The 144,179-nt window shown below is 44.2% G+C and overlaps 1 protein-coding gene across 4 annotated transcripts; it reads left to right on the top strand.

Moving 5' to 3' along the window:
• The first annotated feature begins 29,070 nt into the window (after nucleotides 1–29,070).
• DPYSL2 (dihydropyrimidinase like 2) lies at nucleotides 29,071–135,897 on the top strand. 4 transcript variants are annotated; one of them, XM_060251618.1, is made up of 14 exons: nucleotides 29,071–29,462; nucleotides 69,167–69,255; nucleotides 72,816–73,000; nucleotides 107,547–107,711; nucleotides 108,491–108,552; nucleotides 109,599–109,679; nucleotides 111,516–111,584; nucleotides 114,833–114,953; nucleotides 119,648–119,804; nucleotides 120,396–120,537; nucleotides 123,130–123,300; nucleotides 126,035–126,214; nucleotides 129,008–129,185; nucleotides 132,008–135,897. In XM_060251618.1, the coding sequence occupies exons 1-14, from the start codon at nucleotides 29,109–29,111 to the stop codon at nucleotides 132,097–132,099; spliced, it is 2,046 nt and encodes a 681-aa protein (XP_060107601.1). In that variant the 5' UTR covers nucleotides 29,071–29,108; the 3' UTR covers nucleotides 132,100–135,897. The 4 variants fall into 4 exon arrangements, with proteins under 4 accessions (XP_060107601.1, XP_060107602.1, XP_060107603.1 ...); XM_060251619.1 differs by having other exon boundaries at nucleotides 29,072–29,462; nucleotides 129,008–129,173; XM_060251620.1 differs by lacking the exon at nucleotides 29,071–29,462 and adding an exon at nucleotides 60,077–60,502.
• Nucleotides 135,898–144,179: the final 8,282 nt, after the last annotated feature.

The raw sequence follows: 144,179 nt of genomic DNA, 5'->3' as shown, positions 1-144,179 counted from the left end.
CTGTGGGAAGACTTCCTTCCAAATCCTGTTCCTCTTTGGTCTCTCCTTTTTAAAAAAACATTGCGCCTCTTCCAGTTTTCTGTCCTTCAGCCAGTGTTACCAACCTCCAGGCAGTGACTGGAATTCTTCCAGAATCACAACTGTTCTCCAGACTACCGAGATTAGTTTCTCTACAGAAAAATGGAAGAGTCAGAGGGCAAACTCGATGGTATACCATACACTATGGGTGAAAAGCCTTTCCAGATTGTCCCTTCCAGATACAGTACCCTCAGATCTCCAGGAATTTCCCAGGATAGTGTTGGCAACCCTACCTTCAGATCCTCTCCATTTCTGCTTTCCTTTTCCTCATATCTCACTATACTCCTGTATATATAAATGTTGTGTTTATTTCTTCCCTCCTGTTTGGTAGGGTTTCCTTCATCTTCTCATGTTCCTCTCATTAGTAAAATTGTTCACCCACACCCATAGCATGTGCATCTCCAGCTTCTTTTTACTAGAGACCTCTGTTAATTAAATAAGGATCTTTTTTAAAGATCTCAGACTGTGATTAAAAGTTCTCACCCAAACACTTGGCTCTTTATCCATGCATGGACCAAATCACCTGACTGGGCAAGAGGCAGGAGAGAGGGAGAGGGGAACTTATAAACCCCTTACACGGACATAGGCAGCCCAACTCCCAGCAGTGATGCAACCCACTAACAAGAAGTGAAAGGCAGATAAGTGTGAGTGGTGTTAGGATTCTCCCCCAAACTGTCCAGAGGAGAAAGCTAGTGGGCTCAAGCCTTCCCACAGACATATCCACACTGATTCCCACTGCCTCTCCTGGACTTGCTGATGGGGGGGTGGGTCAGTACAGGGACACGTGGGTGTTCTTTTTGTTGGCATCAGACAATAGATGTGTGCAAAACATGAGATAATTTATTTGGAACATTCACATACATAAGATTGTTTTAAAAGATTAAATTTGACAATCAGCAACGCATGACTCCATTTGAACACACCACTGGTTGTGACTATTGATGCCCCCTTGTGGCCACAGGGTGATGCCAAAAAGAACTCCAAGGAATTCTTTTTGTTTTGAACTCCAAGGAATCATGGGATAGCATATAGGTGACGAGAGCCCCATGCTGGGAGGCACACTAATGAAGATGTATGTTTCAGCAACAGCAAAAGAATGTGTTGCAAATGGAGCTGGAACAGCCTGACTGTTATCTGCACAAAAAAGGTACATGGCTCAAGGCTACATTAATTTGAATGAGGATAACTGCACATCTAGCAAGATCCCTCTGTCTCTTCTCCAATGCTGGCTCTGTTTCTTCTTCTTCCTCTACTTTCTTGAAGCTTTCCCTTACATCCAGGCTCAATTCTTTGAGTCTTGTTCACACACACACCTTTCTGCCAAGAGGCTTAAAGAAAAAGGTCCTGTCCCTTTAACAGAGGTTCAGGGGTGTTATTTGCTGGGTGATGGCATTTACTTCTGTTAAAAGGATAGGACATTTTCTTAGCAACCCCAGCTAGAATGGGTATTTCCCTCCCCCCCCCAAAAAAAAACATACATGCAAACTCTGTTTGGAATGAAGGAGACTACCCCTTTCCAAGCCACAGCATCAAATACCTCACCAAGGAGAGGGACTGATACTCAGCTCCAGTCTTCCTGTAACTGCAAATGAGAGTCTGAGGAAGAAAGAGGTTTTTCTAAGGCTTAGGGTTGCCAAGTCCAATTCAAAAAAATATCTGGGAACTTTGGGGGTGGAGCCAGGACCAAGGTTGTGACAAGTATAACTGAACTCCAAAGAGAGTTCTGGTCATCACATTTAAAGGGACTGCACATCTTTTAAATGCCTTTCCTCCACTGGAGATAATAAAAGATACGGGCACCTTCTTTAGGGGCTCCTAGAATTGGACCTCCTGGTCCAATTCTTTTGAAACTTGGAGGGTATTTGAGGAGAGGCACCGAATGCTATGCTGAAAATTTAGTGCCTGTACCCCAAAAAACAGCCCCCCCGAGCCCCAGATAACTATGGGTCAATTCTCCATTATACCCTGTGGGAATCAGTCTCCATAGGGAATAAAGGAGGGTCGAGCAGACATTTCTCCCCCCCCCCTCTTTCTGATGACCCTGAAGTGGAGGGAGGGCCTCCAAACTGGGAGATCTCCTGTCTCCACTTGGGGATTGGCAACCCTATTAAGGCTCCATAGAGAATTCACAGTAGAGGTAAGATCTGAACCTGGGGCAGCCTTCAATCAGTTCTTTTGCTTAGGCACAGTTGCTCAGGAAGGGCGGGGGGAAGGTTTCATTCAGTATCGCATAGCAACAAGCGTGCCCCCCTATACTGCTTAAATAAAACTTGAAGTTGGGAAGAGCGTTAATAATTGACATTAATTACACATAGTTAATTTCAGTAGCTGGGAGCATAATCCATCAATAATTATTCATGGGACAGAGCCCACTTTTTCTACTTGGGAATTCATCCTGAAAAAAACCATATATACTCCTTTTTCTACATTTTGGGAAGCTTGTGAGTTATGTGAAGGGGCATACAGGCTGCAGGGTCTGATTTGTCATCTAATCAGAATGTAAAGTGGGTCTTTCCTGAGAAGTGCAGGCCTGCCATTTGCAAGATATCAAGGCATACTTTTCACACATTGCTATAGGTAGTGTGTAATGTAGTGGTTAGAACACTGGACTGGGTGGTGAGACCTGGGTTCAAGCATGCTGAGTGGTCTTGGGCTGATCACTCTCTTTCATGTCAAGTGGATATTTGGAGGATAAAATGGTAGAAGAAGACGACTGCAGATTTTATAGCCCGCCCTTCTCTCTGAATCAGAGACTCTGAGCAGCTTACAATTGCCTATATCTTCTCCACCCACAACAGACACCCTGTGAGGTGGGTGCAGTTGAGAGGGCTCTCACAGCAACTGCCCTTTCAAGGACAACTCCTGCGATAGCTATGGCTGACCCAAAAGTCATTCCAGAAGCTTCACGTGGAGGAGTGGGGAATCAAACCCATTTCTCCCAGATAAGAGTTCACACACTTAACCATTACACCAAACTGGCTCTCTGGTAGGAGGGATAACCTTAGACAGTGCTGGATTACCAATCTCCAAGTAAGGCCTGGAGTTCTCTTGGAATTATTACTGATCTCCAGACTATAGAGATCATTTCCTCTGGAGGAAAAGGCATCTTTGGAGGGTAGATTCCAGGGCTTTTTTTTTTTTTTTTTTTGCAGCAGGAACTCCTTTGCACATTAGGCCACACACCCCTGATGTAGCCAATTCTCCTGGAGCTTACGATAGGCCCTGTACTAAGAGCCCTGTAAGTTCTTGGAGGATTGGCTACATCAGTGGTGTGTGGCCTAATATGCAAATACTCCATGGCATCACATTCCTGCTGACCTCCCTTCCCTTCCCAGGCTCCACCCCTAAATCTGCAAGAACTTCCCAAGCCAGAGTTGGCAATCCTACCATGGGCTTCTTGTAGGAAGGGGGGTGGGGGGAGATGAAAATGTGGTATAAAAGTATGTTCCATCTTGCAAAGAAAATTCCAGATATCTGTCCTCCACAAATGCTCTAGCACAAACCAATACTTGGGGGAAGGGTGAATATTATCAGTTTTATTAGATAGGGGAGGGGCTGATAAAGAGATAGTTTGATGTCATGATTAGATTAAATATTTAATTTATACCAGGGGGACTCAGGGCTTTTCCATGTTCCCATTTTCTTCTCTTGCAAGTTCCTGTTTTTTTTGGTGGGGAGATGGGGAAGGAGGGACTTTTCCACATGCATTTTGCTCCCTTTAGTGGTAAATTCAATATTACAATAGTTTATGTCCAGCATAGCTCTCTGCAGATTTTATTGACGGATGTAAACCAATGTAATATTGAATTGATCACTAGAGGGAGTAAAACACCTGCAGAACAGGAAACATATACCCAAAGAAGCAGGAACCTAAAAGAGAGGAAAATGAGAACCTGAGGTCCTTTTTGCATGCTCATCTACACTCATCCATAAAGTTCTGTGGGCTAGTTCTTTCTCTCTCACACACGTTCACTTTCTTTCAGTCTAATTTGCCTCACAAAGCTGTGTGAAGATTACTTAGAGGAGAGAGAACCATGTATGCCCTTCAATCAGTAGACCAGCAAAGTTGCTAGTTACGAGCTCATTTGGTGACCTCAGACACAAAGAAAGATGTGCAGTTTACAGAAAAGGGAACTTTCTGGACACCCTCCCCCGCAAAGATGCCAGATGGCTGTTGGTATGGGTATATTTATTCTTTTTTGGCTTTATTTATTCTGTGCCTTTCTCCCCAATGGAGACCCAAATCAGCCCTTTCTCCTCTTCTCCATTTTGTCATCACAACAACTCTGATAGATAAATTAGGCTGAGAGTTAGTGCCTGACAAGCTTCTATGGCAGAGTGAACCTGGTTTTCTGAGATCCTTGCCTGATGCTCTAACCGCTATTACTGTACAGTGCCTATGGTTTAACTGTTCAAACCTCTACTGCAAACATATCTTCATTATATATCAGTTCCATACCAATCTGTCTGTCACAGCTGCCTATTAAAGAATCCTAGGAATTGTCGTTTAGAGGGGAGGCTGATGATTCTCTGTTATAGGATCCTAATCAAGCTCCAGAGAACTATAATTCCCAGGGTTCTCTGAGAAATGAGGATCACTATTCGAGTGGATTAAACTGTATACTGCAGCTATGCCCTAAATTGCAAACTTTGTCCTATACCATATATAGTTCCCTTCCACTCTGGCCCAACCATGGGGAAAAAAATGAGTATGCAACCCATGATGGAAGGAATCTAAACTGAGCTGCAAGCACATTACTATAACAAGTGCTGTATAATCCGGAAATAAAATAGAGTTTTTTCTTTCATGAGTCATGGTAGGGTTATACATGTGGCTGCTACAAGCTTTTACTGGATCCAAAAATCCACCAACATTTCATGGCATTAGGGACACTCTTGTTAATGCCAAAGTGTTTTGTTCTTTTAGGTAATAAACAATATACATTATCCTACATTTCATTATGAAAAGATATCTCAGCATCTGACATTTGTGAATACCAGGGTTTCCCTTGCTTTGTACTTTAGCCTTCATGGACACACATTTACAGAGATGCTTCCACCCTTCATTCCAATATTTAACTTCTACAGTCTGGGGAGGAAACTCACTCTTGAAGAATGACCACTTAAGCAACTCAGACTAGCAAAATTGCAACAAGCCATTCCTCCAAATGCAGAAGTAAGAAAGAGAGAGAGAAAGAAAGAAAGAAAGAAAGAAAGAAAGAAAGAAAGAGAGAATTATCAGGGACAGTTAGTGGAATACAGGATCTTTTTGGTAAATAGGGAGAGCTGAAACACTTGGCCATGGAGCTTATGCCCTGATTTCTCCATCCTCAATCCCTTAGGAAATCAGCTACTTCTGATATTTTGTTTTAATTTGCCAAGATACCAATCACCAGGGCTTTTTTGGTAGGAAAAAAACAGCAGGAATTCATTTGCATGTTAGGCCACACCCCCTGATGCCAAGCCAGACAGAGCTGCGTTCCTGTGAGTTCCTGCTCAAAAAAAGCCCTGCCAATTCCACATTATGTTTCAGACATACAACATTCAACTGTGCAGGTTTTGCGCAGAATTATAATGACTTTTTGTCAGTATTTTCAGATTCTTCATGGAGGATTAGCCCCTTCTGGAGCTATTTTAAGAGAGGTTTTCCTCTTTGTCTCAGATTTTACACTTTCTCTCAGACCCTCCTTAATGTGACCCACATCTTAAAGCGTTTACTCATTTCTACATCATCTGGCTGCTTGCCTGAGAGCAAGAACCTTTCTCTAATGTGGAGAACTGGACAAAACCAAGAGGATGGCTGATCTTGACAGAAAAATAAAGGCCCTGGGTTGATGCTTGGTAACCAAGGCAACTGGGCTTCCCTTGAAATAATTGCTTGTTTCAGAGAACCTTTTTTTCCCTCCACCCCCCCTCAGTTTAGTGTAGCAAACAGGCCAGTATTTCAGAGTAAGGGGGTGGGGGGCAAACCAGAACTGCCAGCTCAACAGTTGGCAAAATTAAGTTAGCTCCAGAGATAAGCAAGGATATAAACCTGAGCAGATTATGAATCCAAATATTGGAAATATGTTAATTCCTGGAGATAAACAGTTTTCTGAACTGTCTATTGGCAAAATTTATTTATTTTATTTATTTGGTTAATTTATATTCTGCCCTTTCCCAGGCGGGCTCAGGGCAGTTTACATTCAAATAAAACCAAGCAAATACAATACAATAAAACAAATAAAATACAATTAAATAGCAACACAACAGTTCAGTATGCAAAGGAGGGTGGGCTCATAGTGCAGGTTGGAGCATAATCAGTGGCCCAGATACAATCATTCAGTAACAGATCACTGGGGGGGAGGATAGTCGATGGTATAGGCAAGAAAGCAAAAGGTGTCCGCCCGCCTCAACCAAATGCCTGGTGGAACAGCTCCGTCTTACAGGCCCTACGGAAAGGTAACAAATCTGGTAGCATCTTGAAACATAGTAATTCAATTAAAACCAGTTTGGTGTAGTGGTTAAGTGCATGGACTAATCTGGGAGAACCAGGTTTGGTTCCCCACTTCTCCACATGTAGCTGCTGGGTGACCTTGGGTCAGCCACAGTTTTCGCAGAGGTTCTCTCAAGAGCAGTTTCTGTCAGAACTCTCTCAGCCCCACCTACTTCACAGGGTGTCTGTTGTGAGAAGAGGAGGGGAAGAAGATTGTAAGCTGCTCTGAGACTCCAAGTGAAGGGTGGGGTATGTGAGGTTCAGTTTGTGAGGTTCATTTTTCCTCCCACCATCTCCACTACTGTTACCAAGGCTGCCACAGCTCCTGGCCAACCCACCTCCCCCGCCAGCAACGTGTGTCTCCCAGCCTGGCTGCCAAGTCCACTGAAGCTTCTCTCTCTCACTATCTCTGCTACTGTCATCAGGAATGCCTGAGCACCAAGTCACCCCCATTGCCACCAGTGCAGCTGGACCACGCACACCTCCTGACCTTGCTGCTGTGGCTGCCACAGCTACTTCCTACCCCCCCCCCCCATCACTTCTGCTGTCCCCCAGCCTGCCGTGGCTCCCAGGCATCCCCATCACTGACAATGCAAGGAGGAAGTGGTATGTGTATGTGGTATGTGGAAGTGGTATGCATGTGCAGACAATGCTCTTATTTGGGGGGGAGGGGATAAACCTTCCAATTAATTTTTTTTAAGATTTCAGATTTTTTGCAAACGTAGAGTTCTCCCAAAATTGTAGGAATATTTGTTTAGTGTGACCCCAGTCTACGAATTTAGATATCACTATTACATTTATAGATAGGAAGCTAAATCGATTGGATTTCTTCTTAGAAGGGGCTCCTTTCTTGTGACCTACTTATTTTGGTATAAGATATTCTATGAACTTAAGTAATTGCTCTCCTTTAATTATCTATGTCGCTGTAACAGATGGTATAATTTTCTACTGAGTTAGTCATTGTTAAAGATTTAATATAGCAATGCTCCAAAGAAGTTTAAAATGGAAGCAAAGATTCTCTAACAGCATCACTTGTGTACTAGACCCACAATTAACCCAAAACATTGTTAAGAGTATCTCTTGTCAGGAATTACATGATCTGATGTAGGAAAGCTTACTAGACACTTAGGGCTTCTTAAATTTGTGCTGATATCTAAAGAGTCTAACTCTGTTTAGGATTACACTTGCTAACCTGCTATGGCAAAACATCTTTTCACCCTTACTAAGAATCTGTGTTTTCACATGAATTTTGTAAGAAAGATTGTTGAACTCAACAGATCAAGAATCTAATCTGCTTCTTGGTCTTTTCTTCCAGTCATATCAGTGTTGCATTCTGGCATGATTTCCTGTATGTTGCTCCACTGGCATTGCTGTGTTAAGGACAAAATCTTACTTTGGGCCCGTCTCGTCATGTTTAATTAATCTGCTAATATTTTGTTTCCACGGATAACCTCTGGCACGAATGTATTTTCACATGCCTTGCTTTTGAAGGAATCCAGCTTCTGAGGATCTGAATCTTGAAAGTATGCTGTTTTCACCAATTATTAAAGCAAATAGGAAAATTGCAGAGCATATGTTCAATATTACGGTAATTCATCACAACTGCTTCTGCTTAGCATAGAAACTGGTAAATGATTTAGCAAGCCCTCCCCCCGCTTCTTATGCACTATAGGCTGCAGCAGTTTGTTAATTGTCACAGAAAAAGGAATTTGAGGCAACATAACAAGTTCTTTCATTTCTGTTTGAAGAAGAACTCCACCTTTGATACCCTGAAATACGCTGTAACTGTTCTATACAAAGCATGATGTTTCTCTCTCTCATCCCCCCCCCCCAAAAAAAGAATAGACATTCTTGGGGTAGGTTACAATTAGTTCGAAACACAGAATCAGTAAAGAAACCATCAGCTAATAAACAACCTCTGTTTTCCTCTGATCAATATATTACAAATCAGAATAATCTGAATAATCCTAAATCCCTGATTACTTTAGGGAAATCTACCTGGTTTCTTATTCACAAGCATGATTTTGCTCTCATTACCATTGTGGCTCCAAAGGCAGGTTGTTTGTGGTTTTTTTAAAAAATGGTCAAGTAGGAATCCGAAACCTGTGCTTTCCTATCCACATGGATCCCAGACCTGCTTTGGAGGGAGTCTTCCTGCAAAGATCATACCAAAGTAGGCTTGGAAATCAGTAGACTACTGAACAACAAAGTTGTGTGGAAGCCTTAAAACTATTGTAGTTTGGCAGAAACTGTGGAAATCAATCATTTCAGTGGAAGTTGTCCACTCAGCCCACCTGCAGGATCAGCCTTATGGCCTTCTGAAAGATGAGTAGTTGCTTCTGGATTAACATGTGCTAGCTGGTGGTAGAACCAGTCACAATCTCCAGCTGACTATATCCCCTTTGTTCCTAAGAAGTATCTCTCATTCTCTGCTGTCATTCCATCCATCCTTCTGAAGTCATTCATTGGCCTGTTCTGCTTCACTGAGCAGATCTCGGACTTCCTTTTACAATGTAAATGAAGAGTCTGGGGATTACACAGGCTGGAAAGGGTAGTCTGTAATTCAGTGTGTGATTCCAAAGAGTGCTGCATCATCTTTTTTAAAAAATATCATGATAATTATGCAAAAGAAGGGGATATAATGGCAAGCTGACCACTGCAAAAGGCAATGCTATTTAGAGGCTGTAGGATGGCCTTTTATTGGGCATTTTCTGTCTACTGCAGTATTGTCACTGCCTGTTTCTTTCCAGAAGGGCATCTCAGACTGACTGACAATAATGGTACCCAGGTGAAAAATAGCAGGATGATCATTTACCATAGGAACAATGCAAATAAGCATGATAAAAATCATTTTTTAAAAGCAACAACAATTCAGAAGAAATACCCATAAAAGTAATCCCAGAGTTCAGGGAATATTAGACAATGGGTTGAGTCCAACCAATGTTTCTACAGCTGAAAAGTGAAATGGATCCTTTCAGACCACCAAAAGACTATCCTGGGAATAATGGGACCAGCATAGACCAGGGGTGGCCAACGGTAGCTCTCCAGATGTTTTTTTGCCTACAACTCCCATCAGCCCCAGCCAGCATGGCCAATGGCTGGGGCTGATGGGAGTTGTAGGCAAAAACATCTGGAGAGCTACCGTTGGCCACCCCTGGCATAGACAAAAGCTATGGTAAGCAGGCTACAAGACTGAGCAAAAAACCTGATTGCATCGAACCCAATATTTAAGTCAAATGTATGCAAAACAGTAGTCTTGGCCTCTTATCTAAAACTCTGCAGAGAGAGCTCCTTTCTATGACAAAGAATTACATAGCTTAGGTGACACCACTGAAAAGTCTCCTCTCTATCTTGTGTACTCACTGGCTACATTTTGGACAGAGATGGAAAAGAAACTGGGTCTTTCTAAGAATCCGACTGTGCAGGCTTATGAAAGATGACCCTTGAAGACTTATCCATTAGGCCCATGAAAATGTTTTAATCTCTTTTAAAATCAGAAGAAAACCAATTAACTTTCAGGGTTGTGTATCCGTCCTATGTTATACATTTGTACCAGAGAAATGGGGTTTGGTGCCTATTCTAACTACTTTTTAAAGGCAGACCAACAAAAAAAACCTTACACTAGAGTAACCTGGATGTAGCCCAGACATGACCATTGCCATGGTAGTCTAAAAAGCCATATCAATAAGACACAGGACACCCTAGTAGCAAGCCTTTTTTAGGATCTAGAGCAGAAAAGTTTGATGATCTACATTTTGCACACTGATTAAATTAATCCAATCCAATCTTTCACATCATTGTGTGAACATAAGATGAGCCTCGCTGGATCAGACCAGTGATCCATCTAATCCAGCAACTGGTTTCACACATTGATCAACCAGTTCCTGTGGACAGACAACAACAGGGCATAGAGGCCGAGGCCTTCGCCTGATGTTGCCTTCTGGCTCGGAATTCAGAGGTTAAGTGAATGTGGAGGTTTCCTTCAGTCACCATGGCTAGTGGCCCCGATAGATGTATCCTCCATGAATCTATTCAATCCCCTTTTAAAGCTCTTTATTCCTGTAGCCATCACTACAATGTGAAACTGCCCCAGCCTGAGTTTTTCATAACGCTCTGGGATGGATCCCTGTTAATATGGAGAATCAAGTGTATCAAGAGTATTGGTTACAACTGGGAATTTCTTGAAGCTATCTCTGCATGTAATTTTAGGTGCCAAACTGTAATTTTTCCAGTTTGGATTTATATGGCCTTCTGAGGAATATTTTTCCTTTACAGTATAATATCTATACAGAAGTCATATGAATCTCATTCAGAGCTGTTAACATTTCACCTGGTAGTCCCTGGGCCTTCCTTAAGCATGCATTTGAAGCAAGCAATACAAAAATGCTCTGTAGTGTAGTATGTCTTTTGTTTGTGATCCATCAGCAGGAGATGCAACTGGCTTATATATAACAAAGCATGCTCTGGTTAGTGTAAACACTACACCCTCAGCTGTTGAGACACACCCTACTGTTTAATATGCATTTTTGTATTTGAGTGCCTTATTGCAACTGAATCAAGGGCTAGATGTTAGTGTGTGATTTTAGATTGGTGACAATTCCTTTAATAACCATACTTGGAATCTGTGCAAGGAGAAATGACCAGCGATGAATTATTTACCAGTACAAACCATTCAGTTTTCCCTGTAAAATTTATCTGAAATACACATAACTGACACTACTGAAAGTAGACAAATTGCAGAATTGCAGATTTATACCCCGCCCTTTTCCCTGAATCAGAGACTCAGAGTGGCTTACAATCTCCTATGTCTTCTCCCCCACAACAGACACCCTGTGAGGTGGGTGGGGCTGGAGAGGGCTCTCACAGCAGCTGCCCTTTCAAGGACAACCTCTGCCAGAGCTATGGCTGACTCAAGGCCATTCCAGCATTCAAGGCTCTCTCTGTTAAAGCCCTAAAATGGAGAACTGTCCACCTCCCATAGGGGAGATTTTCCTCACCTCTTTAAAGGTGGTATGTGTAGTATATTCCAAGTGAATTTTTGTTTAGATTAAAGCTAGTGGAATACTACAGGGGGTGATACCATCTTCTACCCTCCCCTCTCTACGGCTCCTGGCTAACAAGATATACTGCTGTTCTTCCAAATGCACAGTGCGATTCTGCTTTTAAATAGGAATGGATGGCATGCATCTAAGTGCTTTATAGATCCCAGAGTTAATCAGATTTGGGAGCTAATAAGGATTTAGAAACTTCTGACAGCTTCTTGTTAGGAGAAAGGGCAAAATGCAGAGCACAGACTACATTGTGAGTGTGCTGGACAACATTTTATTTATCATTTAGGCAATTTAATACCCTGTTTTTTCCCCTAACCCAAAGCGGCTCACAAAAATGCCCTATGTAAATAAACAGCAACTTAAACTAGCAAAATGGAATTAATCAACAATAAACACACATACACAAAAATCCTGTGTGGGTGTTTTATCCATTGTCTGGCTCTATCAATGGTGATAGGTGGCAAACCACTGTCCAAGGACTAGGACTGGATATGAACCTGAAAAGGGAGGCTTGGTTCTGGGTTCAGGGTGACCCACAAACTAAACACTGAACTGCCCCAAACAGGCCTGACCCAAACCAAAGCAGTCCAGCAAGTTTGGTTCCCTAGGGACAGCCCTGGAGCGGATTTCCCTTCCATCTTTCTCCCAGCTGTGGCTCACTGGAGCCAGAAGAAAGAGGGGATCACCCAGGAAAGGACTTCCTTCCCCTATTTCTCCTGGCCACAGTTCATCATGGCTGTGAGAAAGAGAGCAGGGATCACTCAGGAAGGGTCTTCCCTTCCACCTTTCTCCCAGTTGTGGCTTGCTGGGGCCAGGAGAAAGGAGGGGGGACTGCCTGAGAAAGGACTTTCTTTTCCTCTTTCTCCTGGCCATGGTTTGCTGTGGCAGGAAGAAAGGGTGTGGGGATCACCCAGGAAGGGGCTTCATTTAACCCTTTAGTTTTGTCCCCCCCCCTTGAAGCAGGAGGGAGCAAAACCAATGGGTTAAATGGTTCATAGCCGTTTAAACCCAACAGCTGAGCAATGAACCCTGCGCTGCTCAGTTGTTGGGTTCAAGAGGCTGGTCCCAACAGCTGAACTAAACCAGCCAAAAGTCCAGCAAATTTTTGAAGAAAGCACCTTTTCCAAACATTAGTTCCTGAGCTCCAAACCAGCCAGTTCAGCCTAAATTTGGGCTTGTGAGCTGGTTCTTATCCATCCCTACCAAGGACCCTTTAGCTTGCAACAAAGTGCTCACATATTTCACCATATCCTGCAGACAGGAAGGAGGCAGAAACACAGCTGAAATGTGCAGCCAGAACAGTGTTCCTCAGCAACTCTCCTATTGCACTCTATATATTTTCAAACACATCTGGAGTTGGTCAGTTTTATCTCCATGCAGTGTGAACTGGCCTGATATATCCATTCTTCTCCTTAAGCAATTGTCTGTTGCTTGAAGTGTGATGAAAGTACAGGGAAACTGCTTATAGTTTTCAGTATGAAAAAGTGATACACAAAATGTTATGTTGCACCAAAACAGGCATATGTCTTAAGTCTCCCATTTCTCTTACGTTGCTCTCCTGTCACTTTTGCATCTCTAATGCAGGTTCCAAATTAATTTTGTTTCACAAATAGACTATTAGCAGAGAAGAATAATACATGATCTTATTAATTATATTCATGATGTCATTAATATTAATACATGATATTAACCTGACCCCCCCCCCCTCTCTCTCTCTCTCTCTCTCTCTCTCTCTCTCTCTCTCTCTCTCTCTCTCTCTCTCTATATATATATATATATATATATATATATATATATATATATATATATATATATATATATATATATATATTTGAAAACTTAATAATGCTTTGTAATAGTGAAGGTGACAACATTGGATAGAAATGGCTCACATCAGTTCTGACTGATGCATCTTAATAGATTAATGCTCTTAGGCAGTGTTTATTTTCCAGCTCAAAATCTTTTCCCTACAGTTAAGTTTCCTAAAAGGGTTTTGGTGGATTAAGTCAATTAAAGCATCCATTTTTAATACTCGGTCATCACAGACTGTTGTTGAAATCTGAGCCCTAGAATTTTTTTTTAAATGTGTGCTAATGGCTTTTTTTTTTAGTGGTAGGGGTCAGCAATGAAAACGATTAATTGTTCTCTGCCATGGACCAGTGATGGGTGAACCCCCATGTGTTCAAACCTCCTCATGTTTCTGTGAACATCTGTCTTGAACACTTAATTGGGCTTGATGGCTGTTTTCTGAATGTGCCCTCAATTCTGCATATCAAATAAATGCTTAACATTGAGGCTTTAAACAACTAAGCCTCCTTTTTTGTTTTTAGATGAAAGATCCTTGTGTTTCAGCAGATACCACCTCATGGCCTCACTATGGTTTCTCTGTAAGTTACATTATCCTGATGGCCTTCCTGGGTCCACCATAAAAACTGTTCATCAGATGTGGAGGATGTGGGGGGTAACAATAAAAGTACAACAACCGTGACTGTCCAGCACTTCACAATAAAGAATTATTTAAACAATGTGCCATCTATCTATCTATCTATCTATCTATCTATCTATCTATCTATCTATCTATCTATCTATCTATCTATCTATCTATCTATCTATCTATCTATCTATCTATCTATCTGTCTGTCTGTCTGTCTGTCTGTCTGTCTGTCTGTCTGTCTGTCTGTCTGTCTGTCTGTCTGTCTGTCTGTCTGTCTGTCTGTCTGTCTGTCTGTCTGTCTGTCTAATTTATATCCCATTCTCCCCCGACAGGCTCAGGGTGGCTGTACAATGCTCTGTACATATTACTGTACAATGCTCAATATAATAAATCCTCAGATTTTATGTAACATCAAGAGATCAGTACATATATACAATCCAAAGTTCTAGATGTGTGAAACAAGCTAGGGCCTATCCCAAGGACTTCATTATACATTAATTCAGTTGTTCACTAACGTAATGTCACTGTAAAAAAAAAGAAGACTGCATATTTATACCCCACCCTTCTCTCTGAATCAGAGGCTCAGAGTGGCTTCCAATCTCCTATGTCTTCTCCCCCCACAACAGACATCCTGTGAGGTGGGTGGGGCTGAGAGAGCTCTCACAGCAGCTGCCCTTTCAAAGACAACTCCTGCAATAGCTATAGCTAACTTAAGGCCATTCCAGCAGCTGCAAGTGGAGGAGTGGGGAATCAAACCCAGTTCTCCCAGATAAGAGTCCACACACTTAACCACTGCACCAGTACGACCAAACTAAAGTCCAACAGTACAGTCTAACAATAGATCAAAGATGAAGGCTCTGGATGTGGGGAGGACATGAGGACAATATAATGCACAGTTAGGCTTTAAAATAGAAATATGTCTTCTAAAATGCAGATGGCATCTGCAGATTTTACCTGTATATGTTTAAAAAATAATGTGTTGTCCAACTGAGTGAGTGATTAGGGGCACCTTTTTAGTCAATCAGAAGGGTTTTTGATAAATTGTAATTGGTTGACCAAACATTGCAACCTCAGTGCCAACTCTGTAGACAGCAGCTTAAAATCCTGTGTGATCTTGCAGATGAGCCCTACATGGGACCTGCACATGGTTTGTGTCTGAGGTAGACAGCAAGCAGCCAAACACAAGCACTTGTAGCCTCTACTGACATGTTGACTGGACCAAACTGCTTTGCCCTTTGATGTTGTGGTGAAGATCATTATGAAAGTTAGAAGGAAAATATTTAGTCCTCATGTGATGCTAATGCTGTATTGGCTATCTTTTTCCCCCTCCTCTCTCTGCCCTAAAACATAATGCCAAAGACAATCTTCTGAAATTTGCATTTGGAATCAATTGTCAAATCAGTGTTTGTACTGTTGATTTAATCTACCTTTGTGATCAGTTTTATTACTTAATGTTTGAACATAGATAATTCCATATGGCATGTTAATTTTGTTTGAACTAGCAGTCAAAAAGAGTTTTCCCACTGAAACCATTATTTCTTTACAGCATTTTCCTACAGCACCCCTTCTCCCCAAAGACAGAAAGAAGAGGCTTCTCTACTTTAAGACAGTCTGAGAATTTAGAAAATGCTCCCTATATAGAATTCAAGAGAAATATTTATTCAGATACGCTGACTTAAGAACATGAAATTCTTAAGTCTGAAATTCTGAAAGTACATGAAAGGACATGAAATTCTTATCAACACTTCACATATATTATCTCTGTATTCCTTACAACACCCCTGTAATGTACATGCATACATGAGTGCCGTCAAATCATAACCCACTTATGGTCACCCCAGCAAGTGTCCTTCAAGGCAAGTGCAAAACAGAGGTGGTTTGCACTGCTTTCCTCTGCAGAGTATTCCTTGGTGGCCTCTCTCCCAAGCCCTGACCCTGCTTAGCTTGCTAGAACTGACAAGGATGGGCTATACTATTCTGCCTTCTGCCCACCCCCATCCCCAATAAGCATTTGATCAAGACCTTCTGCATGCAGAGCCTGTGCCTTACCATTGAACCATGCTTTTTTTCTCAGAATTCTCCCGTCACAAAACACTTATTTGCTTTGTTTATTTTCACCCTGCTACAATCCATATCTAAACTAGACCATTACTGTCAACTGATACCATTTCCAGCAGGAATACTCATGACCTGGCATGACAGAACACCTAGACTGATCATTTTGCAATGGCCCATTATTGGGTTCTGAGGCTCAACTGATGTTTCATTAAGTAACTATAGTAATTAACTAGGAATACAAACTGATCTATTGGGCCAAGCTGCTGGATCAATACAATAGACAGCATTGCCTGCTGGGAAACGGTCATGGAATTCCTTGGGGCAAAAGCTGTCATTGTAAAAATAGCCAATGTTTAGTGCACAGTATGGAGAAATGATCAAGGGAAACCCCACTTCAATTCATTTTAGATTAGATTGGATAAAGTATAATTCATATTTTGTTTATTGAAACAGAATGGATCATCATAGAGGACAGTTTGGTGTGGTGGATAATGTGGTGGTTTTGGATGGGGGGAAGTCATGGCTCAAATTCCTACTTTTCCTTGAGAAATTATTGGGTTTTATCCCATTATTCCTTTTACCTAGGCTTGGGTAATTTCCACAGAAGAACAATTCACCAGCTTTCTTGTTGCTGCAACCAGTGATTAAATGCTGTGGCAATAAGGCTTTCACACATTTTTTTTAAAATCCAGTAAATGAAAAAATGCTATAATATTATAATGACTATTACTAATTGGTTTTTAAAAAAGAAATTACAAATATCCTGGGGGGTGGGGGCCCACCATGGGGGACTGGAGCAGGGAAGTTATATGATGGGGTCAGGAAAGACCTGGTCTTTCCTATTCACATGGCAGCCACTCTGGCTTTGTTGAGATTTTTTTTTTTAACAAAAAAAGAGTATTGTAAAGCAGGTTCAAGAGACTACAGGAAAGCTAGAGAAAAGCTACAAGATACATGAAAACACAACAATGCTGTGTGGAAGCAGGTGATGGTGGGGAACATCAAAGCCAGACCAAACACCCTGACATCACATGGATAGCCCAGGCAAAACCAATCTCATCAGATCTCAGAAGTTAAGCAGGGTCAGCCCTGGCAAGTATTTGGATGGAAAGACCTCCTTGGAATACCAGGAGTGGGAGTCAGAGGCAGGATGTATCAAGTCACTTCTCTGAACATCCCCCATGCCCCAGTAGGAGTTGCCAGAAGTTGCCATGACTTCCAAGCACACATGCACACCCACAGACACAAATACAAAAATACCAAGAAAGAAAAAAACAGACCAAACACCCGGAATGAAAAAGACCTTGGGCTAGACATACAGCAGAATGCAGTGCTAAAATTTTGAGGTAGTAGAATGGGCTGCACCACTTCATATTGGGGTTGTGGCAGCAGGTTGATATAGTTAATGCAACGCCATGTGAAAACATTCTACAATTAAGAAACCCGGCATATTTTAGAGTATTAGAGGATATTTATCATGCAGTTGTGCATTATTATTAACATCCTGTAGTATAGAAAATCAGTTTAAAAACAGCAAGCAAAATAAGGCCCACAGCTTCCTTTAAAAAAAAACCAAAATCTTTGCTAAAATGGTCACCTGCAAAAAAATTAAACAGTAAGACAGCCAAAGGGATGGGATTTCTAGCATTTTAGATATCTATTAATACAAAGAGTCAGGTGGACTTACTGACAGGCAGATTTAATCGGAAAGCTCAAACTGAGCTAATGGGAAGGAAAGATAGGAATCATTTCCATATCAACAGCCTAGGCTGATAGGTAGAGCCCTTTGATCCTACACAAGTTCAACAGTTAATTAATGTGCAACACATAGATGTTCACAGCTATCACAGTTGTAAATCTGGTTCACCATGGGTGACCCTGTAGAAAGCTGTGTGGCAAATACCTGCTGAGTTTGGATTTCTGGGATTTTCCAATAAATGATGTCAGCAATTTCTGATACCACACAGATCCTTCCCAGGTATGTCGTTACTAACAAGATCATCAGAAGGATCAGATTCTCAATAGGAAGGATCTGATATGACTAAAAAAAAAAAAACAATTGTGCCAGTCTGGTCATGGGGCTAATGTACAGCTGCTATCATATAGAGGTTTTTCTCACTTTCAGCATCCATGCTGGAGCAATATTTTTGGGGATGGGGAGAGACAAATACCAGTCACCACCTACCATCAGAAGGAAAGTAGGAATCATCTGCCTGGTCTCCTGTGGAAAGGAGTTTCAGAGTGAAAAGTCAAACCCATGTTAATTTTGTACTTTTTTTTTAATGTAGGGAAGCATTCAAAAACTTTACCACTTCAAAATTTGAAACCCATTCTTTTACCATAGGGCTGTTGGATGCATAACTGACACCACTTTTACTGTGCTTAAGGTGGGTCTCCTAAAACTGAAATATCTAAAACTGCATACATTATATTTTAAAAACCTCACCATTGAGTTTCAGCAAAACCTCACAAAAGGGGGTGGGCTCCCACAGGATGACCTTTGTGGCAAAAGGCTGTTTCCTCAGGGGGCATCGCCCTGAGTCTTCCTAGGTGCTGGAAGAATTCCAGGAATCATCTTTAGTCTTTACAGGTAGACTTGGGCAGAACTTGTGTTTATCTATTTGTATCCTGTTTTTTTTTTTTACCATCCTTTCCTATTGGGGATTTACATCAATAAAAAGAGACAAGTCCTGCCCTCGGGCTTACATCTAAAAACAGTGAGACATGGAAGGGAAGAGGTGTGGAAAAGAAAGCTAAATATCAGCTGGACAGAACTGGCACACAACCGGGTGAGGAGGATCTTCCCAGTCTGATCTTGGTTAGATGAAAATGGTGGAATTACCTGAAGGTCCTCCTCCTGGTCAGTCATGAAGGGCAGAGTGCCTCTTTCCTCTAAGGGGCAACCTATTGAGATATTTATTATAACCCACTTTTCTCCCCACTGGGGACTCAAAGTACCGTATTTTTCGCACCATAAGGCGCTCCGGAGGATAGGACGCACCTTCCTCCTGGGGGGCGATCCGCTGCCTCTTCCTCCGATCCGGCGCTTTCCCCGCGCCTGCTTGCCTGGCTCCATCTTCTTCAGGCAAGCACTGGGATCGCTCCACGTGGCCCCAGCGCTTTGCAAGCGCCGGCTGCAGAGGGGGCAGCGTGCTTCCTACTTGCCTATGTCCCTGCCTTCAGCTGTGATGTTTAAAGCAAGCGCGGGGAAGCGCCGGATCAGAGGAAGAGGCAGCAGATCGCCCCCCCCCGAAGGTACGTACCTTCGGACTATAAGACGCACACACTTCCCCCCCACTTTTTTTTGGGGGGGGAAGTGCGTCTTATAGTCCGAAAAATACGGTAATTTACAATATCACATTCTCCCCATCTCAGTTTTATCCTCACATTAACAATCCTCTGATATAAATGAGCTGGGGAAGTGTGGTAGACCCAAGATCACTCAGCAAGCTTCCATGGTGCAGTGGGAATTTGTATCTGGATCTCCCAGATCTGAGTTTGACACTCTAATGTCCATTCTAGTCTGGCAACTGGAGATTTTTTTGTGCATGTGAGAAGGCTGAAGGAAAGTCCTTGTATTGCTTCTTTTCTGGCTGGTGGGTGGGCAGGGCTGGATTAAACCCTGTAGATGCCCCTAGGCAGTCAAAATCTCGGGGGCCCCTCGCAAATTATCTCATAGTTGGAGCATCCGCACCTGCAGGCACCTTCTCAAAAGTCCCTTTGACAAAGCTGTGGGGGAGAGCAGAGAAAGGCAAACTTGGCGCTGCCGCCAGAAGCAGTCATACCAAGTGAGTCAGACAAAGAATGGCTCAGTTGCTAGCTGTGTGTACAGGCTGGCAGGGCTACAAGCAGGGGGGAAACTGGGCAGGTGGAGCCATCCTGGGGCCCCTGAAGGTGTGGAGGCCCATAGGCCAGTGCCTACTTGGCCTAATTGTTAATCTGGCCCTGTGGGTGGGGCCAGGCTGGTATTTCCCTTGACATAATATTTTTCCTGTCAGGGAGAAGGTGCAGCTTCTCAATAGGTCTTAAACCTGTGGCTGGTCTCAGAGTGGTTTTATCACTTCATTCGGCTGCATGGAATAATCTGGAATTCTTCTATGAATCTCTTCAATGTGTTCCTTGCAGATGCAAAATGGCTGCCATCAGAGATACAGCCATTCACAAAATGTTGGGTGACTGTAGGCCAAACATCTTCCTATGATAGAGGCAGCTGTTTCTGAACAGGTGTTCCTTACAGATGCAAAGGTGCTGCTTCCTGGGTTCTTCTAGAGCATCTCCTGCTCTAATGGGCTGGAGGAAAAGAAGAAGGGTTGGATTATACCCCACCCTTTACTTGGAGTCTTGGAGTGACTTACAATCTCCTTCTCTTTCTCTCCCTACAACAGACACCCTGTGAGGTAGTTGAGGCTGAGAAAGCTCTTCGAGAACTGCTATTGAGTGAACAGCTCTTCGAGAACTGTGACTAATTCCAGGTCACCCACCAGGTGGCATGTGGAGGAGTGGGGAATCAAACCTGGTGTCACCAAACTGTCACCAAGACAGGTTCTTTGCTTTAGGGAAGTGATGCCTTTGAGAAGAAGCAAATGGGTACAAAAAAGCATAAGCTTTACATTACTTATGGATACCACACTGGGGACCATTGTTTCAATGAGATTTGAGGACATCTGCTTTTCTAAGGGTTTGGGAGTGACTGGCAATATTAGTGGGAACGTTTTAGTTATGTATGCATTACAAATAATAAGAGTAGTATGCAGAATGTATTGAAATCACTTCAATCTCTTTTTGTAATCTGTCAGGTCTTTAACACTGCACAATATCCATGCATCATTTCTTCTGTATTTTAATTTGATGGCTATTAAAATTAATCTTCAGATTGATTTTAATCTCATACTTAGACATGCTGTAATGTAAAACTACTGTGCATTAGCCCACCTTCTAGAGAAAAAAATTGTTTCCAAGGAGAAATTAATTGAGGAGCAATAAATATGACCAACCTATACTGGTTTATTAAGAAATTAAGTTCTTAGAAAGAACAAGGTAAAAGAGATTGAAAACTATACTTGTCTAAGAGCTGGCACATGATTGTTTTTGTCAGTTGGGAAATAACCCTGGATTAATGACATATGGCTTTAAAGCAACCATCCAATATTCACAGGTAAACAAACAATATTCTGTGTTTTCGGATGAACCACATCTAAGAATAAAAGATATATATATTTGGTCTGATCTCTGGATTAAGGTGCCAGATAATAAAACCCTTTGTGTTTGTTAGTTATTTCCAAAGGACAGAAGATAAATTTCAGACCGTTATCTTTCATTAGTCATACTAGGACGTTTCATCGTGATGTTGGAATCGTGACAAGAGTGGATTATTAGGATTTTTCATCCTTTCCTTTCAACAGAAATGTAACCACTCATAAAACAAGCAGAGGCTGTTAAAATGGGCAGGATGGAAGCACAGGGAGTATGCTGTGTAGATACTTGGAATCATTCTGAGCCAGTGTGACACAGGGTGCAATCACATGAGCAGTTTGACCTGATACAGCCACTCCTCCCTTCTGGATTAAATGAGCACAATCACAGGTGTACATCTGACTCCTGTGTCTCACTCATTCTTACCTCATGCTAAAATGATCCCCACATGGATTAAATAACCACTGGCAAATTCCGGGGGCTTCCCCAATGAAGCATTTCCATGGTGGGTTTCTGGCCATCTGATTGCCCCAGCACACCGTGGAAACACATGAGCAGCATGATAGTTCCTTTCTCTTTCTGGTGTACCCTTTTCCTCCAACTCCATTCTGATGCGAATTTCAGTGGCCCCATGGAACTGGCTAGAAAATGTGTATTTGTCTGCTTCCATGTTCTGTGCAGCAGGACTTAGGGAATAAAAACACCCAGCCCAGCTGTGGATCATGGTTGCAGTGCATTAGTGATGTAGACAACCATCCATGGGTCTGCTGCACAATGATGCCAGTTTAGGAGGTGCTGTCTGATTGATATAAAACACCCCAGACTCACACAGCTTATTTAATATTGCGATCCAAAACTAAGAGCCAGTTTGGTGTAGTGGTTAAGTACATGGACTCTTATCTGGGAAAATCAGGTTTGATTCTCCACTCCTCCACTTGCACCTGCTGGAATAGCCTTGGGTCAGCCATAGCTCTGGCAGAGGTTGTCCTTGAAAGGGCTGCTGCTGTGAGAGCCCTCTCAACCCCACCCACCTCACAGGGTGTCTGTTGTGGGGGAGGAAGATAAAGGAGATTGTGAGCCACTCTGAGACTTTGAGATTCGGAGTGGAGGGTAGGATATAAAGCCAATATCTTCTTCTTCTACTTCTACTACTAGTGCAGGAATCCTCAGCATGGTGCACATAAATGGGTACTCTCACATGCACTTGTTTCTTCAGCAAAACATATCTCCTCTAAAGCAAAGAGCCAATCCAGTGTAGAAGTTTCTTCAGAACTCGTTTAGATATGACTGCCTCCAATGTAGGAGGATGTTCAACTTGTAAGCTCCCAAAGTTTTGTGAATGTGGTGGTGCTTATTCTTCATTCTCAAAAACTCTCAAGAGTGTGCACAGGCTCAACCAGACTGGTTTAATGGATTTATGAGGTGGGAGCCAACTCTTGCTGCTGCTGCTGCCTTATTTACTGAATCCTAAAGGAACCTACCCCAGACCTCTGAGTCATTGCCTGGAGTTCATCTTGCAGAGTGCTCAGTTGAGTCTGAGGCCACCAGGTACATGAAAGTGGCCCATTCTCTGAGCTCTAAGTTGGAGGTTCAGAGCTTGCCTGGTGGTTTCAATCTTCTCCTAGCGATTGTGTGTCTGTGTCACGTTCTCAGGGTGCAGGCAGGCAGGAGTCCAAAGCCAGTCCAAGGTCAAAGTCCAGGAAGTCAAGCAGGAGCCAAGTCACCAATGCAGAATCACATACTCCGGTTTTCAGGAGAGGGCATCCGCTTTCGGGTTCTGGTTCTGTGGGATGTAGGTAATCCGGAAGTCAAACTGGGAAAAGAAATGAAAAGAAAAGGGATCACTGGATCTGATGCTGGGTGAGGCATCAAGCAGTCTGTAGATGCTCCAGGTTCCGTGGTCAGTCAGGACCTGGACAGGGTGGTGGGCCCCTTCAAGGTGATGCCTCCAAACCTCGAAGGCATTGACGGCCAGGAGTTCCTGCTCCCAGATGGTGTAGTTGCGCTCTGCAGGCGTCAGCTTCCGCGAGTAGTATGCGCAGGGTTGTAGCAGCTGGGAGGGGTCTCCCATTGGGATAACACTGCGCCGTGGGCCACACTAGAGGTGTCGGTCTCTACTGTGAACGGCAGCTGCAGGTCTGGGTAACGCAGAAGTGACTCGGTGGTGAAGCAGGTTTTCAGGGTGGGGAAGGCATGGTCTGCCTCTGGAGTCCAGTGAAATGTCTCTATAGGCTGGAGGAGCTGGATCAGAGGCATGGTTACATCGACATAGACAGGAATGAACTGGCAGTAATAATTGGAAAAGCCAAGGAACCACTGTATGTCCTTGCAGTTCTGTGGTGTCTGCCAGGTCAGAACCACCTTGACTTTGTTCCGGTTCATCCAAGTCCCGTGGGGTGAGATGATGTGGCCAAGGAACTCAACTGCTGTTAAGTCGAAGGCACACTTCTCTAGCTTGGCGTAGAGATCATGCTCGCGCAGGCATTGCAGAACCTGGTGGACGTGTCCTGCGTGCTGGGTGGGGCTTTGGGAATAAATTAAAATGTCATCTAAATAAATGATCACAAAGCAGTTGAGCAGGTTGCGGAAGATGTCGTTCATCAGTCTTTGGAAGACAGTGGGGGCGTTGGTCAGGCCGAAGGGCATCATGAGATACTTGTACTGTCCTGTACCGGTATCTGGTGTTGCTTCACAAAGGCCACGTCGACGAAGCAGCGGGAGGTCCCGGAATCAACCATGGCGTAGACAAACAACCAGCGCCCATCCGGCAAGCCGAGGGTGACCAGTACAAGGAACGGGCCCTGGCCGGTAACGTAGGGTTCAGGGGACCCAGCTAAATGCCCCAAGTCGGGGGGTCCACTCAGACTTGGGGCTGGTCTTTTACTGGTGGCGGTGGCACAGTACTGGTTGGGTGTGCTTGGTGGGGCAGCCGGAGGAGAAGTGCTCCACCCCTCTACAGTACAGGCAGAGATTCTGTGAGCGGCGCTGTGCTTTTTCCTCGGGGGTGAGCCGTGGCCGTGCAGCCCTGAGTTGCATGGGCTCAGGGTCATCAGTCTCGGGACTGGTGTGCATTGGGGTTGTCACCATCGCTAGGCGGTGGGGCAGCTCAGAGGGACGGGTGCTGCTTCGCACTTGGTGTTGGCTTTCCAGGCAGCCATCAATATGGAGACACAGCGTGATTAGGCCTTGCAGCATGGCCTGTCAGTCTACTCTTGCCAGCTCATCAAGGACTTCATCAGCCAGCCCCTCCATATACTGGTCCATGAGGGCAGCCTCATTTCAGGCCAGGTCTTGGGCCAGAAGCTTGAACTTGGTGGAGTACTGGGAAACAGAGTCCCTACCCTGCTTCAGGGTCCGGATCTTCCGATTGGTGGTGGCTGCTTACTGGGGGTTAGCAAAGGCTACTGCCATATGATCCAGAAAGCCCTGATAGTCAGTCAGCAGGGGCGATAGGGCTAGAAGCAAGGGTGTAGCCCATTTAGCTGCCTGCCCCTTTAAGAGGCTGACAATGAAGCATACCTTGGTCTTGTAGTTGGGGAAGTCTCTGGCACGTAAGTCAATATACAGTTTGCACTGTGCCAGGAATGCAGGAAACTCCTCCACCTTCCCAGTGAACTTCTCTGGGGGAAGCACCAGGCACTTGGGTGGGGCAGCAACAGTGGCTTGCTGCTGCTGTTGCAGATGAGCCACCATTTGAGTGAGGTGCTGTTCCTGAGTGAGCAAGGCTGCTAGCTGCCCACAACCTCTCCATCTTGTGGAGTGAGTGTGTTCGTGGAAGCAATCTGTCCCGTTCTCAGGGTGCAGGCAGGCAGGAGTCCAAAGCCAGTCCAAGGTCAAAGTCCAGGAAGTCAGGCAGGAGCCAAGTCACCAATGCAGAATCACAAGCCGGAATCAGAAGTCAATGTCCAAAACCCAAAAGATCAGGATGCCAAGGAAATCAAGTAGGTCAGGATCAGAAATCAGAAAGGAGCGTGGATGCAAGCCAGAGAATAGACTTGCTATTTCCACATGGTTACCAGGTCCTGGGTGGGAGCTATATGAGAGTCTCAATCAGCTTGCTCCCTGGGTGGCAGTGCCTCTGCTAGAACTCAGGGCTGAGAGATCTGAAGCATCGGCGTGTCTCATGTCTTCGCTCTGAAAGTTCTTTCCGGAGCCTTCTTCAAACTCTTGAGATGGGAGGAGGATCATCAACAGCTAACACTGGTGCCTGGAGAGTGATTGATGGGCCAGCTGCTGTTTGTTCAGCTGAGGAACTGGCTGGCAACTCTTCCAGGTCTGTTAACCCTTCCAGCTCCTCCTCGTCAGGGCTTATGACAGTCTGCTTCTCACTTTCACACTATGGCCTCTTGCTGCTGCCAGTTAGGTTTTAAATCTTCCCTGCTACCACCTGCCCTGCCTGCTCATAGCTGCTCCAGCTTTCCTGTTGTGTTCAGCTGGGCAGCCTTGAGATACCCATGCTTCAAGGACCACTCCCCTGGGTACCAGTCATTTTGCTACAACTGGGTACTCTTGGACGTGGGCAGCATGTTGGTCTAGGCTTGGTCATAACCAAATTCATATTCCCATTGCCAGTGAACTTAGTGGGTGGCTTGGGCTTGTCATAATCTCTAAATTTATATTACTCAGTCTTGGAGGGATGCATTTGTTTATTTGTTTCTTGTTCCTAATATTCCAAGGGTACAACTAGATACCTTCTGCCTGTTGAAGCCATCAAAGCAGGATGAGGACAAAGAGATCATGACTGGAAAGATCATCCATCACCACCTTTTTGTTCTTTTAACATCCAACCCAATGAAGAGTTCTGGAAGGCTCAAAAGTTTTCATACTTTTTTTTGTTCTTTTAGGTGGTATTAATAAAAGTATTGCTCTGAGCTGGATAACCAAAGCAAGCCTGTTCTCATCAAATATTGGAAGCTAAGCAGGGTCAGCCCTGGTCAATATTTGGAAGAGAGGTCTCCAAGGAATACCAGAGTTGTGGTATGGAGGCAAGCAATGGTAAATCACCTCTGAATGTCTCTTGCCCAGAAAACCCTATGAACCTGCCATAGGTCAGCAATGACTTGACAGCATGTTCCACCACCAATGAAAGGTACTGCATGGCTTTTGTCATTGAATTTTACTGCCTTAAACAATGGTTGTGAAGGTAACAAGAAATAAGGGGAGAACTATGTGTATCTTGAAGAACAGGTGAGATAAAAATACACTAAATACATTTTTAGCATAAGTTCAGCTATAGTGTCAAAAGTGCCCATTCAGAGCCAGTTCAGGAGAACAACTACGCATTGGTTCAGTATAGAGTTGTTCCATGAATCTATTTTATTTAGAATCTATTTTCTCCACAATGGGGACCCAAAGTGGTTTACTATGTAATTCTCCTCTCTTCCATATTATCTTAAAAAAAAAAAAACCCTTGTGAGGCTGAGAAAAAATGACTACCTATTCACCCAGTCGGCTTCTAAGGTAGACTGTGGTTTAGAACCTGGGTCTCCCAGATGCTAGTCTGATGCCCAAACCACTATGCCATGCTAGCTCTCAGTAGGATGGATGGTGGAGAAATTGAGTGCTTTCCAATTACATGTTCTATTACACCCAAGTTGTTTCTAGCTGTTGGTGAAAATCACGTCATAAACTGCAGCGGTTACTATCAAAGCCTCTTGAATGCTCAATTTCTCCAGGTCATGATCTGTATTGATGGACTGTTCATCACAACTCTGTCATTAATACTGACAAACTTTAAATAATGCATGAATTGGCATACCTGATAGACCATATGTTGCCCTGAACCTGAATTGAGCAGGTCTGTAATTCTAGGCCACACCTAGGCATGGTCTTGAGGGGGGGGGGGAAGGGAAGGGGGTGAAGCAGAGATTCTTTTTCCTCTTGTAGAAGACCCATATTTCTTTCCCCTCATTAGTCACCAGAGCACATCTTCTTCAGCACAAAGCACTGGGATTATTCCTTTCCTTTTAAAAGTTAAGAGCTTTAAAAATTAGACTGTGTTCCTTTATTTTATTTAACCATGACTCATCTGGCTTTTGACCTTGACTGATTTAGGGTTTTTTCTTTTTTTGGTGGGGAGGGACCTATTGGTAACCAGAACAAGAAATAGGGAGAATTCCAATTCTTTTGTGCTTCTTGCAAAGAGGGTTGGTATTGCTGGGGGGCACAGATGACTGTAAATTAACATTTAATAGTATGCATCTGAATGGATGAATAATGCATAGCAATAAATTGCTTGGGGAAACAAATTGGGTTGGTAAGATACTGAAGATGGGTTTTAAGAATAATAATACTTCTGAGGAACATTTTGAATTACATTATTCAGATGGGTGTGGGCAAACCTTTGTGTTGCTCCTCAAACCTTTGGGCTAGAAACAAGTCAGTATCTGCTCACTAGAATAAACATTCTGTATTTTATGGCAATTGCCCTGTGGGTCTTATTGTTAGTATTATTAAAAATGAGCAGAAAATAGAAGATCACAGGAATATTACATTAAAAATCTGTTAAGAACGAGCAAAAGGCTGGAACAAAGATGAATTAGGTGGGTGGTCTGGGGGCTATTAATAATAAAGGGTTTGGGGTCAGTGGTCCCAGATAGTCTCCGAGGTGATCGTCGGTCACCCCTCCGCCCACCCCCGTTCCTCCTAGCACCTGCCAGCACAAAAGAAGGTAGTGGCTGTTTCTGCCCAGCGTGGTGCTGAAGGGACAGCGCTACGGTGTCACGTTATCTGAAGCTCCATCTCTCTCCACAATGGAAAGGCCCCCATTAGCCACCGAAGCTGGACATTGCGGGTTCAGTTTGGAGAACTCCCCACACAAATGTTGGGGGGATCTCGGGCGTTAGGGGGAGGAGATCCGAAACAATGACTGTTCCAGAATGCTTATTGCAAATACGAGCTGCAACAAACCTCCCACTTTGCTCTGTTATTTTGCCCTCCCCAGTCCCCACCTCACTAGGGTGACCATTTTGTCAAGGTCAACCCGTTGCGACCCCCCCACTCCCGATCACATCCTGGCCAGTGGACTGAATATATCCCCTCACTCCCATGGAAGGACCTCTCCGCTCCATTAGGGGTTACGCCCCTAAATCTGTGACTCAGCATTCTGCCCCCCTCCCCAAAGCAGACTCCTCGAACCTTCTCCCGTGCAACCGCTTGCCCTTGGCGGAGGGGGGAGGTGAGGAAGCCTCCCGTCGCCTGTATCGCCATTCGACCGGCAGGTGGGTGTGGCCGAGGGGGAAAGCCTCCAGCTTCCTTCTCCAGCCTCGCCTGGGAGGAGGGCGTTGCACATGCACGACACCCCCCTTCCCTCCTCCAGCCTCCCTCCCTACCACTTGTGGCAGCTGCAGTGCCCCAGGGGTGGGGGGCTCTTTTCCCCAAGCCGATCCCGTCGATTTGCCCATTTCACTTGTCACATCACTTCCGGATCAATCCCCAATTTCTGCTGCAGAGTGAGTGGTTTTTTTTAACTCCCCCCTTCCTTTCCTTTTTCCCCTCCCCTTCATCAGCTGGATGCTGGGAAACTTGAACCCACCCCTCCAGGCTGCGCTGGAACTGCCCCCCCCCCCCATCCCTTCCTCAATCGCCTCCTAACTTTGCCGTGGCGTCCAGAGCTCCGGCGTTCCCCTCCAGCCCTGCCTCCTCTATGAAGGCGAGGAGCAGTACAAAGACTCTCGAGTCTGTCGTGCACGGTCCCTGCCCACCTCTCCTCGCCGCCGCCGCCGGGCTCGTTCCAGGACCGGCGTGGATGCTCTGATCTGTTTTCGCTTTGCCTTTGCAGAAGAGAGACCCTCCCGGGAGACGCGACCCGCCCCAAGCCATGGCTGAGAAAAGGCAGGCAAGCAAGCCCAGCGAGGAAGAGGAGGAAGTTCCAGCCTTCTTCAAAAACCTGGGCTCGGGAAGCCCGAAGCCCCGGCAGAAATTCTGTGGCATGTTCTGCCCGGTGGAAGGCTCCCTGGAGAACAAGACCATCGACTTTGACTCCCTCTCCGTGGGACGCGGCTCCAGCAAGATCGTGGCCAAGCAGAAAGACGTGGCCCACCTCGGCCCGGATGCTCAGTCCCTCTACTCCTGGCAGAGCAGGAAGGGAGGGGAGCCATCTGTTGATTTCGGGAGGAAGGTGGAGATCCGGAGAGCCACTGGCAAAGAAGCGCTGCAGAACCTGAATGACAAGGTGAGTCTCGGATCTCGGCTGGCCAGCTGACCTAAGAGTTGGAGCCCGGAGTAGTCCACCGGATCTGAGGTCTTCCTCCCTGGGTTGGAGGGAGCAGGCAGAAACTGCTCAGCGATTACCTCATTTGGCTGATGGTCAGGAGAGTGCTGAACAAGTCCTTCGCGCACGCCCCCCCCCCCAATATACTATCAGCCCCCCCCCACACACACACGGCATTTTCCCAGCAGTAATATAATAAGAAAACCCCACCCATATGAGGTAGGTTCCCAGACTGTACGCAATTGCCAGACAAAGATGATGCCTGGCAAAGCCCAAACAAATAAAACAACTACTCTTCTTAGTTTAGCTGCTGGGTCCTAATCCTCCATCTGCTTGCTCTGGAGTAGTTTCTGGGAATGCCGTGGAAGGAACTCCTCCAGAACAGGCAGCTTTGCACTCTAAGGACCTGACAGGAGCAAGGAGAAATATTGAATTGGAGACAATAACTCCCTCTCCCCTCCCTCCCCTTCAGTTCAGCAGACAGCAGCACTCCTTAGAGATTGGTCTGAGCACTGTGCAAAAAGTAGATTCCCAGGAGTCAATGCTGGCCACATCTCCAATGCCAGGAAAGATAAAGAGGGTTTGGTTGCTAGGCAGCCAGATGCAGTCCTTGACCACTTATGGCCCTGAAAATGGAGGACTGATGTGAACCTGGAAAGATGGAGAATACGTCAGTTTCCCATCTAGCACACTCATAACATAGCTGGCCTTGTGAAGGTATTGGAGGAGGGGGAAACTGGCCTCCTAGATTCAATGGAGCCTTATCAATGAAGAACCAGTGTGGGATAGTGGTTAAGAGACCCGGAGACCAGTATCCAGGAGTCCCGGATTCAAATCCCTACTTGTGCCATGGGAGCTCACTGGGGTGATCTTGGGCCAGTCACACTCTCTCAGACTAACCTACCTCACAGGATTGTTGTGAGGATAAAATGGAGGAGAGGAGAACAATGTAAGCCACTTTGGGTCCCCATTAGGGAGAAAGGTGGGATACAAATGAATTAAATAAATAAAACTTTAAAAACATGTGTGGACAGGATAGACTATGGTGCTAATAAATGGCAGGCTTGAATAAGGCACTAAAGTGTAGTGGTTAGATTGTTGGACCCAGGTTCAAATCCCCAGTCCACCATGGATGCTTGCCAGGTGTCCTTGGGCCAGTCTCACACTCTCAGGCTCTCCAACCTCACAGTGCTATTGGAAGGCTAAAGGGCAGAAGAAGAAAATGGATGCAAGTCACTTTGGGTTCCCAGTGGGAGGAAGGTGTACCATCAATGAAGTCAATAAATAAATGGTGGCTTCAAAAAATGGGGGAAACAGCAATGTGTCAGTTCTTCTGGTACCCCTAGCTGAACAGGATGGACCCATACCCTCCCTCTTTCCCATTTTGAATAGCTGCTATTTGCAAAATCAGGGCTTTTTTGTAGCAGAAGACCTTTGCATATTAGGCTCCACCCCCTTGATGTAGCCAATCCTCCTGGAGCTTATAGTAGGCCCTGTAATAACAGCCCTGTGAGCTCTTATAGAATTGGCTACATAATAGGGGTGCAGCCTAATATGCAAAGGAATTTGTGCTACAAAAAAAAGTCCTGTGCAAAATAGCAAACCCAACTGTGTTCTGTATCTCCTTGTCTCCGGCTTTATTTTCTGTGAAGTTCTACATGTACTGCCCTCCCTACAGTGCCACTCTTGGTGGTCACCTCTAATCGTTAGCTGCTGAGAACATGGTGCAACACAGTAGGGTCAGGAGAAGAGGGCGGAGAGAAGAAAACCCATTATTAACCCTTTTGATTTGTGGTCATGTGTGGGGACATGATTCAGTTACAACTCTCTGTGTGTCCAAAACAATTAGCCACCACCAATCTATCAGCCCTACTGGCTGGAACCCACATGGCTTATTTGGAACACAAGCCAACCTTGTTTTCTTAGTCATGGCAATTACTGTGTCATGAAGCCTCTCCGTTGCTTCAGCAAACATCCTTTAAAAATTTCCCAGAGCTCTGGCTGACTGTGCTTTCTAAGAGCAATCAAAGTGGCTTCAAACAAGCCTGTCTGGGATATAAGCCAAGGAATATTGCCAGGCTCTGCACTTTCCTTTGCCATAAAATAGCTTGCATTCATAGCCTTGAAGATCAGAGGAAAGCTAAGTTCAACTGACACCTGACAGACCTCTAGCGGCACAGGAGAATGTATTTTTGAGAAAGTAGTTCTGCCTGCTCAGCAACTCTGATTCTTTTTAATCATAGTCACATCTGGAGGTGAAAGTAAATGTCTTACTAATTCAGAATCTCTTGGAAGGTCTGAAGGAGATACCTTTTAGGCCACTTTCTTACTGGAACACCCTACCAGAACATGACCAGTCTTAGAAAGGTCAGCTGATGTTCCTTTACCACAGTTAGATGTTCACTGAGATCTTCTCCAGTGCCAAGAGCCACAATTTCAGCCTCAGCCAGTTGCACTAATCTCTCCTGCCGTGTTTTCTGCAGATCTCAATGAATCAATTCACACAGTACTTAAGTACAACAAGAATGTAAAATGTGAATGGGGCTGACTGGAAATAAGTGTGTTGTATCAGCACAGTAAATCAGAGAGTGAAGGTTGACAGCATCTCCCTGTTAGTCATATATCAAGGAGCACTGCTATACAATGGGGGGGGGGGGGGAGGAGAAAGGGATGTGTTCCCAGAAGCACAAAGTTGTATGATTAACTCTACTCATGATTTTAATGACAGTGGCAACATCTAGGAGGCAACATCAGGCCTTTGGCCTCCATGCCCTGTTTATTGGACCTCCAAAGCAACTGACCAACCACTTTGTGAAAGTGCACACTGGAACAGATAACCCCCACTGGTTCAGCAGAGCTTTTTTAGTGTTAGAATGAATGGAGGCTAGTAAGGTACTTTTGTGGCACTATTACATTGGGCAGTTCAGTTGTAGAACACATGATTTGCACACAGAAGGCCCATGGTCTAGTGAGTCCCTTCAGTTAAAGAATGTCAGGAAGCAGGTGTTAAAGCCAGAGTTTTCTTGGCCTGACATCCACTGCCCATTGCAATAGATGGCCCAAGTTGTCTTAGAAGAAGGCAGCTTCATACCAGCATTCCATCAGCATTCTGCTACTTCACATGTCTAGTATGACCTAATGACTTTTTTTGACTGGCTTGCTTTAAGTACTGCAAGGTAGTTTTAATTGTAAGCTGCCTGAAGCAGGGCTCTGAAGAGGGGCATAGGAATCTTTAACTAAATACATAGTTGAGAAATCACAAAGCCATTTGTGCCAGGGGCATAGCACCCATACTGATCTTGGCATGAGAGATGTGAACTGGTCAGCCTGGCCCTCTAACCAGCTGCAAAGGACTCTGTTCAACTCCACAGGCCTGATCACACTCAGTTGTATTATGACCAGCCTCAGATACACATTTCCAGGTTAAACAGAAGATCTTTATCTCAGGTCTGTTTATTTTTATAAATTTAATTTTATTATATTTATATCCCATCCTCCCCTGATGAGCTCAGGGTGGCTAACAGCAGTTAAAACAACATGGAATTAAATCGTTACAATAAAATCACATAAAACTATTAAAACATCTCAAACATGTTCATAGCTGATGTCTTTAGCCTTCTTTATTTCTTCAGATACTTATACCTTGCTTTTCTCCCCAATGCGGTCCCAAAGTGGTGGCTAACAATAATGTTTTCCTCTTCCCCTCCTCCTGAGAGAGGCTGAGAGAGAGAGTGATTGGCCCAGCATTATCCAGCAAACTGCCACAGCAGAATGTGGATCTGGACTTCGATTCCCCATCTCCTAGTCCAGAACAGTAACCACTAGAACATCTGACCTTGGCTTATTGTCATAAGATCAGAAAAGCCCTGCTGGAATAGACCAGTAGTCCATCTAGTCCAGCATCTTGTCTCACAAAGTGGCCAAACAGTTCATCAGGAGGGCCAACAAGAGGGCATAGAGGTTGAGGCCTTCCCCTGATGTTGCCTCCTTGCTCTGGGATTCAGAGGTTTAGTCCCTCTGAATGTGGAGGTTCCCCTCAGTCATCGTAGCTAGTAGCCATTGATAGACTCATCCTCCATGAATCCATCTGTCACACACCTTGGTTTCCATTCTTAGTTAATACCTTATTTATGAACGGCACTGCCCACTTGACTTATTTATTTATTTATATTAGGATTTATATCCCGCCCTTCTCACCTAAGTGTCTCAGGGCGGCTTACAGCATAATAGTTCAAACACTTCAGTTTAAAACATTTAAAAATACAATTAAAATACAATTAAACCATAAATTAATAAAAAAAACAAGATAGAATAAAACTGGCGGTCTATAGATGCATTTTGTTCCATCCATCCAAGATATTTTCATTGTCAGTTAATGTTATAGGCCTGCCGGAAGAGGGCTGTCTTACAGGCCCTGCGGAATTGCCCTAGATCCTGCAGGGCCCGCACCTCTTCCGGCAGCTGGTTCCACCAATAAGGTGCCGTTATTGAGAAGGCCCGATCCCTGGTGGATTTTAGACGGGCCTCCTTTGGCCCGGGGACTAAAGATATATTAATATCATGATGGTTAGATCTGCATGCTCTTGCATTGTAGTAAGACCACAGTTCTGAAGAGGGAAAATAATCTTTCTTTTTAGAGGAAGAAAAAGTTACAGCAGGCCCCATCTCAAAAGAGGCAGGACTGCCAAGAGCCACAAGAGAGCTCCAGACAAAATTTCCCCTTAGTCTCTCCTCCCACCCACCAGATCATACACAAAAACATCCTGTGAAAACAAATGACATGATTTGCTATTAGCACAAATGGGCTAATCATGTGAGCATATTTTCCCCAATTCCTCATGCTTATAAATACCACTCTTCCTCCAAGTAGTTCAGGGTGTGATCAACCTTTGTTTTATATTCACTACAGCACTGGGAGGCAGGTCAGACCAAAAGTGGCTGATCCAAAGACACATTTCCCCTTTCCCTTTGCAAATGGGATGTGGAACATAGAGCTGTACACCAGGGAGAGCTTGCCAGGTTTCAGAGTGATCAAGACCCCTGGGATTTTGTCCCTTTTGACTGCCCTTGGAAAAGTAATTTCCTCCAGCACAGAAACTTATTTTTAAGTACATTGTCAGCCCACCCTTTCCCAAAAGAAGTTGCTGCCCACAAGCCTCAATCTTCCCTCTTCCATTTTATTCCTGCCATTGCCTGATCAGGTAAAGTCAATTGAGAAAAACTGGCCTAAAGTCACTGGCCAGTTTCAATGCCAGAGTGAGGATTCAAACCTGGGTCTGCCAGATCTGTCTAACATTCTAACTACTACACTGTGCTGGCTCTCAAGGAGTCATGCACATATCAGTTTTGCTGTCCATTTGGCTGAGGGGGGGCAGCTTTTAACCCACTCAAAAGATTTTTAATTAAGTAATCTCATGGATTAATTGGTTAAACATTAGATCATTCCCATGATGATGAGAAAAGAGTTAAATTAGTTTAACAATACTAAGGGAGAATGTGTTCTTTCCTATTACAGCTATTTGGACTGGTAATTGTGCCTTGCATCCTTTTAAGTTTTGCATAGAAATGAGGCAAGCATTTACATTTACTTACCTTTGAACCCTACTGGTCTCTACTTTCTCCCCTCTACATCCAGGTGTGTATATTTACTGTATGTGTTCATGCATATGATACACTTCATGCATCTGACAGAATGGGTTTTGCTCTATAAAAGCTTATACTATGATATATCAGAAGGTGTTGAAAAATTCCTTTTTGTTTTTGCTATAAGAACATGTAAAACTGACTGCCCATCCAGAGGGCTGAATGACCTGTGAGAGGAAAACATTAAGCAAGATCAATAAGTGGGACTTTAAGTGAGAGGTAATATGATCACCATCTTCAAGTACTTGAAGGGCTATCATGTAGAAGATGGTGTGGAGCTGTTTTCTATGGCCTCAGAAGGTCGGACCAGAACCAATAGGTTGAAATTAAATCAGAAGAGTTTTTACTAAAAACATCAGGAAGAACTTCCTGACTGTTAGAGCAGTTCCTCAGTGGAACAGGCTTCCTCAGGAGGTGGTGGGCTCTCCTTCTTTGGAGGTTTTTAAACAGAGGCTAGATGGCCATTTGACAGCAATGCTGATTCTGTGAACTTCAGATCATGAGAAGGAGGGCAAGAAGGGTTGTACCAGTGCTTAGTTCTCATGGGCTTTTCTTATGCACCCAGGGAACTGTTGTTCACCACTTTGGGGTCAGGCAGCAATTTTCTCCAGGACAGTTTGGCCAGGGATCCTGGGTTGTTGTTGTTGTTTTTTTGCCATCTTCTGGGCATGGAGCAGGTGTCACTGGGGGTGTATAGGGAGATGTATTTGTGAGTCTCCTGCACTGTGCAGGATTGGACTAGATGACTCTGGAAGTCCCTTCCAACTCTTAAGATTCTGTGATTCTCTGAAATGCTTGCTCATTTCTTAACCAGGTGGGAAATGCTTGCCTGCTTCTTAACCAGGTGAGTGGGATTTGCCAGTGTGGATAATGCAGGATTCCAGGTTGAGTCCTTTAGCTAGCTGACCTTGGCTGCTGACAGTAAGTTCTTATTTCAGCTATAATCCACTGCTGGAAATGGGCCAGTCTGCTTCCTCCTGTCTTGGTCTGCCTTCTGACTCTGCTCTGTCTTGTCCTTGCTGGCACAGCATCCCACCTTCCCAAAATTGGCACTTGAGACTCAGTTTGTTCTGACCCTGGTTGATTTTGCTTGGGACCAATTCCTTGTTTTGTTCTCATTGCTGCTGTGAATGCCTTTGCATTCACATTGGCAAGAGAGTCTCTGAATGCAGCAGCTCCCTTCTCTTTTTCCTCAGTTCTGCAGTCTCACTCTGTTACTGCTGGTAGGCTTTTGCCATTTTTTTTAAATTATATCACTATAATGTTTTGATATACCTACTGCCATTTAAAAAAAAAACTGGCAGAAGCCTTCTAGAAAACAGGGTTGGGGGATGGTAGATGTGAAGTGAAATGGGGACTCAATGATGTTGGATGTGAGTGGGAACTGCAGAAATCTGCTTCTTCTTTTGCACACGACAACCAAAATGAACAAAAGATTGCACCACAGCAGATTTGGAAAACTCTTCAGTGAAGATGGGGAAAACCCAGAAGACAAACAACTGCATGACATTCCCTAATCTGTAGCAGTTTGGACGTGTAGATGCAGAGCAAAAGCTCCATATGAAAACAACCCATGTCTTCCAGTCTTCTGCTTCAGATTGATCCAGAACACATGGCTAAAGTTTATGCAGCCCATCTCAGATATTCTCCAGCTGAACTCATCCACAGCACAGACACACTGGCATGCCTTAGCTGCCATTCTGGCATGCCTTAGCTACCCCAGCTTTGCTCAGTGTAGCTGAGATTGCCATTTGGGATGACTGTAGTCCCTACAGAGAACCTACAGAGATGACAAGGTGCACTTTTCATTATGCTGGGGTGGGGTTCTAGGTCCTGAGAGAAAACCAGGTTAGATGTGGAAGGAGGGAGGTGCCACTCTGTGAAATGGCAAGGAACCACCAGCACCACCAAAGAAGATCCCTTGCATTCCAACACATGGCAAGCATCACCTGAAATTCACTACCAAAAATGTGCATGGCTATTTTAGACCCATGATGCAGCAACCTGGATGAAGCTAAGCAGGTCTGGGTCCCGTCAATGCCTGAACAGGGGATCTCATGAGAACCCTAGGTATGTTGGACTGAATGATGGTATAAAAGTCAAGAAGTAATAGTGATTCATAAATTAAAGGAGATGTGTTGTGTCCCCTAGCTTAGCGGGCTTTACAAAAGAATTAGACAAGTTCACAGAAGTTTTTTCTCTCAATGGCTATTAGCCATATTAGCTAAATTGAAACTCTATGTTCAGAGGCTGTATCCCTTTGAATAGCAGATGTTGGGGGAGAAAAGCAGAGGAAGGATGTCACCTTTGTACTTTGCTTGTGGGCTTCCCTGTTGTACCTTCCTGGTGGACGTTGGGAAAAGGACACTGGATTCAATGGACCTTTGATCAAGCCAAGTACTTCTTATGTTTGTATGCAAGTTGGTATCATCCTGACCTTCACGGCTCATGCTGTTCAGATCTTAGAAGCTAAGCAGGACTGTTCCTGTTTGTACTGGTTCCCATGCTCTTTAACTTGTTCATAAATGATTTAGAGTTGGGAGTGAGCAGTGAAGTGGCCAAGTTTGTGGATGACACTAAATTGTTCAGGGTGGTGAGAACCAGAGAGGATTGTGAGGAACTCCAAAGGGACCTGTTGAGGATGGATGAGTGGGCGTCAACGTGGCATATGCAGTTCAGTGTGGCCAAGTGCAAAGTAATGCATTGGGGCCAAGAATCCCAGCTACAAATACAAGTTGATGGGGTGTGAACTGGCAGAGACTGACCAAGAGAAAGATCTTGGGGTCATGGTAGATAACTCACTGAAAATGTCAAGACAGTGTGCGTTTGCAATAAAAAAGGCCAACGCCATGCTGGGAATTATTAGGAAGGAAATTGAAAACAAATCAGCCAGTATCACCAGGCAGAAAGCAAGGCCTAGGTATCACACAGAATCATAAGCTTAGGAGCAGAGAATTATCCTTAGTGCAGGCCAGGGTCCAATCTAAGATAGCAAGAAGGACTGAGAGTACCAGAAAATGTCAAGACAGTGTGCGTTTGCAATAAAAAACGCCATGCTGGGAATTATTAGGTAGGAAATTGAAAACAAATCAGCCAGTATCATAATGCCCCTGTATAAATTGATGGTGCAGTCTCATTTGGAGTACTGTGTGTAGTTCTGGTCGCTGCACCTCAAAAAGGATATTCTAGCATTGGAGAAAGTCCAGAAAAGGGCAACTAGAATGATTAAAGGGCTGGAACACTTTCCTTATGAAGAAAGGTTGAAACGCTTGGGACTCTTTAGCTTGGAGAAACGTCGACTGCGGGGTGACATGATAGAGGTTTACAAGATAATGCATGGGATGGAGAAAGTAGAGAAAGAGGTACTTTTCTCCGTTTTTCACAATACAAGAACTCGTGGGCATTCGATGAAATTGCTGAGCAGACAGGTTAAAACGGATAAAAGGAAGTATTTCTTCACCCAAAGGGTGATTAACATGTGGAATTCACTGCCACAGGAGGTGGTAGCGGCCACAAGCATGGCCACCTTCAAGAGGGGTTTAGATAAAAATATGGAGCAGAGGTCCATCAGAGGCTATTAGCCACAGTGTGTGTATATATATATATAAAAAATTTTGGCCACTGTGTGACACAGAGTGTTGGGCTGGATGGGCCATTGGCCTGATCCAACATGGCTTCTCTTATGTTCTTATGAGTTACAACTGATACTGCAAGATAAGATGGCCAATTTTAATTCTCAAACTCTATTAAAAAGGAATTAATCTAACTTTTCTATAACTGCTGCAATTAACTATCCAAGGCAGAGGAACTTTAAGCAAACCGATTTCACTGACAGTTGAAAAGTGCTTGAATTCTTGGTTAGCTTGCCAACTCAGCAAGAAAAGGTTAGTGATGTGATATCAACTACTGCTATAAAAATCACGAGCTTCCTTGCCCTTTAAAAGTTCATAGGAAAGTACAGATAGTTTACCAGAAAGGTACAACTATCAATTCATCTCTAATAATAGCTTAGTGTCAAATGGAACTCTTACTTCAGTCATAGACTCAAATAAACCATATTCTCACCCAACAGATGTTAGCCTAATAGAAAATACTCATTTTGCTGATCTTATGCAATTTCATTTGCATTGTCTGGACTCCTAAACAGAGGATTTTAAAAAAGAAACATATTATCTTGCATGCTATCCATACAACATCACTGGAAAATGATGTCTCATTGATTGAAGAAAATATTTGCATTGATTTGTCATTTCTTATAACATGGAGTAGGAGTGGAAAGTTATCAGCTTCCAGCACAGAACATGCTCTGGTGTCCAAATTCAGGGAATGGACTATCAACTCATTAGTTCTAAGCATAAGTAAAGAGGCAAACCAGGCAGAAATCAAGGCCTAGGTATCACACAGAATCATAAGCTTAGGAGCAGAGAATTATCCTTAGTGCAGGCCAGGGTCCAATCTAAGATAGCAAGAAGGACTGAGAATACCAGAAACGTAATCAAGCTAGGTGTCACAGGCTGAGGCCAGGTCAGGCAAAGTCCAGGGGCAGTCCAAGGTCTGTAGCTGGTGAGCAAAGAGGGTCCAATGCGCCAAAACCAAATCACAGTCCAGGTATCGCAGGTCAGAGGTTCAGAAGCCGAAGTCAGGGGGTCCAGAAGCCAAAGTCAAAAGCCAAAGTGGCTGCTAGAACATCAGGTAAGTGACTAGTTGCTTCCACAAAGCCTCCTCCCAAAGCCCACAGCTATATAGCCCTCTGCTGGCTGTTGCCCATTTGGGCTAATTGCTGGCTCAGAGAGGCAGCCAGGATCCTGCTGAGACTCAAGCATCCTCACTCTAGAAGGGCCAGAATCCTTTCAAAACTCAGGGCTCAGGGAGCGTCTTGCTCGTGAGCGTGCCGCCCTCCTCCGATCCCTGAGGTCCTGACAAAGGCGGTCACGCACACGAGCCACCCGAGAGGGTGAGGCAGGGGGGCTTGGATCTTCTCCAGCAGGGGGCAGGGGCACTGGTGCAGGTGGCAGGGGCACAGTTTCTTCTGCAGGCTCAGCTTCTTCTGCAGGGTCCCCAGTACCCGTGACACTAGGCAGAGATGAAGCACAGATAAAAAGGGTTTAGATACAGATGTCAGATCCAAATTGTAAGCAAGGCCTCCAACCAAGAGACAAATCACCTGGAACAAGTTCTGAGCCCTGACCTAGTGGGAAAAAGATTATCCCTGAAGGCCAGCTGAGTAGTAGATACTGCAATCTTTTTGGTACCCTTGAGTCTCATAACTGGGTGATGCTGAAACTCAGATCTTATTCCACTGAGCTTTCAGTGGCTACAGATGGACAGTAGTCCCAGTGTTCTAGCACTGGAATAGCTCAATAGTTGCTGAGGTCCATGACATGAAAGCCCATCTTAGTGTCTTACTGAAATGTTCTTTTCCATCTTTCGAATGTGGCCTCTGGTGTGTTTAAGTGAACACTGTATTAGGCATAGTGCAGAGTCTTCACCTCAACTATGACTCCAAGATTCGTCATCTGTAAAACAGGAATGGAAGGAAACTAACTGACAAGATCATTGTAAGGATGACCAGGGTAAGTATAAAACAGGTTTCTGATTTTTTGTTGCTATTCAATTCACTTCTGCATTGTGGTGGTGAATGATCATTTGAAGATGGGTAGGGGGAAGCACTCCTCTGTTGATCTTTTTGTCAGTAACATTCGACTCTGCTGACCAGTCTGTCTTGGGGTGCCATTTGAAACTTCAGGAGGGTACACAAGGAGTGGTTCTGTGCAGGTTTAATTCCTTTCTGTATAATCAGAGACAGAGAATGGTGAGAAAAGAAGAGAAGCTGTCAGCAGTTTGGAATTCTGTTCTCACCTCTGTGATGTTTCATATCTAAATGAGACTACTTAGTGAGATCATAAAAGAGATTAGGAATATAGGCATGCATGTCTATATTGGGTCTATGATGGGCATTGTAACTACATGGTGACTTGCCTGTCTGGTGTGAAAGTTGCAAACATCATGTTTTGCCTAGATAGGCAGATAAGTAGTACAGAGAAGGAGTCAGCAGCCATGTTGCATGTTGGCATCGATGACATTGTGCAATGCAGTTGTGCGGTCCAGGAAGGCAGGGGGAAAAACTAGGCAGAAGTCTAAAGACCAGAATCTGCAATGTAGCATTCTCAGAACTGCTTCATGTGCTGCATGCAAAGCCAGCTAGACAAACAGATGAGGGGTCTCAATGTGTAGATGAGCAAAAGGTGCCAGGAGGAAGACTTCAGATGTTTTAGGTCAGGCGTGTCAAACTCATTTGTTATGAGGGCCAGATCTGGCTTTCTTCTTTCCTTGATGGTCGGAACAAAGGGTGGTGATTGGGGGAGAATTGTCCCGGAGGCGTGCACTTAATTGTGGGGTGCCTCAGGGGGCGGTGCTCTCCCCGATGTTGTTTAACATTTATATGCACCCCCTTGCCCAAATTGTCCAGAGGTATGGGTTGGGTTGCCACCAGTATGCTGATGACACTCTGCTCTATCTACTGATGGACGGATGGCCTGACTGTGTCCCAGAAAATCTGGATCTGGTGCTGCAAGCTGTGGCAGGTTGGCTCAGCCTGAGTCGATTGAAGTTGAATCCAGTGAAGACAGAGGTCCTTTGCCTGAGTCATGGTGGCCTGGGCAGGGAAATTCCCTTACGAGCATTTGACGGTGTGCCACTGACAATGGCGCACAAGGTCAAGAGCTTGGGGGTGCTGCTGGAGCCTGCCCTGACAATGGAGGCCCAGATAGCAGCCACTTCTAAATCCACTTTCTTCCATCTAAGGCAGGTGAGGCAGCTGGTCCCCTTCCTGGAGCACAACGACCTGGCAACAGTGATCCATGCTATGGCCATCTCGAGGTTGGACTACTGTAATGCCCTCTACTTGGGGCTGCCCCTGTGCTGAACACGGAAACTACAGCTAGTGCAGAATGCTGCTGCCTGGCTGTTATTAGGGCTCCCAAGATGGGAGCACATTCTGCCGGGGCTCCGGAGTCTGCACTGGCTGCCGATAATATACCAAGTCCGATACAAGGTGCTGGTTATTACCTTTAAAGCCCTATATGGCCTAGGACCTGCCTACCTTAGAGACCATCTCTCCCCACATGTTCCCCAGAGGGTACTTCGATCTGGATCGCAAAATCTATTGGTAATCCCCAGGCTGAAGGAGGCCAAACTAAAGACCACCAAAGAGAGGACCTTCTCGGTTGCAGCCCCCCACTGGTGGAACCAACTGCCAAAGGAAGTGAGGGCCTTGTGGAACCTTGCTCATTTCCTCAGGGCCTGCAAGACTGCTCTCTTCCAGCTGGCTTTTAATTGACGCACAGCCTACATCGTAGGAATTTGGAGAAATGCTGTCGCCACCGGAAATATACAACATCTGATGAGATTAGCACCAAACCTATTTGAATTGTTTTAAACTGTGGAATTTGTGATTTTATAATATAATTGTTTTAATTGTTATTATGATTTTATGTTGTGAGCCACCCTGAGCCTGCCTTGGTGGGGAGGGCAGGATATAAATAAAATAAAATAAATAAGTGAGGCCTTGTTGGGTCGGGTCATGTGTGTCATAAAATGTAATGCTAGGTAGTGGAGACAAACTTTATAAAGGACACAGACAAACACAATTAAAGATTTTTTAAAAATCTTTTAAATAAAACATGCTTAAAAGATTAGCACTCTTACAGTATTTTATTTAACAGTCTCTGATAACTGAGGGAAGCAAGAGAGAGGGAGCAGACTTGCTTGTGGGCCTGTAAGGGCCTTTTGGGGGCCTGATCAGCCCCCAGGCTGCATGTTTTACACCCCTGTTTTAGGTCCTGTGGAACTTTCTGGGACAAGCCCAACCTGTACAAAATAGACCCATTTCCGTTGAACTGAAAGAGAACCAGACTGCTGGTGCTTCATATCAAAAAGCTGGCAGAGTAACCTTTAAACTGGGAAAAAGCTGACAGGAGCTAGAGAGCCTCCAACTCAGAATGACTCATCCTAAATAGATGGTGTTGTAAATGCTGATGAATATAGTGGTCGGAGAGTGTGGAGTGAGATGGGGTGGTGGTGACCATCAGAGGGCCTTTTAGACCAGGTGGTGCTGGGAAGCCATGAGTAATGGACAAGGGCAGAAGATTCAGAAACACCCTGTAGTGGGGAGGGTTTGGCCTGACACCTATTCCATTGGCTGGGCTGGGTTCATGTTGTTTGCTACTGTGGGTGGGAAAGGCATACCATTAGGGTTTTGAGGGACCAATTGGGTGTGAGAGCCAGTTGGGCAGAGTTGCCTATTGGGCAATGCCTTTAAAGTAGTGTTGAGTCACATATGGGATTAGCCGGTGAAGGAGAGCTAGGTGAACAGTGTGTAATGAGAAATGGGGCTCCATTAGGCATGGTTACCTCAAACTATGCAACAATAATGGAAGAAATTTGTCACATTTCTGGTAGTGATTATTACTTGTTGGGGAGCTGGAGTGCTTAGTGCTAAATTCTAATGTAGATATAGTGGGCATTTCAGAAATCTGATAATTGGGAGAAAATCAATGGGTCACTGATACCACTGGATAGAAACACCATAGGCAGAGAGGGATATGTTTGGTGCAATGTTACTTTGTATACCAAAGAGGGCATATGGTCAAATAAACTGGAAAACATTCAAGGAAGAAACTCCTCTACAGAATGCTATGTGCAGAGAAACCAGACCCTAAGCATTACTTAAAAGAAGGTGTGTACTATGGCTTCCCTAACTGAAATCATGAGGCAGATCTCAAGACAGAGAAGGAAATAGGAGGTGACTAAAATGAAAAAAGTTGTAAGACTGGGTATCATAATAATAACAAAATTAAATTTTATTTATATCCCGCCCTCCCCGCCTAGGCAGGCTCAGGGCGGCTAACAACATTTATAAACATACAGTACAATAAATATAAGGCTTTAAAATTAACATTATTTAAAAACCAGTCAGTATACAATTAAAATTTAACTTAATCTGACAGTGACGGTGGTATTTCCAACGCTAATTTCTTTCAGTTTACATAGTAACACAGGTCTTTAAACAGAACCATATTGGTGGGTTCCTTTGTTAAACAGCCATAATTCAGCAGTCCGTATACGCTAGCTTGAAGAGGGTGGTCTTGCAGGCCCTGCGGAACTGATCAAGGCTCCGCAGGGCCCGCACCTCCTCCGGGAGCTGATTCCATAGGGAAGGGGCCGCGATTGAAAAGGCCCGTGCACGAGTGCTCTGAAGTTTAGCCTCTTTCGGCCCAGGGATAGTCAGTTTATTTTTCCCGGCTGACCTCAGTGCTCTCTGGGGCTCATATGGGAAAAGACGGTCCCTCAGGTAGGCCGGTCCTCGGCCATATAGGGCTTTAAAGGTAATGACCAGCACTTTGTACTGGACCTGGTATGTAATCGGCAGCCAGTGCAGTTCGCGTAGCCCCGGCTGTATATGCTCCCACCTCGGGAGTCCTAACAACAGCCTGGCCGCCACGTTCTGCACTAGCTGCAGCTTCCGGGTTCGGCACAAAGGCAGCCCCAAGTAGAGGGCATTACAGTAGTCCAATCTTGAGGTGACCGTCGTGTGGATTACTGTTGCAAGGAACAAGGTGACGCTCTAGGAAAGGGGCCAACTGCCTCGCCCGCCTCAGATGGAAGAATGCTGACTTGGCAGTGGCTGCTATCTGGGCCTCCATTGATAATGAAGGCTCCAGTAAAACACCCAAGCTCTTTACCTGGCGCACTGCTTTCAATGTCGCGCCGTCGAAGGCCGGGAGAGATATTTCCTTTCCCAGAGCGCCGCGACCCACACAAAGGACCTCTGTCTTCGTCGGATTCAGCTTCAGCCCACTCAGCCTAAGCCACGTTGCAACAGCCTGCAAAGCCTGATCCAGATTCCCTGGGACGGAGTCGGGCCGGCTGTCCATTAGTAGATAGAGCTGGGTGTCATCTGCATATTGATGGCAACCCAGCCCAAACCTCCGGGCAATCTGGGCAAGGGGGCGCATATAGATGTTGAACAACATCGGGGAGAGAACTGCTCCCTGAGGCACCCCACAATCTAGTGTGCGCCTCTGGGACCGCTCGCCCCCAATCGCCACCCTTTGTCCCCGACCCAAGAGGAAGGAGGAAAGCCATTGTAAGGCCAACCCCCTAACCCCTATGTTGGCAAGGCGGCGGGTCAGTAGCTGATGGTCGACTGTATCAAATGCCGCCGACAGGTCTAACAGCATCAGCACCGCAACACCGCCTCGATCCAGTTGCCGCTGAAGGTCATCCACCAAGGCGACCAGCACCGTCTCCGTCCCATGGCCCGGCCGGAAACCGGACTGGCACGGGTCCAGGACGGAAGCGTCATCCAGAAACCTCTGTAGCTGCAACGCCACTGCCCTCTCAATAATTTTACCTAAAAATGGTAAATTAGACACCGGACGGTAATTTGCCAATTCGGCCGGGTCTGCTGTACATTTTTTCAGGAAGGGGCGGACCAAGGCCTCTTTCAGAGGTGTTGGAAAACGCCCCTCTAAGAGGGATCTATTTATGATGTCCCGTAAAGAACATCTAAGCTCCCTCTGGCAAGATTTAATCAGCCAAGAGGGGCAAGGGTCCAAATCACATGTTGTTGGGCGAGCAGCAGAGAGGATTCCGTCGACTTCCTCCAGGCTGAGGGGGTCGAAGTGGGTCATAAGTTCAGTCACATTGATTGGGCCAATATATGCCTGTGCCAAGCTGAGGGAACAAGTGTTTCTAAACTTCAAAAATGACTGTGCATGGGAAGAGCTGGGGGTAGAGGTAAGGACAACTCTGGAGTTGGTTCTGAGTAGGCTCAAGACCTCTGATGTAAGACATACATGTTGTTGCACTACCTGGGAACAGTGATAAAGCTATTAAGTTCATCTTTCATGCCAACAGAAATTTGTCCCCAAAGTCCAAAACAATCACTTTTGATGAGAGGAAGAAAATTTTAAGAAGAAAATTAGAAGTCGTGTCAGAACATATCAGAAAAAGTACTGCTATATCTGTGTGGCTGGCAACCCAAGACAATGAAGCCATCAAAAGCAAAAAAAGACTTATTTTTAAAAGTGTAATGTTTCCCTGATTGAGGTGAACAAAAAGAAGTTCAGAGGTTCAGGAAAAAACAAATGTATGTTGAAAATAAGGTGAGCAAAAAGACAATTTGAAACTCAGATGATCAAAAATATTAAGATCATCAACAACAAAACAGATTTCTTCACATTTTACAGGAGCAGGAAACTGACTGGGGAAGTGATTAGGTCTTTGGATGACAGATGGGTTACTTGGGGGATGGCAGAGAAATTGAATGGCTTTGTTGCTACTGTTTTCACTATTTAAAATGTATGGTGTACATCTATGTTAGAGCTGCTGTTTTAGGGGAGGGTGTCTGTAGAACTGAGTCAAACTGATATAATGAGAGAACTACTAGTAAAACTGAAAACTAATCAGTCTACTGGTTCAGATGACATACACTTGAGAGTTCTTGAAGATTTCAGATCTGAAATTGTTGATCTACTATGTAACTTTATCCTAGACAAATGGAAAGTAGAAGGTGTCACACCAAATTTTATAACGGGGTCCAATGGAGATCCAGGGAATTACAGGCCAGTGAATTAATAAAACAATTAAAGAGAGAAAGCACATTGAGGAACAAAGGCTACTAAGGAAAATCAGCATGGCTCTGCAAAGGGAAATCCTTCCTTACCAACATTTTGGAGTTCTTTGAGCAGGTTTGTGAATAAGGATGATCCAATAGACATCATATGTCTGCATTTCTAAAAGGTTTTTAACACGGTACCTCACCAAAGACTCCTGAGTAAGCTTAGCAATCATGAGATAAGAGCACAGATTTTCTTATGAATTAAAGGTTGGTTATATGGCAGGAAACAAGGAGTAGGAATACATGAACAATTCTCACAATTGAGAGAAATGAGCAATGGTGTCCCCAATTATTGGTATTGGGACTGATGCTATTTAATTTTTTCCTAAATGATCTGGAATTAGAAGTGAGCAGTGCAGTAGGCAAGTTTGAAAATGAAGCCATAGGGGTGTGTTTTCAGATATATCTGGTCTGATGGCAAGCACTTGAGAGTTCTTAAAGATCTTAGATTTGAAACTGTTGATCTGTTATTATCTCTCTTGCTCTCCCTCTCTCCCTCCATCTATCCATGAAATATTATGGAATAATCAGAAGTACCAGGAACCAGTGTTTTAAGGCTCCTTAAATTTTCTTTAATTGTACCAGGTTTTTGTTCTTTCCAGGGCTTAATAACTTACCATATTGGATTGGCTTTGATTCTGTCCTTTTAAATGGATTTTGTTGGTCTTGCAACATTGTATTCTTTGTGAAAATTGCTTCCTATTGGGTTCATTTTGTCATTTGATTCTTGGGTTTGACATTCCCTTTGATTCTAGAGTTTTACATTGGTGCAGATTCTCCAGTTTTACACTTGGGCTTGCAGCAGGGGTCCTATTCCATTGTCTTGGAAGATTCTCTTGTTTGACATTGGGTTGGATTCTTACCTGGTTAACATTTCTAGTTACTAGGATTGCCACTTGCCATATTTCCCCACAGTTCTCCTGGCATTGCTTGTTCTGCTTTGGTTCTTTGGGTTTGTTGGTTCTGTCTGCTTTGAGATGCTTTTGGCCAGTGGTTGCTTTGCTTGTTCTTGTGTCTTTGGCTATTCTTTGCCCTGGAGAGAACATGGAATTCCTTTCCCATCCCTCACATAACAAATAGCAAATGATGGTTGGGGACACCTTGCTCAGGGACACACAGAATTTGACCTCTTGGTCCAATTCACTTGAAATTTGGGACTTATTTAAAGAACAGGCACCAGCAGCTCTGCTGAAAATTTTCTTTAAAAAACAGCCCCTCCAGCCCTCTGGAAATATTCCACATATAGAATAATGGAGCCTAAAATATTGGAATCCTGTTGTGGGGAGGTGAACAATCTTGGATCTGAATCCCCAACACTGTGGTGCTGCCTCATTTGGAATGCTGTTTGCAGCTCTAGTTTGCAAATCTGAGAAAAGATATTGCAGATCTGGAAAAAGTACAAAGGAGGCCAACTAAGATGATTAATTGGTTGGAACACCTTTCCTATGATAAAAGGTTAAAATGTCTGGGGGTTTTTAGTCTAAAAAGAAGACGGCTAAGAGAAGACATGACAGAGTTTTATAAAATTATGCATAAGGCATAGAACATAGAATGCTGTCTTTCTGTTGTACCTGGCTTATAAATTTAATCTCCTCTTGAATTCCACCAAGTTAACTGCACTGATCTATGCTTCTCTAATCTCAAGATTGTACTATCACAGTACACTAGACATAGGGCTGCCCGTGAAAAAACCAGAAACTGCAGTTTGTGTAAAATATAGCAGCTAATTTTTTGACTGGGTCTAGCCATTGCAGTCACATGAAACCATGATTGGATTAACTGCATTAGCTGTTGAGGCCCGATTTCATGTTATAATGTTAATGGGCCCACCCTGGGGCAGTTCCATATAGTCAGGTTCTGAGCATTCTGTGTTGAAACCTCAGTGCTCAAGTCTGGGGTGGGTGGGGGGGGGGGGACATGGCAACATGAAGATGGAACTTAACCTTTCTATGAGACTTTTTAGGAGAGCATAGAAAGCAGAGCTCCTTTGTACCCACTTTTTCTCAATTTTGTCATGTAGCTCTCTGAAGGTGCTTGTAAAGATTTGTTTTAGATTATAATGGTGTGTTATGACATATTGTATTGAACCGTTATTGGAAATCACTTCTGCTTGTAGTGGAAAAGAGATATACAAAGGTCTAGAATTAAGTATTGTCTACACACATTGGATCAAGACTGCCCTTCAGAATGTGATACTTTGTACCTGGATAAATGTTGCAGTGTATCAGAATAATATCAATGCAGCCTTTTCTGGTTGGTAATTTAAAAAAGCGGCACTGAAAGTTAAATCCAAACCAAGGCCTTATCACCTCAGGCAGAAGAAATCTGATAAATTCTGTGTCTGTTTTTGCATAGACCATCTCCCATTTTATATGAGGGTAGAAGGGCATATGAATAAGTGCTAAGAGAGAGTTCATGCCCTCCTATCAATCACTCCATGACTATTGCAGCAAATTTCTATTTGCATGTGTGAAACAGCCACTATAGGCAAAGTTGTTATATCCTATCCCAACCACAGTATCTTACTAATGGGGACAGTTCACACTTTCAATTGTGAGTCATTTAAAGTGACATCCTAAGCAGAGATACATAGAGGACAACAGACCTAGAAGGGTGCAACTCTGCTCAGGATGCTACTGTTCATATGTGCAGTGTGACATCATAGAGGCATATGGCAATCTCACCAGAACCCACCTATAAAATCCATGCACCAGTCTGCCTCCTGCACTCATTCCTACCTCTTGAAGTTAGATTCATGTAGATGTATATGGCACTGACCAAATTATCTTCCTATAAAAGCTTCCCAACCAGGCTGGCTCACTGGTCTGAACAACAGGGAGAGTTTGTCAGCTCCTTCCTTTGGTGGAGTCTAGATATGATTCCAACATAGGGTTTCCTTCCTTAAGGTGGGGTTTTGAATTTTCCAGTCATGGCAACTGATCTCCAGGCTGCAGAGATCAGTGCTCTTGGAGGAAGTGGCAGCTTCAAAGAGTGGACTCTATGGTATACCTAGAATTATTAGAGTGGTATCACATTCCTAACCCACTGAGCTCCCTCTCCTTTCCAAAGCCTACCCTCCCAGACACCTGCCCCCAAATCTTCAAGAATTTCCCAAGCTGGAGTTGGCAACCATATTCTGACAGCCATGTTGCCATGTATCTAGCCTTACCAGGAGGAAGCATATGTGCCAATGCCATCAAGCAAAATCAAAATGAATAAGCAAGGCCCTCTCTTGCAGATACCCTGTCCAAAAAGTCTTCAGTATATCTGCAGGGAACCAGGCAGAACTGTTAAGGAAAGCTGGAAATGTCTGGAAATTTTTCACGGTGCTCCAAGTGGAATAAGCAAACCACTCTGTCATACTGCCAGAAGTTTAGATGATGGTAAAATTTTAATGACATCTTAATTTCATGACTTCCTTTTACACAAGCTATCTCCTGATAGCATCCGGAACTCTGAAGAGCTGGATTTACAATGGCATCCTTTCTGGCAGTTCACAGATGGAAAGAGAGACAGACTGTAAACACTTTATTTCTTTTAGCAATTATTTTATTGCCTGGGCTCCAAGCCTAATTATATACTGCTGTATGTTGTATACATTTACTTGTATGTTCTGTACCATTTTAGAGAACTGAGGTTGTCTTTGGTATCTGGGAGGAAGGAGGAAACATGAATTGGGTGGAAAGGTGGCACAGAAATGTTTTAAATAAATAAGTTGACATGCTCACTGAATTCTCCAACCATCTGTAGTTATCAACATTTTAAAACAACATTTTAAAAATGTGATAGTATGTTCATGTACAATACAGCCATGTGTATCACAGCATCTGCAACTCACAGGGTGGCTCACAGGGAATATCCCAGCTGCCAGCATGGAGCCTTGTGAAAGGGGAAGCAATGCCTTACTGAAGAGTGCAAGAAGGTGGCAACTTAGCTGCTGGTCCACAATTGCAGCTTCATGCAGGTGTGCAGCTACTGAATGGCTAGTGGAACCCAATGTGGGTGTAAGTTATTGACATCAAATGCTAACAGCAGGTTCTGTTAGCCACTTGGTCATTGGCACATGGTCCTTTGTTGCTTCCTCATGGCCCCCTCTAGTAAGGTCACTGCCTCCTCCTTCAGTGGTGTTCTGTGGTAGGGATATTCCTTGAGACTCGCCCCTTTAGCCACGGCTGCATTACAGACAAGAAAAGTGGAGCCATGCAATGAATTGTGGAAGTGGTAGCAATTTAGAAATTCCATTCCACTCCTTAACATCTCCCTATCCAGGATTTTCTGAAGCAGGTCCCCCAAACATTTTTGAGAATTCTGACAAAGTGTGGTGAGCACAGCCACAAAATGGTTGCCACAGAGGCAGCCACATAATGGCTGCTGCAACTTACCTTCAGTCACACAGGGAAGGTGTGTTGTGGTAGCAAGTTGTAGCCAAAGCAATATTTTTAATAAGCTGCACAGCCAATCAAACCTCTAATGGCCAATCAGAAGCCTGACCTGGTCCTGCCCACTTTCTAAAAACACTTGGCAGTTGACAGGAAATATGTCAGTGGATACCATGGTGTCCACAGACTCCATGTTGGGGACCCTGCTGTAATGGGCTTAGAGTAGGGTTGCCAGCCTCCAGGTGGGGCCTGGAGATCTCCCACTTTTACAACTGATCTTCAACTGGCAGAGATCAGCTCCCCTGGAGAAAATGGTTGCTTTGAAGGGTGGACTCTATGGGATTGTACCACAGAGTCCACCCTTCAGGGTTTGGGGAGGCCCCTCCCCTCCCCAAACCCTGCCCTCTCTCAGATCCACCCCCAAAGTCTCCAGGTTTTTTTTCCCAGCACAAACCTGGCAACCCTATCTTAAAGCAGGCTGATTTGCCTTCCTTACCTCATCTGTAAAGGCTAGCTCTTAACAGTCTATACCTTCTGGAGGATATTCAGCAATCTGCAGAGGGAGAGAGCATCCAGGTTTGATTCAAATTCAGATTTTCACTCTGTCATGGAAGCTCCCTGGATGACCCAGTCTCAAGCTGACCTACTTCACAGGATTGTTGCGAGGGTAAAATGGAGGAGAGAATGATGTAAACTGCTTTATATGCTTATTGGAGATAAAGGTGCGGTATAGATGAATTAAATAAACAGGAATAACAAATGTTGGATCCTGCACTCTCAGTGAAATATAGCAGTCTTTACAACTGGGTTATCTATGGAGGAAACTCCAGTTGTGAATGACAGTTATAATGCAATGATTTTGTAATATCCAGTGATGTGAGGCTGTAGCTCGGATGTGTGAGTTTTCTTGAATTTGCAGAGTCATTTTAAAATTCAAACTAAAGTCCTAGAGTATGTAGAAACTCTGTGGGAGGCCTATTCTGGCTGTGTTCATGAGTGGTGCAGAGCTCAGCCTCTTTATTCTCAGGTGTAATATTACTTTAAACTTCTAGATAACCGCAGGAAAGAAGTTAGACTACAACAAATCACAGTACCAGCAATTCACAATTTTTAAAAAATAAAAGGCCTTTCTAGCATCTTCTCAGAGGGGAACCCCCCCCCCCCCCCGAAACAGTGATTTACAGCACTGATTCCTTTGGTGTCCTCTGAAGTATTTCCTGGTGTCTACTTCCTTCTTCTCCAAAGCAAAGAGCTAATCCTGGCCTTCCTCCATCTTACTGGAGAAAGAGATACTAGAACATCCGCATAGGAGGATTCTTAGCCTGGAATCTCCCAACATTTTGTGATTGGCCCCAGTTCTCATAGGGGCTATATTGTGTCCACTATCTTACCTTGTTGAATATATGGTCCACTAGAAGGCCCATAGATTCAGCAAGGTTGGGAACTTCTGCCTCATAGATTATGTAATTGTTCTTGTATATGTAATGCATATTTACTATTGTATTGATGCATATCCACTATTGTAATTGTTTTGCTTTCTATAAATCCTCAGTAAACAGTAAAAAAAAGAAAATAGGGGCTGATAAATAAGGATAGGTGGAGGGCATGCAATGGTACTCATGGAATATGGTTTATAATGCTTCCTCTAGTGTCTTCTACAGAACAAAGACAACATAAGCATTCAGTTCTAGAGGAAGTCCTTTGTCTTCATGAGAAAATGCAAAAAAGGGTAGATAGCATGGGAACAGGGCACTTAGGGAAATTCCTGCAAATTTGAGGGTGGAGCTTGCAGAGGGTAGAGTTTTGGGAGGGGAGGGAGCTCAGCTGAGACTTGATTTCATAGAGTCCACACTCTAAAGTTGCCATTTCCTCCAGGGGAACTGGTCTCTTAGTCTGGGGATCAGTTGTAGTTCCAGGAGAATTCCAGGACTCATCTGGAGGCAAGCAACCATAAGGCCAATGCACCTCATCAGGTTTAGCATTGTGAGGGAATATGATCCATGTCAATTTGCAGTAAAACTGTCAGAGGGCCCTTGTAACTGAAGTTTTATAGCTGGCTGCTAATGCTTTCAAAGGTTTTTGGCCACTGGGTTTAAAAGGCAAAACAAAAAAAACCCACATCTATTTTACTTGCCTTATATTGGAAAGTTACTGTAGCCCAAATCTAGAGGGACTCCCTTGCTTCAATGGAGACAACATTTGAGCAACATGAACTTTAGGACTTGCACACTCCTTTTAGCATACTAAAATAGCTGCTGGAGGGTTCTTTTGGGATGGAAAGGCGAAGTCCAAATGTCTTAAGAAGAAATAAAATGTGGTTTGTGGTTGAATGTGAAATACGAGGGCTGCCACTTGATTTTAAAAAACCTTCAGCCACTGATTGTGTGAATTTTAATGGGTTAATTGATTCAGCTACAGGTACCATCTCATAAAATACATTCTCTTCTGTGTTTTTAGAGGTTGTCTTCTAAAATGGCACCTGAAATGCATGTATTTATAAGTACTTTCATAAAAATAGAATTAATCACCTTTTTAAAAATGCTGATTAATATCAGGGACACCTTTTAATCAATTAAACATTCTTAATTAATCTAATTGATTAGTTGTTATAGTCTTAGTAAGCACTAACTACTGTGAAGAGCTCTGGAAACTTATGGTTTAGGCTACTGAATTCTCTGGGCATCAGAACTTTTAAGAGCCAGTTTGGTGTAGTGGATAAGTGCGCAGACGCTTATCTGGGAGATCCGGGTTTGATTCCCATTCCTCCACTTGCACCTGCTGAGATGACCTTGGGTCAGCCATAGCTTTCATAGAAGCTGTCCTTGAAAGGGCAGCTGCTATGAAAGCACTCTCAGCCCCACCTACCTCACAGGGTGTTTGTTGTGTGTGTGGGGGGGAAGGTAGAGGAGATTGTGACTGCTCTGAAACGCTGAGATTCAGAGTATAGGGTGGGATATAAATCCAAATCAACTTTTCTTTAGACAGACACAAGAATCAAATTTTACATAAGATTGGTGGGAATTATGAAGCTTGGAAATTGGCCAAACCTGGTATAATTAGTAGGAGTCTGGCTTTTTTGGACAACCTTCTGCTTGCAGCAGCCAAACCAGATACGAAAAAGGGACACTACATTCTTGGGTTATTTTATAACTTCATGCACAAAGGACTGTTTATTTAGTCTTCAAAACACCCAAGTCCATGGTGCAGCTCTGCAGCATAACTGCAAGAAATGCATTATCTTGTGGGAGCCTTTATTTAAAGGTTGAATGAACTGATGTTAAATGGAATCCATGAAAATTCTAGTTGTCAAGTAGATTTTCCATACAAATCCAGACTGGAAAATGGGATGGAAGAACTCTTTCAGTTAGTTTCATACATGCCAGCATAGCCTTCCTTTGAACTTCAATACCAACAGCATTTGTATAGAACAGTAGCTTCTGCCCACAGGAATTCCTGCACTAATGGTGCAGTGTAGTCTGAAGAAGAATAACACCCTTCTCCAATGGACTAAGAAGGGTGTAATTCTACTTAGGACTTCATTGCAAACCAATTTGGTAATGTTTGTGCTGCCAGTTCAATAAGGATTAAACTATAACTGATACTCTCTGCACCATCCCATGCCAAAAGGAAAGCTGTAAATGTCCCTTCTTTTTCACTGAGAGTGAAAGAAAGGAGGCTGGTGCCTTTGAAAAGGTATGTTGCCATCTGTTCCTGTCCAGGAGGACATAAACAACAGTCTGCTTCTTTTGCTTGAGTTGTAATTTGATTGCAAATTCAAGCTGCACTTCAAAACAACCTTTAAAAGTATGTTATTTATTGAGCACTGAGAATTGTTCTGCAAATATTTGGTTCTCAAATTGTTCTCCTACAGATAGGCCTTTGCCCACCTAGGCCACAAAACAGTCCTGGGTGAGAAATTTGTGGCTTACCTATTACAGTTGCCAAGTTTTGGATCCCATTTTATAACACTCAATGACCACATGCTAGCAACTGTCCCAATTCTCTCTGCCTCTGATTCTTATCCCTCCACATCCAAGATTAGAAAGTTTAAAAACAAAGCTTAAAAACCCTTCATACTATATATCTAGGAAAATGTAGCAAATTTACATATCTGAAGAGTGGACTTTTTTTTTGCCAGAGAAGAAACTTCATTTATTTTCTAAGTATGCAAGAATTATTTGTCTCTGCTTTGGATGTGTTGGAAACTGGTAGAGGGAAATAGTGCTCCTCAGATGTGGACTGAAAGTCGAATGCTGTGGGGAGGATGAGCACATGTGACCCAGTCATGAGTTGGGGGAACACCATATTCAGGCTTTCTAAATCCTTGTTCATTGTCCCACAGCTCGGTGCTGATGTTTAATTGATGAATCCTTAGAGGAAGGGGAATCAGGGGTGATGTCTGTTAGCCTCCTAATCTCTAGGTATAATCTGTCATAATGCCTGTATAGAAAATATTGCTTCATTAGTTGTTGGTGGTGGAAAGCACCATTGAGTCACAACTGACTTATGGTGACCCCATAGCAGGGGCGGCTAAACTGTGGCTCAGGAGCCACATGTGGCTCTTTCACATATATTGTGTGGCTCTTGAAACCCTTATTGGCTGGCTTGGAGAAGATATTTATTTATTTACTTTGGATTTATATGTTACCCACTCTGCAAGTGGACTCTGGGTGGCTAATAGTCATGATAAAAAACAATTTGGATTACAGTTTTAAAATGATAAAAACATGTACAAACAATTTAAAAAGCTAGACATTTGGTGCTATGGAAAAGTTTTAACATAGGTGGATCAGATTAATTTGATGTCTCAGTTCTTCTGTTAATCTGCTAGCAGTTCTACAGATGGTATTGCTCAGCAGCATAGCAGTGGCAGCCTCATCCCACATTAGTTGTTGGAGGCCTGTTGAAAGAATTTGGTTTTACAGGCCCTGCAGAATTGGGAGAAGTCCCGTAGGGCTCTTATGACCTCTAGGAGAGTGTTCCATAATGATGGTACTGCCACTGAGAAGGCCCTGGCCCATGTTGAGCTTAGTCTGGCCTCCCTTGGTCTGGGGATGGATAACCAATTTTGGACCCCGAATGCAGTGCTCTCTGGGGTTTATATGGAGAAAAGCGGTTCCTTAGATAAACAGGTCCTCCGCCATATAGGGCTTTAAGGGTGAATACCAACACTTTGAAACGGACTTGGTACACAATAGGCAGCCAGTGAAGCTCTTTTAGCGCTGGTTGAATGTGCTCCCATTGAGGGAGCCCCATTAACAACTGTGCCACAGCATTCTGCACTAGCTGCAGTTCCGAGTCAGTGTCAAAGGTAGTTCCATGTAGAGGGCATTACAGTAGTCTATTCTCGAGGTGACTGCAGCATGGATCACCATTGCTAAGTTGCAGTGTTCCAAGAAAGGGGCCAACTGCCGTACCCGCCGTAGATGGAAAAAGGCATCTAAAGTTAAAGTTGCTTTCTTTCCACCTCTCATCCCATCTACTTTTTCCTTCCCTCTTTCTTTCCTGTCTTACAGCTCTCAAACATCTGAGGTTTATTCCATGTGGCTCTTATGTTAGGCAAATTTGGCCACGCCTGCCTCATAGGGTTTTTGAGGCAAGAGACATTCAGAGATGGTTTTGCTATTGCTTGCGTCCATATCATGACCCTGCTGTTCCTTGGAGGCATGGCTGGATTAACAATTAATCCAACTAGGCACTGGCCGATGGGCTCCCACAGCTTTAGGGGCCACGGGCCAGCTTTCCCCTCCAGTTCCCCCCCCGCCTGCAGCCCTCTCAGCCTGCACGCACAACCAGCAACTGAGCCGCTCTTTGCTTGACTTGCCCAGTGCAGCTGCTGCTGGAATCATTGCCAAGTTTGCTTCTCTCTGCCTCTCCCCCCGTTTTGTCATAGGGGCTTTTGAGAAGGTGCCTGCAGGCTGCAGTGGGGGCTGTGGGTGGTGGAGTGGGCACTCTGACTCAAGGGGGCCCCTGAGATTTTGACTGCCTATGGTCCTCCACAGGGTTTAATCTGGCACTGCTTGGAGGTCTCTCATCCATTTATTAGCCAGGGACAACCCTACTTAGGTTCCAAAATTTGATGAGATCAGATGAGTTTGGGCTATCCAGGTCAGGGCACATCATTTTTTATTATCCACTGAACTGTATGGTCAATCTCCAAAATTTGTAGCACAGATGGTGGAGTGCGATCTATGTATGTGTACGTAGGTTGCTATGCAGACAGGATCTGGGATGTGTGCAATCAGGGGTGGGTCAGCAAGTGCAATCCAGATTGCCCTTTCCATGTGTACATCTGTACACAGACTAAATACTTGTGCAAGGGTTGTGCTGACTGGTCAGGTGAGTAAGCTTAGAATTTCTCTCAATGTGCTCTTTGTCATCAGAGGTCAAGCTGAGATAATCTCTAAGAGACACAACAGACTTTAGTGATAGCTTTAGGTGGGTTTGCAGTAGAAGAGCATGCATCCAACAAAGCTGATGGGCAGTAGATTCAGGATGGACAAAAGGAAATACTACTTTGCACAGAGACAGATTAAAATGTGGAATTCGCTGCCAGAGGATGTAGTGATGGCTACTGGCCACAGGAATAAACAGCTTTAAAAGAGGATTAGATAGATGAATGGAGGATAAATTTATCAATGGCTACTAGTCATGGTGACTCCAGAGGCACTAAGCCTCTGAATCCCAGAGCCAGGAAGCAACCTCATGAGAAGGCCTCAGCCTCTGTGCCCTCTTGTTAGCTGTCCAGAGGAACTGTTCGGCCACTGTGTGAGACCAGATGCTGGACTAGATGGATCACTGGACTAAGCCAGCAGGGCTCTTCTTACCTTCTTAGCTGAGTCCAGTAGTACCTTAAAGATCAACAAGATTTCCAGGATGTAAGCTTTTGAGAGTCAAAGCGCCTATTGTCAGATACCCATCAGACAGCTATCTTTTGAAGGGAGCTTTGACTCTCAAAAGCGTGCATCCTGGCAATCTTGTTGATCTTTAGTCTGCTACTGAATTCAAATCTGACTTCAGTGATGGCATTTTGATTGTTGGTATGCTCCTGCTCTTCTTCCTTGAAAATCAGGTTGTTTGTAACTGTGGTAAAAATGGTGATCTGTGATGCTGATGGCCGTATTGCTACCCTCCATGAGTGGAGATTGTGCATGTGCAAGAGATAGTCGATGTACCCTGCTTGTCTTTCTTTTGTTCTTTTCAACAAGTATATCCCACCCAAAGAGTCCACACCATTTCCCTCTCCTCTGTTTAATTCACACAAATTCCCTGTGAGTCTCAGGTCACAACAGCCATTGGAAATGGTGATCTGTAGGCTTGCCAACTCTGGAAATTCCTGGGGATTTTGGGAGTGGAGCTTGAGAAGGGTGGGGTTTTAGGGGGCTTCAGTAGGGCATAATGCCATAGAGACCAACTTCCAAAGCATTGGCTTTCTCAAGGAGAACCACTCTGTTGGCTAGAGAGCTCTTATAATTCCAGATCTCTAGTCACCGCCTGAAGGTTGGCAACCTGTGATCTAGGATGACAGTCCCATTTCTACCATCAAGCATTGACTGCGTGTGAACTGGCACTGTTGTATCATTTGTCCACTTTAAATATCCACTTTTAAAATGTATTTCAGTTACTTTCGACAGTTTGCATGGGCAGAATTGTGACTAGTAGTGCAACCCAAAGCAGAGTTACCCACTTCTAAGCATGACTCCCTTGGGTTTATAAAAGCTCGAGTATTGCATTGTACATTGTTAATGGGCAGTTGGAATGGTGTGCCTCCTACCGTTGGGAGAAAGGAGACCTATGAGAGCGAAGAGGAAGCATCCTGCCTGGGTGGAGTTCCAACTGACCATCCTCTTCTTCCACTTGCCAACTGCAGTCGGGGATGCCAGAGGGAGACAAGAAAGCAACCAGAAACCCCTGGGATCATGTTTGCTGAGCAATTCCACTATGAGCACCTTTTTGTTGATATTTTAAGCAATATCTGTTTTGGTTTTCAGCTGCTGCAATGGGAGCCAATGGTTTTGGTCGCAAGGCAAGGTACAATACAACCAGTCGGCATCTACGTAGGTGGAACCAACCGTTCCTTAGCCAAGCGAGCCGAGCCCCTTCTCGGCCCCCTCCTTTATTCTGTCTGCGCCGCTCCTGCTGCAAAGGCAACCCGCCCTCTTCCCTGCTCCTCCGCCCCGCAGCTGCCCCTGCCAACCAGCCCAGCTACTGGAGCCGTGGCTTCCCCACCCACCCAACTCCCAGCAGCAGACGAGAAAATAGAAGAGACGCGTCTGGCTGGCAAAAAAAAAGAACAAGAAAGGGGGAAAAGGGCGTGGACAGCCGCTGGGAAGCAGGCAGCAAGTTCTCTGCAAGATTGCGTATTCTCCCCCCCTCCCCTTTCCAGCGGACCAGGGAACCCATTCAAACCAGTGCAGATCAGACCGCACTGCCCGGAGATGTGCAGGGACAGATCGGGGAGCTGGGAATTGAACCCATTTTTTGTTGGAGTCAAGGGAGAAAAAGTCCCCACAGCAGAGACTTGGCAGCATCCATGGCCGGGAGATGGAGGGGAAACCCCGCCTCCCGGATCGCTGCCGACCCACACCGCAGCCTTCTTCTCTCGCTGCATCCCCCAATGATGGTAGAAGCGGCAACCGACTGTGAATCTCTGTTCTTCCCGCGGACGGCCAAGCCCCCCCTTAAGGCTGCAGGCCGCGCTGAGTGGCTCCCTCATTGCGCCACTTTACATGTTACCGCTCTGCTCGCCTCCCATTTGCTCGCGGCCGGCCTTTATTTGCATACCACGGTGGGCCGCAGCCAATCCGGCTCCAAGCAAGGTGGCCCGCTCTGTGGAAGGCATGGGCGTGGCTGGGCGCGCATGCGCTGCCGGAGCTTCCTTGTGCCTGGGCTTTGATTGCTGTAGGATTCTATCTGCCTCTTCCCTCCTCCTCTCTTGCCTGAAGACTGGGTTGGGTTTGGAGCAGAGGGAAGAAAAGGCAACGCACGGGGATCGCGTTTCCCCGCCCGTTCCTGCTTTCCCCCCGCAGCTAGCAGTCTTTGCAGGTCCTTTTATTATTTTTTTTTCCTTTTGCAAAAAGTGCTCTTCGTCTTTAGCTGCTTTTAAAGAAAAGAATCGTGCAGTTAGTGGCTTTTAAAACGTTTGTTTGGTTTTTTTTTAAAAAAAGAAAGCCGCCGTTTTAATTTTTTTTTTTTTTTGCAAAGAGTAGAATCCAGAAAGCCGTTGTTGGTTTGCGTGGGAGTTTCCCGAGAAAGAGATGTCTTATCAGGGGAAGAAAAATATTCCACGCATCACGGTGAGTTGCGAAGAAACGCTTGCAAATAATGCAGTCGGGGGTGGGGTTGGGGAGCGGCGGATGGGGATCAAGCCCTTTGTGTGCCAAGTGGCGAGGGGGAAAAAAAAGCGTGCGGGCTCTTGCGATCGGGAGAACAATCGCGCCGATATTGCTTTTGGTAAACCCGCGATTTAAGAAAAAAAAAAAGTGCTCACATTGTTGCAAGAGGCGGAACAATGGTTGCTTTGAAGTTGCCCTAGCGGCTACCCATCTGAAGTCTCCCGCCTTTCTCTCGGTGTTGTTTGCGGCCGTAGAGATGCATTGCTCGCTCGCCGCCTCGGATCTTGTTGGGGAAAGACGGCAGATTTTTAAGAGACGCGGCTGGCAGAATAGACGGGAGAGCGAGCCGTCCCACGCCAGCGGGATCTGACGCGGCTGTTTCAGGAGCCCGGGCTTAACGCCTGTGACGCTCTTAAGGAGCTGAGCTGCTTAAACAAACCGACGCTTACTTTGCAGCCCGTTCTGTTTGGGGTCTGCTGGTGGTGGTGCGGGGGGGGGGGCACGGTGGGGGTAGGTGATCTGTGTCAGGGGGATGATGGAGGGCAGGTGGGATTGTGGACTGTGCATGGGTAGCAGACACACGAAACACAATCCGGGTTTGCGCTGAAAGTGGCTAGGGCGGACATCAGGCGTGTGGGTCGCGCGCTGCCACTCACAGCCACCCCCTCCCCCGGTGCCTCAATGGGTGTGTGTGAAGTGGAAGGGGGGGAGTGGAGGGCTTGGCTGGGCTGTTGGATCCCCCCCCCTTTCCTGATGTGATGGCGGCTCTCTTTCCCACCCCCTTTACTCATACAAAGAAAGCTTTGCGAGTGGGGCTTCATGCAAGCGACAAGGCTGGGGTGTGTGGGTTTTCTTCCAGGAGGTAATGGCGCAGCTCAGGCGAGAGGAGCAGATGGGGGTTTCTCCATCTTCCATCTCCTTCCCCCAGCCAGGGGAAAAAAAGCAATGATGAGGGGAAGGAAGGGCAGAAATGATTCTTTAGTGGTACAAGAGAGCCCTGCTTAGTGCCCCCGCCCTTCTTTCTTCCAGCCCGGTTAAGACAAAATAGCATTTATTTCTCCTCTGGAAGGATTTGTCTTACAGTTCGGCATTTCCCCTCTCTCTGTCCCTGCAGGGAATCCTAAGGGAAGAGAAAGGGAACAGTTACGTAAAGTCTCACATTCATTATTGAGGGACTGGGGCTGTCATGGAAACATCCTCGGATGCAGCAGAGTTGCCCCATTTACGAGCCCCTCGGAGCTGGCATCATACATCTTCATAGGAAACGCTGCTTGTTATATGAATGTTATTTGTCATTAAGCATCCTCACTTTCATTTTCTTTACCTATATGACAGCGAGACACGCCCAGGGCACATCTGTCATTGTGAGTCTCTTGTGTAGTATTTGGAAGTCGAGTGCTGCTTCTTATGAATAGATTTTTGAGAAGCAGCTGAAATGGCTAGCTAGCATAGAGAGCAATCTTGATACAGTCCACTTAATTCCACAGATTGACATAATATGTAGAATAAAACAGGAGTCCATTGGCGCCTTAAATATGAGTATAAATTTAGCTTTTAAGGTGCTGCTGGACTCCTGTTTTATTTTGCTGCTACAGGCTCGCTATCTGGCATAGGATGTGGAATCTCTGTAAATTAGCATTTTCTCTGCAATTCCAGATAAGGAGACATTAAAAAAAAGGTGGCAAACATTTGCAAATGGTTGGCCTCTAGCTGGTTGACAGTAATGCAGGCCTTCAGTCATATGATGTGTGGTGTATTGATTCCCCCCCCCCTTTTTTTTCCTCGCCCAAAAATGTCTTGTATGTATAGGAGTGACTGTAGTAATATGGTAAGACAAAATGGGAGGGAGTGGATGAGAATGTTATTAGGTTCAGTTTTGGTGTGTATATTAGGAAAAAAAAACGCTACAGGGTTAATGGAGTTACAACAATAGAAAGGAAGAAAGCACGTGATTTAGCACATATGCTAATTTGCTATCAGCAGCATTTCTCAGTCTAACCAACAACAGAATTGGGGAACTGTAAAGCCAGCATGGAGGTTGAAGTCAATCTTGCCTGGTAACCTTCACCCTTCCAGACTTATTGCCTCTAACTGTAATTTGTGGTATGTGGGTGTGCTTATACTTGTGTATACATATTTCCCCTTGACAGTATTTTGTCTAGATCAGTCTCTCTCTCTCTCTTTGTTTTACTTATCCCTTTTCCTGCCTCTGTCTTGGCTGCTTTCCAAAATATTATACTGGTGCTGCAGATGCAACCTGCTTTTTCCAAAGTCGTCATTTAGTCGCAGGTTACAAGCTAGCAATTGAAGAAGACCAGTGATCTAGACTTGAAATGTGGCAAGTTTCACTGTACCAGCACCCATAAACAGAGCAATCCTAAACAGAGTTACATCCTTTTAAGCCTGTGGACTTGAATGGGTTTAGAAGAATGTAACTCTGCTGAGGATTGTACTGTATCCTTCGTAATCCAGATTAGTAGCATGTATCCAGGACAATGCAGAAGTGCCAGAGCTCAGAGGTATCTGTAGAATAAGCTTCATCTTCAAAGTATTTACTTGGAAGTCAGTTCAAGGGGACTTTATTTGTATGCTGGAGATGCAGCTTAAGTAAAGCAAGTCGAGACAGCTCATTTGCATGATCATTTGCTCTGCACATTTTTATCCTTGCTTGTCATAAATATGTCCCAAATATGATGCAGTACATACACATACCCAACTTTTGAGATGATTTTAGGAAAGCAATTCTGTCATCTTCTGACAGCTGGATGGCCTGCCATATAGGACTGTTGCAGTTCCTTGTGCAGAGAGTATTCAGTTTGCTATTCCTTAGTAATGAAAACTATGCGCCTGATCCTCTGGCGTGGCCCTGTCCATTTGGTCTTTCTGCTCATTCCCAGTTTTGCCCCTTTTTAATAATCTCTTCATTCTGGCCTAAGAACCAAAAGAATGAACTGTGATCCACGTGGTCCCTTGTTCAACTCTAACCTTTGCCATAAACTTTTAAAATGGTTTATGCCAACCTTGCAGGGTTGTTGCAAAATTATCTAATAAAATGAAGGAAGCATTTGGAATACAGGCAGCACTATATAAATGAGAAGCATTTATTGTGTAATACTGATATCCAGCTGTGTGGAAACTGCTTTTTTTGTGAGGCTGTCCCATATAGTTGGGGTGATGTTTCAGTGTCCTTCCCACTTGGGTGGGAGCTGATCTTGTACATCTTGTACAGGAAATTGGCCTGTTGAGAGAATGGGTACCAATTCCATGGCAAAGATCTGCGCATGAGTTGGGAGTTCACTTGATTTTAAGAGTATAGAGCAGAGGTGCCCAACTCATTTGTTACAAGGGCTGGATCTGAAATAAATGGGACTTCGTGAGGCTGGGCCATGTGTGTCATAAAATGTAATGCAAGGACACAGACAAACACAATTAAAGATTTTTTTAAAAAAACTTAAAACATGCTAAAAACACTCTTGCAATATTTTGTTTATTTAACATTCTCTGATAACTGATAACTCTTGCTCGGAGGAACCTCAGCCAATAGAAAGAAGACAGGCTTGGATCAAAAGCAAGCTTTCTCCCCAAGGGGGGGAGCCTCAGCCAAAGGAGAAAATAGAGACTTTGCTCCATAGCTCCTGTGTGATTGAGCAAACCTGGCAAAGCAAGCAATGCAGAAGGAAGCAAGAGAAAGGGAAAAGGAAGTAGATGACAGCCAGTTGCTCGGGGGGCCTAATAGGACCCCTCTAGGGGCCTGATCCAGCCCTTGGGTCACATGTTTGCCACCCCTGGTATAGAGCATTCTTTCCATTAGTATATTATATGACATTGTGGTCGTGTGCTGGGATTTGTGGAGGGTCTGTGGCTTAGTGATAGAGCATTGGTGTTGCATGCAGAAGGTCCCAAGTTCAATCCCAAGCATTCCAGTTAAAAGAAACAGTAGATGTTGGCTCTGGAGAGCTGGAGACCTGGGGGAGCTTTGGCCCATCAAAGTACACTGACTTTAGGCAAATTATCTGAATCTGTATAAGGCTGCTTTGTGTGGAATGCAGAGAAAAGGGTGTTCTGGGTTCTTTCTCTTTCTTCCTGGTAGTTCTGCTGTATGTTTGAGTTATTTTTAAAAAAGATGATTGCTATGAAGCCTTTATGTTGTATCCAAGTATACAGCATTAGACACAGTGTGCCCTTGTTATTGATGTGCCATTAATACCCCCTTCTGTGGTCTAGCTATATTATTGGGAAGCTCCTAGAATGAGCCTTACAGAATTCTGACATTCTTCTGTCTGCAGTTTAAGACCTTTAAAGGAAGTAATAATTGCTAACCATATTATGAGCTGGTTTTCCTGAGAAGCAAGAAAGTATACTGCCTACCATATGCACTTATTTCCTCAATTTTAAGGACATTTTCATATGTGAGGCTCTGAGGTTTGACTTGTGAATGTAAAATCTGTATTGTCCAGAAAGCCAATTTGCATTACAAATGTCTCTTTTATATTTTCTTCCTTATGAACAACAAAAGTTAGCACAGCAGGAGGGAAACTAGGAGGTATGTCAGGGCTTAGGCATGACAATATCTAATGGTTGATATCAACTTAAAAAAAGGATGTTACATAAAACCCAGAGTGTTATGCGTAAATTCAAGCCAGCCACTCGCTGTAAGGGTTTTTAAGAGATCCGACGGAGGAAAGGAGAGCCTTGAGCTTTTGGACAAAGTTTGAGATCAAAATAAGTCCCATTGGGACCAAGATCTAGCTCCTGTAGCTATTTGAATGTCAAGGCTCAGTTTTGCGTTACAGATGTTATGATTTCAGGGATGACTTTCCTATGCTATCCTATGGATAGGCACAGAGATTCATATCTGCAGCTTCCCTTCACAATTTCCCAGGTGGTCAACCAGAATAATCTGCACACTGCATAAACCCAAGATCTGAGGCCTCTTTAAGCCACTTCATTCAGGCCTCACTGAGGTAGTAAACTTATCTCTGGGTCATGCCATTTCAGGCTATGTGATGACTTGTACAACTGAATGCCTTTCCTGATCCCTCCCCTGCCCCCAAATGAAACTTGCATATAATGTAGCATATCAGAGAAAACGATTGTAGACTATTGTTCTTCTTCCTGACAAATTAGATTTTGTTCATGGAGGGAAATTCTGGGGGTGAAGAGGGGCTGGAGTGGCATTCATTCACTGAGTCCTTGCATGAAGCATGTTTAGTGTCTTGGTGGGAGCCAGGCCTCAAACAGCAAAGAGCCCAGTTCTCTGCAAGGTACTGAAAGAGCAAACTCTGGCAAACGGGGCTGAGGAGCGTGAGTACAGGAAAAACTTGGATGGGGACTACTCATGTGGATGAGTGAAAGGTTAGAGCCCCCTTTGCTTGTGTGATTGAGGCGTGTAGAAGGGGAATGCTTCTTCAAAGCCTAGGTTGTTGCTGAGCCTGCCTGAAAGCATAGTGTCCTCTGCCTGTGTCTCAGTCATAATACTCTGTCAGTGGGCACAGTTGAAGTTCTTGACCTTTCAAGGGTCATTTGATTTGGTCGTAGACCCTGTACTGCTAAAGCAACTAGTTGCTAACCAAGGTCCTGCATGTTTGGGATGAGACAGGGTTTCAAAGTGAGGAAAAGGGGCTTTGAGGGCTAGGCATCTCTCATTTTAGGGATTAAGCATTGCTGAATTTTTGGTATATCTCTAGGCTGAAGGTTTTTTCTGACCCTGATATTTCAGTTATTTTTATTATGCTACTGCAAGCAGCCTTACAGATATGGGCCTTAGCATATTTTGGATAGATGAGGTTCCTGAGGGATGTTTATCCCTCATCTGTATGAGCTTTTTCACACAGCCTAAGTATTCCGGTATGGAAGCTGGTCAGTTACTGAACAGTAATGGGTTTCTGCTGGCATTTCAGACAGACCCGACTCAGTAACTGGCTGCTACCGGAATACGGTCACCTTTTCACACAGTCCCGCGGCTGTCCCGGTAGTGAGGCATGTCTGAGTCGTTACTAACAAAGAGCAGCTTCTTCCAGTTTTCAACACTTCCTTCTGGGTTGAAATTACTATCACTTCCATGCTCACACGTGAGTCAGGGGAATATGATTGGTTTGTAGGTGACTCTGATTGGTTTGTTGGTGAGACAGATGTTGCTAACTCAGCTTGATGTGCACCCATCCATGCCCACAGGCTATTGGCTGGAAAGTGACTTGTGCCAAGCTGCAGTAGGTATAACTGTCAGGGGGGGAAGCCACAGATTTATGTGGGTTGTAGTTGGTGAGCGGATTGTCTGGTGTAATAGATTGGTGAGTGGTTTTTCAGGAATTGTGAGGAGGATGAGTGGGTCAAGAGGTGTAGTTTGGAGTGAGCAGGAGATTCTGGATCTCCTAGCAGTATGAGGAGATGATGAAATCCAAGAAGCTCTGCAGACATCCCATAGGAATTATGCTTGCTATCAAAAAGTCTCAGCTGAGATTGCCAAACATGGCCATGACAGGACAGCAGAGGAATGTAGGAGTAAAACCAAAAGTCAGAGCAGAATATAGGTGGGTAATTGCACATAATTCCAATCCTGGAAATAAAAAAAGTCACATGCCCCTTTTATAAGGAGCTTCATAGAATACTGAAGGGGGAAGGAAGCGTTAAGTCAATAAGGCTGTCTGCCATCACCTTTCTGGGTGATCAGCCATCAGACCATGGCAGGACTGTGTGCATGGATGGGTGCACATCAGGCTGAGTTAGCAACATCTGTCTCACCAATCACTGTTGGTCTGTTCTCCCACCAAAACCTGCTGCCCTATGGGCAACCCCTCTCCAGGTGGCAACAGCCCCCTCCCCCCCCCAAAAAATGTGCCTCAGAGTCACTCACAAACCAATCACATTCCCCTGACTTCTGTGTGGGCATGGAAGTGATAGCAACAGGTGACAGACCAGTGCCTGGTGCCCTGATCTCCCGCTTGAACTGTGTATCCAATGGGGCACCTGTTACCAAGTTTCAGCGGCGGCAATCTCTGGCATCTCAATGGAGCCCAGCTATCCCTATGGTGGTGCTGTTGTGAGACGTTGCTATAGCAATCTTAAAAGATGTTCCAAAAAAATAAAAAGCCTGAGATCGCGCACCGGTGGGCAGAAAAGGGTGCGAAAACGGCTGGTGCGGGTGGAAGTGAGATAAAAGCGGAACAGTGTGAAATGGCTTGCTTCAATCATGGAACCCTACCGGGAAAAAAACCATGTTTCTGAAAACTCCCATCCCTGTCTCGGATTACTGCAAGGCGGCACAATACTGATTCCCTTCCGGTTTCCACTAGTAAGTGTGAAAAGGGCCAATGACTTTGCAAGAGCCAATGAGATGTGGTGGATAGAGTTTGAGGCTGGAAAGACCTAGCTTCAGACCATGAAGATTGCTGAGCATTCTTGGGCCAGTGACTTTCTCTTACCCTCTTCCATAGAGCTGTGTGGGTGTTGGATACATTCTGCTGCTGTACCATTGGTCTAACTAGCCCAGTAACATCTCTCTGACTAGCAGTAGCTCTCCCCAGTCTAAAGAAGAGAAACACCTTTCTTCACATTTGTTGACTGGGATTGAATTTGGGAGCAAAAGATAATAAAAGATGTGCTGTGCCACAAAGCTATTACCCTCCTTTAGAACTGGATCCCCCTCTCCCTTTTTAAATGGCTGTTTATAGCAACCTGGAAAATGTTTTAGTATGCCTGTCTGTTTTGGGTCTGCTCATTGTCTAAGCGGGAGACCTCCTAGTGTTCCAAGATGGGAGTAAAGAGGAATCTAAATGTAATGCATAAATATGCACTTTTCCTGTAATGAGACAGTTTACAGTAGTCACAAACGTTTCCCTTTAACCATCCCTGCTCAAGTATTTGCTGTGAAGGCAGTTTGGTGGCTGCTTTCCTATAGAAATTTCAGTTTCTTGTTTTACCTAAATAACATGTTCATCTGGGTGAAATGTAATAGCCTAAATTTTGGAGCTTCGGCTTAACAAGTGAATGTAAATTTATTTTTCTTGGAGTGCCCATAAAATAGGTGGAGAAGGCATCCACTGAATTGGAACTGTACTAGAATTGAACAGAAAGGACTTGTTTGTATTGTGAATCCCATGGCAACAGACTTCTGGTCAGTTTCCCTGACTGCAGTTGTCTCTAAATAAGCCAAGTAGTGACTTTAACTTTCTGTGGGTGTCTTTTAGGAAGTTAGGCCTACAATGGAGTTTAAAAATAATTCTTTATGAAAAACCATTAGCTTGCCTCACTGACAACAGTGTTTGCAGCTTTTCAGTGGCTGATCCTTTGAACGGTTTTTATTTTAATTGGTGACAGAAATAGGTTGCTAAAATCAAATCAACAAATGAGGTAAAATACAAACTCCTAATTTTAAGAAGCAGAGGATGTGCTTTTATTTCTGCTTTATTGACAGTTAGTATGATGAAAGGCATTTGCCTTCAGTTCTGAAGTACCATTTCATCTTTTCAGTTGAAAGTACTGTGCTTGACTTGTTTATGTGGAACACCCTTTGAATTTCAGAGTCCCCCCACCCCACCCTCCCGCCTCTTCTTTTTATCTGGCACTGCACACTGTCAGCTTCCTTGCACAATAATTATGTATTGTATGATGTTCTCTTTGTTTCAGAGTGATCGCCTTTTGATCAAGGGTGGTAAAATAGTTAACGATGACCAGTCTTTTTATGCAGACATTTACATGGAAGATGGGTTGATAAAGTAAGTATCCAGTGTCATTTTGTTTTTTGTAGAGGGGTAGGATGTGGGGATTTTTTTTAAAAAACAAAATCAATTGCACTGCAAAAGATATTTCAGTTTGCATAGCAAGGGACAGAAAAAACCCCAACCTGATATCCAGAGCTTATTATTGTGAGCACTGGAGACATGTGAAAGAAAGACAGTTTTAAGGTTTGTACTTCTGTTGTGACTGGTAAATTCTAATGAATTTAGCAGAGCAGAGTAAACCTGCATACAATCATTCTGTAAATGCTGATGGAGATACTTAGGGTTTCTGTATGGGACAGTTGTTACCAGGTCCTTCTTAACAGCCCAATGAGCAGTGTGGAAAAAGCCCAGCAGGAACTCATTTGCATATTACACCACACCCCATGACACCAAGCCAGCTGCAACTGTGTGTTCCTACTAAAGAAAAAAGCCCTGCCAATGAGGCCATCTCCTTAAGTTTCGTGAATTCTGTTGTGATATTTACTTGTTCTACTCTGTGATTTCTTCCCATGGAATGGGTGACTGGGAATGATAATGGATGAGGCTGTGGGTTCCTTTTCCTGATTGTCTCCTGTGCATACTTGACTAAATGCTGTTTGTATGATATCACTAGTCAGTCAATAAACTGGCCTTTAGGCATGATGAGATCTTACTCCCATCTTCACATATAAAGAGATGGTACCATAATCAATGGGAAGACCATAACACCAGTAAGTGCTTTGAGTCAGTGCTGCTTATGATCAAAACACATTCCTTAAGAAGTGCAGGCAGGATTCTTGAGGCTTGGCTACTAACTGAATATTTCCTAGTAGCTGGGAAAGCCCCACCAGTGACTATGCTTTCCAGTGTTTTTTTCTTCTTCATTTTAAGCAGAGGGTCTGAGTCTCTCTCTCCCCCTCTTTTAAAAAAAATAAAAGCTCAAGAGTTTTCTGTAAAACCAACCGCTCAGTCTGCACTATCCTGGCTTAACTTTCTTTGTGGGTATTCATTTGTATACTAAAATGACACCTGCAGAAAGTACACAAAATGAGAAACAAATTAAAATAATAATTTCAGAGGATCATGTATGAGAAAAATCTCCACTCTCGCTCATAGTGCCCCTTTGCTTGTTTTCTTTTTAAAGGCCAAAGTACACTTCATCCCAAAGTGCCATGATTAGAACTCCAGATGTGTGATTTGGCCATTTAAAAAAGAAAAGCTATCAGGAGATCAGTATGGATTGGACCAGAGAAAGACTTTATCTCGTCTGTTCTCCCCCCCCCCTTAATATCTCCCATTTTAGTGCCTCCCCCTGGACCATATGAAGTAAATAAAAAATGGCCAGTGGCCTTGTCTTGACCCAAATCTGTCCGTCCTTGGAGCTGCTGCCTATCTGAGGTTCTAATCCTGGAAGTCCAGGGTAGTGTATCAGGTGGCCCCATGATTTTGGAAAGTAATGGGGCCAGCTTGCTGACAGAAGAACAGTTTCCATGTGCAGTGCATGCAAACATGAAATCTCTACTCATAGCCTGTGTTCACATTGAAGAGGCACAGACACAAGCATTCTTGCCTCATCCTTTGCCTACACCAACACATGAACACAGCGCCTTCACTCGGAGAAAATGTACTTATAAGCATTCGCTTATGATAAGGAAAGACAAACAGTGCTTGTGACCACAGGGACTGAGCCTGTATGCATGCTTTTCATGCATAGACACCATGTTCAGGAGTCTGATTGCATATAGGCAGGGTGCAGGTCCATCCATTTGTTCCTACTGTTCCCCTGTGCACTTTGATTCAGTGCATATATGGGTGGTTTGTAAAAAGTCTGTGGAGATGGCTCCTTGAAACACAAACTACTGTATGGTGCAGCATGGCCTGGATGCTAAAGCGCCATCAGAGCCCCACTCTACTTATTGACATGAATTGGTTGGAGATAGTTCCTAATTGTCCTGTGTCTCTTTACCTGTCTTCTATGCTGGTGGAAAGTGCTGACAAATCACAGCTGACTTATAGTGACCTGCCTCCATTGGGTTTTCTAGGCAACAAATGTTCAGAGGTGGTTTGCTGTTGCCTGTCTCTGCCTTATTCAGACTCCTTAAGTATGGTCTTCTTCAAACTATTTGAGTGTGTTTAAAAAAATTCTGCTGGTGAAATGAGTAATGGGGTGCCATTGCCCCGTAATTGGTGTGAACCAACTCTTAATGTGAAGCCCTTACATTCTCAGCTTGAGACTCTGACCCCACACCACTTCCAGTTGAAGTCAGTTGAACAACTCCACCCCCTCCAAACTGCGCAGGGGTTTAACTTGGAGTCCGTTCCTTGCTGTACATACTTTCTGTCATATTAAAACATATTCCAGATTTCCTAGGACTAAAATTCTTCAGGGAGGGGAGAGAACAGACAGAAGTTCCACCTGGATTGGTGCCTGGCTTGGCTATACATTCGACACATCTGTTCTTTAACTCAAAATTCAAAATGGAGCACTCAGCAGCAGGCTTGTAATTGATTGTAATGTGCTATGGACAGCTTCCATGTTTTAATGATATCTTGAAATATGAGCTGCCTTTGGTCCTCAGTTGGGACTTGGCAGCAAGCATATGCACAGGTTCGGTTTTGTGCATGTGGAATGTATAGTTCCATGTGGAACAGATCTAACCTCTAATGTTTGCAAAGCAATTTAGAGGTAATTGCAGAACAACACAGAGCTCCAAATCTTGCCTTAGAAGAAATCACGGCCATGTATGTTTCTGGTTCCTGTAATCAGTTTCTCACTGAACTGCTCATATCCCAGTTGATTCCACCATAGTATCTCAGGCCTTTGTTCAGAGAACAAACAAGAATTCAATGAATGATGTCTTGAGTTTAGTAATTTGGGCTGCAGAGTCTAGTTCTGTGGTTCTGTGCCAGAGACATATGGCAAATGATGTGTTAACAAAACAGTAGATTCTTTAATTGTAAGTTGCCTCAAGTCACGCTCTGGAGAGGTGGCATAGAAGCCTCCTAAGTGATTTTTTTTTTGCTTAATGTCTTTTTTAGCCAAGTGCCTGTTGCCTTCTGCTGTACCACTGGAGCAGTAGTGCTGGCAGTGTCTGTTTTTTGTTTGGACTGAGTTTGGCCTTGGTTGCCAAGCAAAATGTCTGGTGTGCCACTGTTGGCACATATGCTGGGGGTTGCCTATTCTTGGTCTAGAGCATGGGATTCTGTAACCTTGTATTATATAGTAATTTTCCATAGCTCTTAGCTGGTCAAAGACATCTCTGTTTGTGTTTATGTAGTCATGGATGTGAGCATGACCATTGGGTGGCTCCCATGATGAGAATAACAGTTGGTGAGACAAAGGTGGGAATGAGTTGATTACATGCCACTGTTCTGTCCATTCCACAGGGATAAAATTATGGACTGTTTCAGTTGTAGCACATGACCATATGGTTAGCAGTACTGTTAGAACATTCTAGCAAGGGGAAGGGGAGGACCACATCTTATGACTGTAGGCTGCTAAGATCCTTGGATGTGTCTTTGACTCTGTGCATTATGACATTTGTGTCAGACTCTGCTTAAAATTTCTTCCTCAGACAAATTGGAGAGAACCTCATTGTGCCCGGAGGAGTGAAAACTATTGAAGCTCATGGAAGGATGGTGATTCCTGGAGGCATTGATGTTCACACTCGCTTCCAGATGCCTGACCAAGGGATGACCTCTGCAGATGACTTCTTCCAAGGAACAAAAGCTGCTGTGGCTGGAGGCACCACCATGATCAGTAAGACCTGTACATCCAATCTAAATGTATAGATCTGCAATTCTTCCGGCTAGTAAGGATTTGTTTTCAAGTTGCCTTTTAAAAGGCTAAAGGTTCCAAGCAGAAAACATAAAGCCTCAAGTCTGTGAAATTATGGCCTCTTCTCATTAAGGCTTGTGCCTGGGATGTTCTACTCCGTGTACCTTGTGGGAGCTCAGCTCGCATTATGGAATGCTTCCATATGAAATATTTCAAAACAGGATTATTTCATATGAAACCTTACCAATTTTGAGAAGAAACTGGGCTTAGAATGATGTCCCTTGATGTGTATGTTTTTGTGAGAAGTTATTTTATACGAAGAAGGATAATGCAATTAGTTGACCCTTTACCTCAGTTTGAAATGGGACAATCTAGATATGAGTTGATTACCTCAGAAAGGGTGGTCTTTAATCATTTTAAAGAGTTTCTTCCTCCCGTTTCAGATTGCGGTAATTTCTAGGGGGAGCTCAATGGTAGAAGAAAAGAGGGACTCTTCAGTGCAGACTCCATGTTGTTTCCCCTCCAAAATCCCTGTACGATATTTTCCATGTTCAATGGAGTAATAGTAACTTATAAGTGGCAATATTTTTTGGGGGGGGAGGGGGCATGTGAGTGTGTCTGTGAGTGATAGGAATAAGGAGGATGGAACTCTTTTAAAATGGTAAAGGTAGTCCCCTGTGCAAGCACCAGTTGTTTCTGACTCTGGAGTGAGGTTGCATCACAATGTTTTCACAGCAGACTTTTTTACAGGGTGGTTTGCCATTGCCTTTCCCAGTCATCTACACTCTCCCCCCCCCCCCCCCAGCAAGCTGGGTACTCATTTTGCCAACCTCAGAAGGGTGGAAGGCTGAATGAACCTTGAGCTGGCTACCTGAACCCAGCTTCCACTGGGATCGAACTCAGGTCTTGAGCAGAGAGCTCAGACTGCAGTCCTGCAGCTTTATCACTCTTCGCCACTCTTTTAAATATCACTATATTTCATGGCTGTTTCAGGAGGAATGTGAATGTGTTTTATTTCTGGTTTACTGGAAGACTGGGGAGGGATTTGCATTCAGAGAAGGCAACTGAGGAGCAAGAGGGAGAGGTGCTTGAGGAGAAATGGGAAGGTAAGGGAATGAAACTACCCAGATGTCTGTTCCTCCTATGTTAATAGCCCATAGGAGACTTCCCTAGTTCCTGACCCATTGGAAGATACTGACAAACCTCCACCCTGCTTGCAAGGGGCTGCCTTAAGGGTTTTGTGCCAGAAAGTGGCGGAGAAATATTCTAAGTAAGTTTAACTGATTATAGTTGGATTTATTTCCAGGCAGACTTACTTGGGATGGCAGTCTTGATTCCTTAAAGGTGAAGGTTTTAAGCTTCTTTTGATATGAAGGGGAAAGGAAAGTCCCCTGTGCAAGCACCAGTCATTTCCGACTCTGGGGTGACATTGCTTTCACAACGTTTTCATGGCAGACTTTTTACGGGGTGGTTTGCCATTGCCTTCCCCAGTCATCTACACTTTCCCCCCAGCAAGCTGAGTACTCATTTTACCGACCTCGGAAGGATGGAAGGCTGAGTCATCCTCGAGCCGGCTACCTGAAAACCCAGCTTCCACCAGGAATCGAACTCAGGTCGTGAGCAGAGCTTAGGACTGCAGTACTGCAGCTTTAACTCTCTGCACCATGGGGCTCTTTTTAATATGAAAGCTGCCGCCAAAAAAGCCAGATTCTTGGTCTGAAGGCTTATCTACATACTGAGTGGCAAACTTGCCTGGGTTTGGAGCCCTGGTCATAGCTGTGAAGTGCACGGGTGGGTTGAAGTGATCACCAGAGAGAAGCAGGAGAGCCCTTTCCTTCAACTGCTGTTTTCGCTTGTTCGCTGAGTGAAGAGAAGCCCAGCGGTGGTGGGGTTTCAGGGAAGGGAGCAAAGGTGAAGCGCCCACCTTTCACTGCTTCTCTCCCACAGATTGCGCCACTCCCCCTTTTCATAGCTGAGAAATGGCAGCTCAGTTTCCCAACCCCATATTTGCCGCTTAAGGCTTAGGGAGTGCCTAGAGATTTCAGTCCTCGCTCTTTCATAATGCCTTCAAATCATACCAAAGGCATGGAAGTGAAGGTTGAACATGTATCACTTGGCCATCTCTGTTTTGGAAGTGGAGCTCCATCTTGCTTGTGAAGTTAATGTATGGTGTCAGTAGGAAGCTCACACCGGTGCCTCCGTCCTATTTAGAACATAGGAATGGGAGACATTTTTACTGTTTGAGAGTACAATGAATAAGACCTTCCTGAGTTCAAAAATTTGAAAGGTTTCACCTTTGTAAACTTGACTGTCAGCTGTTCAGCAAATGATAGCATTCCTATAACAACAATAACAAAATCTGTAGTAAAAAGCTGCACGTTCCTTAGTGGGTGGCCTGTGTTTCCCAGGAAATTGCAGAAATAAAACTGTATTTTAAGAATATAGGATTTTGGTTTTGTTTTTTTTAAAAACTGTGATCTGGTGTTAAAATCTTAGCGCTTAGCGCAGTTTTATTTATTTCTGACTATATTGCTAAGCAGGAGGTTTAGAAATTATACTTCTGGACAGAATCTGTTTCTTTGAATAGCATGTTACAGTCATGATAATTTCAGTTCTCTTTTAATGGTGACATTCTAAAATTTTGTCATGGAATACAAAACTCTGAATAAACTATCTAGAAGTTCTGTGTCTTTTTCTGTTCCTGAAATCTGTAAATATTGCTAAAATAATCAGTTATTAAAAATTGATCATTGTACACTGGTTTAGGGATGCACATTTTATGTAATAAAACAATTGTTTAAACTACGGAAAATGTTTAAATTATATTAGGCAGCTTACATCCATCTAGCCCACGTATATATTATCAGCTCTACTATTGTTTTTTGTTAAGAAAAAAACTAACATGTTTGTTAGACGTGAAGAAATGGTCTGAAGAAGTGAGAAGTGGCTAATGAAAGTTCATTCCTTACCACAAATTTTGTTAGTGTCTAAGGTGTTATTGGACTCTTTTCTGCTTCTACAGATGTACTAACATGACTACCCATCTTGTAATTTGTTTTTTATTTATTAATTTATTTTGACAGTTCACCAATCATGCTAAACTGCTGTCGTCATAAACTATGGTTTGTGAACCTGCTTCAAGCCATGATTTTTGATTCTGCCTTATTTAAGCAGATTGCAAACCACAGCTTGCCAGTATAGACATCATGCTTAAGCCCCCTTTATTTTCTGTGGTTGGGAGTGATGTATGATCAAAACTCCCTTCTGACCCAAGTTATGCAGTATCTTTCCAATGCTTCATTCTCTCCTTTCCCTCTGGGTTAATATTTGGGATGTCAGTCTTTCTTAGCCTGTGGGCATGTTTGGAATTCAGATAGAGAAGCAGATCTAGCCACAGAAAGGCTGCTGCAAGAGGTGGATCCAACCACAAAATGGCTGCCATGAAAGATGGCTGTTACCAAAAAATGTCGGATAGTGAGGTCAAGCTAACTCTAATAGTGACAGTTGAGGCAGAAGCTCTGCTTAACAGGATACCTTTTAAAATGAACATATTGTTTAATTATTATTATTTTTTAGTCATGCAGTGAAGATCCTTGTGTTGTGGTAGGAGTTATTGTCAAAAGCAATTTTTTAATCTGCTCAGTCAGTCAAAAGGCCAGCTGGGCCAAAGCCCTACCTATCCATTTCCACTTTCTAAAAACTCTTGGCAGGTATCAGAAAAATTGGTGGGTGCCACGTTTTGAGACCTTGATAATATGCTAACAATTTCCAGTTACTTGTGCTTCTGCAGATCTAGCAGAAAGAGGGAGAAAAATCAAATGTGTGAAGTCATGCAAAAAACTCCTACACAGTTGGAATTCTAACAAAATTAGTTCATAGGCGAGATCCATATGTTAGCACTTTGTACAGAGTAACATTGTGGTTTCCAGGTATGCAGATATGCAAATCATTGTACCCGCGTTATTACCAGAATGTTGCAAGTTTTGTTTATTTTTTCAGAATCTGGGTCTAATTAGGGAATTGCGTAAATATATACAGATGCACATCACCTTACATTTTTCTCTGTTGTCATATATTTATGAAGACGATGGCTGCATTTATATGTATATACTGATAATTTGGAACCTAACTGTATGTTTTATCTGCTGCTTCGCTTGAGGTAGGTGCATTTTTTGCACTTGTTCAGAGAATGCTTTTTTATTTTGGAGGGAAGTTAAACCCCTCACTTTTTAAAAAGTCAGTTTTTCTGCAAATCTAGAGATTCCTTGAGTTTGCAGAAATATCTGTTTATAGCAGGATTGTCAAACATGTGACCCGGGGGCCAGATCAGGCCCCCAGAGGGTTCCTATCAGGCCCGCGAGTGAGTCTGCTTCCTTCTCCCTCTCTCCTGCTTCCATCAGTGCCACAGCTTGCTTTGCCAGGCTTGCTCAATTGCACTGGAGCTACGGAGCAAAGCCTCTATTTTCTCCATTGACTGAGGCTCCTCCCTTGGGGAGGAAGGAGAGCTTGCTTTTCCAGGCTCTCTCAATCACACAGCACAGCTACTGAGCCAAGCCCCTTTCCCTTCTTTTGGCTGAGACTCCACCCCCTCCTCATCCCCTGGGTAGGGAGGGAGGGAGGGAAAGAGCCAGAGTTTCCTTTGCCCAGCTCCCTCGATCACATGGGAGAGATGCAACATTTTAACTGTATTTGTCTGTGTCCTTTATAAAGTTTATATCTCTGCTACCTGGCATTACATTTTATGGCACACATGGCCTGGCCCGACAAGGTCTCATTTATGTCAGGTCTGGCCCTTGTAAGAAATGGGTTTGACACCCCTGGTTTAGAGTCTTTGTGGCCCTGATCTGTGGATTTAGGTATTAGCAAATGGAGACCACACGTCACTAACAGTATATAGATTCTAACATAACACATTGTTTATGATTCCCTTTGAACTTGAAAATTCAAGCTGGAAATCCATTCTTTTCACTGTGTCTTGTATCCTCAAGTGAAATAATCAGTTGACTTTCTGTGTATCGAATTGCATGACCCTCTCCTTTATTAGACTTCAGAGCAATTAAAATCACTGCAAATTATAGCTCTTTCTAGTAGAGACACTAGGGAGTTGGCTGCCTTTTGAACTTGACAGAAAACCCGATACCATAGTGAATAGATACCAGTAATCTGCATTTTTAGTAGAAAAGAGTCCAGTAGTCCTTAAAGACTAACAAAATTTGTAGTAGATTATGAGCTTCCATAAGTCACTGCTCACTTCTTCATTTTGACTTATCAGCATTTTTAAAAATATCTTTGTGGTGCTATAAGATAAAGAGGGAATAATGAAACTTCTGGTGTGGTAATGGGAACTGAATGTATTTGTGAGCGAACTTTAACATGAGAAGAAGTAAAAATAGATGGTTTATATTTTTTGGGGAAAGTGCTTAAGGATTTTCTTTTAGCAGTTAAATGGGTATTATTTGTCTGGACATCTGCAAATGGAGCTAAGTCTCAGCCAGGATACTATTGAGGTTACAGTGTCAGATTAGGATCTGGAAGATATAAATTCAGATTCCTGCTCGGTCATGACATTTGCTTGGTGACCTTGTACTAGTTTCTCTCAGCCTAATCTACCTCACTGGGTTGTTGTGAGGATATAATGGGAAAGGGAGACCCATGTACAGTACACCTCTCTCAGTATCTTATAGGAATGTTAGAATTAAAATATTTTTGCTTGATAGCTGTTACCAAGGCTTTTCTTGTAGTAGGAACTCCTTTGTATATCAGGCCACACACCCCTGATGTGGCCAATCCTCCAAGAGCTTCCAGGGCTATTAGTACAGGGCCTACAGTAAGCTCCAGGAGGATTGGCAACACTAGGGGTGTGTGGCCGAATATGCAAAGGATTTCCTGCTACAAAAAAAGCCCTGTAGTGGTTGGACTTGGAGATCTGGGTTCTAATCCCTGCTGTGGCATAAAGGCCACTAGATTACTTTGGCATGGCTATACTGCCTAAGCCTAACCTACTTCACAGTGTCGTTGGGAAGATAAAGTAGCAAGCAGAAGGGGTAATCATGAACACCACCCTGAGCTCTTTGGAGGAAGACCTGAGTACAATGTGAGTGGTACAGGAGGAAGAAGGGTGTGTCATCCCTTTACCATTGCACTATTTTTCCTGCATGGGGTACTTGACCCCCCACGCAGAGCACATAGGAGCCCTGGTGAGGGACACAGGGGCTGAAATAGTCAAGTCAAAGCCTTTATTGGCATAAATATATATAAATGGTTGAAATAGTCAAAATAGTGCACATGGAGGGGACCTCTGTCATGGTGGTGTGCCCCAATCCAAATTGATTTCCACCCTTGTTGCTCCTATTGGCAGCTGAAAAAGCAGTGCACAATTCAGTTGTGCTTTGTAGGGACTCTGGTAACACAGCTAACGTGAGGCAAACAAGGCCGTGTTTGTTTCTGTCATGGTTCCTGCCTCCCCCCAGTACTTCCATTGTTGTTTTTTTAGATGGTGTAATTTTATGCATCACTTTAATACAGGGATTCCCGTTGGGGGTCTTTCTAAGATGAAAGTATTAGTCCTCTGAGCCTGTAGAGGGCTTGCCAATTAGCACAGAAGGAAACAGCTGTTCTCTTTGCATTACATCAAGGCTGGATTTTCTTTTTGCATCTGGCCACAGATGATAAAATATTGCTGCCTTCCTCCTCCGTTCCTGTAAAGATTGCTGGGGTGGAAGGGTTAAGAGAGGAATGCCTTTTGAAAGGGGGAGTGTTGTATTTTTTAAAAAAGATTATAGTGTCACGTCTGGGCAGATAACAGACAATTTGTCTTATTTCACTGGGTCTGTAATGGAGACTTAAGCTTGTTTGCCGCATATATAAGCGTATGTATCTCAAGGACCTTATGATCAGTTGGTGGAGTTGCCTAGTTCCAGGTGGGGCTTGAAGGTCTCCCAGACTTACAGCTTATCCTGCAGACTTCTAACATCAGTTCGCCTGGAGGAAATGGCTTCTTTGGAGGGTGGACTATTATACCATGCTGAGGTCTCTTCCCAGGCTCCACCCCAGATCTCCAAGAATTTCCCAACCTGTATTGGCAGTGCTGTCTATTGCTGAATCTTGTAACAGCCACAGTTTGGACTTGGAAAGATAATGGCCTTGGGCTGAAAGCAATTGGATACCCCTGAGATTTGCTTTGAAATTAAAATTAGATCTGAACTTCAAAGTGCAGCTCCTTTCGAAATGAGGGCTGTGCCTACCTTGGGGAGTTATATACGTAAACCAACAAGCCAGGGCTGTTAAAATCCGTGATCCATAGTTGAAGCATTCCTTTCACCCATAAAAGAGGATCTTTGCACTGGCTGTATTGTATTCCTTCTCTGTCCTTTGCAGTTTCAAATTCTTGACCTCCCTTTTTTTTTGCTTTTCTCTCACCTGGCCCCAAATCTGGGAATTCTGTACATGGAACCCTCTTACTGGCTTCTCTTAATCCCATTATCTGGTTGAGAGAGGGAAATGGTAATAACTGGAGTCATTAAGCCTATATTATTGGTCTTTAACCATACATCACTATATGAAGCATTGATCTTCCTGGATTGTCTTGTTCACATAGGCCAGACCAGTTGTGAATATTGATGTAATTTGATGATAATACAACACTTATTTATTTAAATAATTTCTTTGCTGCTTTTCCACTCAAATAGGGTCCCTAGGGGAGCAAATACCAAACATTTCAACATTCAGACATTTGAGACATTAAAACAACATTTAAAAGAAAGTACATATAAAATATTTAAACAGTTCAAGGATCAACTCATCTGTAAGGAGGTGGAGCTCCTGGAGCCTGGCAGCAGATGGAACACACAAGTCAGTAGTTCCCACTCCCTTCTGGCTTTCTGTCAACCCCAAAATGGTTTCTTCTTCTGGTTTAAGGAGACCAGGGTTATCTCAGTGCCTGACTCCCAGTCTTCTGCCACACCATGGGCTTTACTGTTGACTGAGACTGCTTACAGTCATTGAACACACTGTGGTGGCTGAGAATGGAGGCGTTGTGGATGAGGAACATCTCAAGATGTTACATGAAGAAGAAAAGTGGCACAAAGTTATAAATGAAACATATGAATGAGAATAATGGTCATGAGATAGTTTTTAATTTTTTCTTCTGATCTTGGATATATTTAAGGATCAAATTCTGAAGGGAAGTGGTGTGTTCAGAATGCATTTTTGCATGGTAATCATTAATAAAGGGGAGCAAGCTCAAAGGAAGTCTGCCTTGTGGACGACAGTGGAATGCTGTGCTTAGCTGAGAAATAATGAATGTTGAAATGACATCATTACCATTAGTTCCCTTCCCCCCCCCCCAACAGAGGCATCTGGATGGCTGACCTAGATATTTCTCCCTGCTCCCCCATTCCTGAGTTTGACGAGAAGGATTTGGCATCCTTTCAAAAGAAGCAACCGCTGTTATGCGCTTTGTGCAAGAATATTTTAATCCTGACATTCCATAGAATGGCCCCGATTGTAGTTTTCCTTCATAATAGAAGACTAGTAAGGATGATAGTCTTCCTGCTTATAAAAGGAGCTGCTTGAGCTTCTTTGTGCCATATCCTTGTCGTAGACAATCTAGAGGAATTTGGATCGCCATGCAAAATGCACTTTCCTTTTGCATATTAACCGTCCCTAGCACAATTTGGTTCTTTCTTTTCCAGCCTTCACTTGTTTTGCTTTATGTCTGTCTTTTCTTTGTCTTAGTCTTTTCTTGTACATAGGCAGCTGAAGACTGAAAGGTATTGGCTTGTGTAAGGTCATCTAATAGGTTTATGGTTGAGATGTGATTTGAACTAGTGACCTCATGAGTCACAGCTTATTTTCTTAACCACTTTACTTTTATCAGTTTACTAGTTTTTGTGCCATGCACAATGGAAGGCTTTTGATACCCACTCCATTTTCCCTTGCTGTCCACCACCTCTTGTCTGCTCTTTCCCACTTTCTCATGAAGCTTTCCTTGAGGTCGCTGTTGCCTAGCAACCATCTTGAGCCCTGAAGTTAATTTGAGAACATATTACATGGTTGCTAGGTAACAGCCCAGGGCTTCCTTCCTGCTCCTGCAGGCAAGGCAAAGTGCCCAATAAATCTGAAATCTTGTAATTCTTTTTGGCTAAGATAATCAGCTCCCGCCACCGACCTTTTGTGTAGGAAATGGTGGAATAGTTGTGGAAGCTACTCAGAAAGATTTGTCTTTTGGCATTGTGGAGCCATGTTGATCAAGTTGCTAAGAATTGTTACTGCATTGCTGGTGTTACCTATGTTATCTAGTGATTAAGAGATTGAGCTATAAGTTGAGAAGCCACTCTGTTTGAATCTTGCCCTTGCCATGGCCTTAGGCAAGCCAATCTCTTTCAGCCTCAGCATCCTGCCACCCCCCCCCCCCAAAAAAAAATCTGTAATATGGGGTTGGTAATACTGGTCATACAGTATTTTTTTTAAAACTTTTTAAAAACTTTTTGCTGGAAAATGCCTGCTTATAAATGCACATTTATTGTTGTTAGCCCCAGAAGTGTTCATGCTTCTCTGCAGGTATTATATATCAAACCAGCCACTGGTCCATCAATTTTTTTGACTGGTGGTGGTTCTTCAGGGGAGTTGGTAGGGAGGAATCTTTCCCATCTCCTGAGGTGCTTTAGCACTGAGCTACAACCTTTCCCACAAGGAAGTGCACCTGTTATTCCAGACAGTGTATATAAAATGCTTTGACCATCCATGAAGTATGTCTTCAGTCATATTCTACAGACCATCCAGTTGCTTGTAGCTGAGCCCATTGCTGGTGAAGGGAAAGATCTGTTGCTGCCTGAGACTCTGGAAAGCTCCTACCAGACAGATTGATACAGGGCTAGATTGATTAATGGTCTGACTCTTGCATAAGGAAACTTTATAGGTTTCATAGAAATCTGAATTTAAGTGAAGGGCTGTGGCTCCGGGGTAGAGCCCTTGGTTTGCATACAGAGGACCCCAGGTTCATTCCTTGGCATCTCTACTTAAATGGTTCAGGTTAGATGATATTAGAAAAGACTTTTCACTGTTGGAAGCCCTGAAGAACAGTTGCCAGTCAGAATACATGTTCCTGGGACAAATGTCTGGATCTGTTCCAGGCTGACTGGGAGGTGGTTGGGAGCACATTCTACTGGGCAGTCTTCCCAAAGTGTGTTGCTCTAGAACCAGTGAAACAGCAGTTCAGGACTGTGGCTTGTGCTAAGGCATGGTGGAGCTCAGGGCTTTTGCTCCTAGCAGCTCCTGTGTACCAAAGCAGTCTTGCACAAAGGCTGGCCTATTGCATCTCTTCCTCCGTTCAACTCTGTTTACTACTGAGTGGGTTTAACACTGCCTGCAAGTTAAATCACCAGCTCCTCCTCCAAAGCATTCTCTTTGGTTTTTAAATGACTTTAATTTGTTTACAGTCCTACATTCTTTAATACGTCAGCTGCTGGGATGGCCTGAAAAACACTGCCTAACTCCTTGATGGTCCCCCCCCCCATTAGGCTTAATTTTTATCCTGGTAGCCCCCAGAGATGTAAAACCTAATTGAAAGCATAGGAAAGCACTTATAAGAGTGAGAATCAATCTGTGCTTTCTCTGCCGTGTGGCTATTTTTACAGTGTTGGCAGTTGTAAAAAGTAACAAATTATTGTTTTGGAGATACAGTCCCCTTATTGTCTAACATTTTTGGATCCACTTTTTATTATTCATTTTGTATTTTGGAACTGATTAGGCAAACAAAAAAAACCAGTGGCTTACAAAGAGAGCAACATGGGCCCACGAGATCCCTGTGGTACAATGATCACATTCTTAGACTAGGGATGCATCGTCTGTTTTCCCCCCTTCCTTCCCACTCCTGAATTTCATCCAGTTTCTTTTTTATAAAAAAAAGAGGATGGGAGAGGCCATGCATCGAATCTAGTAGACAGAAATGAAATGCGACATCACTTGGCTTCTTGGTTTCAAGTACAAGGGAGAAGTAAACAAGTTGTTACATCTCCAATTCCTTTTGCATTTATTGTGTGTACTATTTTCTTAATCTTCATTAGATCCAATAATTAGATTGGTGATGATTCGAGTTAAGAACCAGGAAAAAAAACTTTTTATGCTTTGCTTGGATGGAGGAACTGAACTTGTAAACAGCTCCTAAGTGAAGAATAATCCTTGTGTATTTCTAACAGTTGGTAGAGATGTAATGCTGGTGGCTGTTTTAATTTAGGGAAGAGGTGTGACTTCATGCTCCATAGCCTAGCTTCTCTCCCCTGCCCTACTCAAGCCTTTGCCAGGGCCAAGGATTATGTTAGCACCAAGTCACCGATGGTTTGGGTTAACCATGATCCCCCATAACCAGGATTTGAAGCTGATTAGCAAACCTCAGTTAAAAGAGAAGCTGGTAGGTGTTAACCATGGGTGACATTGGTGCTGATGTAACATTTAACGATGGTTAATGCTGGTGGAAGAGGGAGTTTTCAGCAATGCATTTTGCTTCTGATTTTTATATATATTTTTTAATTTTAACTACAAAAAGAAGCATAATTATAGATACATAAAAGGGGGGAAGGGCATATGCAGGATGGGAAAAGCAGAAAAAGGGAAAAATACAAATATATCAGTTATAATTCTACCTCCAAATAAAATACCCAATTTGTTCTACCTGCAAGTATAGAGTTCTCCATGTATTTGACCATCTTTATCTTTCATTTTAAAACATTTTTACTGAACTATTACTTGCAATACAAGTCTAAACGATTCTTTTTCAACACAAATAAGTGTAAAAAAGTCAGAGCAATCTCAACACGGAACTGGCTGATTTAGCTTAACCATGTTGAAAACACAGACTAGTTTGTTAGTTTAACAATATCCTCATTAACATAAACACATAAAATTCATATTTTTATCCTTAAGAAGCCATAAAAAATGCAACCTAGTATTTTGTCTATCTCAATATAAACAATTTTGTCTATCTCAATATAAACAGTTTCTCCAGGAGAGCGTATTAAAAGCAAATCTGCCAGATTACAAAATAACTGTGCTGTCTGCCTTTTTAACAATTAATGCAACCCTTATATCCCTATTGTCAGAACTGGGATGAACTTCAGACGAGTCCAAGACTTGTTACAAAGTTAGGATCTTTATTGAAGAACTACAGTGCTAGAGCAACGAGATAACAGTAATGCCAATTCTTGGCAGTTGGTTACATTTTATGCCATCAGTAAAGTACAATAAAGCTATCATTCACATGGTCACAGACAAGTGTCTCTTTTCCCAGCCTTCGTTATCAGAAGGGAGGATGCTCCCCTGTGGTGAAGGCCAAACGGCCTGTCTTCAAAGGGCACCTGTGGATGTTAAGCAGAGACTATCTGTCGCCTGCTCTGCTGCCCTAAATATTTGGCATAGCTAAGAGGGCAGGGTTAATTGCTGAGGCCAGGCACTCTATGTTAGTACTAAGTTACAGCATGGAGTCGGTTTGGTCAAGGCAGATAGAGCAAAAAGTTACAAGTTCTGACATACTGCCCCCCCTTAGCTCTTCGCCTTGGGCTTGTGTGGGTACAGTAGGTGAAACCTTTTGAGCAGTTGGGGAGCCGACACATCGCTAGCCTTTACCCATTCATCACAACTCGGGGGGAAGTATTTCCACCTGATGAGGTAGTACAACACACCCCGTTGGACTTTTGAATCCAAAATCTCCTGCACCTCATGGTGACTCTGACCCTTCACTAGGGTCGGAGGTGGCTCCGGAGGGCGAGGATGGAAAGACGTAGCTCCAGGATCTTTGCGAAGAAGGCTGCAATGAAAAACAGGGTGGATCTTACTCAAGGATTTGGGCAGCTCCAACTCTACATGAAGTGGGCTCGGGAGAGCCAGTTTGGTGTAGTGGTTAAGTGTGCGGACTCTTATCTGGGAGAACCGGGTTTGATTCCCCACTCCTCCACTTGCACCTGCTAGCATGGCCTTGGGTCAGCCATAGCTCTGGCAGAGGTTGTCCTTGAAAGGACAGCTGTTGTGAGAGCCCTCTCCAGCCTCACCCACCTCACAGGGTGTCTGTTGTGGGGGAGGAAGGTAAAGGAGATTGTGAGCCGCTCTGAGACTCTTCGGAGTGGAGGGCGGGATATAAATCCAATATCTTCTTCTTCTTCTTCTACAGTTACTTCGTTGATAACCTTTTTTATTTTGAAGGGGCCCAGGTATTTTAGAGCGAGTTTGCGGCACCCCTGCGGGAGGGGCAAGTTCTTTGTGGACAGAAAGACTGTCTCTCCCTCTTTCAGTTCCCATTGGGGGGCGTGCTTTTTGTCAAAGTGCCGCTTGTACTCCTTTTTCGCCTCCTCAAGGTTCTCTTGAATCACCCTCCGTCCCTCCTGCACCCCTTCCCACCATTGCTGACATGAAGTGGGCTCCGGAGATCCGGATGGCAGGGGGAGGTTAGGGAAGGGTTTCCCCTCGTAGCCATTGACTATTTGGAAGGGGGAGGTTTTGGTGGAGCTGTGGAGGCTGTTGTTGTACCCATATTCTGCGAAGGGGAGGAGTTCCACCCAATTTGTTTGCTGGTAATTAATATAGCACCTCAAGTACTGCTCGAGAAGCCCGTTCACCCTCTCCGTCTGTCCGTCCGTCTGCTCAATTCCAGCTAGTTTACAAAACTCCCGCCAGAAGTTGGCAACGAACTGTGGGCCGCGGTCGCTAATGACCTTGTCGGGGAACGAGTGTAGGCGGACCACGTGATTAAAGAACAGCTGGGCTAATTTTTTGGCTGTGGGGAGTTTTTCGCCTCCTCAAGGGGATGAAGTGGGCTTGTTTGGAGAACGTGTCTACCACCACCAATATCACCGTCTTCCCTTGGGACGGGGGGAGTTCTACGATGAAGTCCATTGAAACTACGGCCCAGGGGCAGCTCGCTGTTGGGAGGGGAACCAAGTGACCAGGTGGCTTCCCCCCCCCCTCCGCTTAGACATGATGCAGGTGGGGCAGGCGAGCACGAACTCGGAGACATCCCTCTTTAATTTGGGCCACCAGAACTGTCGGGTGATTAAATTGAGGGTCTTTACGTACCTGAAGTGGCCAGCCAGGCGGCTAGAGCGGCCCTGTTCAAGGACCTCTTTTCTTAGGGATTTGGGCACGTAAATTTTCCCCTTGTGAAACCAGAGCCCCCCTTCTCCTTTCTCGAGCCCATCGGGTCGCTCCGTCCCCTCTAACTCTGCTTCTGTTGCGAAGCGTTCCTTCTGTTGTGCGTCGGGGCCCCCGGTTTGTTTCCCTGAGCGGGTAGTGACCCCCCCTGCGACGGCGGAGGGGGGAATGAGAGAATCGACCACTTCCTCCCTCTGGCTCTCGTGTTGGGGCATGTGCGATAGCGCGTCAGCCAAAAAGTTTTTGGTGCCGGGGATGTGTTTCAGCACGAAGTCGAATTTGGCAAAAAATCCCACCCACCGGATTTGTTTTGCAGTCAGTTTGCGGCGGCCGGTGAGGGCCTCCAGGTTTTTGTGATCGGTCCAAATTTCGAAAGGGACTCGGGCTCCATCTAGCCAGGATCTCCATGTTTTGAGGGCAAACATTACTGCAAAAGCCTCTTTGTCCCACACAGACCAATTCCTCTGTTCATGGGAGAATTTGTGTGAGATGTATGCGCAGGGACGGAGTTCCCCCTCCTCATTTCTTTGCATCAATATGGCTCCTACGGCGACGTCGGAGGCGTCGCATTGCACCACGAAGGCCTTTAGTTCATTGGGGTGAGCCAGTATTGGTTCGGAGGTGAAAAGTTGTTTGAGCTCCTTAAAAGCTTGGTAGCACTCCGGCGTCCACGTTAGGCGTGCGCCGGGTTTTTCGCCTCGTCCCCTTTTCCCTTCGTCTTGAGGAGTTCAGTGAGGGGGAGCATTACTCGGGCGAACCCCTTAATGAATCCGCGGTAAAAATTTGCGAACCCGAGAAATGATTGTAGCTGCTGTCGGGTTCGAGGGGGTTCCCAATCTAGAACCGCCTGAATTTTTGCGGGATCCATCGCTAGTCCCTCCCCGGACACCCGAAACCCCAGGTAGTCTAGTTCCGTCTTGTGGAACTCACATTTGGACAGTTTAGCATACAATTTGTTCTTGCACAAGGTTGTTAACACTTTTCTCACCAAGGGTACATGCGATTCAAGGTCTTTAGAATAAATAATGATGTCATCCAGGTACACCACCACCCCCTTGTACAAAAATTCTCTTAACACCTCATTAATGATATTCATAAACACCCCTGGCGCCCCTTGAAGCCCAAAAGGCATTACTAAGTATTCAAATTGTCCCATGGGTGTATTGAATGCCGTTTTCCACTCGTCCCCCTCTTTGATCCGCACGCGGAAGTACGCGTCGCGGAGGTCGAGTTTGGTGAAAATTTTACCCTCGGCCACAGTGTTCAATAGGTCTTTTATCAGTGGGATCGGATAAGCATTTGACATGGAAATCGCGTTTATCCCACGAAAATCTGTGCAAAGCCTCAGACTCCCATCCTTTTTCTTGCGGAATAGGACCGGGGCTGCGTGGGGGGCTGTGGCCGGCCGGATGAAACCCCGTTTCAAATTTTTGTCAATGAATTTTCTCAGTTTGGCTTTCTCCGCCCACCCCATCGAATACAGTTTTGCCTTGGGCAGCGTCTGCCCTGGGATCAGCTCGATGGCACAGTCTGTAGGGCGGTGCGGAGGAAGCTCGTCCGCCTCCCGCTCACTAAAAGCTTTCCTCAAGTCCCTGTATTCCTTGGGGATCGTCCCTATCTCCTCAAGAGTGAGGCAGAGTCTTTCGTTCTGGGGAGGTGCTTTCGGGCCCCACTCAGTCCTCCAGTGGTGGTGTTCACACTGCCAGTCCGGGAATTGCACAATCTGCTCAGCCCATCGAATGTCCGGTTGGTGCTTGGCGAGCCACCCTGCCCCCACTACCACATCAAAGGAGGAGGACGGGGCTATGATGAAAGTTTCTATCCCCCTGTGCTCCTCCGTCCCCATGGGGGTCGCCTGGGTCTCCAGGGTGCATGGCTCCCCTCTCATGGATGACCCGTCCATCTGTTCAAATTGGATGGGGTGGGGAAGGGGGGATGTGGCCAGTCCTAATGCCTCCACTAGGCGCGGAGTGATAATGTCTCGGGTGCACCCGGAATCAATCAGGGCGCGGGCGTGCATAAATCGCTTAAGGTTGGGGTTCAGGAGGGTGACCGCCATGAACAATAGCCCCCCGGTAACTCTCACCGTCAGTAGTGCCGGCATTTCCTGGACCTGCTTTGCGGCACCGATTAAAGCAGGTCGCTGTCGTTTCCCGCCGACTCCTGGTCCCAGGACTCCTCGCTGGACTCCTCTATGGTGGTAACATCCTCGTCAATCGCCAGGGAGGTGGCGACGGCGCCCCGACTGGGCTCCTTGGAGCGGCTGCCTTTCTTCTTCTGCGCGGTGGGCGCCGGCATGGGTTGAGTAGGGGTCGGCGTCGGCCTCACCGGGCAGTTGGCGGCTAGGTGATTCAGGTCCCCACATCTGAAGCACTTCCGAGTCGCGGTAGTGGGGGTCGAGGTTGCGGGGGCCCGCTTCCCTTCGGGTTTGCCGGATGCGGGACTCTGCTTCCCCCCCTTCTTGCCTTGCTGCTGGCGCCGCATCCCCACATGTTGGAGGTCGGTCTCCACCTCCCCCGCCAGCTGAATCCACCCCACCAAAGTGTCGGGTCTCCCTTGGTGGTAACACCGGTCAAGGATGTTCGCGTTCAGACCGTTCTTGAACGCGGTGTACTTCATCACTTCATTCCAGCCCCTGGCCGCCACGCAGTAGCCCATGAATTCGGTGGCGTACTCGCGCGTGGTGCGGTTCCCTTGCAGCGCCTCGATGGCTTTCTCCTCCCTCAGGGGATCTCCGTACTGTCGGAGCATCGCCTGCAGGAAGTCGGCCACCGTGGCCAGCTCGGGCTTCCTTCCCGTGTAGAGCCCCACGTACCATTTCCGAGCCGTAGCTTGGAGGCGATGTGGTCGACCCGGCTCACCTCCGTGGGGTAACCCGCTCCCCAGTGCGTAAAAAACATGTTGCACTGGATGGTGAAGTACTCGACTTCGTCCCCGTCTCCGTCGAATGTAATCTTTAGTTCTCTGGCCCCCCCGCCATCTCCCCCGGCCGGGGCGGCAGGGACCGCTGGGGCCGGTATCACCGGGGCGACCGGAGCCGGGGCCGCCGGCACGGCCGGAACCGCCGGGGCGGCGGGTGCGGGGGGCGCCGGTGCTGCTGCTGACAGCGGGGCCGGAGGGGCGGCCGGCGGTGGCCCCGCGGGACCCCCCCCGGAATCGGGGCCACGGGCGCGGCGCCCTGGAGCGTGCGTATCTGGTCGCGAATCGCTCCTAGGTTCTGCTGCATCTCCTCGACCATCAGCGCCCGGGACGCGTGGACCTCGTCGTGGATCTCCTTCACCCAATCGAACAGCTCGTTGCGTAGCGTTCGGATCGGGTCCCCACCGCCGTAGGTGCCGAGTCCCTCGTCTCTGGCCTCTTCCTCCTCTCCTTCCCCTCCGCCTGTGGTGGGGACCCGGTATCGCTGCTCCGCGGCGTCCATAGCTGCCGTAGACTTCCTCGGGCTCCAGGTTCGTGGGGGGAAGGCGTCGACGGAGAAGGGTGCAGGGACTTTGAGTTTTCGTCTCGCCTCCGTCACCTTCGGGTCGAGAGGTTCTTCTTCGGGTGGGATGCTGGGCTCTCCGTTGTCTGGAGCCTTTGCCGCCATCGGGCCAGGTTGCCAGTCCAGATAAGTCCCAAATAAAGGATTACTGTTATAATGTCAGAACTGGGACGAACTTCAGACGAGTCCAAGACTTGTTACAAAGTTAGGATCTTTATTGAAGAACTACAGTGCTAGAGCAACGAGATAACAGTAATGCCAATTCTTGGCAGTTGGTTACATTTTATGCCATCAGTAAAGTACAATAAAGCTATCATTCACACGGTCACAGACAAGTGTCTCTTTTCCCAGCCTTCGTTATCAGAAGGGAGGATGCTCCCCTGTGGTGAAGGCCAAACGGCCTGTCTTCAAAGGGCACCTGTGGATGTTAAGCAGAGACTATCTGTCGCCTGCTCTGCTGCCCTAAATATTTGGCATAGCTAAGAGGGCAGGGTTAATTGCTGAGGCCAGGCACTCTATGTTAGTACTAAGTTACAGCATGGAGTCGGTTTGGTCAAGGCAGATAGAGCAAAAAGTTACAAGTTCTGACACCTATTGGTCTAGAAAAAACAACTTAATATAACCCAAAAATAAAAGTCACATACCTGTTCTTATTGAGAGTTCCGTACCCAACTACCCACAAAGACAGAGACATTTCAAGAGACCCTCCTTGCTAAAAACAAATCTATCTCCTGATTTATAACTAAAATGTACCTTCTCTCTCCTTAATACAGTCTGAGACCAATATCTTTATCCTTAACAGGCTAGAAATAGAACACAATAATTTATCTATCTTATTATAGACGATTTCTTCAAACATACATATTAGAAGGAGATCTACTAATTTACAAAATAATTATGTCTACCTTCTTAACAATTATAGACTAATTTGTAGGATTATCCATATCGATAGCAAACATAAAAAGCTAATATCATTATCTGTTAAATACAAGTTTACCAATTTACCAAATAATTATGCTGTCTGACTTCTTAGTAGTTGATCCAGGTTAACTATTTTTACATAAAATTATTTTCAAAAACTTTTTAGCCCTTTAGTTTTTTTGTTCATATTATTCAAGGACTCCTTGAAGAAATCCCTTGGTACCTGTTGCATTAACCATCACCTGTGGTCTGACCTAGCCTCAGATCGCAAAGCATGGAGGCAACCATCCACCAGGCTGTCTCTTCCTTTGAGAATGCACGTATAGCTGGTCTTGAGGACAAAAGGAGATTGAGGAAGAATTGTACTGCTACAGCACCAACCCCAAATCAAACTTTTCCCTGCAGCCACTGTGGCTGAACCTGCCTGTCCCGCATTGGTCTTGTCAGCCACCAGCGAGCCTGCAGCAGATGTGGACTACTGCACCTTTCTTAAATCTTCGTTCACGAAGTCAAGCCGAGAGAGAGAGAGAGAGCCATATTATTCTAGACAAGACAACTTATTATAGCCCAAAAAAAGAAAAAAAAAATCTCAGCCTTCTAATATCACATATCAGATTTTCTTGCAAAGTCCATATCCAACTATCCACAGAGAGAGATCTAGTTCAGGAAGCTCTTCTTTCTGAAGGATTTCCACATCATGATTTTTTGGTTAGAATGCACCTTCTTACTCCTTAATGCAGTCATCCCTCTCGAAGAAAGTGCAAAAAATTCCACAGCCTTTTTTCCTCTCGACATAACTTCAGTCAATCTCCATTTCCAGTCTTCTTTTTTACTTTGTCATAGGGTTCCATTTTGATTTTCTTTTGTTCATTTCCCAATGAGTCACTCTCCCATTTCAATCCCACAGACGTCACCGGGTTCTCTTTAGCACTCTGCTCTTGTAGATTTGAGATTTCGCTAGCTTTCAGCACAAAAGCTCCCATTTGTTTCTTAACCAACTCTGTCAATAAACCAAGATCTTGCTTCAGAGAACTCAAACTGCTTAAAATATCTTTTTTGTGGAAGATTTTGCTTAGCAAAGCCATTTTTCTCTGTCAGCAAACTCAGTCTATTAATCCAAGATGAAAAGTAGCTCAGAGTCCCAGATAGTTCATCCTTCCCAATCTCCCCCGACTGGAGTTTTGAGTGTTAGCGTATTAATTTCAATCAGACGGCAAGAAGAAATCCCTCTAACAAGTATCTCATTTAGTTCAGACCGTATTGCAGCTGAATAATAGTCTCTTTAACAGATATCCAATTGTAATCTGGGTCGATTTAAGTATCCATATTCAGGTTAATTCAAATTATTTCCAGTACTTAAAGATGTTCTTTAGCTTTTCGAGGCCTCATTCACAGGGAAATTGGAGGTATCGACCTCTTTCCCTTCCTTTGAACTGCCTGTTTATTGAAATGTAAAATGATCCATTAGCCATTGGCATTGAAAGCACACTTACTTGCTATGTAGAATTGTCATGTTTGAGGTGGAGGAGCAATAGATCAAAAGCTTATTGAAGAGAAGAGAAGCAAGCATTCAGCTCTTGCTGCTGTAATGGCGATCACGACGGAGGGAGCTTTGGGGCATACAGAGAGAACAGGAACAACTGCCGTTTTGCCCCTGTCTTGCTGTAAAAACCCCATGCCGAAAGGAGACCCCCTTCAGGGCCTCTTTGGGGGTGTCACATCTGTGGCACCCCTCCACCCATCTGATTCAGAGGGGTCACAGGCAGGAGAACACGGATGCTGCTGAGATCAAGGCAACGTAGCCCGGAAGTCTGCATTTTGCTTCTGATAATAACTATGGTTAAGGAAGTGCTGCTGTTTTGCCTATGCAGCCCATATTCGGTTGGCAAGATGTTCTCTGATTATGGGTAATGGCACACCATCTGGTAAGTATTAGAGGAAGAGGAGGGCAAAGAGCAGTAGCAGCGGCCTCGTATCCTAGAGGCCTAAAAAAGAGTGCTACAACCAGTCTTCCCTCTAAGCTGAGTTAGTGTGAGCTAGCTCACAGTTTTTTTAGCCTCCAACTTAACACATTTTTGTCTTAGCCCGGGAAAAATGGCCTCAGAGCAACAAATTCATGCAATAGCTCACAACTCTAAGGCCCAGTAGCTCACAAAGTAGAATTTTTGCTCACAGCTTAGAGAGAGCATTGGCTACAACTGCAAGTGCATGGACAGATAATTAATGAAGTCACTCAGAGACTTCTATACATGTGAGCCTCATTTACAAGCTCCAGAGTTCATCCAGGCCAATATTCTTTTCTCATCTCCTGCTGGAAGCTTCCTAGTCTAGCATTAAACATGTGGTATAGTTTAAAAGATCCTGCAAATGTTGGCGCAGTACTGCTGAAAATTTAGCCTTCCCTTTCTTAATCCTGGGTATCTAAGTTGTAATAACAATCTCAAAGACATGAGCATGAAGTCTACCAGCACCCACTGCTGATTTTAATTACATTTTTTAAAAATCAAAGTGTGTGCAAGAAGCAGTTCATATCTTTCGAGTACCCACATTTTGTCAGATGCTAGCAGAGTTAAACACACTTGAGATCAGGCTGTGTTGCCAAGGCTTAAAACCCAGATGTCTTAGAACACACCGATATTCTTTAATGCTTTGCTTGGGTGGGTAGGAGGATAGAGGAGATATCTGCTTAGAGTTTAGCATGTCCCCATTATGGATTTCCACACTATTAAATGCATTTTAGCAAGCAGGCCTCTGTAATATCGGTTGGCTCTTTGATCTGGCTTAGTTAGTTTGTGTGCAAAAGAGCCTGCTTTTTATTATGTGCCGTAAGTTTGACACAGCCCCTAAGCAAAATGTCTAATTATAACTAACACTCTTTTATATAAAACAGTTTCCTTGCTGTCAGTGCAGTTAGCTAAGTGAAGTCATGAAGGAAAGCTTTTAATGATCTTTACTGGGTGGGTGCATGGTGTGTGTGTGGGGGGGTTGGGAAGTCTCCTATGTGCAGATACTTTCTCTGAGATCTATTAATAGTTGTATCAGGAAAAGGTGGCTGAGTAAGGCACAAGCTGTTTATGTGCACAGCCCGGATGCAATGCAGCATAACAGCAGGAAGTTATAAAATGATTCTTCCCGGCCTTCTCTATCATCTGCCCGTGCTGATTTCTGCAGATTGGGGAGAGCCTCCAGGCCTCTCAAAAGCAGGTCTTTGTTGAGCTGCTGCATCTAATAGAATCATAGTAGTAATGTATCCTTTCTATGCTGGGGATGGTTCTTAAGCCTGATTCACAGACAGAGTCACATTTAAATTGATGTGGACCAAGAGTGATTATAATATCCTTCCAATTAACACATTGCACAGTACACAGGTTGGGTCTGGAGTCAGCATGCTGTGTAACAGATGTGAATTGTGTGTTCTTGGTTCCCATGCATGTGGTACCCAATTTGGATTGGGACTGCAATAGACATACAAAGGTGGGGGGCAGCCTTCCTGTTCCATAGATTCTGTTTTCTTGACCTGAAGCAATCCAGGGTGTGACTATTTGGCCTTCTGACAGAATCTGTATATGTCACAAGTGTGTTTCCACAACAGGCCAAATAGCACCTTTTGGTCCATTTCAGTTTAGGAAATCATTGTGGGGGAAAGTCCGTGTGTGCTGCAGTCCTGAAACTCATGTCTAATTGTTACATTAAGTGGGGACACCAGATCCAGCTTGCATACTCTGCAATACATGAATCAGCTTTGGACCTGTTGCCTCATGAACTTTGATGCTGGTGACCAGTTTACATGGTGGAGGGCAGCGGAGTAGAACTGAAGTAGGATCAGCTGGAAACTACAGGCATACAGTTGTGTCAACTTTAAAGCCTGTTGGAGTTGGCATTAGAGGGAATTTCAGTGGAGGAAGTCATGCTGGGCAGGATATTGTCTTTTAAAGTGTCCTCTGTTCTGTCTGATTCTAAAACAGTAACATCACCTGTTGTATTTAAATTGCTGACTGAGGCAGGGATGGTGTATACTGAGTTGGAGTACAGAAGTGAAATATTTTGTTGTAGAATGAATGGCTGCCCCCCTTTGCTTTTTGAGAACGTAGGTATAAATGTGTCTTTCATTGATTTTAATGTAGTGCTTTGGCCATATCTGCAAATGAGAAGTGCCTGGTTTGCAGTTGTTGTTCTGACTTTGTTGTTCTGACTGTTTTCCCGTGTGAAACCTGTGTGCATCCCATGTGGACTTTTAGTCATGCATTAGTGATTCTCATGCTGTGGTAGCAGGTGCTGCCAAAGCAATTCTTTTTAAAAAAACTTGCACAATCAATCAAACCTCCAGTGGTCAATCAGAAGGCCTGCTGATCAAAAGGCCCACTTGGCCCTGCCCACTTTCTAAAAACACTTGGCAGGTGCCAGGAAAAGTGTTGGTAGGTGTCACAGTGCCCACGGGCACCATATTGTGCTCCTGTGCTCATGCATATGACTGGGCATAGGTGCTAATTTAGATGTGAGCAGGTTTTGAGGCATTTTGCTCTTTGCTGGTGACTGTAATTCAGAAAGGGACAAATTTGATTTTAGTTATTAACTTCATTCTGACTTTGTTATCCGGTGGGATCTTAGTTACTTAGTATCTTTGTTACTTGATGTCATTGTAAAGCAAAGCCTTCATTTCATACCTGGCACGTTCTGTGTAAAAGTTGGCAAACTTTGACCAGAGTTCTTGGGCAGATGGTTTTCATATGTACAGAGCTGTTAAATGAGAGGTGGACGATATTTAAATTACTCTGATGTGCTGTAGATTTATTAGGCCCCTTAGCAAAGTTTCCCATGAGTACTTGTGTTACTCATTAACTCAGACTTAATTTTGAGGCTAGGGACAGCTGATAATGCAAGCTGGTTTGAAAGAGAGCGTTGCTTGTGTGTGGGAGCTCCAGTGGGTCTCAGCTTGTCCTAGTGTGCCTAGCCTTGTACAACCTTTGCCTCCTTTTCTTCCATTTTGGTTTACTAGCCTGCGAACATCTTCACATGTCAAAGTTGTGGCTCTTTTTGCCACTCAGGCCCAAAAGGCTGCCCATTCCTGGGACAGAGTGAACTTTCCCCTGCCTCTCTCAAAATAATAGAACTTGTGGGGCACCCCAGTGAATCTGATAGGCTGTACATTGCAGATGAGTCAAAAGAGGAACTTTTCACACAACGTATAATTAACTTGTGGAACACTCTGCCACATGGTACAGTGACAACCATTAGCACTGTGAATTTAAAATGCATTATGCTTATTATGGAGCAGCAAATGACAAAGAACTGTGTTTGCTAGATAGAACTTCCATGTTTAGGGGATGTGTAACTCTGAATGCCAGTTGCTCGGGGCAGCAGTGGGAGCTCTGCATTCTGGCCTTTGTGCCCTTATGTATGGGGTTTCTAGGGGCATGTGGTTGGCTGCTGTAGGGAAAAGAGATGCTGGCAGGGATGGAATTCTAGCAGGAGCTCCTTTGCATATTAGGCCACACACCCCTGATGTAGCCAATCCTCTAAGAGCTTACAAGGCTTTTTTTTGTAAGCTCTTGGAGGATTGGCTACATCAGGGGTGTGCGGCCTAATATGCAAAGGAGCTCCTGCTAGAATTTCACCCCTGGATGCTGGAATTAATGGACTAACGCAGTAGTTCCCAGTCTTTTTAGCACCAGGGACTGGCACCAGGGCCGGCCTGCCCACCACAGCCCCAGGGCTGGGGGCACCGAATTTGGCCCCACCCCACGGCACTGTGCAGCCATGCCCCCCGTGGCTCCATGCAGCCTCTCAGCCCTGCCCCCGATGGCTCCATGCAGCCTCGCTGCTCCCCCCGTGGCTCTATTCAGCCTTACCACCCCGACCCCCCTTGTGGCACCTCCCCCCTTCGTTTTTACAATTTTAAGGCTGGGGAAGGGGCAGTGAAGCACTACCTTCCTTGGCTCTTTAAAGTTTTTCCCGCCAATCCCCCACTAATTGGTGGGGAAAACCGCTGCCACAGCGGGTGACCTGCTGAAGAAGCAGCACTGCCCTCGTTTCCTTTCCACTTTCTTCCTGGGCATGGGAAGGAGGCAAAGGCGGTGCTGCTTCTTCAGGGTTGCCCACTGCTGCGGTTTTCCCCACCGATCGGCAGTTGGGGGGGGGTCAGCCTTTAAAGAGCCCGGGACGGCAGCGCTTTACAGCCGCTTCCCTGGTCTTAAAATTGTAAAAACAAAGGAGGAAGCGCTGCCACGAGGGGGGGGGGGAGGACAGCCAGACTGCGTGGTGCCATGGGGGATGGGACAGGGCAGCCAGGCTGCAGCCCGATTGCTAACAGGCCGTGGACCAGTTCCAGTCCATGGAATGGGGGGCGGGGGGTTGGGGACCCCTGGTCTAACGCAGCAAGGTGGTTCTTACATGGTGCCAGACTTTTTAAATTGTATGTAGCTATAGGATAGGAAGATGGTGTGTGCCCCATGTGAAACAAAACTTCCCTCAATCCATTTCCACCTCCCAATCGCAAGCAGGAGGAGATAGTAGCTCTGTGAAACTCAGAAGCTTGCACGCTTTCTCTTTTTAAAAGTTGTTAATAGACTTCCTTCTCATTCCTTCTAGTTCAGCTTGACGACATCACTGTCAGCAATAATGTCCTTGAAAGCCAGTCTGTCTTTCCCTACCAACCAAAGTAAGCTCAAGACCCATCCAGGTCAATTAGATCCATGTTGTACCAGGAACAAATTCAACCAATTCTTTCCAGTCAGTATTGCAGACACAGTAGAGTTTTTTGTCTTGATTTACAGACTGTTAAATCTGTTGAACAAGTGAGTGACTTAATACTTGGTTACTCCTTTCAGCTGGCTGTCAGAACAGGGCTCATCAGTGCTCAGAGCCTGGACACACTGGTTCTCTTGGTGCTGAGGTTTTACTCCTTACAGGCTCTACTAGATGTAAGCCTTTCATCGCTGGGCTTAATGTGAATTAGTTTAGCTCCTATAGCTATTTGAAAGTCAGTCTTCAACAATAGAACATGCACTTTATTGTCGTTAGATCCCAGGACCAATCCCTGGTGCCGCTAGCAAAAGGATCTTGGTTGCAGTAGCTGTTTGGAGAAAGACCTGTCTCTGCTGGTGAAATTGGAGAGCTGCCATTACTCAGAGGAGGCAATTCTGACCAACTTTCTGACTTGGTGTGAGGCAGCTTTGTGTATTTAGAAGTGTCTCTGATCATGTGTAGAGACAGAATGACATTGCCCTTAACTGTTCTTTAAAAATTTATTTCATTTATGCCCCACCTTCCTCTGTAACAGGGACCAAAAGTGGCTTACATCTATTGTTTTTTCCTCTGTTTTACCCTCACCACAACCCCCTTGTGAGGTAAGCTTGGCTGAGACAGTGACAGGCCCAAGGTCCCTTAGTAAGCTTCTGTGGCAGATTGGGAATTTGAACCTGGGCCTCATAAATCCTAGTCTGCAGAGCTTCCAGGGTATTAGCATTTTTTGTTTTAATCCATTGCATTCTCCTTGCCTCCCCAGAAACTGCCGCGTTTGTTTCCCTGTGAACCTGTAAATCCACCCATGAAAGTTGTTTTTTTCCAGGAGAACTGATCTTGGTCATCTAGAGATCACATGTAGTGGTATGAAATCTCCAATTTGTTGTGCAGCTCATAATTGAGAACATTCCAAGCTTCTACTTGGAGGTTCTGCTGTTGAAGTCATTGTCACAGTCAGGCTACTCAAAGCCTCTCCCTGAGTAATTTGGCTGCAACTTGATCATCCCTGAAACTATGGGGGCTGTCAACCCAGGTATGATCAAGCAGAAGCTCTCTGTACATAAAAAACACACAGAATGTCTGAACAGTGGCTGTGATTTGCACATTTGTGGCAGCTCTTTGTTTTGGGTCACTCTGAATGCAGCTTGCATGTGGAGGGTTACACAAATGGTGTCTCCACAGGAGTGTCTTCTGACTGTGATCTGAACTGGCGGTGGCCCCTACACACTTCTGCACAATTAGTGCTTGAGTTAGCCAATAGAAATAGCAACTCTCGAGGGCCAAACTGCACAGTATTTTTTTTTAATGCAATCTGCTTGGGTCCTGATTTGGATCAGGCTACTCTGCTTACCTGCCCAGTCACTTGGTGGTGGGCATGGCAGAGGCTGCTGCTCATCGTTGCCCACCATCCAAGACAGTGGCATTAGTGGTAGGTGGGTCACTGGCAGGTGAGAGCAGCAGCAGAGACTCTCTTCTGTGGTCCACCTCCACAACAGCAACCTCAGTGGCTGGTGGGGGAAGGAGGAAGCCTTGGTTCCTCCTCCCCTACTTACTCATAGTGTCATAGTGCTGAATCCCTCTTCTCACCCATCTATCCACTGTCTGTGCCTCAGGTGCGGTGGTGGTGGGTGGGAATGTGGTGCTGCCTTCCCATCCAGTTCCCAACACAGTGGCTTCAGCAGCTGGCTGGAAAGGAGGGGCTGCACAGCATTGGGTTTTGAGTCAGTTGTGTATGCAAGTGCAGATAACAGCTTTCTTGTTTTGTTTTAAATACCTCTCCTATATTTTTGCTTGTTTTGAGATTTTTCTGCAAGCTTGTGTAGTCCGCACATTTAGAGGAACGTCTCCCTGCTTTCAGGGTTGCCCTGGTCTGTGGATTTAAGCATCCCCAGGTGGGGTCATGTTCACAATTAGATATATTGATATTTCTTCATTGTCTGTCCTTTGGCATAAGAGCTTGCTTTTCTTTAAGAATGCACCCATTCTTATTAATGTAGTAAACATGCCAAGCTCTTCTTAAAATCATGCTCTTTGGTTTCATTTTCTCCCTTATGAATGGGTGATGCTTTTGAAAAGATATCTTTCAAATCTGCTATTCCTGTTTGGTACTTGGACTCATTTTTATGAACAAAACTGATCATTTTGCTGTTCTCTGCCGGATGCATTTATTTATAATGCTTATCTCCTTCCACCAGTTCCCCCCCACCCCTTTCTTTGAGCCATTTGCTCTCTCAAGACACAGAGTGTTTCATTGTGGCTCAGTGCCAACTCTGGCACATTAAAATGGCACTGATAAGCTAACAGTGGCCTGCTTTGTTGTCTCGCCTTGGCTTATTGTCTGTTTTTAATCTTGAGCTGATTAATTTGTTCAAGGAAGGAGGGAAGCGAGCAAGAGAGACAGCAAGGTGGAAATGGATAGGGGGGCCAGGAATAGAAGGGGAGGGAGGCCAGGATTTGTAATAGGGTTTGCCTTGGGAGTGGAGAGTGAAAGCTCCATGGAATTCTTCTTCTTCTTCATTGGACTTCTAGCCTGCCCTACCCCACAAACGGGCTCAAGGCAGATTACAACAACAAATACATAGGTCAACACCTAGAACTGCAACCAAACATTAAACAGCAATAAAAACACCAGTGATTAGCAATGATGAACAATTATGTCAGTTGATGGTGTCAGCTATTATTCCTATCTGATTGCTCCCTTAGAGGTTCCCCATATATAGTTAAATATGGAAAAAATGACTTCACAGATTTTTATTTTTGTGGAGGTCAGGTTGGAGAAGAAATGTTTTAAATAAAATATGAGAGAAATCCAAAGAATGGGTTGAAAACTGTGATGTCTCAGCAGAAGGAGCGAGTGGTTACAGTTATGTACCCTTGTTTCCCTCCTCCCAACAGTCCCTTCTGACTGCAGGATTCCTGGGGTCATGGACCCATGTGGATTAAAAGCCATACAAAGTTGAAAGGGGGCAAAACCACCTCCCTTGACTGTTGAATCCCCAGAGCAACTGCTTGTAGAAGAGAAAGGAGGGGCAAAACTGGCTCAGTGTCTCCTCTGACCTGTGTGGCTCATTATTCTTGCAATGCCAGTATGAGGATGAAATGGTACAAAGTTTGGAAACTTGAGTCCACGATGTCAAGTTGCATTGATTCCCAACATGTTAAATTGGTCACATGACTATCCATTGATCCCTGAGAAATGTATTCCCTGTGACTGCATTTTTCAAGCAGTAACCACACCTATGTGATCACTTAGATCAGGGGTGTCAAACATGCGGCCCAAGGGCTGGATCAGGTCCGCAGAGGGCTCCAATCAGGCCCTCCAGCAACTGGCTGTCCTCTGCTTCATTTTCCCTTGCCTGCTTTTTTCGGTCACCGTTTTGTTTTTTTCCCAGGATAAGCCAGAGCAGCAAAGCAGCCTTTCCCTCTCCCCCCTCCCTTTTCCCAAAGGGAGGAGGAGGGAGGAGCAGCCTTAGCCAGTGAGGGAGCTTGGCTCTATAGCTCTGCTGGGTGATTAAGTTTGCCAGACTCAATTAATAACCCTGCAGAGCTACCGAGACAAACCTCTCTTCCTTCTAATGAATTGGCTGAGGCTCCTCCCCCTTCTCATGCCTCAGGGAAGGAAAGAAAGAGCCTGAGCTTCCTTTGCGCAGTCTCCACCATCAGGAGAGCTACAAAGAGTGCTTTTAAGACTAGCAACGTTTTAGTGAAGGTATGAGCTTTTTGCCTTGCTACAGAGAGAGAGAGTTTTGTTGGGTTTGTTATGGGTGTCACTGGGTTTCCTTTCTCTTTTTCATTGTACTCACGCCCCCCAGTCTTTCTCAGTAGGAAAGCATGTGAACTATTTAGAAGAGAAATATCAGCATTAGGCTGAAAGTGTATTCCACCTCAGGATTATCGAGCAAATTTTCCTTACTTTTCTTTCACATTTTCCTTTGATTGGGGGTCTTGAATTTAGGCTTCCCAGATAGTAGACTGACACTGACCACTGTACATGGCTATCTCTCTGTTCTTGTAGGTTTTTTTGGGAGGAAGTTGTATTTTTTTTTAGTTGTAGTCATTTTTCTGGGGAAGATTATAGTTTTGTAGACAAGCACATAGCCTCAGTCTGTGCCATGATGCCTTCACATGTTCTTGACTGGTTCATGAAGCAACTTCTGTACAAAAGTTCACAGTGCCCAGCTGCTTCATGTTCCTCTGGCTCAAAGCGTTGACATGTCTGTAATGAATGTCAATGAATCAAAAGTAGGTTTGCAACTTACACATGTGCACACCTGAACACATATTCAAGCACATATTCAAAACCGGTTCAGCACAAACATTGTCTGCCATTTTTGATGCAATGATTCATAGCAAGAGGTGACATTTATCAGAGACTATAAAACAAAATTTTGCAAGCATGCTAATATTTTAAGCATGTTTTATTTTAAGTAAAAAAAATCTTTAATTGTGTGTCCGTGCCCTTTATAAAGTTTGTATGTCCACTACCTGGCATTACATTTTATGGTACACATGGCCTGGCTCGACAAGGTCTCATTTATGTCCTATCCAGCCCTCATAACAAATGAGTTCGACACCCCTGACTTAGATGCTGGAAACATTTGATACTGGTGGGTCTCCATGCCCATGTGTTGCCATCGTAGGCATTTGTTAACATAGAAGGGAAGTCACATTGACTTGTAAACAGGTTTTAATGGGCCCCTCAGCAAAGCATAAAAATACTAGAATATGCGATCTTTCCAGATGTTACTAGATCTGAACTTGCTGTGTACAACTTGTGATAACACCCAGCTGTGTGTGGTGGTCCCTCCAGTGTTCTATAACTTGAGCTGGTCTAAACTGTGACTGCTTTATCGGCTCTTGTGGTGGGAAAAAAACAGCAAACCCAAACCATCTGGGTCATAGCTGCACATCTGGAAAGTCCAAATAGAATGAAGAAGCTGCTAAATGTTTGCAAATTTGCTTTGTGCTTGAAGCTCTGTTCTCAGAACAACCGTTTGCTGCCCAATGGCCTGGAAGCAGAAGATTCTCTTGAAAAAATATTGTAGATAACACCCACACATAGCTACTGTAAGCAAGAAGTAACTGTGACTTGACATTTCCCACATGTTTGCTTTTGGATGCCATGACATCTGCAGGAAAGAACTGTGTGCTCTTTGACTTCATTACGCAGCCTCCATCATCAAAATCAGCTTCAGAGATTTTTTTTAAAAACCAGGCTCTTATGCCATGATGGCTAAAGGCGTCCTCGAGGTTCAGAGGCAATATGCAGTTGCAAAGTCTTCAAGCCTTGTTTTCAGGCTTCAAAGAAATATCTGGCTGGCCACTGTGAGACACAGGATGTTAGACTGTATTGCCCTTTGAGCTGATCCAGCTGTGCTGCTCTTGTGTTCTCAGGACTTGGCTTTCTTGGTAGAACGTGCACTGCATTTCCCCTTCTGAGGAATTCTCACCTTTTTTGAGTGCAGACAAGGTTGGAAGAGGGATCCTGAGCTAAAAGCTCTGTGACTTTTCCACGTAATCTGACTCTTTCAGAGAACAGAACATTTTTTTCTTCTTAAAACTCGAAGGGAAATAGAGAGGGAACTGGAGATGGAGATTAAGGTTGCATTGCATTTTTTTGCTTGGAAAGCCAAGTAGCTGTGCATGAATTTCAGGCTGTTTCCCAGCAATGACTTGAATTTTCCTGCCTGTGATGTGCAGCTGTGAATGGCACCAAAGCCTTGCAAGTGTGAACCCTACTTATTTATAGAGAGCTAGCGTAGTGTAACAGCTAGAGCTTTGGGCTAAAAAGGTAAAGGTAGTTCACAGTGCAAGCACCAGTCGTTTTTGACTCTGGGGTGATGTTGCTTTCACAACGTTTTCATGGTAGATTTTTTACGGGGTGGTTTTACATTGCCTTCCCCAGTCATCTACACTTTCCCCCCAGCAAGTTGGGTACTCATTTTACCGACCTCAGAAGGATGGAAAGCTGAGTCAACCTTGAGCCGGCTACCTGAACTAGCTTTTGCTGGGATCAAACTCAGGTCATGAGCAGAGGGCTCCAACTGCAGTACTGCAGCTTTATCACTCTGCGCCACAGGGCTCTTAGAACATTGGGCTAGGACCTGGGAAACCTGAGTTCACATCCCCACTGTAACATGGAAGTTTGCTGGTGACCTTAGGGCACTTGCTTTCTCTGTGTAAACTAACTTACAGTGTTGTTGTGAGGATATCATTGAGGAGGAAAGAACAATGTACCGTAAGCTGCTTCGAGTTTTCCTTGGGTAGAAAGGAAAGGAAGGTCCCCTGTGCAAGCACCAGTCGTTTCCGACTCTGGGGTGACATTGTTTCACGTTTTCATGGCAGACTTTTTTATGGGGTGGTTTGCCATTGCCTTCCCCAGTCATCTACACAGGGAAAAAGTGTAGAAAAGTGGGATATAAATAAGTAAAAATTTTCATGTAATATAATTTTTTTACTTGTGGATGGTCTGCCATGCTAAACGTAACCCCTCAGGCAGTCACCATGCAGGCCTAGGGAAGGTGGAGAGGATTCTCTGCCCTCTATGCACTCCAGTTTAAACACACACATTGTTGTGTGTGGAGGGCTCAAGTTGTATGATGTGCTTGGAGCTGTGGTAAATGATATCGGATGTTCTGCGCTTGTCATGCGCTTGCAGTTGTAGTAAATTGTGTCAAATGTTCTGGCTGTGGTGAGGAGTGGCCTGGGAAGTGAAAATGGCTCTGGAGCAAGCCCAGCTGAGCAGACCTTGTGGTGCTACAAGCCAGCACTTCAGGGGCTGCTGATCTCAGTGGCACTAACAATGGACTTTGGCTCTTCCTTGGCTGCATGACACAGAATAGCAGCAGTGCAGGCAGTGCAGATAGAGACAATTGGTGAGCTTCATTACCAGTGAAGAGTCTGAGGCACTTGCAGAGTTGCTGGGGGGTGGCTTCCAATGGCCCTTTAGGACAATAGCCTATCAGGAAATTTCCTGGCAAGTTAAATGCCACCTGCAACAGTCTTAGTGTTGAGCAGAGATTTGCATATTGATGGCCATTTAATGAAAGAATATTGAGTGATTCCTCACCAGCATTTGCTCCACTCCCACTCTTCTCCTTGCTTCAGCACAAGCCACTGATTCCCCACCAGTCGCTCCACAGCACCTCTTGCTTCGGGGCTACTTCCGATTCCCGTTGCAGCAACTGGAACTCCAAAAAACCAACATCCTATTCCTGTGACAGTAATAGGAAGGAGCTGCGCTGTAAGAGGCACCCGCAGAGCAACTAGTGGGGAATCCATTGCTTGAGATGGCGCAGGGAGAAGAGTGGGGGCGGAGCAAATGCCAGTGAGGAATCACTCATTGACTTACAGCAGTAGTCTTTGAATAATCAGTACAAGCATGATATAGTTTCCAAGCAGTTCTGCTGTGGAAAAAGAGGGTGTGAATCATTGTTCAAAGAAACTGTCAGGCAATATCTCTCTGACATTTGGGCAAGGATCAACAGTGGTTAAGCTTATGTTTATGTGTTCTATATAAAAACTGTATTAACAACTCCATGTTTATCTATAATCATAGGCTGTGATCACACAAACTAAACAATACACTTTCTTCACTTTCTTCAATCCATGCATCATTTTATAATTACTATGTTACCCTCCTCCCAGTCATTTTTTTGTTTTCAAAACTAAAAATTGTATTGCAATTGAAAGGTAGGTAAAGCTGAGAGAATGTGATTTGACCCAAGCTTATTCTGGAAGATTCCATGTCAGAGTAGGGATTCAGACCTGGGTCTGGGCATGTTCTGAACCACGAAAGAAAAATTGTGATAAATTATGCCCTGTTTGTGGTTGGGGAACTGAAACTCACTATGGGTTCACTGTCACAAACTTCCACAAACTTTTAGAGTGGTTAGTAGTGGTTTGAGGATGAATGGAGCAGAAAGTGGAGGTTTAAAGGGAATCCAGGTGTTCCCTGCAAAAATAGCAAAAACAGCTGGGAGGCTTCACTGTTTTGTGTGGTCTTGTGCAGTCCCTTTAAAGTTAAAAAGGACTGCAGAAGACAGCCCCCAAACCAGCTGTGCAACCTCACTGTGCAGCTTTTTTGGGTTGCTGTTTTTTCCCAGTCTGGGATTACAGAAGACAGCCCAAAAGAGCTGTGAAGCAGGGCATGCCTCCCTGCCTCTTGCCTGTTTTTTGGGCTTTCTGCAAACTCTGTTTAAAGGGACTGCAGTCACTTTCAATGGGGTTTGCAATCCATGAACCGCACAGACCAGTTTGGTTTGTGAATGAGCCTCTCAGTTCATTTTCCGGTTTTGTTCATGGTTCAGCCATGAACTGAACCACATTTTCCCAGTTCGCTCCCATCCCTACGTGGGTCTCTTCCCAGATTCTGGTCTATAACCACCATACCACACTTACTTGTAAATATTGGTATTCTTGTTGCCATGAGTGGTCCTAAAGTAGAGTCCTCTTTTCTTTTTTGTTTGGATAGGCTGTTTACAAGTGTGGAGTCCTTATGGTGGTTACTGTGTGTGGCTTTTGCACATGCCTCTGTCTTGACGTATTTGCCAGGGTATATCTTTGTAAGATTTTTCCCATTTTGATTTCTTCAGGTTGCTGGCCAGTGGGCTAGCTATAAGTGGAGCTGGCTCCAGGTTTTTGGAAAGTCTGGCAAGGTGATTCCCATGACCCCAAATTTAAGCATGCTACAGTACCCTTTGTTATGAGAAGAGGGAGCAGAGCTTTCAGTTAACATGTTGTAGTGATAGGAGTCTCTCAGATGATCTAGGAGAACCAGGTTCAGATCTCTACCCTGACCAAAAGCTCTCTGAATGATCTTGGCTGAATCATGCTCTTGGCATCCACTTAGCCTACATTGTTGTTGTGAGGATAAAATAGGGAGGGGAAAACCATATCTGCTGCCCTGAGCTGCTTAGAGGGAGAGTGGGATAAAATTCACTATGCAAATAGAATAGCTAGCTGTGTTCTGCTGCTTCCAGGCTGCCCCACCCACAGGAAATGGAAGATTGTTCCACAGGCCTTTGCAATGTCAGTTTTAGAGATTGGCCCTCTTGGTGCTACAGAAGCTACAGAAACTTTCCCTGAGAGGGAGTCTGAGATGCCTTGGCGAAGCTGCTGGAATCTGCAATGAGATCCAAATCTGTGTTACAAAAGGTTGTGATAACACAATCTGTGTGAGTTTTGAACCTTGCGAGCATACACTAAATGTTGTTAATGTACATTTTTTTAAAAAAATTTCTGCAGTTGATCACGTTGTTCCAGAGCCAGGGACCAGCTTGCTCTCTGCATTTGACCAGTGGCGTGAATGGGCTGACAGCAAGTCCTGCTGCGATTACTCTTTGCATATGGACATCACAGAGTGGCATAAAGGAGTTCAGGAAGAGATGGAAGCCTTGGTTAAAGATCATGGTAAGCTGGAGAACTGTTTGGAGGCCCAGTTATTTTTCAGACTAATGTGAGATTAAAGGAACATCTCCACCCTAACCATTGCTGTGGATTCTGTTTTTCTGAAGTGGGCACATGGTCTAGCTGTGCAAGCTTCAGATATAGTTCTCCATATTTTATTTATTTATTTCATTGCATTTATGAATTGCCTAATCCCTACTTTCGTACGGCTCTAGGCGATATGCAACATTCTAAAAACATTAGAAACCATCAAAACAGCACACACCGTATCAATACGTTAATTTAAATATCAAGTGGCAGGATTTACAGTTTCCTCCCATTTCTGGTCTGTGGACATCTTGTGGATGTGGGGGTCAGGAATTAAGTCAGTCGGAATTAAACCAGTTCACAGTTAAAGGTAACTGTGGACTGGCAGCTCAGATCCATGTACTGTTCACATACATTGTTGCAAATAAAAAAATGTCTCCTGTTTTGCAGTGGCCAGTGGCTACAAGCAAACAAATTATACCAACAGACTGCCCAATCTGGAATCCACAAATAAACCTAGAATAAATATGTTAGCTCAAATGAACTATTGTGCACCTTGCTAAGATCACACTGGGACTTTTGTGTTCTGGATTAAGGTAGCATTCAAAATAGGCAGATGAAAGACGTAACTGTCGAAAGGTATGATTGTTGGTATGACACAGTGGGACTGTTCCTGCATCCTCAACCTCGTAGATTTGATGAAGTTTAAACATCTTTCTCTCTTCCTTCCCCCCTTCTTCCTGTGTTTCCAATAGGAGTGAATTCTTTCTTGGTTTACATGGCCTTCAAGGATCACTTTCAGTTATCAGATTCTCAGGTATGGGAACTTCTTGATTGGTACATGGAATTTATGGTGGCTGTGTTACACAATTGGATCCATGGGCTCTGGAGGCTGGAGCAGGAATGTTTTATTTCCTGCCCTTAAAATAAGACTAGATCAGTGAAGCTGCTACTTCAGTTAGTCTGTTTCAGTGGGTATGACAGACTTCTGCTGTAAATTGGACAGGTAGTATTGGGTAGCAGAAACAATTATTTGAGCCTTGCTGTATTTGCTTATAAGGTGAAGCTTATAAACTACCTCCCCCCAGTCCTTTTGAATACAATGAGATTTTTATATGATGAAGTGGACTTTAGAAATTGGCACTATCAATCAGAAGAAGTAAAATATCTGGTTACAGAATTAAACTGGTTTCCAGTTGTTCAACAAACTGCAAATTGCATTTCTCTTGGCCACCATTGCCTGTTGGCAATTGTGAGTCTCTGGTTTCCTACTCATAGTTGTTAGTTGATGTCCAGTGTGGCATAATGGACAGAGTGTGGAAGGCCAAGGTTCAAACCCCGACTTAGCTGCAATGCATGTTGGGTGATCTTTGGCAGTATATTTGATTCCCCACCTCACCTTGGCTAGGTGGTAAACCTAGCTGCTGAATAAGGGACAAGACATGGTTCTGTAATAGACATTGCTCCCCTGCATTGCATGCAGAAAGTCCCAAGACCAGTTTATGGCATCTCCAGTTAAAAGGATCTTGGAGATGCAGGAATTGGCAAAACCTTCCTCTGCTAGAGATCCTGGAGATCCACTGCCAGTCAGAGCAAAGGAGGCAACATGGGGGGACCAGTGTTCTGCTACAGTGTAAGAGAGTCTTTTGTGATCAGTTCTAAGATTTCTGAGATCAAGAGAACCATGGAAATAGTGAACCGCAGTGGGCTTGAGACTTGGAATTCATTTTGCAGATGTTAAGAGGGGAGGGGCCTGAATAGGAGAATATTGTGTAAGCCACCACCAAGTCCATGAGGAAAGAAAGATAGGGGTAAAATGTAATAAACTGGAAGCCTTACAGTAACATCCCTTCTGTCTCCTAGATATATGAGGTCTTGAGTGTGATCCGTGACATCGGCGCCATTGCCCAAGTCCATGCTGAGAATGGTGACATCATTGCTGAGGTATCTTTTGATGCTTGCTGGTGTGGTTAGTGAAGTGTGGTATGGGGAAAATATTTGGTCTCTGCACTGCTGAGCTTATTATTGAAACACTGCCAGCAGGAGGTGACAGAGAGGAAGAGGGGGAATGAAATGGGTAGGGGCAACAACAGAAGGAATATTGTAGAGATACATTTCCTGTATATTTAGGCTTCAGCCAGAGGACATGTGAATACCTCTGATACTGTTCATACAGGGTGCTGTACTCAGGCAGGATATAGCAGAGCTCACAGTGTTGTTGCCTTCTCTTCATGGCTAGAGAGGGTCAGCCTAGGCATGTAGAGTCCCTTTTGTTGGTTTCCTCCAGCGTTTTCTTGCACAGAGGTGGTATGATACAGTGGTCAGAATATCAGACTAGCTTGGGGGAGATCAGAAATTTCATTTTAATGCTGCTGTTCCCTGAGGGACTCAGATCATTGTGTGTGGTTCTCCCTTCTTCCCTTTTATCCTTACAACGATCCTGGAGGGTAGGCAAAGAATGCCTGATGTGAAATCATCCAATGAGCTTCATGAGAGGAGAAGGATCTGAACCCAGCTCTTCCTGTGTTAATGGCTTTAGTTGTCCTCTTTAGCCATCAGGCTTGCTAGGTGACCAGGGATTGGTTGGGCTGCCTCTCTCAGGACCAAAGTAGATGTTTGATCCAGCCTATGGCTGCCGATGCTGTTATAGAGAAATGGCCACAAGGACACAATCCTGATTGGGCCATGGTGCAGTTGGACTAAGTGATGTTGTCCCCACACCCCAATACTCTTTCAAGTGCCAAAATAGCCTGTTTCAGCAGTTGAAGAGGTGCTCCCAAGGTAGAGGGTCCCCACAAGATTGCCTGGTCATGCTGCACCCTGGGACCCCTCGTGACATTTTCAAATGGCCAGATTCTTTTCTGAAATAACATGGATGGCCACTGGTTAGACCCATGGCCGCCATAACTTCTTGTTTGAGTCTCAGCCTAATATACCTTGCGGAGTTATTGTGAAGATAAAACGAGAGAGGTCCATGTACACTGCCCTGAACATTTTGGAAGAAGGCACAAAAATGTGATCAGAGGGAGGCCCAGGATTCTGCCTTTGTTCTTCACCTTTTAGATGTTATGTCTCCTGTTACTTCTGGGCTGCTTCACAGACATCCCTGCATTTAAAATAGTTCCCCTTCAGGACCCTCAGGGAAGTTTGCAACAGATTTTATCAAACAATTCCTGCATTTAAAACAGTTCCCTTTCAGGACCCTCAGGAAGGTTTACAACAGATTTTATCAAACTGCAGAAATAAATCAAACGATAAGGCCAAGAAAACCTCCACACATCTGCAAAACAAAATGAGTCACCAGCTGAGAAGCAGTTGTAACTCAAGCAGCCATTGGCCCAAAACAAATCACTGCAGTTTGAACTCTGAAAGCTCCTCCCTCCTTATAAGAAAATAATTATTTGCAGAAATGTCTCATCTGGTTTATTCTTACAAAAAAAAAAAAAAGGAAACTGGAGAAGTCCCATATTTCAGCAGCAGAACATATTCATAAAGTCCCAGGTCACATTCCCAGCATCTCCAGTTACAGGATCTCCGTGTTCAGGGTCAGTGTGACTGTGACCCCAAAGAGCTGCTGCCAATAGAAAATATTGGACCAGTAATCTGACTAGATAGAAGACACTCTCATTTCTGTTTATAAGCAGTCATTCATTATCCATTCATTAGAAGCTGGGTAGGTGGTCAGCAGACATGGCCTTATGTAGAGTGAGCGTGAATCAAGGCTCTTAAGTTTCTCTTGTATAAAATATTTCTGAACTCTGTTCCTTTTTTCTCTTTCAGGAGCAGCAAAGGATCTTGGAACTGGGAATCACTGGACCTGAAGGGCATGTTCTGAGTAGGCCTGAAGAGGTGAGTGTGGTTGCTTAGGTCTTAGCCTTAATTGAATCCCAGTATTTCAGTAAATAGAGGAGCCCTGTGGCACAGAGTGGTAAGCTGCAGTACTGCAGTTCCAGCTCTGCTCATGATCAGAGTTCAATCTTGGAGGAATCTGGGCTCAGGTAGCTGGCTCAAGGTTGACTCAGCCTTCCATCCTTCCGAGGTCAGTAAAATGAGCACCCAGCTTGCTGGGGGTAAAGTATAGATGACTGGGGAAGGCAATGGCAAGCCACCCCATAAAAAGGCTGTCAAGAAAATGTTGGGATGTGACATCACCCCTTTAGTTGGTAACGACTGGGTGCTTGCTCAGGGAACTACCTTTACTTTTTTATTCCAGTAAATACTACACATCTAGAAGAGCCCAGTTGTAATGGCTGTCTTAATTTGCACACATGTTGGCAATAGAGAAGGAGATATCACTACACAGAAGTTCACCTCTTGGTCCATCTAGACCAAACCTTTGGAACAGCTGGCTTCTACAAATGTGTGCCTACATGGGCATGAGAGTCTTCAACTTTGTGGGCTGTTTGTCCCATTTCCCAGCTGTTCACATAATCTGTTTCCTAATATTCAGCCTATAGTGGGGAAGAAGAAGCCTTGGAAGAAACAGATGAGCTACAAGAATGATACTGGAAAGAGGGGCAGGGAGTCAGGCCAAGGAGCTGGATGGAGCAAGAGCTCAGGGAGGGTAGCTACTCGAGTGAGGGAGATTCAGTTCTGGAGGAACAATCGATTGGAAGGGAAGCAGGGAGGCTTTCAGGGGTCTGATTGAGAGAATCAGCAGGTCTGCTTTCTCCAAAGGAATCGATGTGGCATCCCCCGTGCCTACCCGTTCTCCTTCAGGGACAGGTGGGGCTCCATCTCTACATCCCAATAGATGGAAATGGAGGGGAAGGTGCATTGCTGTAGGACAAGGGAAGCCCAGGTGGACCTACTAAATCCAAGTGGGAGATAGCTTCTGCACTCTTATGGACTTGATAGGGAGGGGGAGGAGGGCAAAGAAGGTGGGGAAGTTGGTCATATCACAGACTGAAGTCTTAGGAGTTCTACTACAAGAGTGAGTTAACATTTCCTGGCAGTGTGTGTATGTGTGTGGTGACTAAGTCCATCCAGGCTGTGACTGCAATGTACAGAGACTTGAAAGGCGACATTTCATAGCCGTGTCTCCCCACCCACATGGAAAAGGTTGCAGCAGTGTTTTATGTGGTTTCAGTACTGGTACTTCGCCTCATGCAAGGGCCAGGAATATTTGCAGCAGCTTCAAGCATTACAGTTTCTTCCCCATGTGCTAGTTTTTAAAGAAACAGAAATCCTCTGAGTTTTAATGACACCTTTAAAATGTCAAATTGTGCCCTAAGGCAACCTGTAATACATAAATGATACAAATTAAGGATCTCTGCATAATTTTGTTTCTGCTATTCCTAGCAGAAGAGGAAGGTGCTGTACGGTGTGCTAAAGTCCCCCTCCCACTAGCAAACTTACCCAGTCAGTTCTGGTTCTCTCCACAATCTGCCACCCCTGGGATTTAACTGGACATTTCCAAGCATATTTCCAAAATATTACTGCCAAGTTTCCTTCCTTCCTTCCTACCTATCCACCTAAAAAGTCATCTTAAACTCTGAGAAGTACAGTTTGGTTAAGAGACTAACAGTGCAGTTTCCAGTGCCATTGGAAACTTAGTCTGGATCCAACCCAATAGGCTCAGAAGCGTTTAATTTTGTTTAGGACAGGGGTGGCCAAACTTGCTTAACGTAAGAGCCACACAGAATAAATGTCAGATGTTTGAGAGCCACAGGACATGACCATCAGATGTTTGAGAGCCATAAGGTAGGAAGGAAGGAAGGAAGGAAGGAAGGAAGGAAGGAAGGAAGGAAGGAAGGAAGGAAGGAAGGAAGGAAGGAAGGAAGGAAGGAAGGAAGGAAAATAGATGGGGGAGGGAGAAGTGAAAAGAAAGCAACTTTAACTTTAAATGCATTCTCCAAGCTGCTGGCTGGCTTGGTTTGATGAAGCAATTTAAAGAGAAATGCCTTCTCCAAGCTGGCTGACAGGCTCCTGAACCACAGTTTGGACACCCCTGGTTTAGGATTTCCTTGTAAGGGTCCAATCATAAGCATACCTGCTTGACAGCAAGTCCCACTGAATGCAGTGCTAAGCTCTGAATAAATATCCTGAAGAGTATGCTGTAGGACTTCAAGACAGAAAAGTTCGACTTTTTCCAGGTCAAGCCAGAAATAAACTGAGAGGTTTCTGGTTTGATATCTCAAATTTTGTTGTTGGAGAGTGGATGTGGCAATTTCAGTTTTGACTGGAGCAGCAATAGTGGAGGAGTTTAAGGCTTGCTCCCAATACTGTTTCCCTGATCTAAAGAGCTGCTGGAGAAAAAATGCAGATATCTCCATAGTGCCTGGATTTTCCCCTTGAATGTGTGTGTGAGGGAAATAAACTGTGTCCTTATTCCCCCCCTCTTTGCAACTTTTTCAGTGGTAGAGAGCTGTTTTAAAGTTACAGAAATTATTTGCAGCCCTCAATGAACTAAAAAAAACTTATGGATGTGGGAAGCAACCATGCCATTTTTGTTTGCTTATTCAGCAAGCTGTGTGTCTGTGCATCCTCACAGAGGGTGTTGTCCTTGTTATCTGTTAAAAGTTATTTACATTCTGATTTTCTAAAAGAAGCTGCACACAGATGGCACAAACAAACCATGGTTTCTGATGACTACAAACCAGGGATTCTTCAGTCTTGTATGTTGCTTTCCTTCCTCCCCTTGCACACCACACAGAAATTAAAGACTTTCTGGTTTAGCACAAACCACATTTTGTCCTGGTGTCTGAATTAGGTATTCTTAACCATCTGGTTTCTTTTTCTGCCAGTAGGCCAGAAATGCAAGCTGTCGTTTAATCCTAGTTTGTAGGCAAGAAAGAAACTGATCTGTTCAGTGTCTGGGATGCTGTGATGAAATCAGTCTTGGCTTGAGAGGAGGAGAATGTAGAAGCACCTGGGCCTCATTTTCAGATTTGGTTTGATGGATTGTGTGAATATATCCAGATTCTGTTCAACAAGTGTCTCCTATTCATTGTTTCTATCAACTTGTTTATGGCTCTGCTTTCAAAACAGAAGTGCCAAAGAAGTCACTGGGGAATTGTGGGAAATTCTTCCCTTAGTACTTGTTATGAAGACAGATCTTTCTTTTTATCCCACCCCCACACTCCATCCCTTTCCAGGTTGAGGCTGAAGCTGTGAACCGGGCCATCACCATTGCGAATCAGACCAACTGCCCCTTGTATGTCACTAAGGTGATGAGCAAAAGTGCGGCTGAAGTGATTGCCCAGGCCAGGAAAAAGGGTATGTTTCTATTAATACGTGGGAAAATCTTGTTAATTCTTCACATCTTTCTTTGCCAGTGCAGCATTGCAGCTCTCTTGGCATCCAATCTGGATTTTATAACTTTCCTAACCTGCTCGTGAGGGACTATTCTGCAGGCCAAGCAGTTGCTGGATTGTTGCCTTTCCAGGCCAGGTTTCCTCTTTTGTTCCACTGCCCGGTACAGTCGCCTTGGTAATGTCTGTTTGTAAATAGTGAAGAATCACTAAAGACTCATTCATCTTTCCTCCTTAGTCAGCCCTCTCCTTGTTCTCTGAAATCTCTTCAGACTTTCACTTGCTCAGAAATGAACTCATTTTTCCAGATGCAACTGCAGAAGTCTCTCATAGAAGTGGGCTCTCAATATAAACTGAGCTGGAAAAATACTCAATAAATATCTTATCAGTGTTCATTGGATATTTTGTCAACCAATAACCAAGGGGGCTAGTGATTCGGCTATCTAAAAATGACTGCCCCGAAAAATCCCGAAAAACTTGCTGCTTTGGAGTTCAGTTGTGACGTGGCTTACAAAACTGTGTCCCTTTAAATGCCTCCCCCCTTCCATTGGAAACAAATTTGGTGCCTCTACCTCAAAAAACACCCCCCTGAACCCCAGATACCCCTTGACCAATTCGCCACTATAGCCTATGGAGATCATTGACTGTAATGGTTCTTATATGGTATAATGGAACCAAAAAAATTCAGCATTCCCAAATATTTCCGAAATCCCAGCACCATACAGATATCGGGATTCAAGAATTTTGGGAAATACCAATATTTTTCAGGTTTGATATACCCAAACCCCTCCAAAACTGATTATTTTTGCATACCCCTACTCTCTCAATCAGTAACGTGATCAAAGATGATGAGTAACTTACTATACTGTGGTTAGTTACATAATAAAAAAATAGATTGTGAGTGATCATTGGCTCAGTTCAACCCCAAATGTGCATACTTGGAGTTTCAAGACTAGTACACAGAGCAGGGCTGCTGGCTGGGGCTGCGTGGTTTAGTGGCTAGCATGTGGACTGGGAAGGTCGGATTCAAATCTCGATTTGACTCCCTGGGTGACTGATTACTCTCAGCATGAAATGAAAACAAGGAAAAATAGGTATTCTCCCCCAGACCCTGAGAATAGCAGGGTAATAGCTATGGATGTTTAAGTGAGTACTCTCATTCATGAAATGACGCTGTTCTCATAAGCTGCAAGCTGTGGCAGAACAAGTCTACTAATAGAGCAGCTGGGTCTAGCAGTTGGAGTGCAGGACTGAGAACTACAGCAGGCAAGCAGTGGCATGGACACAGGAGCAATATTCAGAGGTTCTGGTAGGTCAAAAGACACTCCAAAGAAGAAGCAGGAAGCTTGGAAGAGGCAGGGGTGGGGTTAAGCCAATCTGCTGAATCGGAGGAGAGCCAAGAAGAGAAGGTAATGTAATGGTAATTCTGAGATGAGTGACTATATTTCCCAGCAGCTCCTGATTCTGATTCTGGCTCCAGAAGCAAAAAGCAGCAGTTTCTTCAGTCAGATTTGGAGTCAGAATTAAGGACTGTTGGGAAATGTAGTCTGTAATTGCAGAATTACCATTAGAATACTAAAATTCCAAATGCAGGTCTTTCCTGACTTAACTAGGAAAGCCCTTCATTCACAGTTTCTTTAGTTCCACACCAAGCTCTGCTGGGCCTCATACTCATGTCCAAGAATCAGTATTGGGACCAATTTGTACAGTCTTATGGCATTTCACCCAGGTTTAGCACTAAATAGGTGTTCAGCTGGGAGCTGCTGCGGCTAATCTTAAGAGAAGTGCTCTGTGTGATGGACCTGCTTTGCAAATGTTTCCTGCTGTATGCACTCTACCTGTTTTGAGCTATGCACTTATGCTTAATTGATGTCTTTCTGTTTTGTTTTCTTCATGTATACCCCATTGTTTTCCTAGTAGGGATCCAAAGTGGCATATTTTGTTTTCCTCCCCTCCAGTTCATTCTCACAACAACCCCATGAGGCAGGTTGGGCTGAGAGTGCAGGATTGCCCCAAGATCACCTAGCAAACTTTCAAGGCAGAGTAGAGATTCAAACCATAATGTGTGAATTAACCTGGTGTTTATCTCTGCCAATTATCCTGTTTGTAGGACAGAGGGGGCCGAATCCACCTTATGCTGTAACAGAGCATTCTTTTCTCTGAACTTTAGCCTTTGGGGAATTGCTGTTCATAATCAAGAGCTCCTGTTTCCTCTCTTTCAGTAGTAAGGCCTGAATAGCTTCTATTTAAGACCTCCCCAAGTGTGGGTGGTTTTCAACTTGAAATGTTTTGTTTCCTCCCTCCTTCTGGATGGAGAAATTGGCCTGAGCGTGATATTGTCTAAATAAGCCAAAATTAATGAGATCACTTTTCCATCTCGGATTGACTGTGTGGGGGGACGGCTTCGTTGTCATGTTGGGAATGTTTTTTTTTTTCCATTCCAGCAGTGTCTGCTTTCTAAATTGTGATCTTCTGGGGAACAAATTTGCCATGAACCCAGCGACACTGTGAGGCTAATGGGCTTGTAGCTTCACGAGGACCTTCATGTAGTGCATGATGGAATTCACAGCCACAAGTTGTAGTTTAGACAGTTTCAAAAGGGGATTAGACACATTCAGAGAGGGAATTAGCCATGGTGGCTGAATGAGGCCCTCGTGTTCAGAGGCAGTTTCTGGAAGGTAATATCAAAAGTGAGTATTTGCTCTTGTAGGCTGCCTTATAGCATTTGATGGTCACTTTAAAAAACTGGCTGCTGGACTAGGTGGATCTTTTGATCTGAGGTTGGCAAGGTGGATCCCATGGGATAAGGTTAGTCTGAGAAAGAGGGATTGACCCAAGGTCAACCTGTTAACTTCAGGGCTGATTGTAAGATTTGAACCCAGGTTTCTCCAAGCCTAGTGCAACATTTTAATCACAGCTCTGCACTGGACTGATGGAAAAATGGAAGCAACAGAAGGACAGGCTGCTGTGAAAACACACAAGAGGAGAAAAAAACACACAATTGGACCAGCTGTGTAGACAAACCAGTATTTTTAATATTCAGCACGCTTTGAATACCAACTGTCTCAAGGGAAATCTTTCTTTGCAAATGGAAGAGGCTATTTATTTAAACTATCTCTATTCTGTTTCTCCCACCCTGTATTCAAAGTGGTTTGCAAAAACAGGATGGGAGCATAGTTGGAATAAAACTGCAATCCTATATAATCAATGAAAATCTAATGTGCAATGCAGAGTTGGATCCAATGAGCCATGAGCAGAAGCAAGCAACAGCTACTACAGACAGTGCTAGAATTCTTAGACTATGTGGCAGTTCTAGCGGCTCTAGAGCAAAAAGACACCTGTGTGGCCTATTTGTCTGCTGGCTAAATAGTTATATAACAAACCCATACATCTAAATTAACTTGCCCATATAAACATTCTTAGCACTTTTTTCTGGTAAGTTTATTACATTACTCATTAGAAAAGTTACTCTAGGGAGAATTCACAAAGGTCCAGCTGAATAAAGGAAGATTTTGCTTCCCTTTCAGAATGCAAGCAAAGAGGAGCAGTTTCTCCATTCTAGGGGAGATTGTTCCATAGACTGGGGGCAAGGGCCATAAATTCCCTGCTTGCAGCAGCAGCTGTTGGGCTACATAAATATATGGGAAATGAAATGTGGCATTTGAAGAAGAATTGCATATTTATACCCCGCCCTTCTCTCCTAATCAGAGCCCCAGAGTGGCTTACAATCTCCTTTATCTTCTCCCCCCACAACAGACACTCTGTGAGGTGGGTAGGGCTGAGAGGGCTCTCACAGCAGCTGCCCTTTCAAGAACAACCTCTGCCAGAGCTATGGCGGACCCAAGGCCATTCCAGCAGGTGCAAGTGGAGGAGTGGGGAATCAAACCTGGTTCTCCCAGATAAGAGTCCACGCACTTAACCATTACACCAAACTGGCTCTCTTTGGTGTGTCTCAATCAGCAATCTTCTGTTTTTAAATATATTTTTCTTACCTGATTAAGACAGTATAGCCAAACAAGGTTCCAAATTATTTTTAAGTAGGGGTTTCACTTGGGACCCTATCAGCTGCATCACATCCTTTCTTTTCAGTGTTTAGCCAGTATGTTTTCCCCCTCTTTTGCTGTCTCCATTTTTACACTTCCTGCCATCAGCAGCTGCAGTTCTGACTTCCTTTTGCTGCTAGTTCCAAAGAGTTAAAGAGGCAGCAGGGAGTTACTAGGCACACACAGTGACTAGCAAAACTTTGGAGTGATCCATTTGGGAGTGAGCTGACTGCTGCAGTTACACTGTCTTAAGTTTGAGGACTGTTGAATGAGTGAGAGAGACACAGCTGCCATACTTATTTGTGAAGCATGGTTCCCAGTTGGAAAAACAAGCTGATATGGCCTCAGACTGACAAGCCAGTGTTACACAATGGTTTAGATTGTTGGACTAGAGTGTGGAAGTTTGAATCTCTGCTCTGCTGGGTGACCTTGGGCCAGTTGCATGTTCTCAACCTAACCTACCTCGCAGGATTGTTGTCAGGATAAAATGGAGGAGAGGAGAATGTGATGGGGTCTGAATGGAATAGTGAATGCTGTAATGCTGTAGGAGTGTGCCTAGTGTCGTATGCTCCACATCGGTTAATATCAACCCTGTTGGTATCCTCTTGAATCACAGGCACTGTGGTATATGGGGAGCCCATCACAGCAAGCTTGGGCACAGATGGATCTCACTATTGGAGTAAAAACTGGGCCAAAGCAGCAGCTTTTGTCACCTCTCCACCTCTGAGCCCTGACCCCACCACTCCGGACTTCCTCAATTCTCTGCTGTCTTGGTGAGTTGGAGCAACTCTTCCTGAAGTGGCTATCCTGTATTTAAATCTAAAGTCAGTATCGAGAGAAGCTGGTTTTGCTTATTCAGATTGTTAGAACCGACTGAAGTGGGGACAGATTCACAAAACTTTTAGATCTGCACACACACAAAATGCTCCCTCTGTTTTGATGATAGGGGTGGTGAGGGGGTTTGATCAGGAAGAGGACTGGAAGCATTGCCCTCGATTTGCTTTTATGATGTCGGAGTCTGATGGGTTTCATAACGTTGTGCATGGTGTCATCAGGCCACCTAGTGATCCTTGATTGGCTGGATCAAGTATTCAGAAACAGCCCTCTTTTAAAAAGAAAAAAAAATGACACTAGAGCAATTTCTAAGTAGTTAGCATCTTGACATGAAATCTGGGGGGAAGGTCTTTTGAGAGCATGCCCCCTGGCATAAAATTATTGGAAATTTTTAATACATGGAATAAAAAGCAAATACGTTTCTTGAATGTGGCATGCAAACAACTATATAAGAGAGGGGATGGTCTCTGGAAGGGATTTGCTGTGGATGGAACTTCTGTCAAATGCACACCTTTTGTCTTTGGTTTTAGTGGAGATCTCCAGGTCACTGGCAGTGCCCACTGTACCTTCAACACTGCCCAGAAAGCTGTTGGAAAGGACAACTTTACTCTGATCCCTGAAGGAACCAATGGAACTGAGGAAAGGATGTCTATCATCTGGGACAAAGCTGTGGTGTGTTGCTTTGACAGGATGTGGGGGGAGAACTCAGTTCTTTTGGACAATCCCTAAGTGATTTTACTTGTTATCCTAGATCTGTTCTGGCTCCTGCTGAATGTGGGTGGTTGGACAGTGACATAAATCTGCTATATCTGGAGAATGAATTCAACTTGGGTCATTCAGAAGGGTCTGGGTATCCAGATGATGATAGCCTGGGGATTTTCCGTCCTTAACAGGCCCTTGTTAAGTCAACTTGAGCAGGCCAAGCGGCCATCTGTCTTGTGATTTTTGTATTCTTTAACATGCGGCTGAATCTTAATTCAAAGGAGCCTCATGTCTTGGAATGAGCTGCTTATCTGGAATAGCCAAGTGAGGACAGTTTCTTATAGAAATGTTGAAAAGGGGATAACAATTATACCTTGAATTCTTATGTGTGGCATTTTCCTAAATGCTCAAGGTGTCTTGCACTCATATGTCAGTATTCTGTAAATACCCCTGTATCATAAACCACTAATGATAGCCCCATGTGATGCAGGTGAATGGGGGTAAGATTGAGAGAGGGTGACTTGTCAAAGGATGCCCAACCAAGTGGCTGGGCTGGAAAGGATGTCCTTACCTCCTGAGCTGAACTGCTGTGCTTCACCAACTCTCAAAATGTGGTGCAGTTGCAAGTGAAGAGTTGCTGCTATGTAATGTGTGGAATTATGTCATGTCTGGGGATTAGCTGAGAGCAAGAGCCTGATTTTGCTTTTGAACTTGACACTGATGGTTCCAAATTGTGTCAAGAATTTAAGGGAAGATCCAGGCACATTTAAGCCCTATTCAGGGGTGTCAAGCTGATTTGTTATGGGGGCTGGATCTGACATAAATGGGACTTTGCCAGGCCGTGTCGTGTGTGTCATAAAGTATAATGTCAGGTAGCAGAGATACAAACTTTATAAAAGACACAGACAAACACAAAGGTTTTTTAAAATTAAAATAAAACATGCTTAAAACATTAGCATTTGTTGGTCTTAAAGGTGCTTTCTTTGCATCTCTCCCTTGCAATCCAAGTTCTCTCAGTTGCACACCAGAGCTACTGAGCCAAGTGTCTTTTCCTTCTATTGGCTGAGGCTCCTCCCCTTCCTGGTCCCCTGGGGAAGGAAGGAAATAGCCAGAGCTTCTTTTGAAAAAAGCTATCCCTTCCTCTCCAAGGGAGAAGCCTAAGGCAGTGGAAAAAATAGGGGCTTTGCTCTGTAGCTCCTGTGCAATTGAGCAAGCCTGGCAAAGCAAGCTGTGATGCAGAGAAAGAGTTGCTTCGGGGCCTGAAAAGAGCCCTCCAGGGGCCTGATTCGGCCCCCGGGCAGCATGTTTGACACCCCTGCCCTATATGATTATTCAGTGGAAGAACTGGCATGTGCTTATAATGCCATTGAAATGAATGGCTTTAAGTGTTCCAAACTTTATTTGGATCCTTTCCCTAGAAGAAGCTGACAACAGCTATGTATGGTCTGGCATCGTCAGTGTTCTTGTGATCATACATGGGTATCTCTGCTGCCAAAGCAGCAACATGCAAGAAATATTATGTTGTGCAATATTCTTGGCTCACTTTGTGCTATCTGACTTGGGTGGAGTCATTCAATATTTTGTTAAAACAGATTTTTTTTTTCTGGTATGTGTATGGGGGGAATTAAGGATGTAAATAAATGTCATTCAGTTGGGATCTTGTATAACCTGAACCCAATCCCTTTTCATTAAGATTTGGAGAGGTTTTCCATATATATATATATATATATATATATATATATATATATATATATATATATATATATATATATATATATATATATGTGTGTGTGTGTGTGTGTGTGTATAGTTTAAAAAATAGTAGGGCTCTGCCAGTGAGATCTTCCCCATCTGACCCCCTTCCCCACAGTTTTGAGGTTCTGAGTTACCTGGTTTGGTTTGTAGAAAATTACCAGTTCATTGGTAATGCCATTGCTGTGGTTTTGATTTCTGGGCTTTTCTCCAGGTCACTACTGTTTTAGAATTTGCTGTGGCTTTCAGCTTGCATCTCTCTTGTTCCTCATAAATTCCCATTGAGTGTAAGCACACATGGGCACTGATTAAAACACCAAGCACAAAAGGAGTTGTCATGCGATTTCTTGACCACATCACAATTCTTTTCCATGCAATAAGGAAGTTCAGAGTGACATACATCATTCTTCCCACACCATTTCACCCTTACAACAGCCTTGTGATGTAGGAAGCTATGAGGGGAACTGACTCAAAGACATCCACTGAGCTTCACAGCAGGGTGAGAATCTGGAGACAAGTCTAGTCTGAGACTCCCATCTGTGGTAGGACCCTGATTCTCCTCTGCACTAGCAATCTGTAAGGGGAGAGGGAGACCACTTCAAACAGTATAAACACTAATTAATTTGAGACAGTTGTTTAAATTAAACTGGAAAGTGGGCAGAGAAGAATGTAGTCTTAATGGAACTGAATGGGGTCATCCATTCTAGGATCTGATTGTGAGGAAACTGGCTTGTCAAACCCATCTTGAACGAAGGTCTTCAAATATCAACATGCTGTTTCTCTGATGGGACCATGATCCTTTCTTGTCAGGTTACTGGGAAGATGGATGAGAACCAGTTTGTTGCTGTGACCAGCACCAATGCAGCCAAGATCTTCAACCTGTATCCACGGAAGGGGCGCATTGCTGTGGGCTCTGATGCCGACCTGGTGATCTGGGACCCAGACAGTGTCAAGACGGTCTCTGCCAAGACCCATAACATAGTAAGTGCTTTTTTGTAGAGCATCCTTCCCTCCTACACTCCAGCTTCACTGCGTTTTTGTAAAACTGAGGAGTGGGGGAAGAAATACAAAATGAAGTCTTAAGTTAGGGAGAACTTGTGCTCAATATTCAGGATATAGTGATCTGGAAAGGGGTTATGCAACATCCATAGATGCTTTTATATCAAGGCTGTGTCCACACATTATTGGATGTTGTTGCACTATAACAATCATTCCCAACTGGATTATCCTATGTGAACAGGCCAATCCAGTTATGACGGACTGCTGTTATGTAATATCCCATGATAATGTGGAGGCAGGCTAAGGCAAACCACTGGTCAGTGTAGCCTAATGTTTTTGTTAAGTGACTGACAGTCATCTGGAAGGGGATTGTGAAACTTAGGCAACATTGTTGGTATGAATATTCTCTGATCTTGTCCTGAAAGAGAGTGAGAACAGCTAACTGCGTGGGCCTGTTTACATCTCTTACAAATGCTGGAAGACAGCCATGTGATCTTTTTTTCTGGCTGGAAAAAACTTCCTTGAGTCCCCCCACCCCCTCCTTCATGAATCCTCTTATTCAGTGCAGCCCTAAGCCGAGTTACAGCCTTCTACGCCCACAGACTTCAGTGGACTTTAAAGGGTGTTGTTCTACTTAGGATGACATTGATTCTGTGCTGGAAAGGAGCAGTGATTTCCTGGAGGCAAAAGTCAATGAGTATTTTTGCAAAGCAAGATGGAAAACCTCTTTTGCTCCCCAAGGACGGAATAAAGAGTCAGACACAGAGTATTGGTATAAAATTGGGCCACTTTATTCAATATTCTAATAAACAGCAAGGGTACCCCACCAGCGGCCTGTCCAGGGCTAGGGGTCACCGCGACCGCTCCCCTGCCATTAATGGGCAAGAGACCCAGCCCCCCAGCCAGAGCTGAGTGTTACTCAGCTCCCTCCAGGCAGGCCCAGCAGGGAGGCACGCATCAGAGGGCCCAAACCCAGATGCACGTCTTGACAGAAAGGCACCCTCTAGCCGAGCCTCCTGGACAGTCTGCATTCTTCAAACCCCAAGGCTGATCATGCCAGACCCCAAATTTTGTGCTGGAAAGGAGCAGTGATTTCCTGGAGGCAAAAGCCAATGAGTATTTTTGCAAAGCAAGATGGAAAACCTCTTTTGCTGGGAGGCATTGCTTCAACGTGAGGTTTATCACCAAACAGTGACTGATACACTGTTGGAAAACTCTTTGAAAAAAATAAAACATGCAGCACTGTAAAGATGGGCATGGGTAACAAGCTATGGGGAGTAAATAAAAATCAAAATCACAATATCTGCTTTTTGTAAAGTGGCTGCCACCCTGCCACTCATGAAGATAGAAGAAGACCATGGATTTATACCCTGTCCTTCTCTCTGCATCAGAGTCTCAAAGCAGTTTACAATCTCCTTTGTCTACTTCCCCCACAACAGACACCCTGTGAGGTGGGTGGGGCTGAGAGAGCTCTCCCAGAAGCTGCCCTTTCAAGCCCAACTCCTGCGAGAGCTATGGCTGACCCAAGACCATTCCAGCAGCTGCAAGTGGAAGAGTGGGAAATCAAACCCGGTTCTCCCAGATATGAATCCGTACACTTAACCACTACACCAAACTGGCTCTCAGAACTGTAGAACTATGCAAGTGAAAGGTTTTCCTAGATATGTAGAAAAATGTCTATTAAGCAAAAGGTGGTGGTGGAATGTGCTGTGAAGTCTCAGCCAACTTATGGTGACTCCGTAGGGTTTTCAAGGCAAGAGGTATTCAGAGGTGGTTTGCCATTGTCTGGCTCTGTTTGGTGACCCTGGACTTCTTGGTGGCCTCCCATCCAGATTCTAACCAGGCTTGACCCTGCTTAGCTTATGGATCTGATGAGATTGACTAGCTGTCCAGGTCAGGACTAACTAAAAGGACACCTCTCTAATAAGACAACCTGATGAGGACTGAACCTATTGTGGGAGGCATGAAATGTTGAGAGAGTTTAAAGAAAGGGGAGGACATGAGCTGTCTTACTGTCCCTGACAGCATTATGAGTCCTGGAAGGGGAGATTTTTGGAACTGTGTGTGGGGAAACAAATAGAGGCACAGGGACTTCCTGACTTGTGAAGAACACAGTTGAGACATGGGGACAGGAACAGCTGTGGAACTGCAAGAATGTGTTTTATGTTGAGCCAGATTCATGGTCCATGTAGTTCCAGTACTTGCCCACCTTTACTGGTAGTGACTTTTGAGAATCACACTTAAAGGTCTTTCCTGGTCCTACGACCTGGGGAGCTGGATCCTGCAGTTGCCAGCAGGAAGTGCTGATGATCATGGGATTCTTCCTATATTTCCCTCTCACCAGCAATGTCCCCCTTTTGATCAGAGAAGTTTCCCCAGCGTTAATAGGATCCGTATGGACCCACATGGTTCAAGAGGCTTGATCAGTGAATGGGAAGTGGGGGAGAAATCGTTCTCCAACAATCTGGATCAGTGGAGGTCATGTTCACAGAAATGGAGGAGGGGGCAGTTTCACTGCTTGCAGCTTCTAGTCCATGTTGGTTCTGTGGTCGGCAATTTGGGTCAGAAAGGGCTGCTTTGGCAAGGAGGAAATAAGAAGGAACCCTGATTTTTGCACCATGGATCATGGGATCCAACTGAAGATATTTTTAAAAGTAGAGATAATTAATGTTTCTATATGGTGGGTCTTAACTCCTGCTTTTTTCATCCATTATAGTCTGTGGAATACAATATCTTTGAGGGCATGGAATGCCGTGGGTCACCATTGGTTGTCATCAGCCAAGGGAAGATTGTGCTGGAGGATGGGAACCTCCATGCAACTGAAGGTTCTGGACGATATATTCCCAGGAAACCTTTCCCGGATTTTGTTTACAAGCGGATCAAGGCAAGGAGCAGGGTGAGTACACGTGTGTGTTTTCATGTTTGCAGAATGGCTAGCTCTCAGGTTCTGAATGTTGAGAGAAATTGGACAAAAAAGTGTTATTCTTCCTGATATATTGCACTGCAGCATTTGAATCAAGTAGGAGGTAGATTACAAGGCCAGAAAGTTGACTGAACTTGGAGATACCACCATTTCCATGGAGTCTAAACTTGCTATAGGCTTTTCCTGGATCCATTCCCAGGTTAGATTGACAGAGATGCACTGGAAGTTTTATTCTTCTCAGGTGCTTGCAAGCTCAACTTAGATTGGGACCAGGATGCATAGGGGGAGGAGAAGCTGAAGATTTCCCTTGGTGCTGTTTTGTCAACCAGAAATGGATTCAGGGAGCTACTGTTTGCCCCTTGAGGAAAACTAAAGGCATAGCCCATTAGTACAAATTAGGCTTCCCCAGCAGCACAATGTTTCAGATCTGGAAAATGGTGCAGAGAGTAAGTTCCCTCTTCCCATGTGCTTCATTCATGATCCAACTTGGGCCTGTGAACAGCTTGGAAGGATAGAATTCCCTGAACACATATTTTGACTCAAGACAGGGATGTATTGAGAAGTGCATCTTTGAGCAGATTAAGGCCAGACAAGACAACAGAAGTAGCTCATAGTATATTTTCTGATATTCCAGTACCGGTATGGTATTTGGATTCAGGATTTTTCCGTTATACCCTAGAGGGACCATAGGGTACAATGAAGAATTGATCTGGGGAGCTCGGGGGGGGGGCTGTTTTTTGAGGTAGAGGCTCCGAATGTAGAACAATCAAGGGATGAGAAGCTTATGGTGCATATGGATATATACACCATTCTAAACCTGCTCAGACATTTGATTTTGGTGCTCAACAAACGCAAAGCAGGAATGTGCTACCTTGCAATCCTCCTGATATACATGGTTGCTATTTTGTGGGGACAGGAGTGCCATGTATATCTTCATGCATGTACAGCTTCAGTGTGTGTGTGTTGTGCTCATGTTACACGTGGTTGGCATACTAGAATCAAATGGGGTTTTTTTGCGGGGTCAGAGTCCAGATCATTCTCTTGGTATAGGAGGGAATGTGCTCCTGTCAATCATATATGTGCATCATGAACAATGCATGCTAATGCAAACTCCTTCCTGTATCATATTAGCAGAAAGTAGATATATACAACCGACCTTGCATGTTGTGTCACCAGTGTGCTGGGGCAGGATTGCGTGTCCACATTCCTGCTCTTCCACCATGCACGTTTGATAGTTGGGCATTGAGCATATAGAATTAACTCTAATTCTGGAAGGACAAAGTACATTATTGATAAAGAGTTAATACACTAATCTTTTTTTAAAAAGTCATTCTCTCTACCAAAAAATTCAAAAGAGAGCTTGAAATGAAGTTACAACCTTATCACTTCTTTTGGCTAAGATCGTGTGGAAGTTACAACCTGATCTGAAAGGAGCCACTGTCACTGACAATTGTGGTTTTGGTAAAACAAAAAGCTACAGCAATCTTTTTGCTAAAGGTCTTCTTTCAGCCAACTAGCTGAAGTCAGGAACAAAAAGCAAACGTGGATAGAATTCACAATGAAGCATGGCTTGGTTTTCTTCTTCAAGCCAAATCCAGTTGTAAATCAGCAGCACTTTGGTGAAATCAATGGTGTGTCAACAAAGTACAATAGCGTAATTGTCCTTCTTGGCTAACATTCTTCAGGAGCTCTCGGAAATGGAGCCAGATGGACATATTTAAAACACTGCCCTCTGCTGGCTAATATTGTCTGGTTGGAATTTATCTACTAAATGAAAGTAGAGTCAGTTTTGACAGGCTGATTTTCTGCAGTATCAGAAAATTTGGCCCGTGATAGCCTGTTCAGAAGGGATTCACATACAGCTGGGACTAGCATCTGCCAGTTGAAACTCAGGTTAGCTTTTTGAATGTATCCATTTGAAATGCAGTAGTATATTAGGAACATATGAAGCTACCTTATACTGAATCAGACCCTTGGTCCATCAAAGTCAGTATTGTCTTCTCAGACTGGCAGCGGCTCTCCAGGGTCTCAAGCTGAGGTTTTTCACACCTATTTGCCTGAACCCTTTTTTGGAGATGCCAGGGATTGAACCTGGGACCTTCTGCTTCCCAAGCAGATGCTCTACCACTGAGCCACCGTCCCTCTCCGGTGATCTCAAAAAGCCGATGGAGGTTACAAAGGCCAACCTGCTACCCTGCATGTTGCACCTGTCCCACCTCTGAACATGCAAACTGGCACCTAGTAGCCAAATAGGTAGGAATTCCCAATTACTATTCAGTAGTCCCTGGAAAAGACAATAATGCTAGAAAAAGTGGAAGGTAGCTGGAAAAGATGAAGACATGAGATGTATTGATTCTATAAAGGAAGCTGTGGCCCTTAATTTGCAAGGCCTGAGCAAGACTGTTAATGACAGGATGTTTTAGAAGACCTTAATTTATAGGTCACCATAAGCTGGAAGCAACTTGAAGGCACTTAACATGCACACATATTGATTAGTCAGCCATGCAATCTAGAAGTCTGTGCTCAAGTCCAGCTTCAGATGTTCAGCAGTGGAGCAGCCTTGTTGAATGGAAGAAACAGGTTGGCATCACCTTGCTCCCCACTCATGTGGAGTGGGCTACCTTTTTATCTCCCAATCAGTTTCCAAACAAGACTCAGTCCTGGTAGTGAATTGGAAGGTATATAATCCTCTCTATAACATGGGTTGATGTTTGTTCCTATGTATGTCTTCTCTTTTATTTCTTACGTGCTTCCTCCCCACTCTAGCTGGCTGAGCTGAGGGGTGTGCCCCGAGGCCTGTATGATGGTCCTGTCTGTGAAGTCTCGGTGACGCCGAAAACAGTCACACCAGCATCCTCGGCCAAGACTTCTCCAGCGAAGCAGCAGGCCCCACCTGTTAGGAACCTGCACCAGTCTGGATTTAGCTTGTCTGGTACATACTTATGTGAGGCTAAATTATTATGGTGAAATCTTGTTGTTTTGTCTTGATTGCCTCCTCTAGCCACCCCTCCCTCCCACCCTGATATGAAAACAGGCTTCAGATATATATGTAGTTCTAGAAGATAACTGTAAAGGAGAAGAATTTTAACTTGGGACTGAAACAGACATGATGGAGGAAATTGACGATCCAAACTGTTTTATGTTACGGATCTCCCCCACAAACCCTAATAGGCTATTTTGTTGAATTGCTATAGGGAGTAATAGCTAATCTGTGCTTGAGATTCAGAGAGGATCTGTTGGCCCCCAGTACACTGTGACCTTTGCTGTCACCATGTGACAAGATCTGTGTGGAATCTTATTTTCCTAGAGAGAATTTGCTTAAATAGAAAAGAGCAAAAAGTCCAGTAGCACCTTAAAGACGAACAAACTTTGTGGCAGGGTGTGAGCTTTTGTGAGTCACTGCTCACGTCTTCAAATACAGATGCAAATTCTCCTGCATCTGAAGAAGTGAGCAGTGGCTCGTGAAAGCCACAAATTTTGTTTGTCTTTAAGGTGTTACTGGAGTTTTGCTCTTTTCTACTGCTGCAGACAGACTACCCATCTTGTTTTGCTTCAGACTTTAGTACTAGAATATTTTAGTAAAGATGCTAGCTTCAGATTATCATGTGAAAAAGGTGAGGTTTGAGGCGCTCATAATTTTAATAAAGGATCAACATCATGGAAGTCTTTTATGCACGCCTCATGCAAATTCTGATAGTTACAAGGAGTTTCATGTTTTTGTTCGTAGGAAGAGCCCTGCTGAATCAGACTAGTGGTCCATCTAGTCCACAATCCTCTCTCACACAGTGGCCAATGAGTTGTCCTGGAAGACCAGTCAATAGGGTATAATGGCCAAGGTCTCTTACTGATGTTGCCTCCTGGTAGTGGTATTCAGAGGTTTACTGTCCCTGGATATGGAGGTTCCCTTTAGTCATCTTGGCTAATCATGGGGATGGGTGAATATCCACCCTGGACACTGAAGGCTGGCTAAAAGTCCTTCCTGAGATTTCACCAGGCATCACCCACCCACTTTGAACCACTGAGGGCCTGAAGCTTGCACTCCTTCAAATGAAACCTGAAACCACAGGGATATGTGTGCAATTAGAGATGTAGAATTTCAGGAATTTTTGCAACCACAGGAAAAATAATGTTTATTTCCTTTTTAAAAAAATCATGGAAAATTTGGGGGAAATTGAAAAACATGCAATATTTACTATCGAATCAAAAAGTTTACAGTTTTAATATGTAAAATGCATCATTTGTGACTTAGCATATAAAATTGTACTACCTGGTATATGAGAAACAATTGCGAATTGTTGCTCCCTGTGCTTCCCTAGCACAAGAATTTTAACTTTCACCATTTGAGAGGTAGGGAAAAAATTGAAAGCAAATTCAGTAGAAAACAAAAGAAAGTTTACTATTTTTGCAGAAATTCTTAAACACAATAGGTAAGACTACCTGAAATTGGTATATTAAGTTAAATTTTATGACATTGAAAACCCTGAACTTGTTAATATATTATAATAATATTTTTATAGCATATCAAATTGTTGCCAAAATTATATTGGTATTAAAAGTATTCTTGAAAATGTTGTTTATATTTACAGTATACATAGGAATTATCATTATCTAATATCTTACATAAATGTTTAATTCCATACATGTCTTTTCCTTTCATTCGTGCCAAAAGCACACATGAACACACACAAATGTTCTAGGAGGTTATTTTTTCCCCAATGTTCTCAAAAATATCCCAGTTTTTCTTATGCATGTGACTCGTCAACTATAAATAGTCCTACAGGAGTTCACACTCATAGGGAAAACACAATCAATTTGGCGCAACAGTCAGCAATTCCAAAACAGACAAACAGTGGCCCAGTACATCAAAGTTTCAAACTTATGAAGTTAAAGCATTTATTGACAATGCAATTAATATAATCCTTTCTGGAAGGAATGGAAGGCAGTGTACATATCTGACAACAGGGAATGGAATTCTATTGCTCAGGACAGTGATCAAGAAGGCCCTGTTTCTCATGAATGATAATTTTACTTCTTTATTTGTGGACCCTTGAGTGGGGAGTAATGAAAATAACCAAATACAGAAGATATAAGGAAGACATTTTCAGCATAGCATCTGGTGCCTCACCTCAAAACGCTACCCAAGTTTCAAAAAGACTGGACTATGAGCCCCCAAAGAAGATGCCCCTATCCTTCATTACTTCCAAATGGAGGGAAGGCATTTAAAAGGCATGCAGTCCCTTTAAATGTGATTGCCAGAACTCTCTTTGGAGTTCAGCTGTGCTTGTTACACTCTTGCTCCTGGTTCCACCCCGAAAGTCTCCTGGCTACACCCCCAAAGTTTCCAGATATTTCTTGAGCTGGACTTGGCAACCCTAATAATGATGTAAATGAGACTTAAGCTATATTTTTGGACAGAAGGTGTATTTCTATAACAGACTAAATCTTGTTTAACTTTACTTACTGTAGAGGATAGCTTGGAAAAGGGTGGCTTCTTCAACCTAGAAATACACTTGACAAACTACATCTCCCAGGATTGCCCTAGTGAAGCAGAGTCACGGTTAAACAAGTTTAAAGCTGATGTAGTTTTTTGTTCATGTAGGACACCAGAGTATGCCAGATTGCACTCTTCATTGGCTTGAAGCCTGTTAGGCGTAAACAGTTTTGGAGTGCATTTGGACAAACTGATTAATATTATTATCATCTGTGCTTGTTCTTGCTGTTGTCTTACCTCTTTTTCTCCCTCTCTCTCTTTCTCACCCTTCCTAGGTGCGCAAATCGATGATAATATTCCACGCCGTACTACGCAGCGCATAGTGGCGCCACCTGGTGGACGTGCCAACATCACCAGCTTGGGTTAAAACAAACATGGCCGCTTAGCGGATCATGGGAGTGGGTGGGGCACTCGAAGACCCTTTTGATTCTTTTAGAGCCTGTGATGGTTACTGCGGGCAACTAGTGGGTAATGCCTAGTTGAGGCGTAAGTCCCCCCAGTCACTTTGTTGTCAATCTCTTTCCCCCAACATCTTCACAGAACCTCTTCACTTACCTCTTTCTACACATTTGGGAACAAACCCTGTTGCATTTTTTTGACATGGAAATGCAAAAAAAAAAAAGGAAAGCATTTAAGAATAGAACTTGTGGCTTATGTTACCATTAACATATTTTCTTTCTTTTCTTTCTAAAAAAAAAAAAGGAAGGATAAAGTGAATTTCCTGGGAGCTGCCTTTTTATTTTATTTTTTATAAATGAAGGTATGGGTTTAATTATTGAAAAGAACAGCCAAGCAATTCAAGGGTTTAAACTGGACATCCCTTAAACTGGATTTTGCAGTAGTGCAATTTAAAAGGGAACGTGGAAACGATCAAAGACCAAATTTCTTTACACCCTCCTTTCTCTAACTGGGAAGGTAATATTTGTGCTGCTAAGGTCCATTAGCAATTGGGTTGGGGCAGAGGGGATGTATCCCATCCCATTCTTACATTTTCATATTTTTATCTCATTCCGGAGCTGAAGGGTTGTTTTTGTTTTTTAAAAGATACGTGCGTGCGTTTGCTTGCTCCCGTATGTTGTATTGTCGTGTTTGAAAATGCCTTATTGGAGATCTTTTCATCTTTCCCAGTCCAAGTTGAACTTTAGGGTCCTCATGACACCGCCACAATGGATTCTACTGTCACAGAAAACTTTGAGTCTCCATTGCAATTAACCAATAACTCAGTCCTGTATCAGCTCAGCCTTGGTTTTTACAGTATGAAGGATGTATTCTTCATCTGGTCCTCTGCTGTGCTGATGTGCCAGGCTCTTTAATAGTCTCTTAACTTTGATAGTCTTTGCCACCTCTGTTCATCACTAGGAATCAAGCAGATCTCTGTTGTTTGGCAACTACTGAGATCCTTCTAAACACTGACTCTTTTTTCCCTGTGGGTTGGTTTTCTGAAAACCTTGAGAGCCAGCATGCTGCCCAAATTGTTGTTGTGTGGTGCCCTGAGCCCACATTAATTAAATTAACTTAAAATAAACGTCCTTTTATTTCATTTTAATGCTTACTGGCTTCCCTCAGCTGAGAAACTCAGTCACTGTAAAACACACTAGCTCTTCTGCAGCCTCAAGCCCTTGGTCAATGAACACAATTTCCAAGCTAGTGTTCCTTGACTGAGTGGAAGGTGGAGTGGGGAGCACTGGCCAAAGACATGAGACATGCACACAAGTCTCCTTTTCTTCATAATGACCTGCATGTACCAGTTGGAGAAGAGGACAACCAGTTTGTGCAGTGCCCTCTGGTGATTCCACTTGTAGTAGCACTAGATCAAATTAATGAACTCGCTCTTTAGATTTAGCTCTAGACTAATTCTTCTGCCACCAGAGGCCATTGCACTCTAAGAGGCTGATAGTGCCCTGAAGAGAGCTTAAATTATTCCTTCCTTTGTAAATTCACTCTTGTACAGAGCCTCAACATACTGCGGGGAACCTAAAGTTAACTTTAGTGCTGGCAATGTGGGAGCCACTTCTCTTGAGTTGGACCCCTTGCAGCTGTGTCTCAAGTGGATGGAGTCAAATGCATGTAACTTTGCTGTGGGATCTAAATGTAGGTAGCTTATTAGATTCAGCTGTCCCAAATATAGTCCATAGATCTCCCACTTGGGTGTTGATGGGAAGATACCATGTGATCAGTCCTCATGACAGAGCATACAAGGTTTTTGTGGCTTGTGTTGAGTCTCGCCGTGAGTTTAATTTTATTCTCTGCAGAGGCCACATTATCTCCCTTGCTTTGACCATTGCTCTTTGAAAAACTGATGTATTGCCACATACGTTTCTTTTTTGTTTTTTATTTTAAAAAAATTCTTAGATCCTGGCACACATTTGCAGAATTCTTTTTAAAGTTTAAAAAAGTGGGTAGATCCAAGCAGATGCATTTGGTCTTCAAAATCAATTGTTCAAGGTGCTGCCTTCATTGGTTGGTTCTACAGCCCAAGTAATGGGACCAATACAGACCAGAAGTTCCATGGTAGCTAAAGGAGAGGGGGATAGTGAACTAGAGATACAATGTTGAGGGGTGTCAAAGGAGATGGGACATTAGGAGTTCCATCGTAGCTCCTCCCCTGTATTTTTCCCATTGTAAATAGCTGCCCCATTGGATCTTCATTCAGATTGGAACAGCGTGGGAGGAGAATGAAACCATATCCCAACTGGAGTCAGCTGCGTTCCATTAGACTTCCACAGATCGATAAAAGTACATAGGATTGAATCACAGTCCTGATCCAATTCTTCTCCCCATTCCTACTCCCACCCCCACCATGGCTTCCACTTGCAAAGAGAACCACTTGGGGAAGAGGGTGACTTTGGACAAAGATTTTGACCCTCAGTCACTGCTTCCCCCAGCATTCTAATCTTCCTAACCAACACCAGCATCGTGCTCTAGAAAGCCATTTGGTGTATTAGTTAAGAGCAGCGGACTCTAATCTGGAGAACTGGGTTTGAGTCCCCACTCCTCTGCATGCAGCTACTGGGTGACCTTGGGTCAGTTAGAGCTCTCGCAGCCCCACCTACCTCACAGGGTTTCTGTTGTAGAGAGAGGAAGGGAAAAGAAGACTGCAAGCCACTCTGAGATTCCAAGTGAAGGCTGGGGTATAAATCTAGTCTCTTCTTCTGCACCATGGCCCTTACAAACTGACGACTTTCTGTGACTGTATGCCATCCACAGCTGAGTCCCTGTTACTAGTAAAGATTTCTTCTTTTTTTAAATAAAACAACTTATATTCCTGGCTGTTTGCTGAGCTTGGGGGTATAGAAAGCAGCCAGTTTGATGCTTCCCTAAGTTGCTGAGATCTCATGAATTGTCTTTGCTCCTTTTCACACTTTCACCTTCTAGCACTAATGGCAGCAAATCACCATTCCTGGCAGTTCCATGTAGTGTTGGAGTCTTTTGTTTGCTTAAGAGATTGCACTTTTTTAATTAAAAAAAAGTATTTAGTAAGCATAATATATATATTTGCAGCTGTTTTTTAAAAAATTATTTGTTTTTCCGTCTGTGCTTTAATATGAATTTAAGCAAGGAGTTTTGGGGGGTTTTTTTGGGGGGGGGGATAAGAAAAAATAAGCAACTGTGTTTCAGTTCTACGAAACATTTGCAGCTCATCGTTATTCACTTGAGTCTTCCTTTCCCCCCCATGCCCATGATGAACATTTGTTTTGCTTTGTTTTTAAAAAGTCATTTTGTTTGTTCTTTAGAAGAAGAAAAATGAGAAAACTTTTAAAATTTTTTGCAGGCTATGTAAGCATGTTTTTTTCTGTGGGAGCTCGCTCGCTTGTGTGTGTGTGTACATTTGTTTTAATGAATGTCATATGTAAATGCTTCAAAGAAATGACATTGAACATGGAATTAACTAACCGCAGTGACTTGATGCTCTAAAGGAAAAATTATTTAAAAAAACAACCATGTAGAATTTACTACTAGCTGGATTTTAACCCTTGGAATTGTGCTTGTGAAGGAGCTGTAAGTGCTAAACTGATCATGTGTGTAGGCAAAAGCCCTGAGATTGGACCATTCTCCCAATGGTGCAAATAATGGCATAAAATGAGTCTTGTGTTTTTTCTTCCTTAGAAACTCTGTGTTATATTACCATGGGAACTCCTAATAAAGACAAAATGTTGTTGTTTCAGTTGGAGTGTCTGTGGGCCTTGACAATTGGTGCGGAATGTCAATCTGTAATCTCTGTACTAGGGATGGGCAGAAACCGGGGAAATGGTGGCTCGTGTTGGGTTTAATTGCATGAACCAAGAACTTAAATTAACTTTTCCATTTCCGGATCCATTTCATGGTTTGTTTGGTTCAAGAGGTGGTAGAACAGCCCCCTCATGAGTTTAGAGACACCAAACTCACAGAGAGTCTTCAGCAGGCTCTTCTCCACGCACCTTCCAAGTTTGCTGAAGATTGGATTTGGGATGTCTGAGTTACAGCCCCAAAAAGAAGGTGCCTCCAGGGAAAGCTCAGCTCTAGCTTCAGGTTCGGTCCCCGAAACCACAGCAAGGAAGCTTCCCAGCTTGGAGAGGTGTTTAAAAAATTGTCCCACCGTGTGTGGGAGGGAAAAGGAGTCCTTCAAAGCCTCCCCTAAATCAGCCATATAGCAAACAATTCTTCTGCTCTCACAACAACTAACTCTTCTCTCTTTATGCTGCAAAGTGAAAGCAGCTGAGTCAGGGTGCGGTATTCTACTAGTATATAATCTGCTCCCATAAAGCAGAATGGTTGGCTCTCAGAGCTGCCAGTTAATCTATGGACAACTGCTTTGGGTGTTTCTAGGGCTCTCCACAAGTCCACCCCCAGTGTTGCCTAGGAATTGATTGAATTGGCACCAGACTGGAGAGTGAACCACAAAAATGAACCACTAGAACTTCCATGGAAAAAAGGAGGTTCATTTTTGGGTTGAAGAATGATACGCCCAAACAAGTTGGTTCAAAATGAACCGTAAACCATCCTGGCTTGTGCTTGAACTGTGTTTCATTTTTCAGTTTGTACCCATCCCTACTCTGTACATGATACATATGCTTGAAGCTGCTTTATGCTGATTCCTAAAGGTAAAAAAGGTAGTCCCCTGTGCAAGCACCAGTCGTTTCCAACTCTGGGATGACGTTGAATCATGATGTTTTCATGGTAGACTTTTTTATGGGGTGGTTTGCCATTGTCTTCCCCAGTCATCTACATCCCCCCCCCCCAGCAAGCTGGGTACTCATTTTACCGACCTCGGAAGATGGAAGGTTGAGTCAACCTTCAGCTGGCTACCACCGGGATTGAACTCAGGTCATGAGCAGAGGTTAGGACTGCAGTACTGCAGCTTTACCACTTTGTGCCACGGGGTTGCATGCTGATTCCTACCATTGGTCTATTTAGCTCTGCATTGCTTATTCTGGTAGGTTCTCAGGAAGAAAGGTATTTCCAAGCTTGATATGCTGAGGGTGAACCTGCAACCTTCTGAATGCAAAATCGATGCTGGGAAATCCTTGTTTTCTTGCATTCTGTAAACTCAGATTATTCTGGTTTTCATTGCCGATAGCTAACCCTACTTGAGAGTGCAATAAAATCTTATTTAAGCAAGAGTGCAATAAAATAATTCCATGTTTAGTGGTGGAGGATGGGGCTCAGTTATGAGACATTGTTGTCCTCTGGATTTTTACAGTTTCAATGTGAAAAATACCGTACCCAATTCTTGACTTTTTTTCTGATCAACTGGGTGTTGAAAGTTTCAGGCTAAGGCTTTCTTATCTGACAGCCTTGAGATACCAGGGATTGAAACTGGTACCTTGTTCATGGAAATATGAGTGACCCTGGCATCTCTGCTAACCATTGAGCCTTGGCTATCCCAGCGCATGGATGTATGAAAATTATCCATGACACAATGTTGGAAAATGTGACAATGGACCCAGTTAGGCTTCCTCTGGGATGATGCAATTGATTGGTTTCCTTGGAAGGAAGTGGGATTTGTAACTTTAAAAGGTTTTCACTGAAAGGCAGAAAAAGAAAACTGCCAAGATTCAGCAGAATTATGTATCACAAGTTATAGGATCTCCCAACAAAACTTGCACCCCTTAGTTATGTAGTCCTAGAACGGGATAACTGACTATATATTGCAGTGTCATGTATTTCCTCCTCCCACCTTGGTCAGCCAATGATACAGAATGGAGTGAAGAAATCACAAAACAAATTGGTTGTGAGGGATGAAATTAGTTAATCCCATGTGCAGCACAATGAGGTCTTTAGAGGAAAAGTGGATGTAAATGTGTCAAATTCGATGAAAAATAATATGGTGGCAACTTAAAAAGCAGGTGTAACATGAAGTTGTGCCTGAGAACTAGAATGAAACCTTGCAATACATTGATTTAAATGTGTTGGTTTACACAAACTCTCATATCCAGAGAACTACCTTTGGCTCTCCTTGGAATCCTGAGAACTGCGAAGTTTCACCATTGTGGAAATTAGTGAAGATAATCGCCCATTTTGTCTGTCTTCAGTCTATCTTGCAAGAATATTTTTTACAACTCATGTTTGTATGACCTGGATGATCCTATGTGAGAGCTGGATCTATTTCTATGGTATCAGATTTCTTGAAGTCTGTTTTCACCTGGGTACGAAGCCACCTGTAGTCAAGATGGGGCCAGTGTGTGCATCACCCTTGGTTCCACCCCCTCACTTACAGAACTTACAGAAATCTACTTTTTGATTTGTGACATGAAAACTTTGTCTGGAGCGTGAATTTGTTTTAAGACTATCTGAAAAATAATAATGGTGCCCCATAAAAATGATGTATTCCAAGGTCCACCTGCTTAATCCATCAACTTCTAATATTTGTTGCTGACATTTGTTGATTTTGTTCCTGTAAGATCCTAATGGCAGGGTACTTAGGGTGAGGAGGAATAACTTGAAGTTACTTTATGTTAGAAAATAGTTCAATTATCACATAAAACCTTCTTCTGACTGCTTGACTTCATACATTTGTCCTAGCCATGCTCTGGAACGGATTGCCTGTTGGCATGACACAACCTGTGATTGAAGAGCTGATTTGCTCCAAAGAATTAGACCTGATCTGGAAGATACCTCTGCTGCTACACCACAACCACTCTTCCATCACATTAAAGTCTGTCACAGATCTGGAATGTATGCACAGGGCCAATGGCAACTTACTACACAGTTCACCATACACAGCATTTGTGATGAAGATTACTTTAGAAGAGGAAGAAGAGATTGGATTTATACCTCACCCTTCACTTGGAATCTTGGAGCAGCTCACAATCTCCTTTCCCTTCCCTTCCCCACAACAGATACTCTGTGAGGTAGGTGGGGCTGAGAGAGCTCCAAAGTCACCCAGCAGCTGCATGTGAAGGAGTGGGGAATCAAACCCGGTTCTCCCAGAGAAGAGTCTGCAGACTTAACCACTGCACCATATTGGCTCTCAGTTTGATGCTCAAAGCCTCTCAAGTATGTCATCTCAGTGTACTTTATAGACATTTAATATCATCTGTTCTATCAGGTGATGTATCTAATTATCAACTTGGTCCCACCATGCTGATCAGAACATCTACACAATGGGCCCACCCAGGGATAGGGAAGATGTTTCTTCAAGCCTGGAAGAACCCTTAGCTTTGCTTCCAGGTGTGCAGGATAATCTGTAAATAGTGATCCAGAGTTAAATTGTAAGAAGTAAAAACTGTGTCTGGATGCACAAAGCAGGGGAAGGATGTCTGGGAGGTATTTCACCCAGAGGTGGTTTGCCATTGCCTGCCTCTGCATCATGACCCTGGAATTCCTTGGTTGTCTCCCATCCAAATACTGGCCAGGGGTGAGCCCTGCTTAGCTTCTGCAATCTGATTGGGCTAGCCTGGGTCACAGCTAATTCCCCAAAAAGTAAAATAGCATTCTCTGTGCAATTGCAGAGAACGCACCTACTTCTGGCAGTCAGAGTAGGAGTTCAGGGTGGGATGTTGTAACTACTTCATGTCCCAATTCTCACAAGCAGGGTGTGAAAATGGCAGTTCTCTCCCCAGACATTTGGTATTTGAAATCAATTTGGGAGGCTGAGATTCAGCCATGTTTCCAGTATGTGTTATCCTGGGGTGTCCCTGATAGGCCTATATTCTTAAGGATGTAAGGGTGCATCCCCTTTACTTGCATACAGTGTCCTTAGCTGTGCCACCCTGGGCAGATCAGACTTGGCAGCATTTCCTACCATGTTGTAAAAGATTCTTTCCTGAATCAGTCCAAAGTCCCATCTCTTCCAGCAGCAGCCAGCACTGACTGACTACACTAAACCTGCTGGTTACTGTGACCAAAATTACTAAATACTCAAAGCATTTATTACAATAAAGACAGGTTAACAAGCAAATACATATCAACAAGCAAACATGTAAAAAATCAAGTCCAGTCCTTGAGAAATCATTCCACAGTGATGGCACACATTTCAGTGTGGACTTCAGTGACAAGAAGTATGTAACAATTTCTTGAATCCCATGAAAAATTCCATCCAGATGTGACAGGCCAGCAGGTGTTCCACTTCCTGTTTCAATAAAGTTTTCCTCAGGCACGGGATTTATGAAACAATTTTATAAAGTCATTGAAGACATAATTTATAAGCAAAAGCTCATGCAGGGCATGTCTCCATCCTTATTTTCTCACTGGCCAAGTGCTCAGATGGCTAAAGGCTTGGTCAGCACATGCCACCAATTCACTTGTTGTTGTTGGGGTCTAGGTCAGGTCACATTTTGGATTGCCAAACTCCAGGTAAGGCTTGCAGATCTCCTGGAATTACAACTGATATTCAGCTACCAGGGAAAATCAGTTCCCTTGGAGAAAATGGTCTCTCTGAAGGATAAACTCTAGGATTATACCCTGCTTAGGTCCCTATGCTCTCCAAAGCCTGCCCTTCTGAAACTCTACCCCCAAATCACCATTAATATCCTAATCTGGAAACAGCAACCCTAAGCAAACTAAACATATTTGACTTGAGAAACTTTATGTGGAGCAGCAAAAATGAGGAAGTAACCCTACCGCCTCCCCCTGGGTGGTTTGGCATGGGAAAACTGTTGGGGGACAAAAAGAAGAGGTATTATCTAGTTTGGTCCTCAAAGATAGGCTTGGGTCAGTCCCTCTCTCTGTCTGCCCCACCTCAGACATGGGCTTTATATCCCAAGATCACCCCCTCCCCCAGCATCTCCTTGTATGATCTTGGGTTGATAAAACAATTAAAAACTAGAAGGGTGGGCCTGTAAAACTTGCTGGAAAGTGAGATTCTCCTCTCTCCCCCCCCCCCCCCCACTTCTCTGGGGGCCCAGTGCAGCTCTTACGCTGTTCTGCTGCTGTTAGCCAGTACAACTTCCTGGCTGCACAGCCACCAGTGGTGGGCCCAGCGTGGCTCTTGAGTACCACCATTGCCATTGTGGGACTGAATGCAGTCCCTGGGCTCCTACTCTGACTGCCAGAAGTAGGTGCATTCTCTGCACTTGCACAGAGAATGCTATTTTGCTTTTTGAGGAATTAGCCATGTATTTTTTTAAAAAAAATTCAGATATTTCTGCAAACTTGGGATCACCCAAGTTTGCGGATACATCTATTTAGTGCAAGTGTGGTCCCAATCCTCAGATTTAGGTATCTGCAGATGGGGGCTACACATGGGAAATGGACAGAGAGAAAGAGAGAAATACAAATGAGCAAAGACATAAATAGGGTAACTGTAGGACACTAGGTGGCAGCAAGAGCTACAGAATGAAAAACTAGAACAGGCTTTGCTATAAAAAGTAAGGTGCAGACATGTCAGAAATTCTGGTTGTAGATTATACATACATCAGTGTAAATAGAAGTGATTACAGTTGTGTAGTCATTTGGATTGTACAATCACTATGTGTTTTCCCATTTTCCTATCACTCCTGTCACTGAAACTACACTCCTTTTCTCCCTAAGAGATTTAGATCATTGGCCGTTGAACTGACGGTTTGGGATCCAATTTTATTGCCCTTTTATATGCATTATGCAGGACTTTATTGTATTGTTTTCTAATTCTGTAATCTGCCTTGAGTCTCAACAAAAATGGCATACATGAAGTATGTAAGCAAATATCCATCCTACTTCACAGGGCTGTTGAAAGAATAAACAAATAGGGAGAAATCATGAATGCTGCTTTAAGCTCCTTGGATGGGGTAAAAAGTAATTGCTACCTTACCAGTTATTGGAGTTCATCAGTGGAGTGATTGTTTTTGTTACTGGCCCCTTTGAACATGAAAAGAGGAGTCAGGTAATATTTTAGAGAAATAAACTTTCCTAGGATCAAACGACTGCAGAAGTTAAGGTATGAACCTCCTCCTACAAGAGGAGACCTTGCTCCTATTCCTTCTTTAATTTAACACTTCCCTTATAAGTATGGATATTTAACTGTGTCATGGCCTTAAAAGTGCATTTGTTAACCCAAAAGAGCATTTTATCTTAGCAGGCCTCGGATGATCTCTTTCATGGCAAATTAGCATGGCTGGTCTAGCTTTTTCAGCAGGCACACACACAGAAACCACATTATTGATTTGACCAGAGCCCATTGGACTGAGTGGGTTTAGTAAGTAGGATGGCATGGAATATTTATGAATGAAACTGCTCCAGGCAGGGACTCTTGTCCTGGCTGACCACTGGCTATTCATCTCTTTGAATTATGATGATGCCAGGTATGGTCAGTGAGATGCTGCCAAGCTAAGATCAGGAGACTGGTTGAAGACTCAGAGCTGGCTTCTGTGGAGACTGCTTTCCAAACCTATTATTCATTAGAAGTTAGCAGTCACTCCTGATGGAAGAATTGGAGGGAACTGGAATGGTTTGTGCAGAGCTCCATCTCAAGAGGGAGAGCAGCACAGATCATTTATAGGAATAGTAATTATCCAGTGGGCTGAGAGTTTAATAGTAATTAAATCAGTGGACTGATGGAGTTCACAGGCTGTGCATTGGAATTCTCCGAAGGGTGCCCATTGGGGTATGTGTGTAATTGAGTTGCCTGTCAATTTTTAATATCTATGAACATGTAATTATCTAGATTGGGGTAAAAATTGTGTATTAATTAGGGGCCAGAGCTATGAAGCTCAGACCAAAGTGAGCTGGAATGTAAGATAATGAGGTAAGTGTGTATATATTTATATCTAAAGATAGTTACATTTTTGAAATTGTGTAACAAACTCTTTGTCAATCAAGATATCCTCCATTGTTGTTTCTACATTAATAAGGGTGAGATGGGTGGAGAACTTCTGAGATGGTTGGTAGATTGACTGAGAGAACAGTGGAGCAATCTGTCACAGCAGTGAATGTCAGTGTGATCTTAATGGGTAGGTGAAACTGGATGAAGTTCATAATGAATGAAGGTTGAACCATGGAAACATGTCCAGGGCAGCAATTCTTTGTGGACTTACCTAGGAAGTAAGTTTCACTGTGTTCAGTGTTCCAATTAAACAGGCATTAGGCAGTTAACTGTACTGAAGAATGCCATGGCAAAAATCAAATCTTTCATGAGACAATCAAGGGTGAATAATTTCTGATGCACTTTTAGTATCCCTGCTCATGTCAAGAAACTCTCAAGGGCTAGTTTGGGCTCATATTTAGCATCTTTCTAGACTAGGAATGATACCTTATACAGTTGTGTATAAATCAGGGGATGCCAATCTTTTCTGTAATGTGACCTACTTCTGAGTAATGAAAAATGCCCTAAGCTACCTCTCCCCCCCCCCCCCCGCCCCAGCATGTTAGACAGATTCATGGAAGATAGGTCTACCATTGGCTAGTAGCTATGGTGGCTAAAGAGAACCTCTGAATCCCAGAGACAACATCAGCAGAAGGGTTCAGCCTCTATGCCGTTGTTGGATCTCCAAAGGAACTGGTTGGCTATTATGTGAGATAGGATGCTGGACTACATGGACCACTGATCTGATCCAGCAGGGCTCTTCTTATGTTACTAAATTCTGTTCTGTGTTAGAAACAACATGGACTAAGAGAAGAACCAGGGGGTAAAAAGCCTGGAGAAGATCCTTTTGTGATCTTTTCCTGGGTTTTCTAAGGGATGTACAAGCTACTCTGATGCAGCTGGGGATCTACCAGTACCTCTTGAGCTATCTGCTGGGGACCCCTTGGTTCAAATGGTGCCTAATGTAAAAAAAGCAGTAAAAATGAAAATGGGAAATATGCCAAAGAACATACATGGACAAAAATGGTCTTCATGCATGAAAATTAAAACATTTAATACTTTCATAGTATCAGCCTGTCTGGCATTGTCCTATAAAGAGGTGGTGATTCTCATAAATCAAACTTCCATTGCTTGTCATGCTCCCTTTCTTCTTTCTAGACTGTTCTTGTGTCATGTGCAGTTTAGTGTCTCTGCAATGAATGGCATTCATCATCAAACTGGGCAGCTATAGTTGGTGCATGCTCAGA

Source organism: Heteronotia binoei, chromosome 12 (assembly GCF_032191835.1).
Source record: "Heteronotia binoei isolate CCM8104 ecotype False Entrance Well chromosome 12, APGP_CSIRO_Hbin_v1, whole genome shotgun sequence".
Taxonomy (NCBI): Eukaryota; Metazoa; Chordata; class Lepidosauria; order Squamata; family Gekkonidae; genus Heteronotia; species Heteronotia binoei.
This window is presented reverse-complemented; position numbering and strand designations above follow the sequence as displayed.

Coding starts and splice junctions, on each gene's coding strand:
- DPYSL2 (XM_060251618.1), top strand. CDS start 29,109: ATGGCTGAGAAAAGGCAGGCAAGCAAGCCCAGCGAGGAAGAGGAGGAA. Junction 107,712..108,490: donor AGCCTTGGTTAAAGATCATG/GTAAGCTGGAGA, acceptor TGTTTCCAATAG/GAGTGAATTCTTTCTTGGTT. Junction 119,805..120,395: donor CTCAATTCTCTGCTGTCTTG/GTGAGTTGGAGC, acceptor CTTTGGTTTTAG/TGGAGATCTCCAGGTCACTG.